Source organism: Corylus avellana, chromosome ca3 (genome assembly GCF_901000735.1).
Source record: "Corylus avellana chromosome ca3, CavTom2PMs-1.0".
Taxonomy (NCBI): Eukaryota; Viridiplantae; Streptophyta; class Magnoliopsida; order Fagales; family Betulaceae; genus Corylus; species Corylus avellana.
The window spans coordinates 5,079,573-5,218,728 of NC_081543.1; the positions used below are offsets into that span (position 1 = coordinate 5,079,573).

Genomic DNA, 139,156 nt, shown 5'->3' on the forward strand with positions numbered 1-139,156 from the left:
TCTTACAATTTTGTTCTTTTTCCAATCCAATTGTTTGCGGAATGAGTTTTTTTTTTTTTTTCTTTTTTTTTGTAGGAAAATTAATCGCTTATAGTTGTACATTCACTAAATTTGGTGTGTTACCCCAACTCTTGATTAACTGATAATAAGAGGATTGTGGAAAATTAATTATGGATCAAATCTTTGGGCCAAGGCCTATAATGTTGGGGATTTGTCAAAGAACTTAATAAAATGGATTTTTGACCCATTTAAGGTTGAATTTGTAAAATAGGGTCGACCGGGCTAAAAATGGAATTTATTTTATCAATGGAGAGAGTTGCTGAAATTTTGATTAGATATTCTGCATAATAAAAGGGGATGTACACTTGTGCAGGACCCAAAATATTCTAGGATTACACTTGCTGAATTTTCACAATTAACCATTCAATTATTATTATTATTATTATTATTTTTTGGAGGTATAAAACAGCCCATTAATTGGGCATGCTAGAGCTGAACTTAGGTGCCTCAATTAGGGCTGTGGTGGTGGGATTGGGATCGTCTCTGGTCCATTTGGACCGGAGGGGATTCAGTCTTTGTTAATGCAGGGGCATAATTTTGTTGTTAATGTAGGGGCATAATTGTTCAAAATATTTTTTGAGGACAATTATACTTCTACAATAACAAGGACTAGAGAAGATCCAAATGCGTGGCAGTGCTCATGAAATTAAGTATTCAAGTGTGATAACAAGGGATTTGACAACCAAATATTAAGTAGCAAATATATGGGAATAAAGAGCGCAATTGGCTTAGGTAGTGTAAAAAAAGAATAAGAAATGATAATTTTTTTCTTCTTCCAATTATCTTTTATCCATCTCTATAATAAGGAAATGAATTCACTATTGAATTTGTTTAGAGTTAACATGAATTTACAAATCTAGTGATTAATTTATTAAATTTATAAAAGAAGATAGTTGTGTACATAGCTTTAAAAAAATGTATAAAATTACAGCGAGTGTGTTGTAACGTTATTAACGGTATTTCTTATAAAAAATTTTGAAATTAAATGTTAACAGTTAAAAAAAAATACTTGTGCATAAGTACTAAATTCTGATTAGAAAGGGCACCAAATCAAATAGAACAACGCACGGCAACAGAAAAATCAGCATACCTTGCATGAGTATGACTGCAAAACTGTCCAGCTGAAACGTATGATAGTGCCGGCAGATTGACAGATTAAAAAAACAGTGTGCTCCTCTTTTCAAAAAAACCAGGGAAATCGAGAGAGAGAGAGAGAGAGAACAGACCAAAGAGGGCTTGGAAGGATATTTTTCATGGTTACAACACAAGGTATACGCTCAAATTCCCTCTCTGTTTTATCTTCTCATGGGTTTTCCTTACCCGAAAATCTCTTCATGTTTTCTTTCCTTTGCTCTGTCATATTGATTGATTGATTGTTGAGGAAAAAATTATGGGTTAGTATGCATTGATGGTTTTCGGTTATACCCACTTAATGATGATTTAGCCAAAATTCCTAAAAACTTTGAGAGCTTAGGTTGTAAACCGAAAATTTTCTCTACACTGTTTGGGTTGTTTCAAATTCGGCTTTCAATGTTACCCATGAGATTACGGCTCCCTTTTGGTTGAGGTAGTTATGTTTGTTTAATCTTCTGGATATTGGCCGATTGACGAATGGAAAATTTTGGGTGGCTTGATCGATTGTAGGAGAAGGAGGTGTTGGGTTGGTGTTCTCTGTATTGGCCGAAATTCGAGCAAATTTGGAGTGTTTGGCTTCTTTTGTTTTAGATTTCAATAATTTGTTCTTGATGGGCAGTACTTGCTAAAATTTCTGGAGGATTTCGGTTGGCTGTTTTTTTTTGGGTGCTGGCCGAAGAAGTATGGATTGGGGTTGTCTTATTTTGTCATCTCTATGATAAATTTTCAGGTACTTGTCCGAGTCAGGGGCTGTGATTGATGAATTGTGAGTTGGGTGATTTCCTTTTGGACGATGATCATGGAGCTAAATTTTCAGAGAGCTGTGGATTGTTGAATTGTAAACCGAAAGATTCATGTGAGTGGCTTTATTGTTTTTAAGTTATAGCATACCATTTATGATAAGATGGTTACAGTATAAGTCAAACTAATACCTATTTGGTAGTAGATGATTGCAAGCTCAAAATCACAAAGGAATTAGATTAACTTTTGTGCTCCTTTGTTTTTGGAGGGTTTGTCCAACTGGTATATGGTGATTAAGATTTCATAGAAATTGCCATTGGTTGCTTAAATTCCTTGAGAATGTTTTAAGTTATTGAAGTGTACAAATTTCATGAATAGAAATCTGGATGGTTTATGCTTGCTGCTTGGTTGATTTTAATAGAAGGATAAATGGAGGAATTTGCTGGTGCCTTTGGGTTTGTAACCTTATTCTTTAAAATGGAATAGAGCTACTATGGCTTCTAAATAATTAAAGTCGTTGAGGAATTTAATACAACCTAGACCTACCAACTATTGGGACCCTCATAATTTCAATGGGACACTGGATATGGACATGTTTACCTGGACACCAGAAAATGGACATATTTACTTGGACTTCGGACAATGGACATATTTTCTTGGACACTAGACAATGGGCATATTACCTGGACATGGACAAAGGACATTTTATTTGGACATGGACAAAAGACAATTGGACTTAAGAATGTAAATTCAGTCATAAATAAAAAGGGGATTTAGTGGCTCAATAAAAAGAAAGATGGTGTATTCATCACCCTTTAACATATAAACTAGATAGTTTTGTTATTTAATCTTGTATGAGCGTTTTGATGGATTTAAATGCTATTGGAAAATTTATATGATATAACGTTGCTGAAATTTTTAGTGAGGTGAGGCATGGTCTTCTCGTTTAAAGTTGGATGAGGTTTAGAGTTAATTTTTCTGTTAAAATATTGGTGATTACAGCAATTTACAAGTTTCTAAGTGGTGTAGTGGATGTCAAGATCATATTGGTTTTATTTTTAATATGCTAGTTAGTCTTTGACCTTTAAGGTATAAATATATCTTAGTTTGGTTAGTATGTGATTTGTTATGGAATTGGATATAAAGAAAAAAGGAAACCAAGAGCTGTCCAGAGATTTTAATCTTGGACAGCTTAGCATCTAGTAGAGTTTGGGGACTTTAAATGGGAGGGGAGGGGAGGAGAGCTGTCCAGCAAATAAAATTCTGGACAGTATAGCCTCGTTCTTAATTTGTGTAAAGTGTAGATCAAAAAAGTTCTATAAACAAGGTTATGTTATGAATTGTAGGGTTTAAGGTGAGGGGGCACTGTTGATAATGGCTTTTTACGGGTTCTCTTGGGCCATCACAGTGAACGTTTTTTTTTTCTTTCATATTTGTTACATTGTTATGTTTAATTAATGTCTAGCACTTTGATTATGAGTTTGTTCTCATAATTATGAGTGACTGATTTTCTAGTTAGGGTTAGAGGTGAAGCTTAGTATTTTTAATGTGTTCTTGGAATGTTTTGGATGTTCTTCCTAGATTAATGATTGAATTTTAGGAATGATTTTAGTTTGAGAAAAATTTCATATTGACAAGTTTTTGGTTCGTTATGATTTTTGGATATTTCAAATTCTTACCTTCTTTGATTTGTTTTGATTTGAGAATATAATAAATTCTTAGTCTCTCTTGTCACATGTCATTGAAATCAAATTTTCAACCAACCCATGTTCAATTATATGCTCTTTAGGTGATTAATGAATGCTCTTCATAGATTTTGATTGCTCTGGAATGGTTTTTGTTTTGAGAAAAATTATATGTTAATAAGGATTTATGATTCATTATAATTTTTTGGATATATCAAATGTATACTTTGGTTGATTTGTTATGATTCGAGAATATATTGAATGCCTAATTTATCTTGTGACCTGTTATTGGATTCAAAGTATTAAACAACCTAAGCTTAATTTATTTTACATTTGGTTAGTGCTTAATTGTTGTAGCTTCTGATTAGGAGAGTTGATTCTCTAACCTAGTCGAGTTAAAAAATATCTCAAGAACACGGTCGTAAAACAATGTCAGGTGGATCTTTGAAGTTTGAAGCCCTAGTGCTTTTCATATTAAATTTTCTTTTAACTCTATTTTAATTAATTTAGCTTAGTTAATTTAATATGACTTTATGTTTCACTCTATTGCTCAACTTCTTAGCGGAAAAACAACAATCAACCCATTTTATTTTTCTGCACGATAATAGAAATTTTACTTGTGATAGCCTGCACTTGTAAACTTCGGTTACAGACACTGTTGAGCATAGCTCTTTACATCATCCATTGTTTAGTTGGACCAAGGATCAGGATGGCAGTGATGTCCCCATATGCAGTATATTTTATGGAGGCTTTTGCACTACCTTCTCCCAGTATTGCGAGTTAACCGTACAAGTAGAAAGCACATCTACCCTGCCAAAAAAAAAAAAGAGAAGGCACATACACCCCTAATTAGTTGGGAAGGTAAAATTTGATAGTTTTTAGAGTGATTGTGGTATAGGAGGGTTTTATGCATTGTTACAATTTCAGTACTTCATGGCCACCTGGGCCCACTTGTTCGAGTAAGTGCTTGAGCATTTATCTGGACATGTAGGCCTTGTCAAGGGCCTCTAACAATTGCAGGATAACTCTGCAATATGCTAAGGGAGACTGCAAGGATACCGATCCTTCCAACTTTTGACTGTAAGAATATTCCTACTCCTATTCATTATCCAGGATTTCGATTGCTATGGTTTTTTTCAACGGTTCAAATTTAATATCAAAATTTTCATAAAAAAAAGCTAAAGTAGAATTAAATTTAGACCGTTGAAAAAGTTTGTTTTAGCATTGTAGTTATTCTTTAGAGTATTTAAGCCAAATCCCACTATATCCATTACAAAAGTGTACAAATAGTGGTTGACATTATTTTAAGATACCCACTTTGCACAGCTCCTAAATTACTAAAGGCCGTACCTCCCGGCCAACCTCCCCATGTGCAGCACATGGCTACCAAATTTCTTTCCAGTTCCAATCCCCAAGCATCAATTATCATCTATCATATAATAAAGACTCACAAAGCAGCTTCATCTTCTCCTTCTCTTCCATTTTCTTCTTCCCCACCTAATTCATTTCGTGAGATCACCTTCAACAAACATGAACCTGTCCAGAACCAAAACAGCAACAACAACAGCAACGTTGTTGCTCTCTCTCTTTGTAACCTTCTGTATCTTCTTATCTTGCACCGACCGGCCGGTTACCGGACGTTCAGCCCTCTACGTGTGGATGCTGGCTTTAGCGGGAGTAGCTTTGGTGGCAACATTGGTAATAGCGGCTGCCCGTGCCACCATGGTGGCATGGATCACAGTGCTGGTGCTGCTAGCCTTTGCTGGAAAGCGTCGGCGTGTGCTTGCTCAACATGGGAGGGAGATCACTGCCGATGTTGCAGTGCAGTTGGTCAAGGTTGTGCTCAGAGAAAGAGGCCTGCTTGCCGTGGTTTGTGCAACAATTGTGAGCCTCATGGCCATGTTTCGCATTAAAGAGGCTGAATAACCTTCTTTTTTTGTTGTTGAGAATTTTGTAAATTGACAGTCAATTGAGAAATACATGTAAGATTGCTTAATTTCCTCCCCCACCCCCCCCCCAGCTAAGGTCGTACTGTTTTAGATTTCTCTATGTTGCCCACTCTTTTGAATGAGATTCCCAGTTAATCATCATTCATTTACATATTGTATAAGCAATTGTTTTGTGTAATCTCACAAGTCTACCAACGGATAACAAATGATACCTAAAATAAGGATTGAGATTTACAATAATTCTTTGTATGAATTATTAGTGATTTGGATAAATAATGTGAGAGAGCTTGTATAGACCTATCTGCTCGGGTAGGTGGTCGAGCAATTTAAAATTTGTATAGACTTATATGCTTGGGTAGGTGGTCGAGCAATTCAAAATTTATTTAGATACTCTGATAAACCTTTTCAAGACAAATTTTGTGTTTTATTTGAAAAAGCGTATTGTTGTGATAAAAAAGTGAAAAGAAATATAGTGAGAAGAGTTGTTTATTTTTATTTTTATGTTTGCTAAATCGTAATAATGCATACAAACATTCCTCACCTTCCAATAGCTTTCAAGTTCCAATTATAATTAGACTTTCTTAATTTAACGGGTTAGGGTCAATTTTATCAACTTTAGTCTATTAATTTTGTATTGGGTCGGTATTAGGTTTGCGAATTGTATTAAAAATTGTTAATCATAAATGCCACATATCAAGTTCAAGTTGTATCGACGTATAAGTATAAAACCTTATAAATCAATCATAACTTAATATATTTTAATTAAAAAAGTCAAACTCTACAACTCTAATTCATTAATTTCACATTAAGTTTATATTAAACCAGCGTATTAAATACCTAAAAGTTGCATTAAAATTCACTACTCCCAACTTGGAATAGGATAATATTTAGTTAGTTATATGTAAGAAATATTTTTTTCTTTTTTCTTTTTTAATGAGACAAAAACATTGTTTAATATGACTAAAAGAATATTTTGACCTGACAAATCTTCCACCTCCAACAATCAATCTTCCTCTTATCAAGAAAACTATTATTCTCCCCAACCAATGAAATCCCGCCAGGTATACATGTTGCAAATTTGCAATGGTCCCGGACCCACTGGTAAAAAACCACGATTAAAATACCAAATAAATGTTCTCAATCTCACTATCTCTTAGTTCAAAGACCATCCTACGGTCAAGGTTTCTCAATGCACACATCGTGGCACAGTCAATCACGATTGTTAACCAATACTAACCAATGACAGCCCGCCACGTTTGATATACGTGTTGTAAATTTGCAATGGCCCCACTGGTAGAGAAAAATCACGATTAATAAATGTTCTCAGATCTCAGAAACTCTTAGTTCAAGGACCACCATCCTACGGTCATGGTTTCTCAATGCACACCAACAGTTCCTCGGCGATCATTCCCATGCTGCAGTAAAAATCCACCACACGACTCCTCCACCTCAACCCTGCCACGTTTCATATACGTCAAATCCTCCACCTCTCTCCCGCCACGTATGACAATACGTGTTGCAATGGTCCCGCTGATCAAAAATCATGATTAAATTCTCACATCTCACTTTCTCTTATTTCAAAGATCATCCTACGGTCACGGTTTCTCAATGCACACCAACAGTTCCTTGGGCGATAATCCCCATGTTGAAGTAAAATCCACTGCTCTCAACTCCACCTCATAAATCCTACACCTCCACATCGTGCCACACAATCTTTCTTTTTCATCAAAAAAATACTAATTCTCCTAAGCCAATGAAATCGTGCCACGTTCGATATAATGGTCCCACTAATAGAACATCACGATAAGATCAGCGTTCCAGTTCCGCAGTTTGGTTTGCCTTAGCGAGAAAGAAAACGAAAAAAGTCAAATAAATTTATTTTCGCATTAAATAAAAATAATAATTTCTTATCCCCCAAGCCACCGATATACGTACGCAGGCTATAAAAGAAAGGGACCGAGAAACGGGGGGGCTAATAGCGGCTTACGGGAACGCTGAAAGCACTCAGAGTAACCCAATACTCGTTTCTTTCTCCGATTCTCTCCTAAGTAACAGCGTAGACATTTAACGGTTCTTGATTTGTTCTTTGATTTGTCGAATTAGGGTTAGGAATACGTGGATTGCGAGTTAATAGTTCCACTTTTGCGGCTAACCGGGACGCTGTTTCGGAGCTACTATGGAGTTCGGGAAGGTGATCAAGGTGGGGTTTTTAGAAACTTTTGCTCCTTTTTTGTTTTTGTTTTGGGTTTAGGTGCTGAGACAAGGTTGGGAAATCGGGATGATTTGTTGTGTTTTATTATGGGTTTGTTGGGGGTGGGGATATCTTTTAATCCGTTTGGTTGCTGAGAAAAGGGTTGGATTGTGAATTTAGTTTTTGATCTGCATGTAATTGAGGCTGATTTTCGAATGTTCTTGCTTGTTTTACATTATTATTCTTTGTTTGGTCACTCATAAAACGTCGGAAAGAAATTGACTTTAACGTGGGAAACAAAACTGATTATTTATTTTGCTTTGCTTCCTGATGAAACTGTACGGATTTTCTTGTTGGATTTTTCGTTTTGTTTTGCATGGTTGCTGAAAATCGGAAATTGAGGGAAAAATAAGGAATTAGGTAACTGAATGTTGAATTTATACTTGGGGTTATGGGAAATTGTCCGTGGAAAAAGGGATAATTAGGGTTTCGTTATTATTACAATATATATTTTTTTTAATCTCAAATCTACGAATGATTCGGTTTTGGAGTCAAGACTGGTATTTGGTTGTTTGCGCAACATTCTGTGAGCTCTAAGCGTTTTCTGGTTTTTATGAATTTGGTATTCGATAGTGTCATTGGTTGGAAGATGCTATGTTTGCTTGTTTCAGTGCTTTAGTTTTAGATCGAGACAATTGTTACTGTAATTAGCTTGCTGACACTGCTTATTCATATACTGGGACCAGTTGACCTGTTTTGTAGACCGTACAATTTATGAAGCTTCCTGCTGATTTACTTTTGGCACCAAATAAAAATAATTTCAAATAGGGTTCGCGTTCTAATTATCAAACATGTGAATATATTGCTATGGCTATACCTAATTGGTGTGGTTTCATGTCAGTTAATATTTTGAAATGTCACACTTTGAATGGAGCCCGTGCTTCAAACTTAGTAGTTGATTTCAGGTTTGAGGTTTTACAGATTAAACATAGCCCGTGCTTGAAATGCAAGTAAAATTTGGTTAATAGGCCTAAAAATTTCACTGATCATTATTCTGGTGCCTTTTAAATGTAAATATTGTGGGGTAAAGGCTCGGAATCTTATTTTATTATCATTACAAGTGATAAAGAACTGTAAAAGAAAAAGGAAAAAATGTTGACCAGTATTGGGCTTGTGGCAGGTTAAATTTGAAGATACTTTGAGGCGCTTTACTGTTCCTCTTGATCCTCTAAATGGAGGACTGGATCTCGACATGGCTGGATTGAGGGCAAAGATCCTTAGTCTTTTCAATTTCCCTGCTGATACTGATTTTACCCTAACTTACTTGGATGAAGATGGTGATGTTGTAACACTTGTTGATGATGAGGATATGCGTGATATGATGAGTCAGGATCTGAAATTCTTGAGGATTGAGGTACAACTGAGCAATGACAATGCTGGTAAACCATATGGTGGTTCAAGTGGAAGTTCTACCCCATTGAGGTCTCCTTACGTCCAGCAACCATTTTCAAATATTAAAAATGGTGTTGTTAAAGTTATGAAGTCTGTGCCGCAGGCACTTCGTGAACAACTTTCTCCTGAAGCCCAGCATCCATTTCCAAATGTTAAAGCTGGTGAATCTGGTGGTGTTGAACCTCTTCCAGTGCCACAGCCACTACGTGAACCACTGTCGAAGCTTTGTCTTGACATGGCTTCTAAAGCTGCCTCCAGTCCTGTGCCTGCTGATCTGCTTGACTTCTTGTTGAAGATAGGACAGTCCTACATGAATGTGGATTCCCACACCCATGCTGGTGCAGAATCTTCATGCACACAGGATGTTGCTCGTGGTTCAAATGCTGCAAAGGATGGAGACATGGAAGATGTGATGCCAAAGTCTGAATTTGTTGACCCAGCAACCAAAAACAGTTGTGATGTGAACACGGGAAACGTGACAGTGAGTGTTGGGGCACCGGTGACCTCGCTTCCTGCTTCTGTTGATTTGAATTTCCCTCCCAGTGATTCTAATCTGTCAGGTGTCAAACTTGTGAAGTTTGCACCAGTTGTATCAAATGTTCCTGCTGGAGACCCCTGGAAAGTCAACAAGGACGGTTGCAGAGTCACTAAGCACGGCAACGGTTTCAAGTCTTTTGGTTGTGATGCATCGGCAAGTTCGTCTATTCCTACAAGGCCTAGCCCGATTGCTAATTTAAGTGGTAATCCTATGAGTCAGTGTCCATTTGCTGGCATACCCATGGTAAATGGATCTTCAATTCCTTTTGCTAACCATCCATTTAAAAGGAGCCATAGTCACACTGCGTCGATGGGCGGCATGTTCCACAAGGGTATACAATGTGATGGCTGTGGGGTTCATCCCATTGTTGGACCTCGGTACAAGTCCAAAGTGTAAGGAAATTATTTTTGCTCTGTTGTTCACTTGTTATTGAAGCTTTTTCAGGAACCTCATTGTTGAAGCTAAAGTTGAAAATTCCAATGCAGGAAAGAAGATTTTGACCTTTGCAGTATTTGCTTCTCAGAAATGGGTAATGAGACTGAATACACTAGAATGGACCGCCCTATGCCTTTTCGACATGCACGGTCTCTCAGGGGATTACATGAGCAAGTGTGTAGATTCTTTATCTGTTTGCTTCTCTTTCTATCTCTTTTGTTTACCAACTTATTTTCTTTCATTTTCATTTGAACCCTCAGGTGAACTCTCCTTGGGCTGGAGCCCCTGTATTGCCACATGATCTGTATAGAAGTCGTCCTAGGCTTGACAGTCGCTTCATTCTTGATGTTAATGTGATCGATGGTACTATTATGGCCCCATCTACCCCATTTACTAAGATATGGCGGATGCGCAATAGTGGAAGTTTAACATGGCCAAGAGGAACTCAACTTGTCTGGATTGGAGGAGATCGATATAGTGATGCACCTTCAGTTGACTTAGAGGTGAGCGTGTGACAATATATGCTAATTCATCTAATGTACATGCCTTAACATTATGTCTTTCCTGAGATTTTGTGAGTTTTTTCTTAATCAACCCTTTCAACCTGTTGCCAGATTCCTTCTAATGGTGTTCCCGTGGACAAGGAGCTTGACATTGCAGTTGACTTCACAGCACCTGCATCTCCTGGTCGATACATGTCATACTGGAGGATGGCTTCTCCATCCGGTCAGAAGTTTGGGCAACGTGTTTGGGTTCTTATCCAGGTAACCTAGTGTTAGATGCATTGCTTTTGTTTTCTGAATGTATATATGCTTTGATAATTTAATAATCTCTTTTTTCTTTACTTTTTTTCTCAATAATAAATTCAGGTTGATGCTTCCTTGAAGGACTCATTTTGTGTTAGCCTTGAAGATTTGAACTTAAATCTCCCCCCTGTCAACTGTGGGTCTAAAGGCCCTGAAATTACAGGTGTGAATGTTCAACCTGATGGTGAACTTCTCCAGCCTGGCAACTCGAACGCTGGCACAGAACCAATGAAACCAGTGGTTGACGAGCAGCCTAGAAAGGACCATGATCTGAATTTTCCGATAAATGATGCTTTACTCGTTGGCCAAGGCATCTCTTCATCTGCAGCACCAGAGGCTGTGTCGTACCCCATTGTTGATCTCTCCGAGGTTGCTCCGGCATTGCCCACCCAGGCACCATCAAATGCACACCCCCCCACTCCTACAGCACCTACCCTGGTGCCATCCGTTGTTGTGGTTGGGCCAACATCATCAGCTCAAGGAGCCGTTGCAAAGAATGCTGCTGTTGAGGAGACCCTCCTTAAGGAACTCGAGGAGATGGGTTTCAAACAGGTTGATCTGAACAAGGAAATCCTGAGGATAAACGAGTACAATTTGGAGCAGTCTGTGGATCATCTCTGTGGTGTTTCTGAGTGGGATCCCATCCTTGAAGAGTTGCAGGAGATGGTAAGTCTTTTTTGGAAAGCATGAAGAAGTTTTAATCGTTAGTTTTCTCGTTTCCATTTTCTTTTTTTTTAGCCTTTTCTCCCGTCTTTGCTTGTAATGATAGTAATTGTGGTTTGTGTGGGTGTAGGGTTTTTGTGATAATGATACAAACAAGAGGCTGCTGAAGAAGAACAACGGGAGTATCAAGCGTGTTGTCATGGATCTCATCAGTGGGGAGAAGGCTTAGTTGAAGGCTCTGTTTCTAGTAGTATATATAACTGAAAAGATGTTAATATTATAAATAAATGCACTGCTAGATGAAAGCCTTTTTGTTGCATTAGGATGGTTTCCTTTTCTAGGGGGAAACATTGATCCTGGCGTGTGTTTTGGAATCCTAAAAAAACTGACGTGATATCTGTTTCTAGTCTTCAATGTATATGAAACTTTGTGTTCTGAATATATTATGTTATATTATAGCAATGGTGTTTATCTTTTATGTCTACATTATGAGCTGTGAATTATAAAATCACAGACGTGGGGTTAATAAAGGGTTTTTAACTTTGAAGGTACCAAGACAGATGGACTGACAAAAGGATGCAGCATGCTAATTTCCTTTGTGCAATTGCCAATTATGTGGATGAAACTTCTCATTTGTTGGGCCCTTGATGTCTTTTGTTTTGTTTTTTTTTTTTTTTTTCTGTTTTAAAAACAAATCTTTTACATTGTATCGGAATATTTTTTTCAAATTAAAATTACAAAATACCCTCCAAAGCACGTTGACAACGATGAAGAAGCATGTAGAATGTAATTTCCAGCAGGGAAAAGTGGCATATAATCAATCATTCCGATTTCGTCCATTTCGAACTTGACAAACCAAGGAACAATTATCGAGTTAGAAGACAAAAAACATACGACCCAACACGTTTTGAAGGAAAAACATGATCAAGTTCCTCGCCAAGATACGCAGAGAATCTAGTGATCAAAGATACGTAGAGAGAAAATATGATTGAATTCTTCAACACGAATAGTCAAAAGAATTTTAGTGAAAGATAAAACCGAAGTAACTTCACTCTACCTAGCCCTGAGCCCTCTATGGACTGCTTTTAATATTCTAGAAAAACTAGTTTGGTTTGGTGGAAAGGAAAAATTTAGAAACCGTACTATGGTAATTGGAAATGGAAATGGAATGCTCTTCCTTCCTAAGAAGAATGAAGATTCTTAATGCCATCGAAGGTATCTTTTCTTTCCTTGATTTGGAGAGAAAATTATTATGATCATTTTGTAACAAATAAGATGGTTATGACTGGACATTTATAATCATCGTTGATGCTAAAAATAACAATAAAGTTGCAACCTTTATGATCTGATTGGGTTAGATGAAAAGGGTATGGCGACATAGATGAAACTTTGTCATTTTAGCCTTGAAAGACAAGAAAGAAAACTCGGTGTACAAGAGTTTTATCCGAAGGGCATTATTGATTAGAGAATACATGACTGACTGCAACCCTAGTCTACACTCTATACATTTTTATTGAAGTAATTAAGTGAAGTGAAATATAAAAAAAGTAGTAGAATTGTGTAGAAAGCTAAAGGGTAGGAGCTAGTCCAGGCATTTCTTATTGAGTGGGTTGTCGCATGGCCCATGTTGGCAAGATGTGTTTCCATGTGCTTTTGATTAATTTATGGCTCCCACACTCTTTACTACAATATTCACAAGTCCCTCTCTCTCTCTCTCTCTCTCTAAGTTCTTTTATTGAACAAAGCCTCAAATCTCTTCCATGATTTTGTCTGCGGATCAAGAGTGAAGCTCTGAACCCACGGAGATTAAATTAGCTGAAAAACCCATTATCTCATTTAATTAATCTCCATAATGGGTCATAGGATTTCAATGATTTTTCACTTCCTGAAGGCTTGTTGATTGGATATCTTCTCCTGCTTCCCTTTCTAAAGGATTCCCCTCTTTTCCCCATGAATTTTCAAGATATCTCTTTGGGCTTTGAGCTTTGTTCTAGTGTTTGGTGTCTCACACACGCATGACACGCTCTACCTCTGCTTTCTCTCTCAGTTGCACATGTGGGGTTCTATGCTTTTGCCTCCTCAAGGCATGTAGAGTACGGCATCAAACTGCTGAGTTTTGATCTCTGGACCTGAATTCTTGAGATGTGGTTATGAGCAGCAGAAAATACCATAGAGCATGTCTTGTAGACTTCTCTCTTTTTGTGTCAGCTTATCCATTCACTCTCTGCACTAATAAGTTTTTCAATGTTTTCCTTTTTGGGTTCTGATATGTGACTTTTACCATAAAGTACATAATAGTTGCTAGAGCCTAGAGTTCATTGGAAGATAGATGTTAAGTTCATTGCTTTCTTAAAAAGATGGAATCTGAGAGTAGGTTCTACTCAGCTGATGAGTTCAAGTTGGATGCAAAATGGCTGATTGATCCCAAGCATCTGTTTGTGGGGCCTAGAATTGGAGAGGGAGCTCATGCCAAAGTGTACGAGGGGAAGTAAGTTCAGAGCTTTTCTTGAATAGGATTCTTGTTCTTCAGTTATTTGGTCTGCAGAAGTGAGAATTTCGTTACTTTGACCTCTGGGCAATGCTTTTTCTCTCGTGTGGGAATTTTGTTCTTGCTTTAGAGAACTATTATTTAGATCTGCAAAGTACTTGCTTAGTTTTGTCAGATTCAAGAGTCCCATCTTTGTTTTTGTTGTGCGTTTTCTATATAACTATTCAATGGATTTATTAAGCAATTACTATACAGATTCCACATTGTCTAGGTTATTTTTTAAGGTTTTGTCAATAATTCAATCAATTTTCTTATTTTGGAGGCCTGATTTTGATTGGAATAGCATGCTTGCATGGAATTGCACTTTAGTAATCACTAATGAATCTGGTTTGAGCTCCTAAATCAGAGATGAGTTTCTTCAGTAATATATTGCAATGTGGTATCTGTTTATGCTGCAAGTATCTCACTCTCCAGTTTTTGGTGATGGGGGTTCTCTTCAGATACAAAAGTCAGACTGTTGCTATTAAAGTTGTTCATAAAGGAGAAACTCCGGAGGAGATTGCCAAGAGAGAAGCTCGGTTTGCAAGAGAAGTTGCAATGTTGTCTAGAGTTCAGCATAAAAACTTAGTGAAGGTTGAATTTGATTTCAAGGCGCTTATGATATTGTATTATCATTTATCAACATCTGATAATAAATATTGAAACCTTGTGTCAACAGTTTATTGGTGCTTGCAAGGAGCCTGTAATGGTGATAGTTACTGAACTTTTATTGGGCGGGACTTTGCGTAAATACTTGCTGAACATGCGGCCGAGGTCCTTGGATAGACGTGTTGCTGTTGGGTTTGCACTTGATATTGCTCGTGCTATGGAATGCTTGCATTCTCATGGGATCATACACCGCGATTTGAAACCTGGTAATCTTTTCATTCCTATGTTTTATTCTTTTGATGTAGGTTTCATTAGGTTAAGATCTGATCTGGATTGGTTGAGAATGTCTCATATGTGTGAATTTACTGATGAACTAATAAAATTGTGGAATCTTTAATACACATTTCAACTTTCTTTATAGGATTGCATATTCAGACTTCTATAAATAAGTTCCCCCATGTTGATCTTTTGTTGTCGATTATTCATTATTACTTGGATAAGTTGATCGAAATGCAATTTCCTAATTTAGCTCTCATTTATCAATATCATCCTATCCTTGTCTATCACTATTGCTCTATCATCCAACTTTCTTTTAGACCTAATATGCTATATTGACCTTTTAGTGCCAATTTGCCATCATTCGAGTTTTTTAACACACTCCAATAGCCTTGAGTTGGAATCTTGAAGTCGAAACTAAAATCATAAATAGGAAAGAGTAGGTTGTCATCGTTGCCAAGTTATACTTGATGTTAATATTTTCAGTTTATTTGACTGTGGAAGAGAATTCAAATATGCCTTGTGGTTTTTACCTCATTTATATGTATAGTTCCTCTAACATCAATTTCACAAGCTGGAGTCATGATTTCAAATTGTAAATTTTATTTATGGCTGTAGAAACGTTTGGTAAGTTTTGGTGGATGTGTTTCAGTGCAGTCATATGCTTGTTCATTCAAGTATTATCAAATTAGGCTAACCTTTTGGTGTAACCTATTAGGAGAAGATAATAGTAAAAGACTTTTTTCCCTCTTATGGCATATCTATGTTGTTGTTTGGAAATAAATCATAAGGGAAGATTCAGCAGGTAAATCGACAGATGTAAATTCGAGAAGAAACTTCTTGAAAGAAAAAAAGACATTACATTCTTCTAGATCCGGGTCAATGCCAATCAATATGTTCATTCAATTGATTATCCTATGTCATAAGCTTGAATACTGAAAAGGAAGTTTGAAGTTAATAAAGTTACTCGGCCAAGATGAGTAGATTTTTGGAACTATGAAAGCGAAGTTCTCCCTCAACCAAAGGCTGAAAGATGAGATCACGGATTTAATCCCGATTGGTGTAAGAATTGAGTGTGCCTATCAAACGAGGGGGGAAAAAAAAAAAGAAAAAGAGAGATAGCTTTCTTCAAGCGAATCTGAGGCTCTCTTGGCCTTCTTGTTCATATAGCAAAGTGTGTGAGCCTTGTTCATTCCGAATCCTGATTTGTTGATCTTGTTGATAAAGCTTCTTTTCTTTCCCTTTCTGGGTGCAATCAGGGTTAGTTTCATCTTCTTTTTAGTAATTCTCTTTGATTCACTACCTTCTTTGAATTTCTTCTCATACCAGCTTAAGTTTGACATATATTTTGCATTTTCTTTTCATTTTCTGTTTAACACTAATTTGTTGGTGCAGCCGATTTCTTCGCTTATATGCAGTTAAATTTTTGAAGAATTGTTTGGACAGTTAAATATTTTTAGAGTTGCAGTCATCCTCTCTACTATCTCATATGTACTGTGTAGAAAAGAAAGTTTCAGAATTAATCATCTTTACTATCTATCTTTTTAATTATCTCATGTATTGAAATACTTGAGAGCTTACCATCAACATGATTTACCCAACACAATGTATGTGGCGTAGCAGGCATTTCTTATGTTTTCAAAATTATGCGAATTCAAAGAAACAATATTTGCCTAGTGAAGATGGACTTCGTCTTTTGGTTGTGCAGAAAACTTACTCCTGACTGCAGACCACAAAACAGTTAAACTAGCAGATTTTGGTTTAGCAAGGGAAGAGTCATTAACAGAGATGATGACCGCCGAAACTGGGACGTACCGTTGGATGGCTCCAGAGGTAGTTCTTTAGGAAAAGAAGTAGTTTTGTTCTCCTTTACTGCTACCTTCACCTATTTCTCATTTTATGAATGAGCACATAAATATGGCTTGACTGCATTTTATTGGCGGCAGTTGTACAGTACTGTTACATTAAGGCAGGGAGAAAAGAAGCATTATAACCATAAAGTGGATGCCTATAGCTTTGCAATTGTGTTGTGGGAGCTCTTACACAACAAATTGCCTTTTGAGGGAATGTCAAATCTCCAGGCAGCATATGCAGCTGCTTTTAAAGTAAAAGATATTTTCCCTATCTACATATTATGTTACCATGTTGTTATATTGATTAATGCAGTACCTTTTTGTTACTGATAAATCTAACTGATAATTTTATGGGGGTAATTTCCCATATTTCAGAATGTAAGGCCTAGTGCAGAAGACCTCCCAGAGGAATTGGCTACCATTCTAACTTCATGCTGGCAGGAGGACCCGAATGCTCGGCCGAATTTTGGCCAAATAATCCAGATGCTACTTAACTATCTTTACACCATTTCTCCTCCAGAACCCTCAATTCCTCCTCGAATTTTCATGTCTGAGAACACGGTATTGCCGCCCGAGTCTCCGGGTACAAGCTCGTTGATGGCAGTGCGCGATGGCACGGGGGACACACCCAAAGCAGAGATGGAGGACAAGCCAAAGGGTTTCTTTTTCTGCTTCAACCAGTGCTATTAAGTATTAACCCCCTGAATGGTAAATGAGGATCGAAAACTTCGTCCTTCCCGTCAAAAGTGGCTCAAGGGAAGCTTAGTAGATAATAGGTTCTAGTCTCACAAATGCATTGGATGAAATGTTATATGTTTAAATGATCATTTAACATCTCATTGAAGTTCACTTCTGTTGTCAGATTTCTCTGCCTTATGTGTATCTGATGCTGCTGTTGATTTCACCAAACACAGTAGGATGTTAGCTCCATAACTGCTAACTAAAGTAAAATGTAAACTACGAATAATAATAATATAGTATTTGTTGACAAAAGGCCCGTTCAAAGGATTTTCAGATTCAGCAATCATAGTTGGCTTGTGAAAACATAATAGAGAACACCTGGGGGACTAGAGCTAAGCTCCAAACAAGAGTATACAGATTGAAAATTGGGTAACTTCCCTGAAAAATTCCTTTAAAAGATCAATTTTCATAGGGCGATCCGTGACACTTTCTCCGTTGGGACTCATCTGGGAAAACTTTATATGCCTAGACAGAAAATCTCCCTCCTGGAGATCCAACTGTGGGTGAAGCTAAAGCTGCATTACTTGCCATTAGATCTGCAGTGGCGAAAAGGCTCAATAATATCGAAGTAGAGGGTGACTCACGAGTGGTGATCTCTACATTTCTCTATCAAGCAACCGCTGGAGTGGCAATTGGACCTTTTTATCTCTGAAGCTGTCAGCTTTTGCATGAATTGGTTCTGCGGTAAAACTCATTGCAGTGATAATTGGCCTGTGCATACCCTTAAGTGACCTCAAGCCCCTTTGTTCCCCATCCCATCATTTTCTTTGATTTGTTCTTGTTGGGTTTTTCGTGTATTCTGATTTTTGTTTGTTCGCTATTTGCCCAGGAAAAAAAAAGGTTGAGAAAACATCATATCCATGGAAGAAAATAGCCATATCTTATTGTTGGCTTAGGATAAATAAAAAAATCACTCAATTCTCCCTCTCCCTGAGATTGAGACATCTGAAAACTGTTGGAATACCGAACAAGATCATATTGCTCTCTTGGTACAAAATCTCTTAAGGCCAGCCACCATAGGGTTAAAGAATGCATCTAAGTATCCTCTTGGTACTACAACAGGGGAAATCCTTTTATAGTCTGACAATGCATGCAGATCATATGGTTTACCAGTAGTCATTGCAGGAACATGATCCCTCTTTGAAATGATGGAAGCGATTCCGATCCCTAACAACAATTTCTCTATTATATACCTTTGAGATTACCTTTGTGGCATTGTGGCAGTCTGTACACACTCTAAGGTTCTTCGATATTCTGATTGTAGTTCCAGGAGTTGTTCTGATAAGACCAAAGACAATGGCCAACTTCTCGCTATGGTGAGAGACTGAAGCTTCCGTATCATCTTCCTCAGCATCCAGTCTTGCATCTGCTGGGTTGGGCACATAGCCGGCGGACTTGATCCGTTTTATCATGTCTTCTATTGCACTATATATCTCCTTTAAGTGAGCATGCCCGTCATCTTCCGAGAAGAATTCATGAACTACTCCATCCAACTCGATCAAGCTACCACCTGGTGGCTTTTTAATTCCCTTCTCCCGCATCTGACACCTCACCCTCAGCGCATCCTCGCGTCTACCAACCGATGCATAAATATTTGATAGAAGTATGTAATCCCCACTATGAGCAGGCTCCAAACTGGTTATGCATCTAAATGATTCTTCCCCAATTTCAACATTTTTGTGAACCTTGCATGAAGCCAACAGTGTTCTCCAAACAACGGCATTGGGTTGGATGGGCATGTTCTTTATAAACTGATATGCCTCTTCAATTGACCCCATTCGACCAAGAATATCAACCATACAACCATAGTGCTCAATTCTTGGTTCAATACCAAAATCTTTACTCATACTGACGAAAAGACTTCGACCCTCATCAACCATACCTGCATGACTACAAGCAACAAGAGCGACAAGGAAGGTTACATCATTTGGCTCAATATTCTTTTCCCGCATCAAATAGAAGAAATCCAGAGCCCTTTCCCCCTGTCCATTACTAGCTAGACTTTGAATCAGTGCTGTCCAAGTGTGGACGTTTTTTGAAGTCATTTTATTAAAAACTTCAATAGAACTGTCTAGAGACCCACACTTTGCGTAGAAATCTATCAGTGCAGTTCCAAGAGTAACAGTGAGCTTCATTTTTTTCTTCTTTATATAAAAATGGACCCATTTACCAGTTTCTAAAGCTCCAAGGACAGCACAAGCATAAAGCACACTGACCATGGTGACCTCATTGGCCTCCACATTGGCCTTTTGCATTTCATGAAACAGATCAAGAGCCTCTCTACATCGATTTGCTTGACTATAACCAGAAATCATGGCACTCCATGCCACGACATCTCTTTGATCCATCTGATCAAACAGTCTTCGTGCAGTATCCACCTCACCACATTTCGCATACATATCAACAAGAGAAGTCATCAAAAGAAGGTTTTTCTTTAATCCATTTGCCTCTATATGCTCATGAATCCACTCCCCCAATTCCAAATCAGCCAACCTCCCACATGCCGTCAAAACACTAATCATTGTAACCTCATCAAACCCAACTCCCAATTCTCTCATTCTACAAAATAACTTCACAACCTCCTCCCAACACTCGCTCTTTGTGTACCCAGCAATCATCGAATTCCACGCAACAACATCCCTCTCCGACATTCCATCGAACACCCGACGACCAACTTCAACTCTACCGCAATTGGCATACACGTGAATCAAAGTGTTCTCAACAAACCCACTTGACCCAAACCCACGTTTCACAATGTGGGCATGAACCTGTTCACTTTCACATAACGCTCTTAGTCTAGAGCAAGCCTTCAAGATGCTAGGAAAAGTAAATTCATTGGGTTCTACCGAGCTTTCGAGCATTTTCTTGAACAAAAGTACAGCATTATGAGGAGATTGCTTATATATGAGACCCCTAATCACGATGTTGTAAGCCGACGAATCAGGTTCGTCCATTTCTCGGAAAATCGAGCGCGCATAGTCCATGGCGTTGGGGAGAAGTATGGCAGCAGATTCGAGGAGGTTCTCGGCAATGGCTGGGTTGAGGACGAGGCGTGTTTTGATGAGGTGGGCATGGATTTGGTTGAGGTCTTTGGTCGTTTTGCATTGTTGTAGAATTAGGGTTTTGGGTTTTTCTGGGAACTGGGAAATGGTAGTTATGGCAGTTATGGGTCTGGCGGGAGAGACTGTAAGTGTGGAGACCATGTTGTGCTGGCCTTGAACGCCAAAAGCCGAAAGATTGCTTCTCTAGCGACAATCAAACTCAATCGCAAAATTTCTTATATGTGAAAAAAAGTACAACACATGTACTGTAAGCCAAATCTTAGGTAAACCTTTTGTGGACATCTTTGGGCCAGAACCCGATAAAGAGTAATTTCACTCTTGTGTATTTCTTGTGTTACTCGCACAAAAGATTTTTAAATAGGTGAGTTCCGTTCCTTGGAATGAATCGGTGAATGAGGTAATTTTTAAAACCATAATTTGATCAAAATTCAATAATAATCAATTATAAAGCAAATAAAAAATCGGATAATAAGTGATTCCCAAGCCCATATGCCTCTGTCATGTTACCTACGGAGTATAATAAAGGTGATTGTAGTTTGTAATGCCTCAATGATGACTTTGACAATACTTCTATTTATAACAAATTACAAGATATACACTTGGCTTTGAAATACAAATTTCAAACATAGCAAACTTAAATCAAAGATAAGTTTATTAACAGCATAACACTTGGAATATTAGATAAGATGTTATCTAATATCTCATTTAACTTGGTCTTCAGTTTTATCTCTACTTGCTTTATCATGTGTATTTAAAGCTGAGGTGGTTATTCCAATCCTTCGTGTAAACCTTTTGTGGACATCTTTGGGCCAAGACCCGAAAAAGGTAAGAGGGCATTTGTGGTGAAGCTGGTGTATGAGCTGATTTCACTTGGGCGTTAGCTAATTTTTAATGGTTCAGATTTAATTTTAATTTTTTTACAAAAAAGAGAGAAACTAAATCAAAGCGGTTGAAAAAACCTAAAGAAAAGTTTAGGATTTATAGTACCTAAACCAAATCCAAGCCAATGATATACACATAAAAGTTAAGGATTTAGGGTCTGTTTAGTTGTACGTTTAAGAGACGTAAAAATGCGTTTAACACTCAAAAAATCTATTTGAAGACAAAAAAATCCATTTGAAGACAAAAGTACCTGTTTGATAGAAAAAAATTTGAAAGTTATTTTAATGGTCTAAAAATCTTAAAAATGGTTAAAACGCATTTTTGACAAAAGTTTAAAAATAAAGATTTTGCTGAAAATCACTTTTTTACTTAAAAACTCTATTTTTCGAACAAAATCCCAAACATGTTGATGCTGTCCAGATGATAAGTGATTCCCTTGCCCATTATGCCTCTGTCATGTTACCTACAGAGAATCCACTTAGGTCCTATTCCCTGAAAGGCATTCTATTCCCAATCCAAGGAATGAGGTTGAATCTAATCGTTTGATATTGACAAATGACAAAAGATGGAGAATAAGATGCACCTTTATTATCATATGAGAATAGACAGACATTTTCCTGTCTACAAATTGCTGCATGTGCCCATTACCAATTAAAAATTATCCAAAGTTGTGAAGAAATTAATTAAGCCATAATGAGAAGGAGCTATGACTTGGGATTCCCTCCCAATTACCACTATGGCCGGGAAACCACTTCCCGTGATTACCATCTTCTTTTTCCGACCATGGAAAGTATGACCAGTGTGATCTCCAACGACCTCAAAAATGAGTACAAGCAGCATCAAAGACGGTTATTTGAAGACAAGGTTCAGCTGGTCGATGACGACGACGACGAAGTAGTTGAATTTCTTAAGAAGAAGAAGAAGAAGAAGAAGGAGAAGAACAAGAACAAGAACAAGAAGAGAGAGGGAGTTGCAGGTGGAGGAGAAAGCGAGCAAGAAGACGACGAGTACGAGGATGGGAACAGCGACGGTGACGAAGGACCCGTCAAAGTGGAAGTACAAAAGCGCGGCTATGGAATTTGGAGGAAGACCTTCAAAGTGCGTTAGGCTTTAAAGCAGCTGGGATGATGAAACTAGAATTTTAGGAGAAATGAAGGCAAAAAAATAAAAAATAAAAAATTGGGAGGTTCATTTCAAATAAATACTTAAAATTTAGGAGATACTTTTAAAATTTTGTAACTTTTTTTTAAATATTTGAATATTCCAAACCTCCCAAAGCTAAAGATGGTTTCGCCCTTGCTTGGAAGCAAGCGGACTATAGTTGATAGAAAGTTAGGGTGAGAGTTCGAGTCTTGAAATAGTTATCTCAATAGTGAATCCTATTAGGATTAGTTGCATTAGGTTTCATTGATATTCTAATAGAGCTGGGTCAGGCTATAGGTCAATCGAACTTAAGGAAGCGCATGTGGTTCTCACCGTCTAGGCTACTTATGTGCGGCTCCTAACGAGTAGGCGTTATTATAGTTACGTTCAAGTAAAATACTGATAATTAGTCTCGTTCGTCGGCTTTTATATATATAATATGCCTGTTTTTAATGTCACCAAACTTTTCTGTTGTTGGTTAAATGGCATGCTGACAAATGATATATAACACACACCCATGTGTTGCATTAAAACCTGAAAAAGAAATAAGATAACCCTAATATAGAAGTAGGGCCGGGTCCATTGATTTTGAGACCCAATGTGATAAATTTAAAGTAAATTTTTTTTTTTTTTTTTTCAAAAAAAAAATAATAATATTAATTATTGTCGTTGAATTATATGTGTAACCCAGAATATCAAATGCGGATGAATAAGTTTCGAGTAATGCTAAAAATTATCTTTCTTGTGTCACTCTAAAAATGAGGTAGCTTTTAAAATTACCATTGACTTTGCGATTAATCATTATTAAATTTTGATTAAATGATGATTTTAAAAGACACCTTATTCTTAGAGTGACAGAAAAGAGACACGAGAATGACTTTTAAAATTACTTGTAAGTTTCACACAACGTCCTAACCCATTCACTGATTCACATACCCATCCCGTGGACTCCTACGACATAATTAAGTCCTGCATCTTTTTTTTTTTTTTTTTTTTTTAACATGTTCACACAAGAGGGGAGAGGGGAGATTCGAACTAGTGACCTTTGCTTTATAAGGCGTGGTCCCTAACCAATCGAGCTACCTCTTGGGGACAGTCCTGCATCTTTTAGTACGCATGTAAAAGAATATGAGATAATTTCCTATAAATAATTTTAAAAGAATAATATAAAGGTATTCTAAATTTGCTTAATTTTCTTATTACTGGGAAGTTGTTAGAGCATATGATAAAGGACATAAATCTTGATCATAAAGGAGGATTGTATTATCCTAAATTTAGGGACTTGATGGGGATTTTGATGAGATTGAATTTCTGGAATTTGATTAGAATTAAATTGAATTTGAATAAATTCAAATTATTTGTAAGCTCGGTAATTAAATAAAGTCTCTTGTACACAATCATATCAAGTAATAAGAGTAAAAGTATAACCATACCGGGTTCTATCCTGATGGTGAACATGTGTATTTAATACTGAACCACCGTAAATCCTTAAGTCTCTCATTTCTCTCTTTATTTTACTTTTATATTTAATTTTCATTTTATTATTAATTTTTTCATGGTATTAAAATCATCTACTATCACCGGTGTTCATCATTCCCTTTTTTCTTCTTCTTGTTTTTGGCCTACTACACAAAATACAGCCACTTCACCTACTGATCTCCTTTGTTCTGATCTCTTTCAAACCATCTCTTACTTCCCGCAAATCTACTGCATTTAACATTCATTTTTCTTGATTCTTTCAAGCCTTCATGGCGGCTAATTTTTTTTTTTTTTTTCTGAATTCTTTGCAATTTCCTTTCGAGGCTATGACCTAGTACAAAAAGTCACTATGATCCCAAGAGATCAAGCATGTTGTAACACCTCGGTCTCATATTGGGAAGATGAGAAGAAGCTCACATAGAGTGGGTGGTTTATAAAGATAGTCATAGGTGCTAAGTCCCACATTGCTTAGTTATTAGGTGAAACTGAACTTTATAATGAATTATAGGGAAGCTCCAAATTGATTAGTCATTTTGGAGTAATAGCGCAGATGTGGTTAGTACTTTTCCCTGGCCCTTACACCTGTGGTCTGACTCTCTATGAGCAACAACATGCCTATATCTGCTGAATTGGACTCCTCACGTGGCTCTCCACACTTCTGCGGCATGCGCACACGTGTCGACAACTCAAATACACATGTTCCTCACGTGCTAACAAGGGCTTCGACACTTTTTCATCATGCGCTAGATAATTGATAAATAATGAACTCCACTTAAGTTTTGAAGACAAACCACAAAGATACAAGTTAGATTACAAATTCAATACCCCAACCAACCTCTAGACTCTTGGCTTATACTAGGCTTACCCACTAACGTAACATAACAACTGAATACTAACTACCTATGTAGCACTAACATAAACAAGGATAATAACTACCCACTAAGCTACTACACCCCACCATGCTCTTCTAGGAATTACTCCATGATTTTCACTATCACTCTACGCATGTCTCAAGGGTTAGACTTGATCCACTTCGTTCGACCTGATCCACGAGTTTCGAGCCAAGCCAATCCATTCAACCAGTCCACTAGTTTTGGGCTAGATCGGCCCATTTAACCGGCCACCACTCTAAACATGGTTCACTGGGCTTCAGCCTAAACGACCTATCAGCCGATTCGGCCTATTTTGGGCCAAATCGGCCCATTTTTAGCCTATTCGGCCCAGCCCTTCAACCTAATTTCCTATGTTAGAACTAGGTCACCCGGATTCAAGCCGAACCAACTATAAAATCAACCGGCTTAGTCGAACAGGCCAATCGGCCCAAATCAGTCAACTCGGTCTAGCGGGTTTCAACCCATTTTTGGCCTAGCTCCCTCATGCCTTTAAGGCCTAATTAGAGACCCATAATGGCCAAGTCCAACAGTAGCCCTCTTGCTTGCGATATCTAGCACCGTTGGTCGCCGCCATATGCCATCGTACAACTCTGGCAACCATTTGCCATCGTTGCGCCCAAACTTTGACAAGTTTCCTGGTAGCCTGTTTGGCTAACTCCGGCGGCTTTTCCAACAAAGTAAATAAAATAGTAAAATTTCCTTTTTTTTTTAGAAACTCAAAGTTTAGACCTTGAGTTTAATGGGGGGTGTTAAAAATATTTTATATTATTCTCTAAGTTTATTTTTTATTATGTATTTTAGGGTATTTCTTTATAAATAGATACCTATGTAATATTGGTTCACATACTTCAATATAGTAAAAATGTAGCCCATGTACCGTCCCTCAGCTCCCACTCTCTCTCTCTCTTCTCTTTTATATTCTCTTCCCATTATATATTTCTACATGGAAAACTCAACACCATAACAAGTTGAGGCAGCCGCCTGCCACAAGATACGTTAGTACTATTGTATATCCTATGTAATATTCATCCAACAAGTTGAATTGACACTCCGAATTAATTATTGGATTAATTTTTATTAAATAAAAAAAAAATCCAATGGTTTATTTTAAGTGCCATGTCAATATTGTTGGAAAAAAAAATATAGCATCTACCGGTATTCTATCCTATAATCTAGATGAGAAATGCTCATGCATGTTACTTTCAAAGAATCCATCCCTACTCCCTGCCCTTTTCAGGCATTCTATTCCATTCCAACATTGTGGATGAATCTGATCTTTGATGTTGACAAAAAAGATGGAGAATTAGATTCACTATTATCATTCAAGAATAAAGAAAAGATTATTTTTGTGTATAAATTGATTACTGTGTCCATCACCCATACTTGTGAACCAATTAAGCCAGCTGCAAGCCAAACACAATGAGGAGGAGCAGTGACTACACCACGAAGCAGCAGCCTGGGTGGGACACCAGTTCCTACGATTACCATGCTCACATTCATAGAATGGAAAGGACCCCCACCATGCTCCCTGAGCCTCCCCAGTACCCAAACTTGGTCTTCAACAACAAGATAGCTTACGAAGAAGATCACCACCATGCCGGCTCCGACCACAAACACCATCACAAGCATCAAGCCCCGGTGCGGTTCCAGGAGAAGGTTGAGGTGATCTCGTATGAGCAAGTCGAGGAAGATGATCGAGCTGGTAAGGTTTACGAAGAGAGCATCGACGTGGAAGCTGATGGCTTCATCAAGCAGAAGCGCAAGGGACTCGAGCTTTGCAAGTGGAAAACCTTCAAAGCTCATTAGGCTTGGAACTTGGAAGGATGTTGCATGCCCAAGGTTGATGATAATTGGCAGGCCAAGTATCTTAAGACATATTACATACATATATATATAGTGTTATCAACACTCTAAATAATACGCCTGTCTATAGTGTCACCAGACCTCTTCTGTTGTTCTTGAATATTGGGATGCTGAGATGCAATTTTATAATAAATGAATTAAGAAAATGATATGACTATTATCAGATTGGTTGTTGTTATGGTCCTTATGGATTTGTTTCTTTAGAGTATTGGCTTGCAAATTAAGTTATAGATCGAACTTACTCTGCAATATCCAACCATCAATATTCAAGAGTACTAGAGAATCTCTTCTTTAATCTCGGATGCTAATGATTCTATTTAGTGTTTTTCTTTCGAAAAGTCCGAAAATTTAATAGAAATGCTAACTTTTATGCCCACTATGCGGCAGAATGGGCTGCAGTTAGAGTTTACTTTTGACTGCATTTAAATACCCCTTCCTCCTCCCCCTCTATCCAAATTGTAACGAGGAAAGATATAGGGCTGAAAATGATTGATACGACTTACGAACTCAATATAAAATTAAATAGTTAGGATTGAGGAATATGACCTGTTTAATTAAATAAATCGAGTTATAGTTGATTTACATATAAACATTATCAGCTTAACCTTTTGAAATAAGTGATAATTAAACACTACTCTTTTCCAAATCCTACCTCGATCTTTAAAGGAAAATCTTAGAGCAAAGCAATCCACTTATTGGGTATTTCTTTAATTCCTCCCAAATTTAGTTGAGTCCATTGATACCGACAAAAGATCCTTGTTTTATGATTTTGCTACCAAAATTACTTAACAAAAGGCAGCTTTAATTTGGAAATGATCGATCAGCAGCATAAAAACCACTAAAGAGCATGCCATGAACAAATTACCATATCTTCAAAGCAAGAAGAAATGAAATAGGAATTAATAAGCATTAATTTAACATTTTTTTAAAAAAAATTTTTTTGCTCTGTGTTCTTATACTGGTGTGAAGTGAAGAAAATGGAATCCACAGAACAGAAAGAAATCGAGGCTACACTAATCAAAATATGGATCAAAACAAATCATCCTTAATTTAGCCTTTAGGAATATCATCCTCATTATATCTCCTTGAAGAAATCTGATTAAACAAATTCCTAAGGCTATGCCTGCTCTCCCTGCGCCTCCTATGGACCCGACTCGGACTATCCGACCCAGTAAACGGATCATCCGACAGCAGCCCTGCCTCCAACTGCCTGGACAAGGTGACAATCTCGTAAGAGTCGCATAACGATTGCCCGAAGTCCCATCTTGCAATCTTGCTGTCTTTACCAGATGCTCTGCTCATCATCATCATTGCCTGTAGCTTGAACCGAGAAGGGTTGCCTTTGAAATTTCTCCGGTGGGCGTCGAACTCATTCGTTGGTCTAGAGTTGCCGGAGTGGCCGTGCCACGCTTGAGCCACTGCCTTGAGGATTTCGAGGTCATGGTCGTCTCCAAGCTCTAGCTTTTTCTTCATGGTCGGCCTTTGTAACTCTCTAAGACAGTCTTGTTGGGGCCATGTTTCCTTGGGTGAATTTGAGCCTTACATTGAGCTGATGAGGCTGTAGAGAGAGAGAGAGAGATAGGCCGCTGCCATCCATGTCTTTTCAGTCACAAAAGGGATTTTATCCTTTTTCTCTCAGTCTGTGAGCTGAAAACTACAGAATGGCAATTTGGATATGCGCGGCAATTTTTGTCTCTACTTCGACTTTCTACTTATAGATGCAAAATTTTTCCTCCATACATACGGAATGCTTGGGGGCCTTTAAAAGAGGAGAGGGCAGAATTGGTTAGGAATAAATTTTATTTATTCTACTTCAATAAATGTTAAGTATTCTTTAATACGTGATAAATACATGTTTTTCTTAACATTCTTAATACTTATTTATTACCTTCTACTAACTTAAGGACCCAAACATGGCATGTCTAACATCAATATTGAGAAGAGTGGGGGGAGGGAGTTACGACTCCCTCCTCCCCGCCCTCTCTCTCTTTCCTTCTTCCCCCTCCCTTTTCCTGCCTCCACCATAGATTGATCAAGGTGCGTGTGTCAATGGTTTTTGGGGTGCTTTTTAGCGGCGCGTGGCTAGCCGGCAGTGGCGCGTGGAACGGGTGAGAATGTGTTGGGTTCTTATTATTGTATTTTTGTTGTTTTTAAATAAGAATGTATTATCTTTAGTTCTGCTTTTAGTAGCGATGTATGGGGGGTAAAGTTTTATTTGTTTTCTTAAGTTTTGTTTTCACAAATCCTTAAAAATAACGAAATTGGTTTTCGGTCATTCTTTTATTTTCTTATGGTTCTTTTTCTAGAAGTAAACCATAGACCAATGACGGAGGAGTTATCAAGAATAAAAAATAATTGTCACTATGGTAAAGGTAGCGAAGAGGATTGTGATTGATAAAACACTAGTAGCGAAGATAAAAATGCTATGGAATCAAGAACTTGGCAGCGGATAGAGACGTGATTCTCAAGAATTTGCTGTAAATCTGAAACTGATTGAGACAATGACTTTTCATAGATATTGTCTTATAATAGCCTGATAGGTTATTGTGTATGTTATAGATAATATTTGAGTTGTAAAAATTTCAAATTAAGAAAAGAAAAAAAAAAGAAAGATAGGCTATTATGTATGTTATAGATAATATTTGAGTTGTAAAAATTTCAAATTAAAAAAAAAAAAAAAAAAAAAAAAAAAAAAAAAAAAAAAAAAAAAAACTTAGGGACCCAAACTAATTCAGTGATGGAACTAGAACTTATAGTTTGGAGGGCAAAATAAAAAAATAAAAAATAATTATTGGGGGCCAAAAGTTAATTTCTAAATGTCTTTAAAAAATAAAAAATAAATGGGGACCACCCTATAGCTTAGGGGGGCTACCCCCTCCCAAGCCAAAGGGTGGTTCCACCCTTGAATTTACTGAACGGAAAAGATATTCTCCATTCTAAATGAAATGGAGAGTACCTAGTTAATGTATTTCATACGAGTAAAATTGTCTAAAAAATTAAAATGACAATTTTATCTCTAATTATCCTGTGGTACTTCTCAAACACGTTTTTTTTTAAAAGTACGATATTATGGTAAAGATTTTTTTAAAAAAACTGCACCACGTACTTATAGTATTTACGGTTAAATATATTTTTGCCCCATATGGTTTAACGATTTTATTTTTATCTACTTCAGTTTCATTTCGTATCGCAAATAGTACCTTGCTTATTGATTAAAACAGAGTTAGTACTAGCATCCAACTCCTGTCAAAAAATTGACGAAAGTCCACATCAACCCAATGAAAAGCTGACATGTTGCAGTTAAAAAATAAAATAAAATAAAATAAAACTCATTAGAAATTAAAAATATATATAAAAAATAATAATAATGATATTATTTTTTATTTTTTTATTTTTAGAAGAAAAAAAAGAGTAAAGGGGGTGCTTTCGGACCAGGGTCATTTTCTTTTTGCCTACTTTTCATTTTTCATTTTTTTTAATATATATATTACTGACTTTTTTTTTTTTTCAATTTATCATGCGTAAAATGTCTATTATACCTTCCTAATAGAAAATGGGACATTGCAACCTAATTATGAATAATGATAAATTAATAGGACGCATTACCCAAATGAAAATTTTGAAAAGACATTAATAGAAGAGAGACATTGCAACCGAATGATGGATTAGTAGAGTACAATGTACATAATCAAATTAAAAATTTGAGAATATATTGCAACATAAATAACAAATTGAAGGGTTAAGTATAATTTTCTCTTTATTTAGTGTCAAATACATTTTCGATACCTGTCATTACTTGTGGTTTAGGCCAAAATCAATTAGCCACCTCAATTTCAAAAGGTGTCACGGGTTGTACCCCTATCAAACCGAAAAATACCCACTTGGTACTTCCATTTAAGTTTCATCCAATTTTTTAACAGAGCTCCACTTTCTATAGTCGCAGCCCAATCAGGCACCTCTAATTTTTACTCACAGTGATGTGGAATTTTGTTAAAAAATTGGATGAAACTTGGACGGAAGTACCAGGTAGCTATTTCAATTTATTAGAGGCATTACCTATGACACCTTTTGAAACCGAGATGGCCAATCCTCAATTCTTGAGGAAAAAAAAAAAAATTAAGGTCAAATTTTAGATTTTAAATATTTGGGCCTTACCCATGTATGCTAGAAAAAATAAAAATCAGCCCCAACCCACAATTCTTTCGGCCCTACGAATAAATATTTTAGGCCTTATCCAATAAAAATTTTGGCTCCGCCTACTAAATATTTTGGCCCTATTGTTCCTACCCAAAATTTTTTTTGAGCCATATCCATTAAAACCTAAAAGCTGGTTACTCATTCTCAATTCTTTTAACCCTTACCATTAAAAACTGTAGTAATCTTATTTTTGTCCATAACCCATTAAGTTAGTTACCCATTTGAGATTTAGCTGTATTTACTAAATTTTATATATTCTTGATCATTTTGCTATACATCTCGTTACTATTCTAACCCTAAACAAGCATAAGTCCACAATCAAGATTTGATTTTCCTATACTAATTTAATTTTCCAAACGAAAAATAAATGAAAAAACGCAATTTGTTTTTATCTTAAACGCGGCTTAAACTCACTCTGTTTTCGTCTCATGGTTTTATAGAATTTTTATTTTTATTTTTTTATTTTTTATATAGAATCTAATGGTTGTTGCTTCTTCTTCATGTGATTTTCAATCTAGGTCTTTATTTTTTTATTTTTTTTCCTTCTAGTTCATACCCTAATGTGTACCTAACCACTTTGAGGATTTCCTTAGGCCATGTTTTTTTTTTTCTTAAGCTTCATGCCTTGACCCCTACCCACAATTCTTTCTGGCTTAGTCCCAGAATGTACTGGAAATGTATTTTACCAACACCACCTTCCCATGCCTTAAAAAAGGAGAGTTGTCAATGACTAATGATGGCATAATGATATCAAGTTGGGCCCAGCCCAGCCCAGCAAGAGTAGCGCTGGGCTTGGCAGTTGGCACAAGCTTAAAGTGCACCGGCACTTTTTCCTTCTGTTTCCCGCCCATTCCCAAGGAAAATTCGAAAACCTCCCATTCCCCAAATCTTCAGCGAGAACGCGTTCCAGTGTAGCATGAGCACTCCCATGGAGATCACGCTTCAAAACCCTCGAGACGCCGATATCTCCGACCAACAAGACGGCGTCGTCGAGGCCTCGGCTCCTCTTCCTCCTCCTACTCCTCCTCCACTCTCCGAATACAAAGTCCTCGTTTCGGGTACGTACCGGTTTGATCCTCAACCCCATTGTTTTACCAGCATTCAATTTTGCTCTAAGTCCAAGCTCAGAATTCGAGGTTTTAAAATTTTTGGTTTTGTTTGTTTTGGGGGCTGGGGATTTTAGTTGAAGCGCGCTTAAAACCCTCAAGCACAGCTCGGATCGACGATGTCCGTACGTCCATTGAGAGGTAAGAAATCAAACCCTAGATATACATACACGCATAGATAGGTATGCATATACACTTACGAATAGAGAAATTTTAGCAATTTTGATTTTTTAAATTGAATTTTTAATAATTATGTTGCAAATGTTGGGTTTCTGTGTTTGTAGAATTGCCTTATTGACTGTCAAGTGGAATATTTTTATTTAAATTTAAATTTTATTTAGATGGTTGAAGGGTGAAAAATTAAAACTGTTTTTTTTTTTCGTTTAATTTTCAGAATGCTTGAAAATAGGAATTTAACCTATGTTGACGGCCCCATTCCGGTGCCGCTTGATGATCCGTTTCTCACAGAAAATGTTGAAAGAATCTGTATTGGTGATACGGGTAAGTTCTCGTCGTCCGTAAGTTCAATGGGTTTATTGGTTACTGAGATTCTGGAGAGAAAGGACAATCTCTGTTCCACAGTTTTGATTGAATACTATACCTTTTGCTGATTCGAGTATTTTGATCTGATAAAATGAGAAGAATGAAATGCCAAACTTTTCAAATGTAATTATATCTTCAGTTTTCTGGGAATTAAGCGGAAGGAGAGATATTTCTGGTTTTCACTAGTTCTGATGCTTAAATTTGTTTATCTTTGTAGATGAATGGGTGCTGAACCATGAAGTTCTTTTGTTTTGGCAAGTGAAGCCTGTTGTGCATGTCTTTCAGGTGAATTGCACTACTAATGGTATATAATTGGCAGGTTTTTTTTTTTAACAAAAAAAATTATTTCTAGAATTTGACTAGATGTATGTGGCTTATTTAAGATGATGAAATGGTAAGAGTTATTTGAGTTGGTTAGGATAGAATGTTGGAATGGTATTTGCTTTCCTTGACTTGTAGCGTTCAAAAACTCTGATTTTTGGTTGGGTGGATCTTTGTCAGCTTAGTGAAGAAGGACCATGTGAGGACTTAAGTGGAGATGGCCAACTTTCTACCTTCAATGAATGGATTCTTCCTGCGAGGGAATTTGATGGCATGTGGGAAAGGTTTGTTTTCAGGTTTTAATTTTTCTTGATAGTTTAAAATTGATTGATGTACAATGTAGGTAATTGCTTTTGCAGCTTAATATTTGAATCTGGTCTCAAGCAAAGGTTGTTACGGTATGCTGCAAGTGCATTGCTCTTTACTGAAAAGGGTGTTGATCCTTTCCTTGTGTCATGGAATCGGTAAGGAACATATGATTCATTCATTACCAGCACTCGGCATATGCTCAGCTTCTAATGTTTGTATTGAGTGGAAATGGGGTTTTGCAAATGGATCAATTCCTTTAGATGTATGTGTTAGGTGCAATAGTTAGAGGTTGTTGTGACTTTCTGGAGTTTGATCTGTTTTATGATTTAAAGTGCTTGAGCATTTCCCTTAATGTATTTATTTGTGCTTTGTATGGTTATAGCATTAATTTTAGGATTTGTTTAGAATATGATGAAGTTTTCAGATCAAGCCCTGAAAAGTAGAGTATCTTACACAATAAGACAAATGAAATTTGTAGCTCTGGTAATTCTACTCAAAATCTTGAAGAATACTTTGCAAATTGGAAACATCAGCTTATTGATAGTGGCTCTGTTTATGCTTGGCCTGTGTAAATTTATGTCCTTGTTTTATTTGTTAGGCTTACAGAGAGGATGTAGATGCTTGGTAACACAATTTAGTGTGCTTCGAAGTGAAAGCATGTCCTATTTTAATATAAATAGTTAGTTCTAATCAAATAAGAACATTATATTCAGATATATAGATAGATATACGCTTATCTATTTGTAGTGCATTGGCCTAGCCTAAGAATATCTGTCAAGTGAGGAACCCTTACAGTAAGTGGGAAATAGTAAAATTTCTAGTTAGGTTTTCATAATTTCCCTTCTTTGTCAGATGAGACAAGGACACAATGCATGGGGAACTATTAGGGTATGTAAAATTGCTCAGTTGGAGAGCTGCATAGAAATGCCTTCCATTAATGAGTTATAATACGGGTTGTATTATATATATTGATAGTTTGTGGTTTAACATTATGATTTTAAACATGTATCCAGTCCAAGTTTGTTCCAGAGACTTTTCCTTATCATTTTGTATAATGGCTTTACTAATCAATATTTTTTTATGGGCAATATTAAATTTCATTAACTAAACAAAATTCAAAATATGGAGGATCCCAACAAACTCCCCAATATAGTTGATACCATACCAAATAAAAAATAAAAAACTAGAAATGGGCTAAGACCTGGCCCAAATAGCTTCTTGGTCCATCGGCCAAGAAAAGGCCACCAAAGAATGCGGGTGGTGTAGTAGACCAAAATATAGGCTACTGGTAGGCACACCTGCGGCGGTAGTAAGGGGTCTTGATTGCCACAGTGGGGAGGATTGCATTGAAATCAGCTAAGCTAGAGTCGTTAGAAGAACTCCTCTCCAATGTCTAGTAAAGGAGGTGCCTGGCAATGAGTAATACTAAAAGTCTCTCTTGTGTCACTTTAAGAATGACGTGGCTCTTAAAATCACCAATAAACTTATAATTGATTATTATTATGTTTTGATCAAATTGTAATTTTAAAAGCCACATCATTTTTTGAGTGACACAAGAGAGACTTCTAAAATTACTAGTTTGGCAGTTGGTAAGCATGAGACATCCATTCTTTGTAAACTCCATAGATAAAAAGAAGGTACTAGCTATGGAGAGGCTCAAAAAGAGGGAAAACCAGATATTTGCTGCTCGGATGAGGAGATGTGCAAAGAAGATGGTGCGTGGGCAAAGCGCGTGAGACACACGCATTGTAGGGGAGGAATGAAGGGGGCAAGGGTGAGCGTGAGGAAGAACGGGGTGGACGGAGAGCAATAGATCTACCGCTTAAAAGCCGTAGATCTGCCACCCTAGGAGGAGCGTGCTGCACACATACGAGGAAGTATGAGAGGGTTAGACAGAGAAGAGGTTGGCTGGTGTGGAGGAGGGGTGCATGGGCAGAGGTTATGGCCAGAGAGCGACAGAATTGGGTTACAAAACTCTAAAACATGAAAAGGAAAAAGAAAAAAAAGTAGGGAAAAATGAGCAGCTAGGAAGAGGTATGGGGAGGGGAAAAGAGGCAGAACTCTTCTCTTCTTTGAGCACTAACAGGGGAGGCGGGGAAAGGTCTCACTTGGGGAATAGAAGATACTACGAAGGAGGCAAGGAGGTCTCAAAGAGGAGACGGGTTCTCCAAAATAAAGTATCTTCTTAGATAGATGGAGGAACTTTTCTTTGTAGAAAATAGAGAGAAAAGCGGGGTTAGTCCATCTGGCTATATTAATCAATCTAATTGCATTAAAATTTTGATATCACATCATACAAAGGACAGGCTTCTTCAGAGATGGTCTCATTGTTTTCATTTGGTACACAGTTGTTGAAGTTCTAATGCATGCATAATTGTGTTTCCTCTTGCAATCTTTGTTGTTTGTCAATTTCTGTATCATTCATTATATAGGAATGACCTACGGATAGCATCAAGTTATTTTAACCTCAGCAATGCGCAAGAAGTACAATTAACACTTTTCTAAATTTTCTTATATGCTTGCAGCATTATTCTTTTACATGGACCTCCAGGAACAGGAAAGACATCTTTATGTAAAGCATTAGCCCAAAAGTTATCTATACGATTTAACTACAGGTTTGTTGATGTATCTGTCTATGAATATTATTTCTTTCCATTAGGAAAAAGAATAGTTTTTATTGAAAATAGAAAGAATGTGGAATGAAATAATATTAAAATAGCTATTCTCACAGCCTATGAGGGAATGACTATTCCAAGTGTTAGATCCTTGTCATATACTATAATACCAAGGCTATTCTTTCTACCTTCTTTTGTTCCTAATAAGAGCTATTCATTTTTTCTAATGGAATAGCTATTCTGCGTACCAAACGCAGCTTAAGTGCACTAGACGTATATTCTTGACTCATCTTATTTTCTACTTTACCTTTTTTTCTTCTTATATCAGATACCCGCAGTGCCAATTGGTTGAAGTTAATGCACATTCTTTGTTTAGCAAATGGTTCTCCGAAAGTGGCAAGCTGGTATGTAGTCACATGGTGCAATTCTGGTTACTTGATTGTTCCACCTTCCTTTTATGGTCCTTTAATTTTTTATGTATTTGTGTATCAACTATTGTGGCACAACTTAATACCTAACTTTTAGACAGCAGTTTGTCACAACTTAGTTTAACCCAAGTTTTAGTCTACCTAGAGCTCAATTAATGTAATGTCTTTTCCTGGATTGAATTATGCTCTTAAGGATCGGCATTATAGCTGTTTAGTATTTTTGTTCTATTTTTTCCATAAAAAAATCCTTCGACATTTTTTAATGTTTATTTGGAAAAGAAAAAAGAGCAACACCCTATTGAAGTTGTTCCTGATGCTGTTTGTCGAACATGATGACAAATCTGTCTTTTCTAGAGTCACTTCAAAGTCGAAAGCATGCTGCTGCAATCATTTTGCTAGTCAAAGGAAATATCTGCTGCTACTTCTTAACAAACCAAAAAACCTCTTATGCATTCAGTCATATGTTATAAGAGAACATATAGAATTAGTGTGATTCCAATCCTTTGTTGTTTCCTTTGTGCTGTGTTGTGTGCAGTTGTGAACTTGTGTCCTGTTATGTATCTATGTAGTTTTAACTTCTCATTTCCTTTAGACATGTCTATATCTTTATATTTTTGCACATAAATTTTGGTCCAAGTTTCTAGTAGAAGAAAGTTGAATGTGAGAGTTGGATTTTAATACATGTGACCCAAATTTCATTAAAATGTTTTCTCATTTTTAGGTTGCAAAACTATTCCAAAAAATTCAAGAAATGGTTGAGGAAGAAAACAATCTGGTATTTGTTTTGATTGGTGAGATTTATTGTTTCAGTGATTTCGTATTTAATTTTCAACTTCCTCTCTTTTAGCACGTAATTATTATTGTGGTGATGCTTCAGATGAAGTTGAAAGTCTCGCTGCTGCTAGAAAAGCAGCTTTGTCTGGTTCTGAACCTTCAGATTCTATTAGGGTATTGCACTTTGCCCTACCTCCTTTTCTTTTTCCTAGACTAATTTACGACTTTTCTCAACTGCATGTGGCCATAAAAAGAAAAAAGTACGATTTTCAAATAAGCATAGTGGCTATCTTTTAATATTTTAATGCATTTTGGAATGGCATATCAGGTTGTGAATGCCTTACTAACTCAGATGGATAAATTGAAATCATCGCCAAATGTGATAATTCTGACAACTTCCAATATAACTGCTGCAATAGGTAAGTTCCCATTTTAAAGGCTTGCATAGTAGCTTGAAGCTCTTTTGGGGGTTCCGAACTTCTTGAACTTGGGTGGTATTTGTCATTTATTTGGGAAACTTCACTTATCTTGAACTTCCACGCAATTTCCAATCTTCTCCCTAAATTTTTTTAAAAATTCAATATGGAATTCTAATCTTTCAGCTCCTTTTATTTTTTTATTTTTCACATGTGCCACACTTGAGAGATTTTGCATCTACTTTAACGTCAAATACTAATAGAGGGTGTTATTTGTAACGGGTGATTGTTAGAAGAGGTCTAGTGTCATATTTTGAAGTTTGGTGGTCTAAATGCCAGATGGGTGGTAGTTTGGGAGGGCAAAATGTATTTCACTCTTTTTTTTTCCTCATCATTTTGTTTACTATGAATAAATCCTCCTTTAGTTCTCTCTTCTCTTCTGAAAAATGTCATTTGATAACGGGTGAAGATTTCTCGTTCCCCTTTTAGTTCTCTTTCGATTTGGATAAATTTCATTTGACTTAATCTCAACACTTTTAAAGCCTATGTATTTACCCATTGTTGGATTGCAGATATCGCTTTTGTTGATCGAGCTGATATCAAAGCATATGTCGGTCCTCCACCACTGCAAGCTCGTTATGAAATTTTAAGGTCCTGCTTGCAGGAACTTATCCGAAAGGCAATACTATCAAGTTTTCAGGTGCAGATAGTTCTCTCTCATCTCGTCCAAGGAACAATTTTTTTCATCCTTAAATATTGTCATATAAGTATCATGTCTAACAAACACTGGGAATTCTGTAGGATTGTGATGACCTCGTACTTCTCAATTATACCAGTATGAAAGAGAAGTTGAACATGCCTGCTGGGACGGAGGATGTTCAGACACCATTTAACCTGAGCAAGCAATTGCTTGAAGCTGCAGAAGCTTGTGAGGTAAGAGAAATATTGTTCAATGCCTACTGAATTTATCATTCTTTTTCAATGGCCAAAGAAGTTGACTTAATTTGACTTGCAATATTTGATTCTCTCTCTCTCGTTTTCCCTCTTTAGGGATTGAGCGGACGAGCTTTAAGGAAGCTTCCATTTTTGGCGCATGCAGCTGTCTCCGATCCTTATAATTGTGACCCTAGGAGGTTCTTGTGTACAATGATAGATACGGCAAAAAGGGAGCTCTCCGAGCTACACGACTGAATCAATGAGTTTTAACTCCATGTAAAAGATGTATTTAATGCCAAGCATGAAAAAATGGTTGTATCCACTGCATTGAGTTGCCATTTTTGGTCTCCATTTGTGCTGCTGCCGATGATCTTCACAATGTGAGACATGATTACTACTCATATCAGGATAAATGATTTAGATTCACAATCGTTCTATGGATGTTTAGACCACCGGACGAGCCCTTGCAGGCCAAGTCGTTACACTGGCAGGATACTTTTCTTCCTACCCATCTATCCTGCAACCAGTCCTCATAAAAGATGCAGAAACTCAACAATGTTTTAGTTGACCCATTTTCTACTTAACATAACTTGAGGGAGTCTTATCTGGGCAGGGATTGTATTTGCTAGATGTCAAGTCAGATTTTTTGCATTTAGTTCCATTTGCTCAATGAAAACGAATATGCAATGGGCTTCATGTGGCTTTTTAGACGTTTTTTACTTCATTCCTCTGGCCATTCATTGTACTCATAAATTCAATGGTTGATTTGCAAAAACAATCTTACCACCCTAGCTTTAAAGAGGCTTATGTGACTGGTTTCGCTGGCTTTCATTCTCATATAAATCTCAAACAAATACAATTTTCATCCTATTGTACTGTGGATGGACGTGTAACATATCTCAATTTTAAATTCAAAACAAGTGCCAGTTACTAGCTTTAATCCTATCCAGTATATCTTGAGAACCACCATATATATATACACTATAATAGTGTAATGTACACAAAATGATGGCTACCACAAGCATCACCATGCACCATTCAAAATCTGATTGTTCAATAAACGGATAGCTAGGTATCCCCAGAATTAAAAAAAAAGAAAAAAAAAAAGAAAAAAAAAAAAGAAGAGTAAAACATACATACACATGTAAAACAGAAGAAAGAATTCAAAAAAGAAAAAAAAGAAACAGAAACAGAAGAAAAAGAGAAGCATTTCAGCTGACTGCTTATATCTATGGAGCACACACATACTAATATCCAGAATAAGAGCGCTAATGCTTGTTATTCATGAGGTTAAACTTTGTAAAAGAAGTGCTCTAAACAATAACACTTTACTGGTGATAACAACAATTTTTGTGAACACCTACCAAAATTACAGAAAAATAATCATGTCAGCCTGACACAAAAAGGATAGATGTTAGCGGTTTTATGTCAGCAAGTAGGAATTAATAACTTCATCTTGGCAGTGTAGAACAAGTTTGATTGTACAATAGAAGATTGTCCTGGCTCATGAAGTTACATTGGTGTTCCCTGCAGAACCAAAAAGTTTGCCAATGTCTCCATGCTTACGAATATGATGAGGACACTTGAAAAGCAGATCTTTGGCCTCAGAATGTCTACCCTCTTGAAAGAATGCTTTGAAAATGTGAAGGTATGCAGTAGAGGACGGATATTCCTTCACACTCAATGCCTTCAAAAATTCTGCAGCATCCTCCACAGTCCCAAACTTTGAAATATATTGAACAAAGGGTTCTGGGAAAGGTGGGTGGTTTTGCTTCTTCATTAAATGAAGAAGGTTCAGTGCTTCTTCAAGTTTCCTGATGCTCAAAAGTTTTTCAATCAGATTTTTATGTGTAGCTTGCCAAGGTCTTACATGAGCCTTATTCACCATCTCCACAAGAAACTTGTACGCCCCATCTATTCTTTTCTGACTAAGGAAACCATTTACTAAGACATCCAACAGATCAGCATCAACATCACAGTCCTTCTCCATCATCTTTGCCAAACACATGAGTGCCTTGTTAACCTCATTAGCTGCACAATGCCCTTGAATCAAAATTGTCCAAGTCTTAATATCAGGAAGGCAACCCTGTGCTTCCATCTCATCCAGCACCTTACAAGCATCTTCAAGCCTCCTCGCCTTACAAAGTCCAAAAACCACTTGGCTGTATGTAATATTATCAGGCTGATACCCTGCATTTCTCATAACCTTCACAATATCCTCCGCCTCATCAAACCTTCCGGCACTCGTCAAAGACCTATGCATCCCATCATATACAGCCTTAGAGAGAGTATTCCCTGTTGACTCATATTTCTTTGCAACTCTAAACACCAAATCCAAATCAGGGTTTTCACAGGATGATATGCTCCTTAAAAGCATCCCACAATCCTGGACCGACGGCTTAAATGGACTATCCATCATAAACTCATAAAGCTTCACTGCATCCACCATCATCTTGTTCTTCTGAAACTGCCTCGATATCTTTATATAAGTGTCAATATCCATCTTGTGACCAGCACTTTTCAGCTCCTCAACAACTCTCCAAAATAGCTCAATCGAATCATCCCTACCAACAACCCTAGCAATCCCATTATAAGTCACCGTATTGTGTTCATAACCATTACACCGGCCGGCCCAATGAAAAAACTTCAAAGCTTTTGAAGGGTAATTCCGAAGTTCCTTCAATACCCGTAGCACGAAATTATCGGATAGCACAATCTTGAGCTCCCCCAATCCGTTCTCTACCTCAACATTCCACTCTGTCTGCAATACAATATTAACCACCTTCTTCACAACATTATCCATTGCATTCTCTTCGAGCATTCTATTATAAAAGTGGCTCACGGCGGCAACATCGCTAGCCATCTTCCAATTCTTTAACTGCCCCAAAATTGTCGAATAGGTATCCTCATCAACATAAAACCCTTGCTCCTTCATTTTCCTTAGCATAATCCAAAACTGCTTCATTGACTCCTTGTTGACCAAAATCCTAAGCATTATGCTATACAGCGAAGAACTGGGTCTAAACCCTGGTTTTTCACTGACCCAGTTGAAAAAACCCGAAGCCTTTTCTGGGTCTCTATCGAGTTTCTTCAAAATGTAAACTACTGTTTCATGGGTAAGTGCTGTGTACGATTTTTCCAACTCGCGCTCTAACTCGTCGGACCAATCGTCGGCCAGAACGAGCTCGACGACCGAGTCTGGTTTCGACGAAAAGAATAGCTTTTGATAGGTACTGAGAAAATGGGAATTATAGAAACATTGATTTGAAAGAGAGTGAGAGAACCGAGTCACCTGGGTGGCGAGAGGCCGAGTTGCTGGAATCCGAGTCGAGAGGAGCGAGTTGATGATTCTGAGTGATGTAAGGGTTGCCTTTGCTCGGTTCATGGCAGCTTAGGAAGGAGAGATGTTTCAGACTTGACGCAGAGGCGAATGCTTTGAGCATTCAGGAGATTTCTCGAGGGTTTAAGCTCTGGTTTTCGAAAGGCCGTCTGGTTGGCCCAATGGGCTCAGAGGTAAGACAGAGTCATTACGGGCCACGATGCTTCATAGTCATAAAGCTAGGCCCAACTTATATTGCCAGGCCCAAAAACAAAACTTTGTTGTAATGATGGAACTAAAGAATTTTAGGAGAAACTTCATTGAAGACCCCCGAACTTTTACCTATTTTGAAATACCCCCTTAAATTTTAAAATCTCTCAATTGAGTCCCCTAAACTTTTAATTGCTCTCCATTTGGACCCCTCTGTCAATTTTAGCCATTAAAAATACAAAAAAAAAAAAAATCAAAATATTATTGATTTTTGTTTTTTTTTTTTAAAATAAAAAAACGTTTTGAAAGTTAGAATTTTATACTAAAGTTAGGAGTATAAACGTCATGTAACGTTTAAAATCTGACAGAGGGTCCAAATTGAAAGCAATTAAAAGTTCAGGGAACTAAACTGAGAGATTTTGAAGTTTAGAGGGGGTTTATAAAATCGGGTGGAATTTCAAGGATCTTCAGTGAAGTTTTTTTTTTTTTTTTACTTATCAAAAAAAATGTTTTTTTTTTTTTTTTTCTCTATATATACTTATGTTTTTTAGATTACGAGAAGAATTTTTTCTCAAAGTGCTCATTTGAGTTTGAGATTTTAAAAAGTGCTAATTTTAAAATAGGAAACTTAACTTAAGACTCCTAAATTATTAGGTATTTTGAGAATACCACTCTTCCCCTAAATTTTAAAACTCTAAATTTCACCTCTTAAACTTTCAATTTGATACAATATACTCCCATCCGTTAAATTTTAAACGTTAAAAGTGATAAAATGACCTCTTATGCTCCTGACTTTTTAATAAAATTTTAAATTTACCCTTAATTTCAAATTAAAAAAAAATGAAAATCAAAGTGGTAATTTGGTCTTTTACTAATTTTTCGTTAAGGTTTAGTAGCTGAATTTGACGAAATGTTCAATTAAATCAAATTAAAAGTTTAGAGGGTTAAATTGAGAGTCTTTTCAAAACGCGTAGTAGTTTTAAGGATCAAAAGTAAAGTTTTTCAATATTTAAAATGTGCAATTTAAAAACGTTATTTCTTAAAAATACAATTAATCAATTAACAAAATTACAATTTAATCTTTAAAATTGTATCACCTATACATTAAAGCGTCGTCACATTCCAAAGTGACTTCCGACTCCACCCATTGATGTCCCAACTTGCTACAAAAAGTTGCTGCTCTCAAAGCTGATGTAGATTCCTCAATAACTAACTTTGTTAAATCAAGTAAACTTAATCACAATAACATAATCTCAAACAAAAAATTATAGTAAGATTAATATGAAAAATATCTATCATTAAATTAAAGAAAGGGGCTAATATATAAATATTATTGCAACTTTTTTCTTCAAAAAAGTTCAATCGAGTAGGGCCCGCCTTGTTGACTTGGGTGCATGTGTTCTCCTTTACCCTTTTGTCGCTATGAAGTAGGAACACCAACAAACAAAAAGCAAAAAAGGTTCAGTTTCATGGCAATGGCCAATGAGCGCGTCTTTAGTTGCCAAGTCAGCTCTGGTACTGTATAAAAAAACACAGCAGAGTCGACCCCACTTAAAGAAAGGCGATCATCTGCGTCCCCTCACCTTGATTGTCTTTCACGCGAAGTTTCGTCCGTTAATAAAGTGATCTGATCCCACCATCAGCCTTCTTAATCAACGGGGAGTGTAGGTAGGGACAGGTCTCCCCATCTACGTACACGTGTCTGCGTCATTTTAGGAGAGAAAGGCAGGTCGGTCCAATGTGTTGTTAGTGTGGAAATGTTTCACTATAAATTACGCGACTTGACTAAGGTGGTCCTTCAGTGGTGGCCGATTGATTGATTGAGACTGCATGGTGGTCCATACTGATGGAGTGGCCAATGCCATTCGATTCAAGGAGATAGCGAGCAACGGAAGGATCCTATCCTATCCTATCCTATATCTTTAGGTGTTTCTTACACTTTCTAGACACAGATGAACGAATTAAATCCTTTAGATCCTGTCTACGACCTCTGCCTTTTGGCTGCAATCTTGCTAATAAAAAATGTTTTTTATTTGACACTATCAACTTGTGTTAAGTGGTTAATTGGTTCGAGTTGGTAAAGATTTGTTAGACTTAAAATAGAATGTCGAGTTCAATCCGTGTTGAAGTATGTGTATAAGAGTGAAATGACAATTTTTGACATGATCCACAAACCCGACATGAGCCAAACATAAAATTAAAGGGTTATGGCTGAGGAGTTTGACTCATTTAATTAAGTGGTTCGGGGTTAAGGTTGACCTATACAATCTTATATTCATGCTTTGATACGACCTGAACACAACACGCGATATAATGACAGTCAATTTTTGACATAATCCGCGAACTTGACACGAACTCAATACTAAATTAGGAGATTGTGATTGATGAATTTGACCCATTTAATTAAATGGGTCGAGTTTGGGTTGACTTATATAATTTTATACAATATCTCGACACGACCTAAACCCAACACACAAACACGAATTATCACACTTATTAATAAAACTATATAGATCAATCATAACTAGATCAATTTAGTTAAATAGGCCAGCCAAGCACCATGACGCCCACAGAGCCACTGTCCAAAACGCACTGTTCAACCACGCCGTTCGTGACCCACGCCCATAGTCGGCGCGTCAACAACGTGTGTTAAGTGGTGTTTGGTTACAGATTTGTGTTAGAAGATTCAAGTTGTGTCATGACATATGTATAAAACTATATATGTTAATTATAACTAGATCTAATTAATTAAATGGCTCAAATTTTTTAATCCTAACTCTTTAATTTTGTACTGATTTATGTGGTCGTGTAAAAAATTACCAAGGTTGATTACCCCCAAGAAATTTATTGTGAAAAAGTAAATGTTTTACAGAAGGAACCGACCAAAAGAGAAAAGCATGCAGATCGAGCCAAAAAAAAATGAACAACTATAAAGAGGCTTTTGAAGGAGACCCATCTTTAGGGCACCATGCTTTGCCTTCAAAACATTTACACCGTACCCGCAAACGGTCCATTTCTTCGTCCCTTTCTTTTTCCTTGTGGAAACGTGCCGGCCCTGTACATTAAAGAGAAGCGTATGCATGCGGGAATATAAGATTAGGGCCTCCACACTATGCGTGCACCACACTGTTTCAGCTGCATGCTATAAAGCTTTCCTGTTTCCACTGCAACATTTTCTCATATCTCTATACACACAAGTAAGCCTATGAGCTTCATTGTTTTTCATATTTTTCACCATGCTTGCTTTTCTAAGCTACATGCTAGTCCAGCAGAAGCAGGGTAGCCTTCTCTGCCCTTTCATGAGATACCGATACATGGGTTGTGGAGGAGGAGCTGCCATCTCATGAAATTAACACAGGTCCGTCCAATCCAAGAACCATGGAAAGCCGAAGGGGAATCAAGCGCTCCTGGTCCGAAAATCACCACTTTATTATCTACTTTACCTTCTATATGTTTTGGTTTTTGACTCTACCAAAGATATCATTTTCTTTTTCTTTTTCTTTTTTTTTTAACCGGGGTATCCGGAGCTCCGCTCCAACATCATGATCGACATCGTGTATTAATTGTAACGTTGAGCGTAGTATATATATATTAGCAGGAGTGTTCTTTTGCATGTTGCCAATAATGGCTCAGAGCTAGAAGAAACGTGTTCAAGTGATTCATGTAATATTAATATTTTGGTGTTATACTAAATTTATGATCTAATCTCATCAGTATTGAAGATTTGCTGCCTATCTATGATCAAATCAAATGCATGAACAGATAATATTGAAAAGATCTGCTACATTTTCTTCAGTATTGAAGAGTATTAATTGAATTCCTAGAGCCATAATGAAGCAAATGAAAAGCATTTCAAGATTCTTTCACCAGCAGCCAGCTAGCTATGGGGTTGATTCCTCTCTTTAGCCTTAAACCCCTGTCAGCTACTTTCTCTATGTTGTACACCAGAAACACTCAAATTAGATGGATTTACTAAATCTAGTCCAAGTAAGGCACTTTTTGATTCTTTTTCTTTCTTGCTTTTCCTTTAATCATGACTATGGATATCTGTCTTTGCCTACTGATCCCGGGGCAGGTTCTAGCCATGAGATCTTATATGTCCAAAGCAGAGTATAACTTTGTTGACAGTAATCATTCATGTCTTTTTCCTATTAACTAATGATAACCATTGATTAAATGTCTCAATTGGTGCACAGGATCAAGGAATGTAAGCTACTCTGTCTATATGGCAAAAGGTCAACCACTAATTTCGTAATTTCGTTTTAGCGGTGGATGTAGATATTTAACATTAAAAGCTCGCTTTATTTTCCAAATCATTACAATTCTCATAGAAGGGGAGAAGCAGCATGCATGATTTTATCTGTCAGTCTAAATCTCTTTATATTAAAGTATGACTTTTGATCGATCATGCAGAAGAGGGAAGAATTAGCTTTATTGGTCAATGCAAAAGGCTTAGTGCTAAAAACTGAAATGATTACCCACTGTTATGGTTTGCTTTCAGATACACATATTGAGAATAATGTATCAACCAATGGGATTTGAAAGTCATCCCCCACAATTATATATTTTTATGAGATAAACAATTTAGAAATATTTTTTTTACTCTCAAATTTTTTTTTTTTTGTGTGTTTAGTTTTACTTAGAATTGACAATTTTTTACGAACTCGACACAAACCCAACATGAAATTAAAGGGTTGGGGTTAAGAAGTCTGATTCGTTTAATTAAATGTGTCGGATTAGGGTTAACCTATATAGTTTTATACTTATACCTAGACATGATCCGAATCCGACACGCAACATAATAGCCGACAATTTTTGACATGACCCACAAACTCGACACAAACCCCACATAAAATTAAAGGGTTGGGGTTAAGAAGTCTGATTCGTTTAATTAAATAGGTCGGATTAGGGTTGACCTATATAGTTTTATACCCATACCTAGACATGATCCGAACTTGCACGCAACATAATAGCTGACAATTTTTTACATAACTTTCAAACTCGACATAAACCCAATATAAAATGGACACAAATACACAAATTTTCTCCGAGTTGGTTTAGAGGAAATTTCCCTCAACCTACTCTAATAAGTGACAAGTGTCATTCAACATTTTTGAGTTTCTAAAAAATTAATATTTTGGTTCCCAGATTAGTGGAATAACAATAAATTATTATTAAAATATTAAAGAAAACATGTGAGAAATGACACTTAGCACTTGTTAGACTAAGTTAAAGGAAATTTTCTCCCAACTGATTTGGAGAAAATCTCTGTCAATATAAAATTAGAAGGATATAGCTGAATGGTTTGATCTATTTAATTAAGTAAATCAGGTTATGAGTGACCTATACAGTATTATACACATGACTTAACACAACTCGAACCCGAAAGGCCAACATGAATTGTGGCTCCTAGTTTTACCCCTTACTAAAATTATAATTCCTCCCTTGGGTAAATCCAAAATCTAATCACTAATCACTTTTTAGACTACTTTAGTGAGATTTACAAGATGTTGGAGAACATGGGAAGGCTGTCTGTTGTCTAAGCCTGGCTGGCCTTTTTAGGACCATTTTTGTCACTTGTGCAGAGTGTGTTGCATGCCTAGTCATTCAATAAATTCCTTTTAAGTATTGAAGGCCCATTGGGCCACCCTGAGTTTGGGTGAAGCTTTTTACTCAATGCTACGGAGAGGAATTTTTATACCAATGGCAATGAGGATCCTATACAATCTCCTGCCCAAACTATAAAGGGCAGGGAAAATTGCAAAGGCCTTAAGAGAGGACCAAGCAAGAAATCCCTTGCTAGTGACACTGAGATAGTGGGCCCCTTGCTTAAACAAGGAGCCCATTGTTAGATTTATTTTAAAATAAATAAAATTAATTATTTTTGGTCTTTCAAATAATTATGAAATCTATTTTATATTTAAAGACCATTTAATGAAATTGAGTGATTGAGAAGAGAGCTAACCACCTATGTCGTGCGCATACGTTACGGTTACATGGGCACATGCAATGGGCTTCGAATGCTATGGAATGCACTTTGCATTTTACTCCGTTGATCGAACTTGATGCATCATGGCTCCATTAAATTGGATTTTTTTGTGGTTACGATTTGTGACCGTTAGATCAAATGATTTTGGACCGTTAGATGTGTTCAAACTCATTATAAATATGACCCTTTGATCATATGCAAAGGCTCGCAATCTCATAGCTTTTTTATATTCTTCTACATACCTCATTTGTGCTATTCTCTACCTTAGGGTGTTTTCTTGTTACTCTAAAAAGTACTATTTTATAGTAATATTTGGACTTCATTGTATTTTGAGAGTTATTTTGTAATCTCTTAGCGCTTAAAAAATAAATAAAATACGTTCTAAAAATATCGTCGTGATCCGTCTTTAAAGTCTCAATTTATTTTTCCTTCATATTTTTCCCTTTAATTCATAATATTTTCTAACACCCATGCCGGGGCAGAGGAGACCTCCACAAGCCCCCCTCGCATCCCTTGCCCAAAAGCTCCCGAAATCCCCCAAGGGATCCATCCTAGTCCTTCTTATACAAGCCAATTAAACAATAGGCATAAAATTTGACCCAATCACTCCTAGAATCAGGCCTTATAGGCCTCCAGTTTTCTTTAGGATCCGCTAGATAATGTCCATCGTAAACTATCTCGTAACTCTCGGTATCAAAGTGATAGGCCCCAAGTAATTATATAAGTCGTTATTGTGTCACTCTAAGAATGAGGTGACTTTTAAAATCACTATTTGATCAAAATTTAATAATAATAAATTATAAGGCCAATGGTAATTTTAAAAGGTACATCATTCTTGGAGTGACACAGGAGTAACTTCTAACATTACTCGATAAGCCACATTATTGAAATCGAAACCTAAGACCTCAAGAAATAGGGGATCTTTCCCATTATTCATTTTTATGACCCAAATTTTATTTTGTTATATTTAACAGTATTACGTCATTTAAAGTTCTAAATAAGGTAACAATACATACACCATTAGATATATAAAATTTAATCTAGACTATGAAATATATCTTTTTAATTTCACTGGAAATAGAGAGAATTCTGATCCAAAGGTCAAAGTCTGTCATACTATGTTTTGGAGGATGTTTTTGTTATTGGTTTGAAAATTTTTTAATATAACGTAAATGTGAAAACAATTATAAGTGTTTTAAGTTTTGAATTGTTTGTTAATTTTTTATTTTTAAATAATAAAACAAAAGACAAACACAAAACAATTTTAATAAACGAAGCTATATATATTTTAAAGCTATTCTCTTGTTGTTTTGCCTTAAATGGGTTTCCTCCTGTCATTTTGCCCTAAATGGGTTTCTGAGGAAACCCATTGGTTGTTTTGCCTTTCTCTTTGTTTCTTTTCTCCGATAGTATTTTAGCTGCCGTAATTTTTTTAACGGTCCAAATTTAATTTTATTTGCTTTCTTTTTCACGAAAAATTTAAAATGAAATCTAAACTGTTAAAAGATTCATTGTAGTTCCATCAAGATGATTCAACCTTTTAAATCCCCCTACAAATTTCCACATTTCTTTTAAGATGAATGTCCCACCACAATGTTGAATATTTTGTTCTTTGGCCCCTTTGTCTATGTGTAATGCACCGCCCATCCTTCACATTCCATTGACAACTCACTTGGTCACCACCGCCATTGACAAGAGACCAACTTTTGTCTCCAAAGCTTGATCTTTTATGTCTACAAGACTATGACATGGATTGGTTGTCTTTATTACTTCTTTCTGTTTATTCCCTGCTTTTCCTTTCTTTAAACACTTCATTACTCCCCTATGACTTGTACACCACGCACAAGTCTTCAATTTTTTTTTTAATTTTTTTTTTTTGCCAGCTTTTGAATTAGCAAAAATGGGCAAGTTTTGATGAATCTATTAACGGAAAAATCGTACCGAGCCCTTCAGTTTTTATCTGATTTTGATTTAATCTTTGGGGTCCAAGTTTTAAATTGATCCCTCTATTATTTTATTGTCAAAATTAACGGTTTTGTTTGTCACTCGTCTTATTTAACGCTTCATAGTCCATCTCAGCATTAAAGTTAACAATTTTTCCTCAAACACTACAAATCTATAAGATTAAGATGACAGATAGGATGATCTTTGTTTTTAAAATTGAGTATTTTTTTTTTCTGTGATTGATTTGACGCTTAATGATATAGCTTTGATATTAGGTGCCTATATGAATGCTAGCATGTCAATTGAGACACGTGACATATCCGATTTGAATTCTAAAGGTTAAATTCAAATCGGATAAAAATCTTTTAAGTGCTAGGTATGATTTTTCCCATCTATTATTAAGTATTGGGCAAGTTAGGTATTGAGTAAGGGATTAAAAGATTTGTGGACTTGGAATGGCATCCTTCAAGTGGAGATTTTTATAATTACACCATCATCACCTGCTTTGCTACATAAAGGAGACCTAATTAAAGCAAATAGGGCACGTGAAGGATTTTCTTGGGGGTGAGGGAAAGTCGTATAGATTTTTTTATTGATTTTCTTTTCTTCTTCTTTCTGGGTAGTGGGTACTAAAATGCACCCGAGTTAAACTTTATTATAAGAAAAAAGTTATGTAAAATGAATAATTATTATTTTTGTTCTTGAAATTATTGACATGGTAGCTAATGCCATTAGGCCACATGGTTCAGTATTATAATTTTTTTTTTTTTTTGGCCCTTGTAAAAAATTGTAATAAGATATAAATATAAGAAAATATAGGGGAACAATTAGAAGAAAATACACAAAGATTTTTTGGTGGTTCGGCCTTAGAGGCAACGTTCATCGGTAGAGAATAACTTTCATTTTCTGTTGTTGCTACTGAATGAGCTTGGTTAACATTATTATCCGAATGTTGTTGGCTGGTGGCCAAATGTGACAACGCCACAAATTTTCAGTAACATATTTTACGTGTTGTTCTTTACTTGTTGATGGAAAGTTTGACCTCACATATGAAGTTGTTAAAATATTAATTAAAGAATTAAATTTATATATTCCTATCAACTTAAACTTTGTGGAATAAAAATGGTTTAATTGTATCAAAATTCAAAACCGATGTCCTCAGTTGAAACCTTTTACAGTTTATCTCATGTTTCAATTAAGATAGTCAACATTTTGTCCAATGCCACACACATGAGAGGATTGTTAAAATATTAATCTAAATAATTAAATTCATTATTTTCTAATGATTAAACTAATGTTTAAGTGATTAAATTTACCTCTTCTTAAAATGTTAAACTTCTAAGATAACTGGTAATTTAACATGATATCAGAGCAAAAGGTCCTGAGATCGAACCTTGACTCTATTAATTCACACTTCATTTAAATTAAATATTCTACGTATTGGACCTTACCTATTAAAAGGTAGTTTGAGCTCACACATGAAGGGAAGTGTTAAACTAGTGATTAAGTGATTAATTTACATATTCCTATCTTTGAACTATGACTTCACAATTTACCCTATTTTCAATTTATATTTCATTTGTTGAGGGATGTTCAAGTGCTACTTAAATAATTAAATTCACATATTCCTATCAAGTCAAACCCTTAATTTTTTGTCTGTAGACTAATTATTTTAGAAAAGCAACAAAAAAACGATTAGGAAACCTTTAGATAATTCTTTCAACATGCTATACCAAAGTCCAAAAGCATGCTCGCTTCATTCTTGCCTCTCCAAAATTATTCTTATATCTAAACACCAATGTTTTTTGGGTTTAATTTTTGGGAGTTTATGTGAGGCATGCAGCATGCTTTGTTGATTGACTTGGATTGAAATTCGTGCAATAAATAGGGTATTGTAGTGGGTGCAATACATTTTATTTTGGTCATTCTTCTCGATCGTGACATCAAATTAAGAAAAAAAAAAAGAAAAAAGTAATTTGGGTGGCCGAACCACCATTTGGCTACGAGAATGGTTCGGTCACCCCCAATAGCTACTTTGGGGGTGGTCAGACCACTCCCTTCACCCTAACTGGACTACCACAACAACAACTCAAGTTACCATTTTTTTTTTCTTGTCATGATCGGGAGACCATTTATTTAAAATGGATAACTTCACTTTACACCCTTAAATTACCATGTGATTTGATAAGTTTCCAAATTTTAAAACCTCAAAATTTAAACCCTTAAACTTTCAATTGCAATCACTCAGCTGTGGGTCTGTTGACCCATGGTGGGTCACGGCCAAACCCGCGTGGGTCTAGCCAATACAAGGCTTGAACCTTTTTTTTTTTAAAAAAAAAAAAAAAATTAGGAATATTTTGGTCTTTCTAAGTATTGTCGTTAGAAGTTGACGGCTAAATCTAATGAAATGGGTTCAAATTGATTGCAATTGAAAGTTCAGGAAACAAAATTGAAAAGTTTTAAAGTTTGAGGACTTGTCAAATCGTATAGTAATTCAGGAGTGTAAAATAAAGTTACCCCTATTTAAAAGGAACAATCTAAATAAAATATATTGCATCGGGGCAATACTTATCTCAATCCTATCGACTTGGAAACCATAAGCTTACGTAATGTTCATAAAATGATATAGTATATACATTTTGCATCTTGTTGGCATCTTATTGGCACTAGACAAAACCAAAACTTTGTGATGAGGTAAATAAGACAACTTGGTTCGTAAGTTGTAACAAACTACAAATATCATGATGTTAGAAAATCATATTTTTCTCAGAAAACGAGCTTATTATTTAAAGGAAATTATATATATATATATATATATATATATGTTTGACAAATTTAATAGTTTATTAAATGGTGGGAAGTATTAAATACAATTTTCGTACTAGGCCACGTGTCAGGCATCAGCCAAGTAGCTTTTGTGTGTCAGAAAAAGCATTTCACTATGTAAGAGAGAGAGAGAGAGAGAGGGAGAGAGAGAGAGAGAGGCACTATATGAAGGATTAATGTAGTAAGCAGAACACCACCACATCCATCAAACTGAAGAGACTGAAAGTTGTTCTCTGCTTGCTCTTTCTCATCAGGAAAGAGATCACCGACCCATTTGTCACCATTTCTCTCTGCGCCACACCACCGGAGTCCAACCGGTAAACGCTGACCCCCATGGACGTTGACTTCAGGGCTTACAAGGTCCACTCTGCCAGGCATTTCTCAACTGTCCAAGCTGCGCGCATTCACACTGGTTTGTTCCTTTCTTTTATCACTTCTTCTTGCTTATTGGTTTCCTATGTGTTGTTTTTGGTCATGTTTTCATTGCTTTCTTGGATGTGAAAGTTCTTCCAAAGTTTTGGGGTCCAGTATTGTGTGATGGGTTGGAGAATCTTGTGGGTTTTTGCAAAGGGTTGTCAAGTTCTCACCTTTTACCAAGGCACCGCCTGCCTGATGAGAGTCGTCAGGGATTGGGCTTAAAATATTATTAATAATTTTTTTTATGAAAATGGTTGGGTTTTTTGGGCTTTGGATTTTGGTTGGCCATGGGATAAAACGAATTTGATAATACTTCTATATATATATATATTTTATTAAATTATGAATCTAAGGACTTATTTTGCTTGAATTATCAATTGTTTAGTCATTCCCCACTGTGAATTATGCCCTTACCTCTTCTGTAATGGACGGATATTTTTATTGAACTATGAATCCAATGGACCTATTTTATATTGTGCTTGAACTATGATGCTGTACGTTATGTTCTAACCTGTTTTTACTTGTGGGACAATAAGCCTAAATACATGAGATTTTAGTCTCAATTATTTATTAATAATAAAAGAATCTCAATACTTCTGTTTGTATTTAGTTTCCATATTAAGCTCTAGCATCTTGTGTAATCAAGAAAATTAGGCTTGGCGAGGGAATATTTAAGGCCTTGAGTCAGAGGCTTCGATTAATTTTTATTAGGTTGGAGGCTAGATATTCCCCCCAAAGTGATTTAGTATGCTAGATTTCCTCAAGGATGAATGCAGTGAGAAGGATGAAAAGCTCAAAAAACAGCTGGAGAAGATGAATAATGATTTGTTGGCACTTCTGAGGTCTATGGATCATCTTGGGGTGAAATTGGTTATGTTGAAAACCCAGGAAAACCCTTCATCCGAGTGTTCCGGTTCCAGCACATTTGAAAATCAGCAGGAAGATCAGTACGATGATAAGGTCGATGAAGGCGTGAGAGCAAAACACTTTATGTTTTGGAGAAATAAACGGATGTTAGCAGAACGTGGTGATGAGTTCTGGAAGGAAAGATGGTTGCTTGTTATTTGTCAACCCTTTACAAAAGAGTATTGATGACAAAAAAAAACTAAGCGGATTTGCAGTTTTCCATGCAATATAAATTGGGTTCTCGGGAAGAGATATGTAGTGCGCATTCAAAGAAATTGTTTCCAGTTTAAATCATGAAGAATAAGCCAAAAGAGTCCATTCTCTCTTTCTCTATTTCTGTATCCATTTTCATTCTCTGTTTATTTGCATAGGTTTTTCTCTCGCATCCATTGTTCAATCGGTAGTTATCTATTTGTGGAATTTATGAATTATGGCTTTTGTTATCTTTTGGATGTGTCCCTGTAGAGGTCACTTGTTGGTGCCAGACTGCTAAATGCTGTGTCTAACAATTCCTTTTCCTTATCCCACTCCCTAAACAGATAGCCACTTAATATTCGATGATTCAGACGGGGAGGATGATGCAAGAACTTGTTTTCCATGTCCCTTCTGTTATGTGGACATTGATTTGTCTATGCTCTGTAGCCATTTGCAAGAAGATCACTGCTTTGACTTAAAAAATGCAGTATGTGCTTTTCTTTATCTATTTCATTTTATTGTGAGGGCTGTCTGAATACCTGGATACTGCTTCCAACTAATCTGAAGTTGAAAATTGATATATTTACTTGATATAATGCATCTTATTATTCATCCGGATTTCACTTGAAAAGAGTTAAAGCCATTCAGCATCTATAACATTGAAAAACTAGGGAAAAATGTATGTGGGTGTTACAAAATGTTGCGTGTGTTTCATTTAGTTTTGTATTTAATGTTCAAATGCTTTGGTGTTGCTATCTCAGGTTTGTCCTTTGTGTGCGGCAAATCTTGGGAAAGATGTGATTGGGCATTTTATAGTGCAGCATGCAAGCTCACTAAAGGTATTGTTCACCAGTCATGGATTTTCATGTTATAGATATGGTGTACAATCTCTTTAAGGCATATATTAAGCTTTGTATTTGCCAGAAAATAACAAATATCTCTTCTTTGCAGCGGAGGAAGAAATCTGAGAAATCTGGCTTCTTGACCGGTAATTCAGCAATGCTTGGCAAAAAGTTGCCAACAAATCCTGTGGGAAACAAGCATGAATCTGCACCTGATCCACTTCTCTCACTATTTATCAATAACATGCATTTTTTGGACCCTAAATGTATCCAGCAGGATGAATGCTTCAGTGATGATGCCTCTGACGCATCTGATGTCAAAAGGTATATACTCCTTTCTAGTCAAAGTTATGGCATGTAGGGCTGATCAGTGCTATTAGGAATTGCAATTTAAAAACTACTAAAATTTTAAGGCATAATAGTGAACTTCTGCAATGATGATTGAACAAATCAGGGATGCAAGTGATTTAACTTCCCTGGCCACTGAAATTCAGACTGGTATGCAATTCATTAGATGAGATAATCCTTCTTATGATACACTTCATGGAAGTCTTTAAAATTGCAATTGCTTTAAAAATAGTGTTTTGTGTTTCTAAACTGTCTGTTGAATAGAAAAGAAAAAGGGCTTATCAAGTGTTGGATGTGTAATGACCTAGGGAAAGCATACTCTATCAGCTCAAAAGGACTAGTCAATTTGGAATTTTCTTAGAATCACTTATAAAGCTCAATTTTACCTAGTAAATAAGTAATGTGAGACTTAGTACTTATGAATATCTTTATAAACCATTTATCTATGTAAGCTACTCATCTTCCCAACGTGATACTGGTGTATTACAACATGTTATTCACGGCAGTTTTGAGAACTCCAAACAAGACAAGGGCAAATTCACAAGGGAAATTTAGTGCATGTAGCTGTTTGAGGATATGGTAGACAAGATTTTGTTTTCTTATTTTTTTCTAATGAATGACAAGATAGGAAACTTATGTCATGATGGAGATATGTAATCTATTTACATTATTTTATGGAACTTTTGCTTGCCCTCTAACAAGTATAAAGATATTACTGCAGCTCTAGCTTTGTTGCAAAGACCATAATGTGGATTCATTTTCATTAATATTTAATGCTTCCACATGATAACTTCTTGACTAACTAGCTTTCCTTTCCTTTTTTTTTTTAATTTTTTTTTTTATCTTTCCCTTTCGTATAATTTTGTTTATTGATATTTCCAACATGCTTCTGAAAGATTAATAGCAGTGACCTAAATATAAAACTTTTCCTTTTCATATTATTATAGGTTCAGGCAGAATAAATATCTCCAAGTTGGTTGCAAGGCTATAGATTTTTATTTCTGGCAGAGGGCTATCATGAAGCATATTAGAAACTAGAGTGGGGTGGGAAAACTTAAAGTTAAAAAAGGAAGAACCTCATCATAGAGAATAACATAAAAAGTCCTTCCTCTCTAGTTCTCTGTGTGTGTGTGTTTTGGTGCAGCACTATAAAACACTATCAAGACTTTTGTGTATATATCTTCTTCTCTACTTGTAAGCCTTATTTTATTTTTTGAGCCTTTGTTTAGGAAGTGGCCCCTTAACTTTTCATTTCTGCCACCATTGTGACTTGAATAAACACAGTGCAATGTCTATTGTTTGATTGAAGAATGCAATTGCCCGCTTGTTTGAATGAAGTTCTTTTTTTAGCCAGTCACCAATTGCAAAAACTGGAGCATTAGGGAGCGTGTTTCATGCCTAATTTTGTCCTTTTCTGTTCTTTCTTGATGTTAGTTGATGTTAATGTGCTAGAGTGGATACTGTTTCATGCCTTACTTCTATGACCCATGTTAGAAACTATTCTGCAATTTCTAGTTGATTCAAGAACAATTATCTAGAGGTGTTATGATTAGGACATAATTGTGATCTACAATTGACTCGGATAATGAAAAAGCACATACTTGCACGTATGAGAATACAATCTGATGCTAGGATGTTGCTGATACTTCTTGTTTGTGCAGCATGGAGGCATCTTCACTGGATGAAGGCCATGAACAAGACAACGAAGAGAGAAGGCAGAAAGCAGCTTTCGTCCAACAGTTGATCATGTCGACCATTTTCTAAGACCTATTCTCGTGTCTCATGAAGCTCAAACTTTTCAAGAAGGTGCAAAAGGGTTGCTTCACTCGTTCGGTCATCAACGACTCGTTTTTTCAACTAGCACTGGGTTTTTATGGTGCATGATAGTAGGAGGATGCAAAATAGTTTCAATATTAGGTATCCTAGAAACTTGGTCTGGAAATGGCCAACTAATACAGCATTTCTTCTTGGTCGAAGGCAGTGGTGATAGTAAACCTTCGACTGGACTCTGGAGTATCAACCTATCTTCTATGTCTCTTAATCAGTAGAACTAAACATTTCAGTTATAAAGCTAATTATTAAATCTTTGATTATCTAAATGCCAGCCACAAATTTCACAAAATAATGGGGTTTTTGTTTGTTATATGGAATGTTTAGCTTCAAACATTGTTCATCCATAATTGATGAAATGATAAAATTTTTATACTTATATTAACAGTTAAAATGCTTAATCATTTCATCAATTAGGTGTAAGAACCTTCAACCTATGAGGAAGTTTGCCATGAAAAATTAGTTTTGACGCAATTGGGCTCGAGTTTGGCAATTATGTGATCCACCGTCTTCTTTTTCATAATAATAATTTAAATTAGATATTTGTTCCTTGAAGAGAATAATTTCTATGAAGACCTAGCACAATTCAGATTCTTTGTGCTTCCAATAAGAAATAGACACGTCAGTCTATCACAGTTCTGAGCTATTTGCCCCTCGAGATCAACTGGGAAAGATACAGATCTAGATTAATCGGCGTTAAAAAGGGGCTTTAATTAAGAATAGTTTATTAGTGATTACTATACGCACACAATGTACCTGCATCAATTACTGACCCAAAAAACACCCACAACAATTTTCAGATCTATGCAAACCAAGTGATAAACCAAACATATATTCGAGAAAAATATTTGCCTTTGAAAGCCGACATTACGGAGACAGAAATCGTGTGTTTTCATTTCATGTTCCTCTCATTTGGTATGATAAACTAACGTCCCCATTCTCTTCCTTAAACCTGCAACAAATTCTCATAGCAAAATTACAAACAAGTCAGTAGTTTCAAATACTGGACTAGCCTGCACGCATAATCATGAGCATTATGATCGATTGGCAGCATTGTTTTCTTTTTTGGGCAAGCATTATTACTTCATTACGGCCAAAGGGTAAAACATACTTGTTTCAAGACCAACCCTACTCACTGGAGGAAAGATAGATGACACTTTCATATAGTTGGCATGACAAAGGGGCATTATGCTCGCTAGAAGTAGCACTTCAAGAGCAAATGCAACACATGTTCCAAGCAGATGATCTTATAGACTGAAGACAAACAACAAACCAGAGCTTACATGCAACAATGGCACTTTGCATGTATATATAGAGAATGACTATACAGAACCATCTCAGGTGTGGCTTATCAGCTTGCCTGCCTCAAAGGGGTATCTCTTCTAAGAAATGTGTTTGTCAATTCACTTCTACTTGTAGTCAAAGAAGAAGAAGCGCTGCGGAAGGAAATCCTAAGACACTGCTATAATACCAAAATGCACTTCCAAAACCATGTTTAAGGAAAATAATAATGATGAAAAATTGCTACACCCCAATGAGAAGCAACTTTTGCTAAAGGGCTCAATCAAAAAATTCAAGATATATCATCCTCATCAATATCAACCAAAACCAACAAGCCATTTTGCCTCCCCTTGATAAAGGTTGAAGATCAACCTAAACTAAGAGAAGGGTGGCACTAAGCATCTGGCAATTAAAAGCCGATTCTGATAATTATCTTATGTATTGTATCTGCTTGCCTCAGGTATATTGATACAAATGCAGATGAAAGAAACAATACTGGAGGATTCCAATATATGGGGAGTATTTAGACTGTTACTTTTTGTTTCATGAGCATAGAAAATACCAACTTTAAAACAGTATCAGCTTGCTTAAGGGAAGAAATACATGTCAGTTTTCTGAATAAACATCCCATATTTCTATGCAAGCAATAGTTCTAGACTGTACCTCGAGTAGCTCACAAAAATCCAGAACAAGAGAAAATGAAAGTAACATTGATTCATCAAAAAAGTATTATCCAACTAGGCTAGACATCAGCGCAAAGTAAAACAAGTACAAACCTACAAGATATATAACATTGGATAATCAAAGTTGCGCAAAATGGCAAAAGTAATTGCATAAATATGTGAACAGATGTCATTTTGCCACCACTCAAAAAAGTGAAAAGCATTTCCTACCAAGGATGCCAAAGCTCATTAGTATCACTCAATGATGGACTGAATAACACCAGCTCCAACAGTCTTCCCTCCTTCTCTGATGGCAAACCTCATTCCTTGCTCACACGCCACAGGCATAATGAGTTCCACAATCATCTTCACACGGTCACCGGGCATGACCATCTTAGACTCCTCATCCTTATCATTCATAATCGAAGCCACCCTGCCCGTCACATCTGTAGTCCTCATGTAGAACTGTGGCCTGTACCCTGCGAAAAAAGGAGAATGTCTTCCACCCTCCTCCTTCTTCAACACATAAACAATCGCAGAGAACTTCGTATGAGGGGTAATCGAGCCTGGCTTTGCCAAAACCATCCCTCTCTGTATATCAGCCTTCTGAATACCTCTAAGCAACAACCCCACATTGTCCCCAGCCAAAGCATCATCAAGAATCTTCTGAAACATCTCCACCCCAGTCACAGTGGTACTCCTAGTATCCTTCAAACCCACAATGTCCACTGTTTCTCCAACCTTAACGGTACCCCTTTCAACACGGCCAGTGGCCACGGTCCCACGACCGGTGATCGAAAACACATCCTCAATAGCAAGCAAAAATGGGAGATCAGTTTGTCTTTGTGGGATTGGTATGTAACTATCCACAGAATCCATAAGCTCATAAATCTTATCTACCCATTCGTTGTCACCACGTTTAAGGGTAGGATTAGCCATCAAAGCCTCTAAAGCTAACAAAGCGGAACCAGAAATAATAGGCACATCGTCACCTGGGAACTCATACGAGGAAAGCAACTCACGCACCTCCAATTCCACGAGCTGCAAGAGCTCCTCGTCGTCGACCTGGTCCTGTTTGTTCAGGAACACGACCATGTTGGGCACACCCACTTGCTTGGCCAACAGTATGTGCTCCTTGGTCTGCGGCATCGGCCCGTCGGCGCCGGAGACGACGAGGATCGCGCCGTCCATCTGGGCGGCTCCGGTGATCATGTTCTTCACGTAGTCGGCGTGTCCGGGGCAGTCCACATGTGCGTAGTGGCGGTTCTCGGTCTCGTACTCGACCGTCGCAGTGTTGATGGTAATCCCACGGGCGCGTTCCTCCGGCGCGGCGTCGATCTCGTCGTACTTCTTGGGCGCGCTGTTACCCATTGCGGCCAAGGCCATGGTGAGCGCGGCGGTGAGGGTGGTCTTGCCGTGGTCGACGTGGCCGATGGTGCCGATGTTGACATGAGGCTTCTTGCGCTCGAACTTGCCGCGCGCGGCTCTCACGGTGAACACGCCGCCTCGGCGCTGGGTTTGGTGGCGCGTTGTGGGTTGGAGGATGGTGGAGGGGCTGAGGAGGAAAGCGGAGGAAAGGTGGGATTTTGTGGTGGTTTTGGAAATGGGTTTTGGGTAGAAAGTGAAGGAGGGGGCGGGGGAGGGCGGAGAGGCATATGGGTAGGTGAGCTTTGAGGAGGCTGAGCCTGTTGCCGCCGAGGAGATTGCCATTGGTTGGTGCCTTGGGAGAATGGTGGGTTTGGGATTTTGGGGGAGAAGAGTGAAGAAGGGAGCGGAAGAGTGTTATCTATTGGAAGACAAAAGAGGGCCTCATATCATCTCTTTGGGAAGAAGGGGGTGGGGTTTATCCATTTCTTGCTCTGTTTTGAAGGGACTAGGGGTGGGGATATGGAATTTCTGTGCAATACATGTTACCTGGCGCCACGTGTATACATGGTTTTCTTTACTTCAAGAAGGAAGTTGAGCTCAAGTATTAAGTGTGAGATTAGTGGAAATTATCATAATGAAATGATCAAAGCTATCTTTTATGAAATTAACTTGTATCTTGTGTGGTGATGTAAATCTTTTCTAGGTAGGGGTGTCAAAAATTACCGGGAAACCGGAACAGGAACAGAGAAACAGGGGACCCGGTTCCGGTTCCGGTTTAAAAAATCCAAAAACCGGGTACCCCGGTTCCAGTACCCGGTTTTTACCGGGAATACCGGAACCGGGTTTATATTTTATATATATATTAATTTTTTTACGCTTAGGTTTAGGTCTCCCGTCTCACTTCTCCCCTAAGTCCCGTTCATCTTCTTTTCTCACATCACGCCGCAAGCCCCTCCTCTTCTCCATTTTCTCCTCTAGTCCTCTTCTTCATTTTACTTCTCCATTTTTACTTTTTATTGTTTTAATGTTTTCTTTATGTACCTAATTTAAAATGATTTTTAGAGTATTTTAAAAAATTGATTTTTTATTTCTAAGGCCCATATAGGCAAAAATATTGATTTTTTAAAAGATTTTTGGGCTTTTTTAGGTTTATTTTTTAATTATTTGGAACAATCACAACAAAGCCTCTTTAATTTAGACAAAAAGATTAATAGATTTTTTTTTTTTTTTTTAAATGAGCTAACTAATGAAAAAAAATGGGCTTATTTTAGGACAAATACTTAAAATAAGCCCAAAAATTAATTTTCTTCAAAAACCAGTTTTCGGACCGGGTAAAACCGGAACCAGCCTGTAACCAGGACCCCGGTTAACCTGGGTCCTGATTCCAGTTCCGGTTTCCCAAAACCGAGAATCGGGGTACCCCGGTTCCAGTTCCAGTTTTGGCCAAAAACTGGGAAACCAGATTGAGTTGACACCCCTATCTCTAGGGATTAGCTTTTGAAAGGATAAATGGGAAATGGCGTTTATGAGGTCAACTGATTTAACATATTTTCATGAAATTTGTTGTGTCCGTTTTCATATGCGATTTTAACATGCGATTTCAAAATAACAATTTAAAAACATGTCATTTTTAAAAACGCAGTTAAGCTTTCTGTAAAACAGCAGTTTATCCTTTAAAATAGTATATTTAAAATTTTTAAAAAAGCACCAATTTGTTTGCAATTTGAAAACACAAATTTTTCTACATTTTTAAATTACAGTTTTTTTTTTTTTTTGTTGAAATTAAAAAAAAAAAACGCATTCACAAACGATATATTTCTTACAATTTTATTTAAAATCGCATTTTTTTTTATGTATGAAGTCGCAGTATCTAACGCACTCTATATACATATGTTCAAAGAAAAATGCTAAGAGTACCAAATCTTTTACCAAAAAATGGGTATCAAGATGATGTGAAACTTATTCATTAATCATTGGAAATAATCAAAATAATTAATAAAGAAAAATGTTACAAGTACCAATAAATAAGCTCAACATTATCTTAGCATCCATCTCTTCCTAAGTAACAATTTAAAAACGTGTGATTTTTAAAAATGCAGTTAAGCTTTCTGTAAAACCGCAGTTTATCCTTTAAAATAGTATACTTTTTTTAAAAAAAATGCACCAATTTGTTTGCAATTTGACAACGCAATTTTTTGTACATTTTTTAAATTACAATTTTTTAAGAAAATAGTATTTTTTTTATAAAAAAAATGCACCAATTTGTTTGCAATTTGACAACGCAATTTTTTTCTACATTTTTAAATTACAATTTTTTATGAGAATGCATTCACAAACGATACCTTTTTTACAATTTTATTTAAAATCGCATTTTTTATTTATGAAGTTGTAGTATCAAACGCTCTCTATATACATATGTTAAAAGAAAAATGTAGGAGTACCAAATCTTTTACCAAGAAATGGGTATCAAGATGATGTGAAGTTTATTCATTGAAAATAATCAAAATAATTAAAAAAGAAAAATGTTATGAGTACTAATAAATAAGCTCAACATCGTCTTAGTATCCATCTCTTCCCGTGCCCATAAGATTTCTCATGTTCAAAATGATGATCCTGCTCCTTGGCAAATGGCAACTCTCTTTCACAACACTTTCTAAAAGTGTGGAGGAAAAGAGTGATAATCTTGCTCTACCGACCAAAGTAATCACAATTTTCTTTTTTTCTCGACAGTGTCACAGTCAAGACTCGATAGCCATTTGGGGCTCATATGCCTTGGTGGCTGAAGCATCAAGCATCCCATTGGTTTGTGGCTCGTAGGAGGTGAATAGACGTGGTGATTTGCGTCCCACAATCGCCCACGAAGTCGGGCTCTGTTCCACGTCTTTGATTCATGTACTCAAAGAGCTTTGTGATCCTGGTGGGGTGTCCAAATCCACTGGCTAAGGCCCTTAGAAAACATCATTTATTTTTTGAAGAAACCGAAAATTATCTTTCTTCTGGTCATCCAGGTTAAAGAAAAGAGAAACAAAAATATTTTGCTACAATGCTTTATGCTATTTTCACACCCAGAAGATGGAAAAATTCATCTCAATCTTGAAAACCACATTACATCCATTCCACAATATTAGTGGGATATTGCAAGCAGGCACAATCTTTATCATAAGCCAGATACAGTGACAAATAACAAACAAAACAGGGGGCAAGCATTCCCACAACATTACTTTGACACCCCAGTGAATCATGAACAAGAAACTCAAAACTTTTAAATGATCTAACTACCTAAACAGGCGCAATTTCTGAAGCAGCCAGAGTATTGTGAGTAAAACAAGGTAAACGAATCGTATGTACAAGTGTACAATCCATAAAATATTGATCTCCCCTATCAACCTATTTGTGGGATGATGTGTAGTTATCTTTAAGCATATGCAGACTTATAATATACAGATACATGACTTATCTAACCTGTCTCACCTCAGCAGCATCACTTGATGTATGTGAAATGAAGATTGTGCTCATGGTTCACTCTAGAAAGTAAACTTCTTTAACAAGCGTGACTCTCAAGCTTGTAACTTAGCTGCATTCTCTCCCCATACAACATCAACGCTCATATTTTATTTGGCATTCCCATTAAAATCGGGTGAAATCTAAATTAAGATGCATCCAGCAGCATGATTTGCGTCCACGCACTCGTGCTTCCCAACTCTAACAACACGTGAAAGATCTTTGAGCTTTACAAGAATATGTCATCAACACATGAAAGATCATGGACCTTCCCAGACTAACTTCAGCCATTCCTAGATGAGTAAATCTGTTTTTCTTTCAGGGAAAATTAGTAATAATATATATTACTGACCAAATGGCAAGTTGGAGAAGTGAGACAACACCAGTTCCAATTTGTATTGGGCCACAGCTGTAAAATGCTAGGTTTAGCCGTGTGTCTAACAGTGCATTTAATGGTCCGAAATTTTCTGCTTGCATGCATTTAAAACCTTTTCATGGATCTCTGGATGAACTCCCTTTAAAAGATCTGATATGGCCAATTCATGCTTCCTTTTTAACTCATTTAGCTCCTGTTGCTGCTTCATTAACAGATTCTCAAGTTTCTCGGCAATTATCTTGACAGCTTCCGATCCAAAATAGTTTTCTTCCAAAGGAGAACCTCCAATGCTAGAATGTTGATATGTAGCTGCACTATTTTTATCACCAAATTGCAGATCAACAGGCAAACTAGCTTCCTTCTTCTCTTCACTATTATCATCACCAGAAACCCACTCATTCTCAGGTTGTTCAAGTATATCATCAACATCAGGATTATCTGTGTCTTCATGGAGATCAGGAGAGTTTTCATTGTCTGCAGTCAGGCTAGCTCCAGCGGCAACCGAAAGGCCAGATTTTACAGGAGAGGTTGCACCAAGTGCCTTGGGTGAGTCAGACCAAAACATACGACCCGAAGGCAATCTTTCCAATGAAAAACTACCAGAAGGGGAAGGCTCATTCGTAAGGGGAGAAGCATCACCCTTGGCTTCAGAGGCACAGCTATCAGGACTTGCAACCTCTCCACCAGAACTAACTCCAGGGAGTTCTCTTGGTGTCCAATCTGGAATGTGTGAATGAATTTCTAGGTCAATCATTTCAGCAATTGCTGAAACATCTTGATCTGTAAGGTCCAACTCCTCTACCATTTCACTAGCAACAGCAATAGCAGTGTCTGCCTCAATATCAAATGGAAAGTGGATATTGCGATAATGACCTGGGCAAAGGTGAAATTTTACAATTTAACGCCTATGAATGCTAATGAAAATCTCTTTTTCTTTCTTTAAACATTACAAAAACTAAGAAATGCAAAGAGAAGAATAGTCAACCTGAGGAGTCTGCTATTCGGAGTTGCAGAAATATCGTGTTAACATCTTTCCTTTGACCTTGAACTGTGAAATCTCTGCTTGTCTCAGACGGTTCCTTAGCACTTTTAACAACATCAATCTGATCAGAATTGCCTTCTGTGTTTGACAAGTCAAAATGTGAGAACAAAAACATAAAAGCCTTTGGTCTCTGTTGAATATACAGAAACTTACCTGAATGATGGGTTTTGGGAAGTAGACAACGACCTCTACTTCCATGATCCTGATCTGATTGGAGAAAAGGATCCATTAAAAGTTCCTTGGCAGGCAAGCGTTCAGAGACGTCTGCAGTACATTTTTCTATAAATGCTCTAACTGCAGGGTTTGTAACTTTTGCCAATGATGCAGGTTTTATTCCCTACAAAGAAAAAGAAGATATGACGATCTAGATACAAAATCTAAAGTGAATGATGTTTCTAGCACTGGAATATGACGGATCTAGGATTTGGATTTTAAGGAATTCCCAAAACTTCTAGGTTTTTTTAATCGTAAGATCTTTTACAGTTCTTTGTATTACAAATTTTGACAAACATTCCAGGCCCCCCCAAAAAAAATGTCAAAATGAAGTGCTGAGAAGATTTAATCAGATGACCCTTACTATATCTTTTTCTCTTTCAACCAGACAATTCTCTCATGGAATGAACCATTCAATGTCAAATGTGTCATACACTGACTAAAAGGAAGGAGAATTTTAACAGTCAATCCCTCTTAACTAATTAGCATGAGAACACTGTAAACATGGGAAAGTCGTTATCTTGCTTCAAAATGAGAACTTGTACTGACATATATATCTTGCAAAATTTGGACTTTCTAGAGCACTACAGAGTCCAAGGGATCCCATGATCATAACATATTAAGCATTTTCAAAATGCCTAATGTTTTCAAGGGCTACAAAAGCATGAACAAGTCAAACAATGTAAGAGATCATGTTGTGCCACATCACTTTGTAAGAGTTTTTTTTTTGTAAAATATTTTATAAGCCTAGCATTTCTCATGCAAGAAACTAAATAACTTTTTGAAAAAAATTACAACTGTAATAAGAATTGAAATGAACCAGAGACGCTAAGGCCTTACTGATGTCACTTTCTTGTATATTTGAGCAGCATTGGCACATTCGGCATATGGATACTCAAATGTCACCAACTCTAGCAAACACATGCCAAAGGCGTAAATGTCTACAAGCTCATTGTACTCCTCTTCATAAAGCTCTGGTGCCATGAACTCTGGAGTACCTAAAGCCACAAAAAGAAATATGTTTTTTGCCCCCATAACAAAGTTTCCACACAAAGTCTAATCTCAAAAGGAAAATAATAATGATAATATTACAATCCTCACCAATGACACTATGAGCTGAATGAGCCTGGCGAAGAATGGCAGCCAGGCCTAAGTCACCAATTTTCACCTCGCCTTGATTCCCATTGACAAATATGTTATCACACTTCAAATCTCGATGAATAACTGGCGGGTCATGACTGTGAAGGTACAGAAGGCCCTCTAGAATCTGCCTAGACCATTTCTTCAATGCTCTCAAATCAACATGTTTATGTTTCTTCCGGTATCTACACAACATTCGGAGGCAAAATGCTTAACAAAAACAAATCATAAAAAAAATGAAAAAGGGATATTAACAACCCAGCAGAGTAGAGAAACTCACTGCCGTAATGTTCCAGAAGTGAAAATCTCGGTAATGAAGTTAATACTCTCAGTTTTGGTGTCGACCCACGAATTGTAAAACTTGATTATGTTCTTGTGCTTCAAAGTCTTGAGTAAATGAACTTCCGAATATAGACGCTCCAAACCTTCGGAGTTTCGTAATAGATCTGACACCTTAACCTGATTCCAAGCAACTTCAATTCCTTCCAATTCATCAAATCCTCGATATCTGAAATTCCCACATTTCGATCAAGGACACCCAAATATAGCAACTCCGGTCCCAAAATCATATTAACCATAGTGCAACTAGCTGCACTTTCCTTTTTTCTTTCACAGTATAGATTCAGAGTTAACATAGCAAATAGAATAAAAGGATACACTTTCTTGAAAGCACCTTTTCCAAGAACCTCTTTATACTGCAAAACCAGCGTCAAATTAAATCAAAAACAAAACCCATTAATAAGCATAGCAATATATATCAACCCAAGCTTAAGCTTTTAATCAAACACAAAAGAAGCATTGGCTAATTTTCCAAACAAACATTGAACAGCTAACAGATTTGGACAACTGAATAATATATTAAACTATAAACAGAAATTCGTAATTCAACGTCAAAAAAGTTTAAATTTTTTCATTGAACTGACCCGACCGTATCGACCGGTGGGATCAACCTCAACAAACTCGGAGTCGGAATCGTCCGGGTCTTGTTCGGACGACAAGTCCTGTGGCATTTCTCGTTTCCAATCCAAGCACACACGCAAGCAAGAAAATGGAAAACCCAGAGCTTTTAGTTCTCTTCAAAATCCCAGATCGAATCCAATCCGAGCCCGCGAAAGAGAACCGGATGCAGATATTCAAAGAATACCCAAAACCCACAAAGAGTTATAGGGTCTGACAATAAATCCGTGGAAGAAGAAGAAGAAGAAGCGTGTGAAAGAGAGGTATTTCGTCAAAGCGAAGATGTTTAATGGGTGGGAGAATCAGCCAATCTAAGTGTGTCTGACCGACTCACTTGTCATTCGTGTTTCTGTTTTTCCGTGTTGTTTTCGTTTTCTTACATTTTGGGTATAAAAGGTCAACTTCGGGCATATGTGGGAGAGGACCCAGAAAGAAGGGAGGAGGGGGTTGCTGTTAACAAGTGCTTGTAGTTGATATGATATGAATATCATTGGGGATAAAGTTTTTCTTGGATGTTTATTAATACCCTTTTCTTTTTTTTTTCTTTTTTTAATCTGAAATGGATGTTTATTAACTACTTGATCTTCACACGAAAGAATCACATCTTATATTATATTAATCATATTAGAAAGTAAATATGTAAGGATTATGATGATAGATATAGTTTAAGAATAATGCTATATTCTCATCTCGTGTTTCATTCTTCTTATATTACTGGACTCATGTGACAGTGTCATAAACTCTTGGGATCAACTTTTATTTTTATTTTTTAAAAAAATGTTGATGGGTAATAATACATTTTCATCTCGTATGTCACTTTTATACTACTGGGTTGATGTGATAGTTGTTGTAATTGTGTGTTTCAAACACTTGTTTTCAACTCATTATTTTCTTTGACTTTAAGATTTAATTTCTTGTTGACCGTTTGCAATCTCTTAAACTTTTTACTGTTTGATCATGAGTTTTAATGAAAAAAAAATCAGCTTTATGGTTTTGATGGTTGGGATTAATTGTCAAGTATTTTGACATTTTATTAATAAGTTTTACGTTTCTACCTTTGGGTCATTAACGAGTTTTATTCTTCTTAAAGTGTTTTGACCGTTTGGTCATAAATCCCAGCAGATGACCGTTTAGAACATAAATTACACTCACTGCTTTCAATGCTTTGGATATTATAATGGATTCTTCCTACTAAATCAACTATCATGTCTATATAAGACACACCACGAGTACTTGGGGATATACATATATAGAATTTTATATGTTTCTTTTTTTTTTGTTTTTTATGATATTGCTCTAAAAAATAATGAGATTATTTTCACAAAGGAAGATTAAGGGTTGTTCTATTAATCTTTGTTCTTGAAAGTGCGTCCTTAACAAAGGTAGATGCTATAGTCTAATCCTGGGAGGTTGCGTGTCAAGAGATCTGATCGCACCGAGTTATACACTTTGGAAGGCACGAATCAACCTTTAAGGACAGCGCCCTTGCGTGATTCTATAGCATTGTGAGATCTTTCCATACTCTATTTTCATCTCTTGTATTTTATTTATTTTATTGTTAATATTCATATTGTAATTATTTTATATCAATGAGAATTTGTGCGCCATCCAAAATTATTTTCAACAATAGTACCCATAAACCTTTGGGGATCAGCCTTTATTAAAAAATAATAATAATAAAATAAAAAAAATAAAAATAAAAATTCAAGGTTTGATGGGCAATGATACATCAGTCTTTTTAGTGGGATGAGTGATGAATATTTAGAATTACTCATAGTTAAAATATGGGGGGACAAATGACTGCCAACACCAACGATTTTCTTTGATCAGTCATCTATCTGGGGGGAATATTGGTGGAAGATGCCAAAGTTTAGAATATAATTGACCAAGATGCCAAGTGGTGGAACATTTGAGTTGCTTAGAGAGATTTTTTTTTTAGAGGAAGAGGTGATGGTTATTAACAAGCTTCTTGTTAGTTGCTACCAACAGAAATATGTCTTGATTTGGAGAGGCACTACAACAAGAGAGTTTTCTATTTGTAGTGCTTTATCACGTGAAAAAAAGAAAGACAATACATGATGTGGGGAGAAGGCTCACAACGGTGGGAGGTAGTGGGATTTAGTGTATAATTTGGAACATGAAGAGAGTTAATGTTCAAGGACATGATCATGTGAAGGGCCTGCCACAACCTCTTGCCAACTAAGGAGAATCTAATGAAAAGAGGTATAATAATTGATTGTTTTTGCCCTATTCGTGGTATCGATAGTGAAAGTATTAAACATAACCTTTGGAGTTACCCTCCTGGGGTGGATGTATAGGGAGTTTTGTGGGAAGAAAATTTTCAAAAAATCATCTATTGTGGATCTGATTTCCTGCAGGTTGTGGAGGAGATGAACAATAAGTGCAATTTAGAAGAATTTAAATTACTTGTGGGGATCTCAAAGAAAATATGGTTAAGAAGAAACACAGTGGTTCGTGGAGGGGAGTTCATTCATCTTAAGCTTGTTGCAGGAAGCAATTGAGTCATTTGAAGAATATAAGAAAGCAAATGTGAAGGAGATTGACCAGTTGATTGAGACCTTGGGGGAGGATCATAGAAGATGGAAAGCTCCTACAGCAGGTATTCATAAAGTGAATTGGGATGCGGCAATGGACACACTTAATGGGCAGATTGTAGGTGATGATCATAGAAGACGGAAAGCTCCTATAACAAGTATTCATAAAGTGAATTGGGATGCGGCAGTGGACACACTTAATGAACAGACTATGAGTGATGATCATAGAAGATGGAAAGCTCCTACTGCAGGTATTCATAAAGTGAATTGGGATGCAGCAGTGGACACACTTAATGAGCAGACTGTGGGTGAGAATCATAGAAGATGAAAAGCTTCTACAGCAAGTATTCATAAAGTTAATTGGGATGTGGCAATGGGCACATGGGCATGAGCAGTTGTTGTGGGGGGATTTTGACGGATGTGTGATTGCATTTGGAAGTTTGACTAAACTATAACCTATTGTGGCGAATGCCTTGGTTGTTTTGCATGTTGTCGAATTTAGTAGGGATTTGGGCCTACAAATACTATTATGGAAGGTGATGTGTTTTAAGTAGTGAATGCGGTGGAATCCACATGGTGAAATTGGAGTAAATATGGACAGTGAGTGGAGGAGATGTGTAGGGTGCTTGATTTGATACACAATTGGCAGGTTGGCCATATTAGGAGAGATGTTAAACAAGTCATATGTGTGATTTGGATGAAAGAAATTTCTATTTGTATTTGTGATATTGTTTTGCTGGAGCAACATGTTCTACCTTTATAATTATGAATGAAAGTGATTTTCTCGTAAAAAAAGACTGAATTGAAAGAATTTTTTCTAACCCAATTTAAAGAAAAAATTTCTCCAATAGCCAATTATGGTGAGCATTCACATTGAAGTCTAAAGCTACTTTGGCTAAACCCTTAGCAAAATGGGGTAAAAACTACCATCACCGGCTAGCCATGCTCAACAAATTGTTCTACAAATAACATTTTTTTTTCAATTTCCCCTTTTTTTTTTCCTTTTTTTTTTTTTTTTTTTTTTCAAAATAAAAACATTAACAAACAACCTAGTATGATTTAGGTATTTTGGACAAGTGAGTTGATTAAAAAAAAAAAGAATTTTTAATTAAAATTTAATTGAAAAATATTGAGCCGAATGTAAGTAATTAGGTATAAGAATAATGAAATATATATACCTTGTTCAGCAAGAGAAGCAACATGCATGTCTAGGCATGTTAATGTTGCCCCCTTTTGTTCCCAACCTTGCTTCTGTTCTCACGTCTCTGCAGACATCAAAAGGTTTGTGAGATTACTCAGATCCAAGACAACAATTAAACAAATAAAACACAATCACAGAAGTAATGATTTGACAATAATCTAATTCCCAGAGACCAATCAAGTAGTAATCTTCCTTTTTTTGGTTTCCTTTTAAGTAGATAATTAGAGTTACCTAATGCATTTTGAAAGCTATTACCCTTCAGACAAGATATTCATGAGTCACAGTCAAAGTTTCTTCAACACAAAGAATTGTTGGGAGATAAGTCTGAATAATTTTGCCATAAAGTTATGCAGAATAAAGGATTAATGTGAGCAGATGCTGGACATAAAAATTTGGGTAGCTTCCAGGCTTCCAGCTCTTTCACCAGCCACAAAAATGCAATTTATTTTAAAAGAATATAGTCAACTGAAAAAAATAGAAAGAAACTTTTATTGGTTTGACGATTTTTGACATAACTAGCAAATTTAACATGAACATGAAATGAAATTAGAAGGTTAAGATTTAATGTAATTAAGTTTTGGGTCAAAACGGAGTGACCCAGTTAGACATGATTAATAAATGGGTCAGATTCGTATCAACCTATTTAACTCCCAATTAGCCCGCATAATCCATATAACTAAATTATATTTTTATCATTTAAAACCCAAGTATATAATTATGGGAATAGATATTGACTATTAAATTATTATTATTATTATTATTTTTTTTAATCATAAATCTAGTTGTGAAAACGTGTGTAATTTATGCTAATAAGATGTGAAAGTGTGTTAATAAGGTAAGATCAAGTATTTGATTCAACTCAACCTATATATAATATTTAAACATGTTGAAATGGGCCGTGTTCGTTTCCACTCCCCACCCAATACAATTTGTTTATTAAACCAGTTATACGTGTCATGCTGTAACACTGTTTAATTAAACAACACTTATTAAGATCAAGGAGTTTGACACGATTACTTAAATAAGTTATATTCTTGTCTATTCATATAGTTATGTACCAATGATTTGACACCACATAAACCCTACCCATAAACCCAAATTGTTACCCTTTACTTTTGCTTTTTAAACATGATTGGGTGGCATATAAAACAAAAACAAAAAATAAAAAAGAGGAGAAGAGAGAGAAAAATTTTCCCCATCAAACTATCTATTATTTAACTAGTCATGTGATAGCTCTATTTTATACACATAGAGACGAGGGATGCTCATTCACTTGAAGTTTCCATTATGATCAGAATTTGGGAAGTCATATATATTATAAAGAAGAATAAGCCGTCCTTGCAATAAGGCCAGGCCTTATATAATTATAATTTTTGACCTCTGTATTTTGGATAAACTTCACTTTGAGTAGGAATATTTTACTCACAAATGTCTGATTCCACAAAATATATGTGGTCATAGATGAACTTTGGTTTCATCGTTGGTTTAAAGTTCAAGGGCAGGTAGACTCAAATCTTGTCTTCTTTCACTTTCTACCCGCTTTCAATTCTCAAGAACTTTCATGGGTTTTGGTATTATTCTTCTTTAACATGTAAAAATTTCTAATTAAGGGTATTGAATTTTTTTTTAATTTCTTTTAATTACTTTATTTCGTTAGAATTTATTTCGTTAATTTTTGTTAAAATACCAAAAATACCCGTGTTTTTTATTATAAAAAAATTGCAAATATGTTTTTTTTTTACAAAAATAAAATAAACGCATGAAGCTTTACAATTTTTTATAATAAAAAATATGGGTATTTTGAAAAATAAATAAATAAAGGAAAATCTTAATGGAATTAGGTAATTGAAAAAATAAAAATTGAAAGTTCGGTTCCCTTAATTGAAAGTTTTTGAACTTCAAAAATAGTTTCGAAATGGAAGTCCAAGAAAATTTTGTGAAATTTCTTACAAAGTGGATAGCAACTTGTCACAAGCACGAAAAGACTAACAATAACATATTTATGGTTAAGATAACATGGTCAATAAGAGACGCATGACAGCCTCGACAAAGTCAAGCATTTTCTTCTTCGGTAGATATAAAGTTGAAACACGAACCTTCACCCTTTTAGATTTTTGCAGAAATTGAGATATTTTGTTATTATAAGTTGTCCAAATTCTGATAATTTAAAAAAGAGGGTTGTAAATTTACCTGCTTTCGGGCAAATGAGTTTTACATCTTAAGTTGTCCGAGACAGATAAATTTTGCAATCCTCTATCATTTATGACATGTTCCTCAACTTGGAGCACTAAACCTATTGAAATAAATCAAGAAAAACAACCCAATAAAAGTGACAAGACACACAACCACAAGCTATTGGTGCACAAGGCAACTTCAACATCATTTTCAAACAACTAGTCATGTATTGTATCCCCACCTTAAGACATCAATCTAGATCAAATTTTGTGCTGTTCCCCCAATCACCTCCTCTGCTAAGAACCAGTGGTACTAGTACTGCAACAGACCCCACAGCAAGAAGTATATGTCACAATGCACACCCCATATTAAAGAACACCTACTTGTGTATCATTAAATTCACAAACAATCACACTATGCTTTTTTTTTTTTAAAAAAAAAAAAAAAAAAAATTTAGTTTAATTTTAATTTTGATTTTTGAGGGAAAAAAAGGGTATTTAAGGAAGAAAGATAACAAGTGACCATTTTTTTCATCTATTTTAACGTCTGGCGATGCTAATAGAGGGGCTTTTTTTTTTAATATTACAAAAATTGATAGTTTAATGTATCTAAGTATTACACTTTATAGGAGGTTTAGCTATCAACCTCTTATTCCCTCGTAAGTGCATTCATTTTGTCCCTCATCATCATCATCGATGCTAAAGATTGGATAATGCATCATGACATGTGAACAGATGTCATTATCCAATCATGTGTCTATTGAACACATGTCATGATGCACTATCCAATCATGTATGTGTCTCGTTATCGACTGACGAACATTATCAACCCAAAACAGGAGTTGATCAGGATAGCTAAGAACTACATACATGTGACAATTCCAGCCACTAGCCTTCTTATTCTGAATCTAGAATTTAGACCATAATTATGTCTTTGCTATACAACCTAACTCATAAATATTTCAAAAAGCGAAAATGGTAAACGTTTTCCTTTACGTGTTTGCAGGCCGAAGCCAAAAACTATTATGAGTGGGGTCATGAGTCAAAAAAAATTTGCTGCTAAAGGCTGGTTGGCTGAATTTATTTTTTATTTTTTTAGGGGAAATTATCTTTTGTCCCTATGAACTACAACGCCTTGATACTTTCTTCCTATGAACTGCCACATGTACTACTTTGCTCCCATGAACTACCATTTTGTGCCCAAAACTCCTTTTCGTCAGTCAAAGCCGTTAACTCAGACGGTCAACCCGTCACTTTGCCCCCATAAACTACAATGCATTGTCACTTTGCTCCTATGAACTACAGCGCATTGTCACTTTGACTGTCTGAGTTAATAGCTTTGACTGATGGAAGGGGGTTTTGAGCATAAAATGGTAGTTCATGGGGGCAAAGTAGTACAATTGGTAGTTCATGGGGAGAAAGTGTCAAGGCGTTGTAGTTCATAGGGGCAAAAGATAGTTTCCCCCATTTTTTACCTTAAAATTTTGTTGTTGTTAGGAATTGGAGGGGGGCCATGACCAATACCAATCACCCCTTCCCTCGGTCCTTACGTGTAAGTGTTCAAACTCTCCATCAACAAGTAAGGCTCAACACTATGATGATATATTAAATAATTAATTATACCAAAAAGTTAAATTTAAGAGTAAAATTGGGTACATAGTATAAGGCTAGCATGAGAATTAGCACAAGGTCTTGGGCTTAGATATGTAGACCATTGATATTGGACATAGTGAGCTTAGTAAAAATTGAATCAAAGACCCCTAAAGAAGATCATAAGATCTAATTAATTTCATAATTTAATGGTTTAATTTATGACACATGACATATAAGACAATATGATATAATGTCAAAAAAAATAGGACAATAGGATATAAGCAAATTCACAAATATAGCTTAACCTTCCACAAAACTAATTAGCAAACTCCAAGGCACACACTTCAAATCTAAAAATAATAATTAAAAACAAAAACAAAAACATAGTGTGCCACCACTTAATGGGTAACCCCTTATTGACTTAAAACCCTACTAGAGTAGATGAAACATACGAGGATTGCATGGCAGGTGAGCTCCGCAACTCTCATCTTTTAAATTATTCGAATTTTTATGAAATTCGAACAACTTAATAACAAGAGATCTCAAATCCGGTGAAATTAGTCCTCAAGAGATAATTCAATCGACTGTGAACTATGTCTCATGAAACGGAAGTTATTAATTTGAATTTCTGTTTTCATTTTCTCTCCCCTTGTGCGGACATAATAAAAAATAAAAAATCAGGTGAAAGTAGTTAAGAAGATATGGGCTATAGATGGAAATGTACTCTCACTTTGCAGTAGAATGGTGGGCCGGTGTTAAGAGTGGCCCATATCCCTTCGACCACGGTTTTACAAGGTTGATCCAAACTATGGTTTAATTTAATGCAGGTTGGAGATAAAACCAAATCCAACTGTTTCGATCTATTACTTAATTTTCTTGTTTAGTACATTATTTATTTCTTTATTAATTTTTGTCAGTGCTCACAAGTTAGTTTAAGCATGCTTTAAGTTCAAGTATGTTTATTTTATTTTGTGTGTTTTGCCATACAATAACTGCAATTACCCTATAAAAGGGATGAAACGCTTTAGGTAAAGGAGGCTAATTCTTCTCAAAAACTTTAAATTTACTGTGTATATTCGCACTCTAAATAAAAATGCTAACTTAAGCACTGGAGTTTTCTCAATCTCCGGACTAGGCGATCCTTTGACGTTTTTATTATTTTACAAATAGCCTATTGTTGATCCACTTTTACTATTTTGTAGGCAGCTCATTGTCGGTTGCGCCGTATCAAAAATTAATTTAACACACTTAATTCAGTATAATTTGATTATTATTATTATATACAATGAAAATAAAAGCCTCAATTTTGGAGAACATGTGTCGATGTCATATATATATATATATATATATATATATATATACTATTTAAATATTATTTTAATTATATTTTATAATATTATAACATTGGCGTGCATACTATTCATGCACGCTGGTGTTATATAAATCATTATATATATATATATATATATATATATATATATATATATTCTCTGACTATATATGTGGGGTTGTGGCTAGGTAGAGACTGGCCGTGATCAGCGCCCACGCTTCACTAGTTTGTACTTCCTCCGGAACACGTTGCACAAATTAGAGGCAACCTTGTTGGTCCAAGTCAAAATTTTAAACAACTCTTACATAAATGATTGAATTTGAAAGGCTCAATTTTTACTGCTTTTTTTTTTTACAGCATTTCCTTTTATGTAAAGTGCTATATTACTCAACAAATGTAATAATAATAATAATAATAATAATAATAATAATAATAATCATCATTTTCTTTTTAATTTCCCATTTAAATAAAATAGTGAAAGAATAAAGAGTTGGTGTAAGACATTTTAAAAGTGGGTAACTAAAATTTTTTTGAAAAAAAATTTAAAGAAACTTTAGCATCCAATTAGTAGTGGTTGTCACTTACCCTTCCGGCTTATTTGACCATAACACTTTTTTTTTTTTTTTTTTAATGGTTCAGATTTAATTTTAATTTTTTAATTTTTTTTTACAAAAATAAAGAAAGTAAAATTAAATCCAAACCTGACATAGCAGATCAAAAACAAAATAAAGACAAAGGATTAACGTCTCACCAACCGGATAAATATGACGTCTTACCATATAAAAATAACAATCATAACTCTCAAAGAACATACTAAAACACTAAATCCTAACCCTAATGTGACTAACTCTTTTTGGCCAAGTCTATTATTAAATACTGACTCTATAAACATAAATTAAAGATTAAAACAATTACAAAATAATTCCGACTCTAAACTATTATTCTTTTTTCATTTGACATCAAAACCGTTACAAATATTATAAAAAAATTGTGTAGTTTTTACCGTACCTAAGCCAAATCCGCAATATTTTCGGTCCGAAAAGGCATTTTATGGTCTTTTGCAACCAAAATAACGTTTACATTTTGGTATTTGGGAATGGAAAGGCATATTTTATGGTGGGTTGATGCACTTCTCAGGGCTAATCTTTTTGGGGTTTCACAGTTTTCCTGCAAAACTGATGAGAGTTGCTGCCTCCAACCACTATAAAACCCTCTTTGTCAACCAAACTGACTCTGAGAGTTTGAAGAAAAAGTAAAAAAGTAAACCTCCTCTCCAACAAAACTAAACCATTTGTATTTTCAAATGATATAAAAAAAAAAAGAAAAAGTTTTGACTGGTCATCCTTTACCCCACCACACCAACTCATGTGCTGTCATGCTTCCAAGGATTCAACTCTGTTTGTAGAAATCTATACCCCAAATCTGGTGAAAAATGGCTTCTCTGCTTTTAACTATACCTGGAAGTGAGTATTTTTATGTATAGCAGAAGCAAAACCACCTCGGGTTCAGAAAAGTTGTTCTTTTAAAAGGGAAAAATCTAATGGAGATAAAGTGGAGAAAATAAATTGAAAATAAAATAAAAACAAAAATCCAGGCAGGAGAGGTTGAGCAGAGGAGGAGGTGCAGATAATTCAATATAAAAAGGTTGTTCTTCACTCACTCTCACTCACTGCCAGTCTATATCACCATATGCCAGTTTGGAAATATTTCTTTTCTTTTCTTTTATTTTATTTTATCTAATTTATTCCATTAATGCTGCCAAGAACAACACCTCTGGCAGCATCTGTGAGTCGCCTATGTTAAAGCTCTCACTAATAATTCAGCTTTTTTCTCCAACTCTGCATCTTCTTCCTCCAATTTGGGCTTTGCCCATTTGCTAATTCGTGAAAATCGATCAGTTTTCAACGATCATGCAAGACCCTATTGGAATTCCAGCTTGCTTCTCCGCCGGCGACAAACTATCCGACGACCAGACGGGTGTGACAAGGTCAGGGCAGAGTCTTTTCATGTCGGTATACAGAACAAAGATCGCCGATCAATGCCGCTCAATCACCATTACTTGGTGCAAAAATCTGTTGCTCCATGGGCTGGCGGTTTCGGTGGAGAGCCCGAACAGAGAAAGCCCGCACACCTGCAAAGTCGAGCTGAAGCCATGGTACTTCTGGAGAAAACAGGGCTCCAAGCGCTTTGTTTTGGAAGGTAAAGCTGTTGATATCTTCTGGGATCTCAAGGCTGCAAAGTTCAATGGCGAAACAGAGCCGAGCTCAGAGTATTATGTTGCAGTTGTCTGCGATGAAGAAGTTGTGCTTCTGCTTGGGGATCTGAAGAAAGATGCATATAAAAAGACTGGCTGCAGGCCGGCGCTTATCGATCCCATATTGGTTTCAAAAAAGGAGCACATATTTGGTAAGAAGAAGTTTTGTACAAGAGTCAAATTCCACGAGAAGGGTAGTTTCCATGAAGTCTCAATTGAGTGCAGGAACAAAAGCAGAGGTAATAGTTTGAACGGGGTTGAGCCAGAGATGGAGATTAGAGTCGATGGGCTTTTGGTGATTCATGTGAAGCATCTTCAGTGGAAATTCAGAGGTAATGAGTCAATACATGTGAATAGAATGAGAGTAGAGGTGTATTGGGATGTCCATGACTGGCTCTTTAGCCCTGGTCTAAGGCATGCCTTGTTTATTTTCAAGCCAATTCTGTCATCAATATCTCTGTCATCGCTATCATCATCATCATCACCATTGTCATCTCAGACAGAGAGTTGTGTGTCATTTGAAGGGTTTAATGCAAGTGGGTCATCAGAATTTTCCTTGTTTCTTTATGCCTGGAAGGTTGAATGATCATCATTCATCAGTCATCAATCATCACCGAATATGATCATATCTCAGTAGCCCCATTGGTTGTATCATGAAAGGCAGAAGAATAAGGTTGGAAAAGTAAAAGGGTACTCTTCATGGATAATTGGATTGAGATGAGAAAGGGGAGTGGGGCCGAAGAAGTAAGCTAGCTACAGCTGGGGATGAACAAGTGGACAAGAGACAGATTGTATTGCATACATGCATGCCCAATAATTCCCCATCTAGAGGCATCTCTCTCTCTCTCTCTCTCTCTCTCTCTCTCTCTCTCTATTTTTATACAACTTCTCTTTCATCTTTTCTGATCTAATCTTGATAAACGAGCAATGTTTCTATCAAATTCCATCTACCAATGTGTACGTTTCGTGAATTTTATATGCTTCCTATGGATACTGAATGTCTGTATCTGCCAAAGTTAGCTGATGCATGTTACAGAGAAAGGTGTGCTGATGATGAAAGATCCACTCCAAGCAACACCTTGTGTTTGTCCACAGCACATCAATATGACACAATTTTCTTTCAACTCAATCTATTAATAACATTCGCAACTGGCTCTCTAAATATCATTTTCAGTCAAATTTCGGCTAATTTATAAGAAAAAACATGCTTCATCAAACAACCTACTTCCTTTTTTGTTGTCATAAACCACTTCCTACTATTTTTTTTTTTTTTAATGTTATTTCTTCTCCTTCCCTCTCTTTGAGTCACTCCATTTTGGTACGACATACTTCTTTCTTCTAACTCTATATTTTAGTGCAACGTATTGAAAAACTAATAAAAAATAAGGGTAATTTTATTGAAGACTCTTGAACTTTCATCTGATTTGACAAACTCTCAAACTTCAAAATCTCTCAATTTAGTCCACTGAACTTTCAATTGCAATCAATTTAGACTCATCTGTCAGATTTTAAATGTCACATGGCGTTTATATCCCTGACTTTTTTTTTTTTATAAAATTTCAACTTTCCAAAACGTTTTTTTTTTTTTTTTTAAAAAAAAAAATCAGAGATATTTTGGTCTTTTTTGGTATTTCTAAACCCTAAATTTGACGGATGAGTTTAAATTGAGAGCAATTGAAAGTTTAGGGGACTAAATTAAGAGATTTTGAAGTTTGTGAGGATTTGTCAAATCCGATGAAAGTTTAGGGGTGTGTTCAGTGAAGTTACCCCTAAAAAATAATATTTAACTAAAGTAAAAAAATATGTAAAGAGTTTACTATTTAGTTCATTTTAAAAGTGGTTCTTCAAATTTGAAAAGTAAACTTTTTTCTTCAAATTTAGTTTTTGTTAGAAAAGTTCACTTGGAATGCTCAGTCTGTTAAAATGATATTTGTCTTTAAAACATGTAATTCTCACGTTTATTTTTAATAAAAACATATGACATTTATTCTTTTAAAACCAATTTAATAAAACTTGGACCCCATTTGAGGAAAACTTTGTTCACTTGAATATATATTACTCTTTCTTTCCGTTACTCGACGGTTACTCATTTTGGGATTAACGATGTTGTTGAAAATCATGCTAGTTTACGGTTTCATTAATTAATCTCATATTTTCAAGAGAAATGCTATGCTTACATTTTTTATTTTATAAATATTTTATGATACATACTAACTTAGCAGTTACAACTAATCCTTGTAATTTTTTATTTTTTAACAAGAGTACTGCTACATATATACCACGGTAAATATCTCACAAAGCTGATGTGAAAATGTATAATAGCTCTTAGATCAACCATTATTCAAGAAAAAAAAAATCATATATATAAAACCTGCTAAATCTTGTCACATCAATTTTATAGTATGTTTGTGTGATATGTAGCATTATTTAAGATTCGGATGTGACTCTTACATTAATATCGTTAGATAGTTGTAAGATAAAAATATAGGTTATAACATTACTCTATATTCAAGTAATTTTGCTGTCACGGAGATTCTATGTTGGTTTGCAATTAGTCATATATAAAATTACCAAAATGACATTGAGCCTCTGAATTTCGTCAGAAAAAAAAAAAAAAAAAGGTCATAAATTTTGGCTAAGCCACTTGTCACAAAATGATTACTTGGATTGATCATACTATATTTTCGTATGTCTCATCTTATCTTACAAGATAATAACTATGAACCCTAAACTATGGGCAAGGGCGGAAGCAGGCATATGGTTGGGGGACGAATGTTCTCCCAAACATTTTGAAAATGTTATTAAAATATTTTTTTTTATAAATTTATCCCCACAAAATTATATTTTTGCCCCATTTTAATTTTTTTTTTTTTTTTTTAGTTTTGTCCCTCCAAAATTATATTTTTGCCCCCTTTTAAAATTTTCTTTTAGTTTTGTCTCCTCTTTCAGCTTTAAAAAATTGAAAATGCCCTCATTTAATTAGTGACTTTCAGTTCGTAACATTATTTTGGCTTGACTCTAGTGTTTATGGGAGCTCCGAGTGATCTCGTTAGGAGAAAAAGTTCACACTAAATGTAATTTTTTTTGTTTTTTAAACATAACTTTTGTATGCAATAATAACTTACAATTTATTATGAAATTAAATTTATTAATTTAAGACTTATCTATATTTATTTTAGATAATCATACACAAATACACATATAGAGAGATACTATATGTATCTATGTGGTTATATATTCGGGTAAGTTCGTCCCCTCATAATATAAATCCTGAGTCTGCCCTCAGTTATGGGGTTATTTATAATGTCTCATGAATTATAAATTATTGTGATTACTACCCTAATCAGAGATTAATTTGCAATGTCCATCCCAATTTGTTAATTTTAGTACTGATTCGGATAATGGGTAGACCTTGACTTTGCAAATTAATCTTGAAATAGGTGTTGATTGCAAAAATTTATAATTTAGGAAAATATTGAAAATGAGATCATTTATGGTGGATAATTACAACTAATCCTTATATTCAATTACATAGAGATTGAAGAAAACAAAGTATTGTAAATTTTATAGACACCAAGAAGAAAAAAATGGAAAGATTCCCATTGTCCATTACATTCAAGGATTTGGCTTTTAAGTGCCATAAAAAATAAAAATCATTTATCATGTAGTTTTATCAATGGTTCAGATTTAATTATACTATCTCTTTCTTATGGAAAACTTTGAATTAAATTTGAACTGCTGTAAGAATTACAAAAACAGAGAAGAATTACTATAATTTGTTTTAGAGCACTTAAGCCAAATCCACCTTTCAAAGCATATAAAGGGCCACATTCTTTAGAATATAACCATAAACCAAATATGGCATCCACAGAAAAAGGTTTAGGTCACCATCAAAGCTGATTTAAAACATATTATTGACTTCAAAGAAAGACATCTCAACTGTCAATTGGACCCAATATTAACATTTAGAGGCCATCTCAATTCATACATCATGTAAGCAAAGAAGATTCATTTACAAGTTACTTCAAGGTGTGAGGCAAAAGCATTGTTAAGTTTCATAAAAAATGGTTCGGTACCACAAATTTTTATTACGAGTCCCTTACAAACTTGTATGACATGTCAAATGTAATTGTGTAAGGAATTTGTAGTAAAAGTTGAAGTACTCGTAGCAGTACTGCTGTACTGCTGCAAACAATATAATCAGGATAAATTTATTACTGAACTATTTATAAGGGTTAGAAACAAAACTAACTTCTTGTGGATGAGCTGACAAGAACAATATCATCAAAACCCACATGACAACAACAAAGAATGGTGTAGAAAACAGAGTTATATAATAGCATGAGCTGATGTTACCAATGGAAAATCGTTGGCAGCTTCTGAGCATTATTGTCTGATACAAAAACAATAATAGAATAGGCATAGCAACTAAGACTTTATACAATATTCTTCTTGAGACATCTTTTGTGGCACTCCTCCTCAGGATATAATGCAGCCCAAAGGACATCCAAGCGCCCAGATTATTAAGGAATAATTTGAGGGACCAATTTATCAGTTTGTTGAACATACCAGCAAACCAAGAAATGGTTTTGGTCTCTGATTTGGTCGTAATTCTGGTTTTCCTGTACCATAATCAATATTATTAAAGTGGTGCAGACTACTTGTTTTCATTTTTTGATCCAAAACCAAACCACTTTGCCAGGAAGAACTTAGGCTTTGCACGAGCGGCTTCAGATGCTGTTTGTGCTGGTGCTGCTTGAGCAGATTGCACAGATGATGAATTAGGCTTGGCTGGAACAGAGAAATTGTGTCAATGGCTTCAGGGTTTGAAGGGTGGATTTGATTTTTGAGAACAAGTAAGAATATGGTCTAAAGAGTCACTAATACTCTGTGTAACAGATGATTATATAAAAATATATATGGTTATTATTGTAAATTATCTAGTGTTTAGAAGACAACAAATGCATAAAAGGTATAAAGAATGAGATTTAACCTGATTTTGGTGAAACCCTGTTAGTTTTTGAACTTCTCACATTGCTAGGGTTCTTGTACGGATTATGCATGATGTCTTTGTCCTGAGATATTGAGGTTGACTTCCTCTCTATAAGCTTATGCTCCACATGTGTCATGCTATCAAAATCACCTGTAATGACCAGGAAATCAAAAAAGAGAAAATCTAAGAAACCCAAAGTCTGTATGTAGTGCAGAAGACTGAAAATTGTCAAAAGCACAGAAATATTCAAGAATGGAGACAAAGATAGATATTACAACTGGAATGCAGTTAGCTAAAACATGTTGAGTTTGAAAAGAAGATCATTATAGTGAATGTGAAATCAATTCTAGGACACATACACAATAAACTTAAATTTCATTCACACAATAAAATTACAGTAAAATTATGCAGTGGTTTAATGACCAAGCAGGAAAAAAGTTATTATTCTGACCATTGGAAGTTCATGTGTGACCTATAAAATTCAAAGTCCTCAGACCAGACAAAAGGGGGTTCAATGGCCATAATTGTTGGGAGGATAAATGGTAAGGGAGTTTTACCAAGAGTACATTCATATATATTTGAATACCACTCTAGCCCAAAAGCTTAAGCTAATGAGCTTGCATCCACTTTTATATATATATTGGTGAGACTCAACACTTACAAGTGCACTCACATCAACCTCTCCTTTACTTGTGAGTCTTTTTCACATTGATCCAACTACCCCTCGGTTATAAGTCTTTGCACATTTCTAAGAGTGTTCCGAGTTAAGAGTTGCCCCAGAGTGCCACTAAACGTAATTCCAAACCAAACACATCTAGACACCCGTCCCAGGATGTTAATCATGGCTCCGATACCACTTGTTGAAAGATAAATGGTTAAAGAGTTTTACTAAAAGTACATAAATATACATATTTGAACATCACTCTAACCCACAAACTTAAACTAATGGGCTTGGGTCCACTTAGGTATCTTAACTATATTTTTTACTTTTTTATTATATATATATATATATATATATATATATATATATTCTTTCTCAATGTGGGACTCAACACTCACAACTATACTTACAACAATAGTTAACATATTATCTAATTAGATACATAGAAAATGTGAGTATAGGTAGCTTACTCTCTGTGGGACGTTTCCCATAGTTGTGCCGCAGAGCTTCAAGAAAAGATTCATCTCTTTGATCTTGCATTATTGATAGGGTACAAAAGAATCAGATACTTATAATTAAGACAAAACAAATGACTTCACATTTTCTTATTAACAATTTAGAAGAGGCATAAAAACATACGTTGATCAAAAAGAGCATATCTGTAATTGGTGGCTGAGCCAACCAATAGCAACTGAACTGCCTCTGAGTCTCTTGTCATAGATGATTTATCAGATGCATTCAAATTCTGTGTGTCTAATAGGATACCTGCAAGCTGAAGCACATTAAAAGCCAGTGATCAGAATTGTAACCAAAACAAGCCAATCTGTTCTAACCATTTCAGAGCAGAAAATTAAGAAAAAAAAAGAAGCTTATTGTTCTGCAGCATGGTTACTGTAATTTACCAAAAGCTTCTTCAGCGCAGGTGTTTGAAGCAGATCATAGGCATCTTCACAGTAATTATCTGTAAGAATGGTGCACTGAGATCCAACCTATAAAGACAACAAAATACAGAAAGTTCGATAGAGAAATTCAATCTATGCCTTATACAGTGCATTTCAGATCATACTTGTTTAAATTCTTCAATTTCAGCCCATAATTAGAGTGCACTAACCTCGCCATTAGTTCTGAGGACATCTTGCCCAATCACAAGGATACTTAATTTCTCAGCCATCATTAGAGTCTCCAAGTCCACCTGACACCAATTTGCAGCAACGAGACAGCAAACTGTTCAAATTACATCCTGTCAACTAATATACACAATGTACTTTACAAAATCATTTGCCTTTTGTAAGCATGAGACATTTTCATTGCCTTGAACTAATGCTGCAAAAAGAATGCGTGTTAAAGGAAAGAATTCTTCAAAAAAGGATATTAACAATCCACTGTTTCAGAAACAGAACTTAATCCCATTGCACAATAAACTTCACCATTTACTGCTCTCAATAAAGCTATTATGACTTGATAAACGTCCATTTTTAGTGAAAATTGGATGCATCCAAGTATAAACAACCTTTTAAGACAAATTAATCTTTGCAATTACCCTTCACTGCTCTAACCAATATAGAGGTCCACAAATTTCAAATTCTGTGTTGCCAATTTTGTTTCTTGGATTGGAGGTTAACAATTTTGCATATGTTTTAAACAACCATTTTAGCATCTAAATGGGAAAATCTAACAATGATCTTTGAATAAGATTTCAAATTAACAAACACTAAAAGAATTACCTCATCAGAAAAAAAACAATGAGGTTGCATCCACGCCAACATGATGAAACAGCCAAGCAGCCTGCTTATGCTTCCACATCCTCCCTCTAGACAAATTCATCACAGGCACCACAACAAACCCCTCTCCGTCACCTTCTCCCTTATTTTTACTCAACCTATTCTCCAAAAGCCACGTGTAACATATCGCCGCCACCATCGAAATGGTACCTGCATTCCCACAAAACCCCACATTCAAACGCAACCCAACTAAAACCGGTTAACTTACTTCACAAGTAATCACTGTTATTTCAATTTAAAAACCTATAAAACCCATTAATTTCCCTGTTAATCTAAAACAAACAAAGTCACTTTCTCTATACTTAACTGTTTGAAGACCCAGAGAGCACAATTTTGGCCTTGGCCTCAACCTCCCCATTTAAGACTTTCTCAAGCTTGATCCTCTGCTCCTTCAAAAACCCATTAATGATATTGTGATCAGAAGCTCCTTTCTCTTCCTTCAACCCTCCATGACTAGCGTAGTGCTTCGGTGCAATCTTGTCCATTGAACATGTCGACGCGGATATCGACCTCCGGTGCGCCGACTCCACGAGTTTCCTGGGCGGCGACAGAACTGGGTTTTCCGCCAAAGAACATGCTGATTCGGTGAGGCTTTTCGGCGGGGAGAGGAGATGGGTCTCCGGCGATTGTGTTGAGTTCTTGAAGGTTCGGGCGGGAGGATGGGATTAAGATTCCCGGCGGCGGGTGATGAGAAGAGGGGTCGGTTTGGAAGCGGGACTTGCAATTGATGGGCTGGCGAAAAGGTGGCAGAGTAAGGGCCGTTGGATCGGGATTGGGGTCTGGGGTACTGTGTGGGGGATTGGCGGGCTTGAGGATGTTGGAGAACCATTTATGGACCGCCGAAGCTGGGGATATGTCCGGTGGGGTTGTTGTGGCGGTGGCGGTGGTTTCTGAGTTTTTGCGGTTGTGTTTTGCTGATTTGGAGAGGATTTCTCCGCTAAAGCTCTCCACTGCTCTGTTCCTGTTACAACAATAATATAGCCGTTGGGGGTTAGTTAATTCATTTCTTCTAAAAAAGAGAAAAATAAAATAAAATGAAAGAAAGAAAGGAAATATTGTTTGAAAAAAAGAAAAAAAAAAGAAGAAGGATTTTCTAGAATTGTTTTTAATCGAAGATAATAGTGGGGTCTTAAAATTCTAATTATTATTTTTAATAAGTATGATTTAAGAATTGTAGAATTATTGTAAAATAATTTAGTAAACTTTAAAAAACAATATATGAAAGACTAGTTTTTACTATTGAGAGCTGCTTCTATGTGGTCATGTGTTTTCTGCCATCCATTCAAATTTCAATTGGTGACACCTCACCTAGTATATCTTAAGAAAATCAAATTAAAACACTGGATAACAACCAAATTATTATCAAACCACTTGATAAAAAATCAACCCAACGGATTCATGGCAGATAAAAGGCCGGAGAGAGATTACCAATGGAGCAAAGGCGGAACGGCAGTGGCATGCACAATGGCGGTGGCATGTAGACCCAGCCATGGGTAGTCGCGACCCATGTTGGGTCATGGCCAGACCCAGCCTTGGGTCAAGCTGTGACCCACGCCTGGGTCACCTCGCACAGGCTCCCCTGCAGCTGCATCTCCGTTGCTGTGGCCGAATCGACATCGTGGGTCTAGCCGTCTCCATTGCTGTGGGTCACAACCGCATCTCTAGAGGGGATTTTCGGCGGGGACGGTTAGGGTTCCTAACATTTCCGGCATGGAGGACGATTTGGATGTGGGTGCGAGAGGTGGGAGAGAGTGGTGGTGACCCAGCACCAGCAGGCTGGTCTCTCTCCTTTCTCTCTCTCTCTCACCATTGAAGCTCAAATCCAGTGTTTTCCTTGTAAGCAATTTTTGTGCTTAAGCTAACGTGTCTTTCTTTAATTGGTGGGCAAAAAATCCCTTGTTTATGCATCGATTGCATAGAAATTATGCTCTTTTACTACTAGGTCATCTCAGTTATATAACATTTATATAGTAGTCTACTAAATATGACTATTTTTTTCGCATTTATTATGGTTTAGATAAAAGTAATTTTATATACTTCACTTTTATTTTGGTCTCGTATCAATAAGTTGATATGACAGTGTTTATCCATTCTTTATTTATTTATTTTTTTTAATAAAAATTATTTTAAGAGCCAATAGACACTAACACACCAAACCATAAAATAAGAATAAGATGAAAGTTAAGTATGTATAGCATTACTCTTTAGATAAACTATACAAGTTCTGCAAATACGAATGGTGTTCATGTTTGTTTTAAGTACATATGCAATCCTTATTTTCTTTTCTTGGGTCTTGTAACATGTTTGGTGCGTCAGTTACATAATTGTGTAAATGAAAGGAAAATAATTTAAAGGTGCAGAGCCAGAGAGCCTGATCATCATGATTCATGGGTACGTAGTTATAATTACCTTCTGGCAGATCTCGAGAGAGGGAATGCCGGCGATCCTTGAGCAGCAGCGAATCTTGGTGAGCCGACAAACTTAGAGGAGGGGGAGTCACAGCGTGTCGGAGATGAAGTAACCATGCGCCTCGCCGCTTCAAGCCATTCTTGAGTCATCCTGCTGATATTGCTCCTTGTGCTGCTTTCGAAATCCTCCTCCCCCTCCCCCGTCAAGTTATAGGCGGCCTTTTTATCTGCAGTTGCAGCTCCGTAGAACATGTCGTTCATGAAATCTGTCAGGTCCGGAGCAGGCTCCGCTTTACGCCGACTACTCTCCGCCAGTTTCTTTTGCAGGGTTATCGTCGCCCCTTTGCTTTCTCTTGAAGTGTCTCTCCTGTATCTGATCCTGTCGGCCATGGCACCGCCCTCAACATACACGCACAGATGCACAGAGATCAGAGATCAGAGAGATCGAGAGAGAGAGATTTTGGCTGAGAACACAAGAGAGAGTTGAATTATATATACATGCTGAGAGATTCGGACATCGATAATATCAGGTGGAGAGAGATAGCTCAAGTAATTAAGAGTTTTGCCGGCATATCCGTTGGTGTCTCAACTTGACGAGGATGGCAATTGGCCGACGCAAATTCACATTAAGTCTTCCATAACCAATCAAATTAGCCTATAACCGGTACAATGCGCGGTTTTTTTTTTTTTTTCTTGTTGCCAAAAGCATCTTAAAAACAATTGAACCGCACGTAATAGTGGCGGCACCGGAGAGGATGCTTTAAAAAAAAAAAAAAAAAGATTTAAATCTTAAGCTCTGATACTATATAAAAAAGAGAAATGAAAGAGAACCAAAGAGAAGTGCCCAAAATTATTGTACATGATCGAAGATATGATGATCCCACTAGGTCAAACGAATTTGCCAATTAGTTGTTCAGGAAACAAAATGGCAACAGATTGCACATGATAACTGTTTTGCCACTCCGCCGCAACTGTCTCGATATATTTGGCAAATAATTATACAACGCTTTTAACCTACCAACAAGCACGTAGCATTGTATGATGACTGACAAAAATTGCAAAAGGCAAATGATTTAATGCCATTACTTTGTCAGAGTCGTATCTTACTTGCAAGCAAAGTCGACTCCACCATTAGGCAGATCAGGAGGCTGCCTAAGGCTCCCAATTCAATAAGGCTTCAAATTCATGAATATTAATAAGAATTTATTCCTAACGTTCAAAATATAGAAATTATGCTAAAATTCTTTTATTAAATAGTCAAATCTTTTAAAAAATAAAAAATAACAATAACCCATTGCCGGCCACCAAGCGGTGGGGTTGGGCGCAGGGATGGAACCATAAATTATTATGGGTAGGGGCCAATGGTCAAAAAAATTTGTTGCTCGGGCCAATATCTTATAATTTTTTTTTACCTTAGCTTTTTTTTTTTTTACCTTAACTTTTTTGTTTTTTTTTTTCACCTTAAAAAGTTTTTGTTTTTTGTTTTTTTTTTACCAATGCCAGTCCCCCTTCCTCCATAGTCCATCCCTGGTTGGGAGTGGGTGGCCCTAAGCCACCCCCAATCCCCCATGGCCCATGTCGTAGAGGGCCCTAAATCCCGATCTTCTAAGATAGATATTAAGATAGCTAAAAACAGATTAATTTGATCATCTAAGGGTTGCGTTATCCTTAAAACTTGTACATAAAAACATACATTCTACCTGTCGTATTTTCACACAGACAAATTAACAAACATCCTATGGCCACCGCTCGCTTGGTTCTTTTCTGCATTGTTTTGGTCACTCTCTTAGCACTTCATGAATGTAAGTATCTCTAATTACTGCTTCAATTTACATCGTTTTTCTCAGATGTTCGTCTCTGACTGTAACACTGTTGTTTTAATTTGCTCAAAATGACATTAACAGGCAACAATGGTAATCATGATGTCGATTTAGCTGAGACAGCTGATATATCTACGAGCAAGAAAATAAATATTGCACTTTGCCAACAAGGAAATTGTGACGGTGGAGAGGTTTGTTGGTGTTGCCATTTGCAACAAGTTGTTTTCCCGGTCAAAAAAAATAACATGCTATATCACCGAAGAAGTTTGTATGGACAAATGCCATGAAGTTCACGGACATTAGTGCATGGTGCTTTTTTTCCTTCAAGTTTTTCTTTCCAATAAAGGTCGGGTTTTTCCCTTTCCATCGGCTGGACTACGTCTCATGAAACGGAGCTCTCTTGGTTGAATTCTCCTCCTCCTCCTTACGTGTACATATTAAAAAAAAAAAAAAAAAAAAAGAAGGAGAAGAAAAGAAAAGAAAGGGCTTATCTTAATAATACACGCTCAATGGAATAATCAGACTTGAATGTTATTACAATTATTTTATTTGATTGTTCATTTTGTTATTCAATGCAATCATTTCAATGACAGCCAGTAAATTAAATTCAGAAAATTGTATCCAAATCATCACTTATTTCAATTTGTTTTCAAGTTTTTTTTTTTTTTTTGTTCAAGGGGTATTAAATCACAATTTATCTCAATAGCTTAAGCTGATAAATAGTAATAAAAATTTAATCATTTTATTAATACTTTTATACTCTTCTTCATGTGTGGAGCTGAAGCTTAAGCTAAATCGAAAACGAAGAACAACTTAAGGCCTCAATCAGTAGTGAATCTAGTGATGTCCAACACATAATATTTAGTGGTGCCATATTAAATCACAATTCTTTCAAAAAAAAACTTAATTAGGTAATAAAAAAATCATTTAATTAATACTTTATCAATAGTCCAATAATTAGAACCTGTGAAATTTGTGACTTTTAAAATGCTCAAGATGCCCAGCACCTTGGTGGTGCCCTTTTTTCTGAAAAAAAAATAAAAAATGACGAACTAGTAACGCAAAACTGATCTTGCTTCAATGCCGTAGCAGTGTAATCTTAAAAGGGCAAGAAAGTAAAGCAAAGTTGAGAAGCGTCAAAATATCCAAAAATATTGATTAGGATCCCTTATATTTTTTAGAGAAGTGCTACATATTCTAAATTTTATTCTTAAAACTTAATTTCCAAATGATGTGTCACCATCTCATGATATTTATTATTTTATGAAGTATGTCATCAACTCATGGGATGATGATACATCATTTGGAAACTAACTTTTGGGAAGAAAATTTGGAATGTGTAGCATTTCTCAATTTTTTAAGGTAACTGCACATGGAGACATTTTTAAAATCCTAATTATTATTTTAAATTAAATTGTTTGAATAGCTCTAATACTATATAATAACACATGAATTTTTGGTAAATTTGCCCAATTAAATCTTTGGGTCTAGTTTCTATCTATAATCAACGTATACAATATTTATAACTTAATTACATTCAAATTAGGACCATTTTCTTGAAAATATTGTTCAGCTTTTGGTTAGGGGTATATATAAATTCAGCCGATTACAATCGGCCACCAACCGGTTATAATTAGCCACTAACCGATTACCGATTACCAACTAGTAACTGGCTAATTGCTTGAAAATAATGCCGTTAATCGGACACTCGGTTAAAAAATAACCGTTAACCGGATTTTTTTTTATTTTTTTATTTTTTTTTATATGAATAAAAAATTTCATTAAGCACAAACTAACCAAACAACAGCTCAAACCCCATTACAAGCCTTTACAAAAGGCCAAAACAGAAACACCAAAAACAAGAACACCTACAACCCAGCAACTAAACAAGTAATTGTGCAGGTAAGTTCCACAAAACCCCCATTACAAGCCTTTACAAAAGACCAAAAACATAAACTAGCAAAACCAGAAAAACAAGAACACTTGCAACCGAGCAACTATATAAGAAGTTCTGCAGGTAAGTTCCACAAAGAACACAGGATAATGTTCTCCCTTGTTCTAGGAAATTTTCCTTTCCCAGCAATTCAAGTTCTTACTTTTCATACAATCTTCTTCAAAAGCTGCTCCTCTGTACAAGGCTCACCAGCATGAATGAGCTCATTCCTAGTGCACCAAAGATTCTAGACAACTGATCCCATAACCAGGCAGCAGAGCAAACACTTGAGAGATTTGTGAACCCAAGTACTGCATCCTTGTTGCACAATTATGTCATCCCATTTCACATAAATATTTTCAACTGTACACCTCATCATACAAAATCTCCAAATTTTGTAACTAAAGCTGCACGCAAAAAACAAGTGAGCACGATTTTCCAATTGGTGATGACAAAATTTGCACTGGACATTACCTTGATAACCCTATTTCAACAATATTTCCCCTGTGATGAGCCTATTCTTCATAGCAAGCTATAGGATAAAAGCCTGCTTAGAAATAGCAAGAGGGAACCAAACCAATTTACACCACATAACCTCCTCATTCTTCTCCCTAAGGACCTCCCGAGTGTCTGAGCAAACATAAACTATTTTCCTTGAAGCATCACAAACTGGTTTATCACAAGGACCCAAACCAACTTTAGATAATCTAGCTTGAATCTCAACCAAGGCCTCTAATCGTTTAAAAAAAAAAAAAAATCATTTTTTAATTAAAATTTTTTTGTCCTTTTAAAAAAAAAAATTATTAGTATTTTTTATTTTTTAAACTTATAGGGGTATTTTTGTCTTATTGAGAAATAAGACAAAAATACTTTTAAGATTTACCGAATGGGTGTTAATTTTGGGGCATTTTCAGTTGGTTGAGTTAATGTCTTGATGGGTTCTCTTGTGATTACAAAACCTATAATGGGCTGTGGCAAGATCGAATTTTATGTTCCTGAGATGTTCTGGTTTGTCTGAGCTCTTGCTTGGTTGTAAATTTGGTTAGAGTTTGTATGTGAAGTTGTTGTGCAGGTGTTCTTGTTTTCAATGTGTTTTGGATTTTGTTGGATGTCGGAGGTTTTTAGTTTATGTTATGAGTTGTCTTCTTTTGAAATTTCTTGTGAAGATTTTGGTTTCCCTTTGTTTGGCATATTGGAAAATTGACTTTGAGAAAGTTTTTCTGATCTGGTCAATTTTTCTGCAATGCTAGCAGCCCCAATGTTCTTACCTTACTTCCCGGTCAGAAACAGTGTAGGAAAGGTAAAGTAGTAATTTCATAAACATAAAAATATTTTATCAATTTGCATTGGACAAATCATATTTCAAAGAAGTGAAAAAAGGGTACATGATCGAGGATATGATCATCCCACTAGGTCAAATGAATTAGCCAATTAGTTGTTCAGGAAACAAAAGAGGGATGCGTTGCACGGGATAATTGCTCTGCCATCCCACCGCAATTGTCTCAATATATTTGGCAAAGAATTAGACAACACTTTTAACCTACTAGCAGGCACGTAGCATTACATGATGACTGACAACGATTGCAAGAGGCAAATGATTTAATGTCATTACTCCGCCAAAGTCGTATTTTACTTGTAAGCAAGGCCGACTCCACCATTAGGCAAATCAGGCGGCCACCTAAGACCCCCAATTTAATAAAGCCTCCAATTCATGAATATTAATATGAGTTTATTCCTAACGTTCAAAATATAAAAATTATGCTACACAAGTCCAACATTCAAAATTGAAAAAAAAAAAAAAAAAAAAAATTTAAATGCAACGAAAATGAAAAGTTCCAAAATACTGTATTCAATTATAAATTCCTCTCTTTGTAAGTTTCTATTTCTTTTCTTTCTATTTCTCTATTCAAGATAGTTACTAAAAACTCAATCAATCACTTGCTCTAAATTTTTTATTTGATTTCAAGAATTATTTTTACTATTAAGAACAATAAATTTAGAACTAATTTGTCTTTCCTTGTGCAGTTTGAGAGTGTTAGATAATCCTACCATCCTACCATAAATTCAAGAATTATTGTTTTAGTTTTTAAAATTCTCTCTCTCTCTCTCTCTCTCTATATATATATATATTAGGTATAAATTCTCAAACGTTATGCTACGGTGGCTTTTCAGCCTTTTCCTTAACTGGATTGTTGAGAAAGATCATCCCAGTTTCTGTGTCTCGTTGTGTGCCCTTTCCATGACACAAGGAGACAAACCAAAACTCAAAAAGTATGTGGAGAAACGAGGAATGAAACTATGGATATCATGCATACCTTTTACTGATCCATCAAAATTTCCAAGCATTTGAAATATATATAAAATAAAATAAAACAAAGTCAATGCAGAAAATAACAAACAAACGCATCCCGATCTCAAATCCTTCTCTTGTTACTATGTCAAACACACCTTCACAAACCACAACCCTGGCCCTTGGACATGCTCAAGGGTCATTTCTTCTCCCAGTAGGCAGTAGCCAGCAAATTCTTTGGGCCTTTGAATTTTTCTGCTTATTTTAAAAAGAAAGAAAACAAAAAATTGTTGTTCTTCTTTTAGTATAAAAGGAAATCCAAAGTATCATCAGGTACATCAGATTCTTTGCTTTCGCTTTCGCAGATTGATTGTTGGAGAGAATTCAGAGGCAAGTGTTGTTAATGGCAGAACGTGGGTTTCTCTTGGCTTCACTTCTTCTCTTCTGTTGCTTGGCAGGAACTTGTTATGGAATTGTTCTCTTCTCTTCTCTGCCAAGAACCCTTGTAGTCACCGCTTCACCCAGTCAAGGACAAGGTACCACATCCCTCTGTTTCTCAAAAGATTTTTGCTTCTTTAATAAAAGTAGCTAATTTTTGGCTGAAAACTCGGATACCCACATGAAGATTTTCCCAGAATATTATTCAACAAACAGAGCCTGCAAATTTTCCATCTGGGTTTTCTAAATTATGCAACTTTCATTCATGATAAGAAAAGATTTTCTCAGAAAATTTCCAAACTCATTAGAATCCAGAATTTCTTCAGATAAAGTTTTGAAAAACAAAAACTCTTTCTCTGTAGATGTAGAATTAAATTTTATTGATCAAATTTGCAGTTCTGGTTGGTGGTGAAGATAAAATTACTGTAACATGGGGTGTGAACCAGAGCCTACCAGCTGGGACTGACTCTGCCTACAAGACCATAAAAGTGAAGTTTTGCTACGCGCCCATCAGCCAGGTCGACCGCACGTGGAGGAAGACGGTGGACAACATAGGCAAGGACAAGACCTGCCAGTTCCAGATCGTTGCTAAACCCTACGATGCGTCGAACAAAACGGTCCAGAGCTTCGAGTTGACCGTGGAGCGTGACGTGCCCTCTGCCACGTACTTCGTACGCGCCTATGCTTACAACTCTGAGAATGTTGAGGTGGGTTATGGTCAAACGACTGACGCCCACAAGACCACCAACTTGTTCGAGGTCCAGTCAATCACTGGACGCCACGTGTCGCTCGATATTGCCGCGGTTTGCTTCAGCGCTTTCTCGGTTGTGTCCTTGCTTGGGTTCTTTGTTGCTGAGAAGAGAAGGGCAAAACGGTCTCAGTAGAATTGAAAGAGAAATGTGCTTTGGCCCTGGCCCGTAGTCAAATTATAGCAGTAGTTTGTACGGTGTCGTATTTGTTTTCCTAAATGGAACTATGGGGTGTGGGTTTGGGGAAGGCTTTATCTAGGGTTTGTAATAATTGGTAGTTGAAACATTATCATATGGACATGTTTGGCCAACATGATCAAAGTAGTGGCTAGAATATGTTATGTCTTGCTTATTTGGATGAAATATTGATAAACTTATAACTTTTTTACAGCTTGCTGATATATGTAACATATAATTGAAGGGTACTAAAATCTTTTTCAATGTCTAACATAGTCTTAATCAATATATTGATATTGACATGCATTAGCAAATTGTAAAAGAGTTGTAGGCATAACGTTAATCTGTTTCAATTAGTACTAATTGAGTAACATTAAGAGTTTGTTATGGTTGAATCAAATAAGTTCGCTGGATTAAAGAATTAAGAGGATCAAATTTCTTGTTAGATTCTAAGAAGAAGTTGTTTAGCATGAGCTGGAAGGCTATGAATAAAGCTAAGTAGTTGTCTTCTTTCATTACAAATTGAAGGTTCAGGTTTCCTCGAACCTTATTCTTCTTATGTTTTTTCTATCTAGAAAGAAGAAAATTAAGAAGAAAACATCTCAAGAAGATAACCCACCACCAGCAAATCGACCCATTAATTACTCGATCTGTTGCATTAGTAAATAACAAAATGTGCATGGCATGATCATCTGCAACTTGATAGTGGATGCTATGCCATAATTAGTAGGCGAATATTGGATTTTTAATCATCTTTCTCAATCAACAAGGAACTAGGAAACTAATCATACTGAAATTGGAGCAAAGTTTGGATGGAAAACCAAGTCGAAATCTTGTCTCAATCCTTTCATTTTGGGAACTAGCTGCTGAAACGGCGGAGTCTGGGCTTCTCTGCTCAAGCCCCCTCGTGTGATGCTCAAGTCTGCACACTGTCTTGCTCCGCTCGAGCGGAGCTCATTGTGTCGACACTGTTGCTCTACACAACACCACTGCTCGAACGGTGCCTTCTGCGTGTACCAAAGGCAGGGCTGTGTCGTCCAACATCACTTTCACTTATTATATGCGAAAGAGGAAGTCAATTAGGTAATAGAATACATCTCTACCACTTCAAGCATAGGGGAACTTCAGCAAAAAAGTCCTCAAGGGGCAAACTATGGCAAGTTTATTTCTGGTACTCCAGGAATAACTAACTAATTGAACGTAAAGAAAGCTCTGAAGTTACTTGTTACCTTTGCTTAAGCTACAATGTGCTCACCAACTTGCCACAGCCTACCGATATTCAATGTTATAATAGCACGTCGAGCATGAAATTTATTTAGAATTGCTGAAAAGCAATATTCATGTCTGGTGTTCCAGATGTACGATTGATCAAGATAACAGCACAAGTATTACATATGAGTACAAATGAACTTACAATTGAAGTAGATCTAGCAGAAAGCTGATGCTACAGCAGAAGAAAGAACTGGAGCAACAAGTACTTGCTGACTGTCCCAAATATTGTAAGGAATGCAGTGAAATCTTGAACCCTTTCAATGTCTCTACATATATGGTTCTTTGGAGGTAATGTACACTCTACACATCATTATTAACAAATGATTAATAGGGTTCTTTAACGCTGTTATTTTCTCATCAGTCTGCTTGAGGGTTGAAACAAATGTCAGTGCTTTGCATTCTATCAGTACCAATAAGTGATAACCTGTCATCATAAACATTCACATACCCAAATGAATCTGTTCCTGGAGGGCATTCTAGGGCAGCTTCAAGGACTCTGTGGTGCACTCCATGGGAGTCAATTGAGTGCCCACCTCTGTGATCATGCCCAGCTAGGCAAACCTTTACACAATCATATCTGTGTATAACATCCATTACTTCATTGTAATTCCAAAGAAGTGCTTCTTTTGACGATGCACCAGGATCTAGAGGAATATGGCAACAGACCACTACTTTCTGATTTAGCTTCGATGCTTCCTGAAGTACACCATCTAACCATTCCAATTGTTGTTTCCCAACTCCTCCATTGAACATAAGGAACCTTCTCTCAAGGCCCACTAGTCCCGAAGGACTGTTCTTTTCAGAATTTGGGTTCTTTTCACGGAGAAAATTTAAGGCTTCTAACATGTTTGGATGATCTTGAGGCCAGCCAATGGCACTGATATCATAGCCATCCAGAACAACGAATCTGTACTCTGGAGTTGGTGAAAACTCAAAATAGGCATGATCATCAACACTTGGAATCTTCAGTAAGGGAAGTAATTTGCTGCGGGGAAGATTGTAGAGGCAGTGATTACCAATCATGTGATAGACAGGGCCATTGAATTTGTCGAATTCATTAATAACTTTCTTCACAGAATCTAGAGATTGGTCCTTGGGGCAAAACCCATCAACAATGTCCCCAAAATTTATCGTGAATTTAAGCTTCTGGTGGTGGTTCCAGTTCTGCACTGCCCTCTGCAACACAAGAATACTATGCCGATAATATCGAGGAACCCCAATAAATGAGCGACCGTCAGGAATATCAGCATACTGAACGTCAGAGATAACCCCAAAAGAAAAGAGAGGTGGCTTCTCTTGTGCATTTGATAATCCATTTGAAGAGCCCATGGTGCAGCTAGCACTTGAAACCTATCAAACAAAGCGAACAGATTGCTATTAGCAAATGAGATGGTAATGGCTTGCACATTGGTTTGAAAAATTGATAATTAGCATGCTAATAAACCCAGCTTGGAAACTATGACAAACCTAATAAAAACATATAAAAATTTCAAAAAAGAAAGAATATCCAATTAATCCGAAAAGCTTATAAAATGGAAGGAATCCACCACTATCGCATATCAAGCTAAGAAATGCTAACAAAAAATTTACTACATTGTTATGAACTGCTTTCATAAATCTCCTATTAATTTATCACAAACTTTCTATTGGAAAGAGACAAAAATTAACTTGCTCACTAACCCAGATTATATAAAGGTAAATCCACTATTCCATCCCATTCCAGTCTGATTTACCAATGAGATCTTTCAACTATTCTAAGCACAATATCACTCCTAATTTCCACCTTTCACCACCAAACAAACCTGTCGGCGTTCAACCCTGCTCACCCATAAACCAAACGCTGCCAAAGACTACCCACAACCACCGGTTCACTACCACCAAAAGCCACCGACCACCGATTACATTCTTTCGTTTTTTCTTTGTGTTTATGTAAGCAAACAATTAAGCCTATCCAACATAGCGACAGATACTTTCCCAACCTTAAAATCCAAGCAAAGAACACGATAAATGTTAAGCTATCATTATAAGCATAAAATGCACATGGGTCATCAACAATTTGAGTTCTAAGAAAAGCTCACACTCTTTTTAGATAACCAAACCAAACAATGCAACAACGACCCAGATGAGAGAAAGTAGCAAAGAAAAGTTGGACCAGAAGAGAGACAGCAGTAAGCACGTACGGTTCGTCTACGATCTGAAACGCCGATCTGTCTTCGGCGTTTGTTGGAGGGAGGAGAGAGAGATAGATTTGGGTTTTTCTTCGTATCAAAAGTCAGAGTCCTCGAGCACCACGGAGTGCACACGGCGGCGCTTTGGGGCAGATGAAACGAACTTGATTCTGTCAGCATCTTTTTAGTTGGGGTAGCTGTGTGAGGTAGTTGGTTACGGTCCGGGTCGGCATAATGACCCAAATACTCTTTGTTTCCAAACACAATTACCTAATTGCCAACATTCAATTTTATTTTAGGAATAAATGCAAAATTAGTCTATGTTGACCTAAATTATAAATCACTTAATAGTCTTAATGTAGTATAAAAAATAATTTATAAGTCTATGTAGTTCGCCTAAATTACAAATTGCCCCATGTGATATAAAAAATAATTTATAGGGTCTCAAGGTAAGCTAAAATAATAGTTTACTCATTGAAATCAATTTCCGTCAACTACCTTAACAAAATCCGTAACTTTGTCACGTCATACCTAATAAAAACGAGACACATGTTATTATTAATTTCTTGCTTTAAAAAATGACAATTAAGATTTTTCACATCATTTTAGGGCACCAGCAAAGATTACACATCAGCCATCTCTCTAGTTATTTAAGTCATATTGCTACAGTAAAGTAACATAATCTCTTTTATCCCCGAAATTTTACTTTGTGTGTAACCCTCTCTCATTTTCATATTTCTTGTCACGATTTGTGAGCATTTTGCAAGAATTTGACGGTCACATTTTTTAACCATTGAAAAATAAATAAAAACAACATTCAAGTTAATAAATTATGACAAAGTTTTCATTCAAATCAAGTTGAATAAACTTGGGTTACTACTTTTACTAAACTGATATTTATCTTTAGAACATGTAAATTGTTTTTAGTGAGTAAACTGTTATTTTGTTTTACCCTGGTGACCTATAAATTATTTTTTATAACATAAATAGTGATTTGTGATTTAAGCCATCTACAATGACCAATTTTATTTTATTTTATTGCCAATTTACAATTCTAAACTCAGCGAGGCAATATGCTGGGATGAGACGTGGCACAATATAAGCGCTATGATTGATAGCCCACACTAAAGGTCGGCAAGCGAAACATAGCCTTCTTAAAATAAAATAAAAGATTTATTTATTCACTAAACATATATAGTCAACTTTATTGATTATTTGATGCTTCCTCAAGATAATTATTTGATGCTTCCACAACATAATTGTCTGGATTGCGTGAGAAGACAGGAGGACTCACCTAATAATTGGAATGGTGGGTTTGAAAGAATGAGGGGTTGAGATTGATTGGCAAAACCCAGAAAGAGGTGAGCAGATAAATTATGTTTACTGTACTGTGGCAGCTGTACAGTGGGGATTAAAACGAATAAAATTGCAATTTTCATTCTTCCTATATTCTTAAAACTAATCTATGATGTGAACAATTAAATTTGAGCAATTTAAGATCTTTGTAATAACAAAACTCTGCCAAGCGAAAACTTCTCTGGAGGGGAAAGTCAACCAGCTTGCATTCACGGCTCATCTCAGCACTTGTTCTTGTGTAAACCAGCTTTCCTCAATTTGATGACATTGACTTCCCGTTGTCATATGGATGGATGATGGATCTGATGGACAAGCTTCTCCGGCAATTGCTTCGTAGCCTACAAAAAATATGCAAAGGTAAATCTAAAACCAACCCAGAACCTTGTGCATAATGATAAACAGATTGAAGATTTCATGATAATGTACCTGGAAGTGTCTCATGTGCAAAATCGGTTCACACCCAACATCTGCAACCGACTTTCCATTAGGGGTTTGCAATTTAAATCTCTCAGTTTCGTATGCTGTCAGAATACTTTTCTCGTCGGGTAGTTGGTGGCAAACTTTTAGAAGGGAGCTAAGAGAATTCATCTGCCAGATTACAGTAAAAACAAGATGAGAAGCCCAACTTTTAAGCATCACTTTGGAAATAATTAGAGCTCAGGATTAGAAGAAAGACATCTCTCATTCATTATTGTTACTGCACAAGCCTTCAAGTAAAATATAAGGTCAATCTGGCAAACGTTAAAAGTTTGGCACAATTCCCTTCAATTTTCCTAGGTGACTTTGTTGGATAATATTTACTCAAGCATGAAACTGCCCAAAGCTAGACAAAATCCTCCAATCCAGGTCTTTTAGCAAATAAACAAATGATAATTCGTATATTATTAAGTTTCTTCGATCTTCCATCGCAAAAGCTTAAGTTATTAAAGGGAGTGAGCCAATTAGTACATAAACCAACAGTGAGCCTCAAGCACAATCAAAGAAACAAATTCTGATACCATATGAGAGCATCCAACCCAAAAAAAGTTAAAACTGCTAAGTAGAGAAACCCAAATAATACATAAACCCATACAGAGTAACAACACAAACCATTTGGGATATCCTGTCAGATTTACATGGAGGAGGAAAAGAAAAGAAAAGAATTTTTAACATTTAAATCAGAACAAAATTCAATCATAAGGGTTTGATAACTGAAACCAAACCCAGTTAGACATGGGCAGGTTGATTGGGTCCTTGGCACGCCCACTAATTTGACATATCATTGTCTGGTTAAGATTTTTACTAGCATGACAGAATACTCGTATTCATATGGAAGAATGAGAATAGAAAGACCATTATTTATTTCTGGACATTAATGCCTAACTTTACCTACAACCTCATATTTTAACTGCAAACCAATACATTTAGTTATTGAAATAACTTATTTTGGAGATTAATTAGATGCACAATCCAATTGCAAACAAGTATTTTGTAACTTAGTTTAGTCACCATTATGTATCAAACTTGCCTAGGATATCAGCTCTAACCCAGACATATTAGATTTCAAGATTGAACCTATATTCTTGTATTTTTGGCAATAGAAAGAGCTGAAGGGTAGATTTCTGAATCTCATTTATTCTAGAAACTCTGAAGCCCTTCCCCAAGCGTTTCTTTGTTTTAGGCACAGAACATTTTGCCTGTATTCTTAGTCTTTCTGAGAGAATGTAAATCAGTGTAAACCACATAGCCTAGTATGTGGAAACTATGGTGTGCATGCTTGAGCAGACGTAGTTTGTGTACAGCCGGCCCAAAATGCAATGGCAAACAATATACATGCTTGCATGCACATTGAGACATGCAGCAGATACTCTAATCTGATAATAGAAAGAAACAATGAAATCTATGCAGTTAAAGCATTACATGCTCACCTTCATGTATGGACAGGATGCACAGCCTCCATGGATGGAACATCCCTCTCCACTAGCAACTCCAGGTATAACAGGTAGGATAATGTCACCCATTTTAACTGACGATTTTGATGTTCTTGTTATTGAGTCTGATGAAACAGGAAACACTATTTCAACCTTGATTTTTGCTTCTCCTGAAGGTGATCCAGAACCTAACAAATTGCGAACGGCTGCAACAATTGAAGTCACCATTCCGGTTTCTGTTCCTAATACAAATTGGAGGTGGTCATTGACCTTTCTATCTAAAGCCTCTTGAACCCTCTGTTTTATAAAATCTAGTATGTTTTGGGTGGAACCAACAACGCCCATTCCTCTTCTCTTTGCTTCCATTGCCAAAGAAAACATTTCTCCAGGGACCTCAAAATGAGCAGTAAGGAATGCATCACAGTACATTTCATTTATCTTCTCTACAACTTCATGTCCAAAAAGGTGATGTACAATGCACGTTCCTTCCTGATATGAGAACATATAATCAGCATATAAAAGAAAAAAGCAGTCCTAGATTCCATATCTGCAAAGGCAAGATAGAATAAAGAAAAATGATGTAATGTTGTTTTGCTAGCTATGGTTACAAATGTTAGCCAATGAACCAGTAGCAGGCGTGATAAACTGTACGGCAAATTAAGAAAGACGGCAAATTAGAAGCAACATTTTGCCAATAAGTGAGTAACATAACTGGCAATAATCATATGCTCTGAAACTATGAGCCCAGCAATAGTGCTTATTAGCAATTATACATTTATTTTTTATGTACAGTATGCTTTCCTTCATGTGGGTGAAGTTGTTGGAGAAAACGTTCCCTGTCCTCCTCTAAAATAACTAAGCCCTCTATTTGCAAAAATTTCAGTAAGGATGACATCTCGGTGGAAAGAGAAACTGAGCCACCAATCACCTACACAGTCAAAAGAGACTACCATGTACCAAGCTCAATCACCAGAAAGCATATCATCAGCTGGGAACAAATTTCTATGTTAACAATATTCATGGTGGTGGCCGATCAAATAATATATGCATCTATTATATTTCGTTCCCTATATTGCACTATCTCTATACAGTGAAATGGCAAATAAACAAACAGTATATAGTTACCATGCCATTAATTGGATAAATTTGCACTACTAGGAAGTTAAAAATACTTTATTATAAAAATAGATAATTAAAAAAAAAAAAAAAAAAAACCTTAGGTACCATGCCATTAATTGGATAAATTTGCACTACTAGGATGTTAAAAATACTTTATTATAAAAATAGATAATAAAAAATAAAAAAAAATAAAAAAAAAACCTTAGGTACCATGCCATTAATTGGATAAATATAAAAATAGCTAATAATAAAAAAAAAGTACACAAGTTAGCACCAAGTTAATATACAAAGTATACTTTCTCTAACTTTTACTGCCATAAATGCAAATAAACTCGATTCCACCTTCACTCCCCCCAAAAACAATTTACCTGATAATAGTGCAGGCGGGGTAACAAAGATTTAATAGAGTCTCTACTGTGTCCTGGATGTATTTCAGCTATTTCTTCATCAGTCATCTTGCTCATCTGCTGGAGCAGCTCTTTAATATTTGCACCCATATAGGAATCAGGCCCATACCATACATTTAAATCTGGCACTTGAGCAAAAGCCTGCAGAAATATAAGTGGCTTGCATTAAAGGAAGAAGATTCCTGCAAGGGTTGGAACCTTGATACTTGATGCGTTAGTATAAGCATTAGAAATGCAGGAGGTGGATGAATAGACACTCATAATACTACCGACCTGCAGAATGGTTGGCACGACATTTGACGAAGTACAGGTAATTGTTGGCACAAGTTCATGAGCATATGCTTTTGTCTCTAGTGAAGTATTAATGTAGATGACATGCAAACCAGGAGGAGACCTAGAGGCTGCCTCAAGATAATTCATATATGAAGGGGAGGCTGCTGCATCTGCCAAGGAACAACCAATGCGTTCATTTGACATCCTGTACACACCAACCTGCACATAAATAACACAGAGAAAAATTATAATGAATTGCTTCTTCAAGAATACAACTGAATCTATGATGTATAAAACATGCTTCATTTAATCCTAGCACAAAAGTTGAAAGGTAGAAACATAAAAGGAAAAAGCATTATGGCATTAGAACTGCTCATCATCAAATATAGAGATGTTAGAGCCCTTAATTTGCAGTGGATTAGGTCTAGAAGAAGAATATTCCATAAAAAAAGATTAGCAAAATTCTTATCAAAAAAAAAGATTAGCAAATTTGCTTACGATTTAGGCACTATTAAGCCATCAATTCATATAGCAGGAATAAAACCCTCATTTTGGTAGTCAAAATCCTGGGCTTGTCCATGCACAAGCACACCCCAAAACCTCTCAAACTCAAGCATGGCCTAGAGTCTGATCCCAGATGCTAGTCAATAAGTATGATGCTGATCGATCATTGGAACCAGATGCATAACAATTATATATGTTCCTTACATCTACTTTCAATCTAAAAATGACAAACTGTAAAATAAAAAGAAATGATGAAAAAGACTTACATCTCCAAAGCCAGCCTGGTCAAGGATTGCACGCACATTTTCTGACATAAAATCTACACCCAAAACTGTAATGAATTGGCATCCAGCTTTTGCCATCTTGACAGCCGCATCTGCCATTACCAATGAATCAGAAATATAAATGTGCGGCCAATGTTTCTGAGCAGCAGTCAAGATGCCTTGGACCTCAGGATCCATGTAAAAATGTGCAACAACACCAATCTTCTTCTCCTTTAGCACATTGACCAGTTCTTGAACCCTACACTCATCGGGGAACAAATATCTTGCCTGCAATTAAACTACAATGGAATTTAGAACTTTAATACTGCCAGGAATCATGAGATATAACAAAAAGTAAACAAATATTTATCAGCAATTAAGATTCTAATCTTGCCTCTTAGGGCAAGCACAGCATTATAAAGCTCAAATGAAGAACTTTACTCATCACAATAAAGGTACTAGAATGCCATGCAAGTGCACGCACATATAAGCATTCTCAACCAAAATAAAGGGCGGGGGAGAGAGAGATTTTGTGCATCAATGCATATAAAGGGGTAACCTTATCAGGTATGACATTCATTATATAAATTAAGATTTTTTTTATTTCCTAATCCCAGATGTCACATGACATGAATTTTCTATTTTTTTTTTTTTTTTCTCCCATTTACTTAAAATCCCAAGGAAGAGTCTAGCATCACCAAATAATGAACTCAGCTAGGCATGACATTGGAACTTTTAAATGGTGGCACTACAAGCTTCTTTAAGAAGTCTTGGTTGTGTACCCTATTGAATTTGGAGTACATCAGATCCTCACACAATAGCAGGCGATAACTAGAATGTCCTCTTTTTCCCCCATCATTTCAGACAGATTTGCATCCTTGCACTCTAATTTGATTTGAGCCAAATACTTCAGCTTGATAGCCAATAAGATAAAACAAAATAACTTCAACAACACTGTGCATGGGGGACACAAAACCAAATAATTGCTATTGAAGAAATGAGATTATGTAATTAAGAAGCTGACCATAGATGGAACAGATACCCAAATGCTCAGGCAACTTGATCACTTTCTAATGAACTTACTGAAATAAAGAGGACAAAAGAAAAAAGGTTTCATTATGAAAATGAACTATGATCCAGCATCACAAAATGTTACCGGGTTTTAAGAATTGTTGATCCACCAAATATAGATTTTATACATATAAAAGAGTTGCCTAGAAAACCTTGAAGAGACCATATATGAGTATCAACTAACTGAAATTATGTAGATCAACGACGCTAATAGCAAGCTTTAGTCGCAAAAACCAAGTTTTTTTTTTTTTTTTTTTCCACTTGATTTCCATCACAACCCAATCCTATTCAAAAACTTTCAACACTGTTCCTTTTGAAACTAACATTGGTAATCAGTCAATTTCCTATCAATAACCCACAAATAATTTCGAACACAACCGAAATTCAACTTTCTACGTCACAATCACACAAAGAAACCCGAAATCAAATAAAGCCAGACACGAATTACCACAAACCTGAGCCTCAGCATAGCTCCCCTTGGCTTCTACCCCGTCCGCCGTCACCACCAGCGACGGGAACGGCTCGAGAGGCGGCACCTTCCCATCGAGCTCCGCCACCAACGCTCTGGTCCTCTTCTGCATGGTGACCAGCACATTGTGCCACGTGTTCATTCTGGACCTCTCTCTCCCAGGCACTCCCACATTCAAATCCGCCAAATCCTCGGTCTTCACTTTCATCACCTCCTCCGGGGCCGCACCGTCGAGAACCCAAACCAGGCACGAGCAGAAACCCTTCGTGATCTCGGAGTCGCTATCGGCGACGAACCGTAACTTCCCGTTCTGGTCCAATCGGGCCTGGAGCCAGACACGGGCCGTGCACCCCATAACCCGGTTGGAGTCGACCCGGGCCACGTCGTCCATCGGGGGGAGAAGCGTCGCGTAGTGGAGCAAGCGCTTGACGCGGTCGATGGGCTCGGAGAGGGACTGGAACTCGGAGACGAGGGAACGGAGCTTCGAGGAGACGAGGTGGGTGGTCTGCGAGGGAGAGAATGTAGCGGCGGAGCATGCGAACGGGGAGCTAGGGTTTCGGGGTTGATTGGGTTTCACAGGGTTCGCGTCCGGTGGTGGAGACTGAATGCATTTGAGGGACTTGTTGAACAACAAGGAAGATTGGGGTCTGAGGAAATGGAGGCGTAAATTGAAAGAGAGAGAATTGTAGTTAGGATTAGGGTTTTGGCTTGCAGAGAAGAAGGAAGAAGAAGAAGATCTCATGGCCATGGCTGCGGAGGAGTCCATTGCTCTGTTTTCGTCGGTGCCTTTTACGTGTTTGTGTTTGGGTTTATGTCAGAGAGAGAGAGAGGGTGTATGGCTAATGGCCTGATAGGTGTGTGGAGTGAATGGAGGAAGAGAGCAGAGAAATCAGAGCCTTTAAAAGAAATAGGAGGAGGAGGAAAAAACTGAGGAGAAGACCGAAGAGGCGGGCAGGACTCGGAAAGGTTACCAACCAGCCAACTAGAAGGAAAGGAAACTACGCGCGAAGAAGAGAGACGGCTTGAAAATGAAACGGAACGGATTCAGGGCCAAGAGGGATGTAGATTACATTCATGGTCATGACTCATGGGTCCAAATCCAATGTCGCTTTTCCATTAAAGAGCACCACTTGTGAATTCAACGGGGTCCCCATCTATGCACTTTTCCTTTTATTTTTGTTGTTTGTGCATAGTGAAAATGCAGGTAGATAATAATCGCCGGTGTTTACTATTCACACTTATTTGCTATTCGTATTGATGTGGCACTTAATAGAATTCGTCAAATATTTTAAATGAATTTGACTCAAATAACTAAATTGATTTGTTGGCCTATCAAAGAGACTTTTGAATTCACTTTAATTCAATACGAAAGTGAGCGATTTATAATTTAGGTCAGTAATAAGGACTGAATTTTTATTTATCTCTTAATTTATTGTAAGATTCCTTCAACTATCTAATTGTTATTATCTTCAACTATGAATGGCTCTTTAGTTTGTAATTGAAATGCATGACAATATTGATGTAAGTTGTATCTTTAACACGTTTCCCTCAAACTCAACCGTAATGGATGAACATTGAGTTTGGAGTAAAGAGTGATAAGCCAAGTAGAAACAAGTGGCTGATATTTAACACGCCTCCAAATACTAGGAAACCAATCACCATGAATTTTGATGTAAGCCTCAAAGCTGGATAGCAGTCCATTGGTGATGGTAGGACAATGCCAAAATCCAACAGATGTTCGGAGCCTGATGAACTGCACTTGAATTGGGTCAGCCTCTAGATGACAAAAAAGACCAAGGATTTTTCACAACTGTTCATAATAAGAATACTTGTGGGGGGTTGTCAGCAACATCCGATAGTAGATAGCGAATAAAATGGATGAATTGATCCATCATGAGAGGGACTTGCTTACAAAGTCTTATATTATGTTTAGATAGACCTAAAGAAAAGAACCAAAGGTCTAGGAATTTCAATAGTCTCAAGGAGAAAATTGCTTACAAAATTTGATAGAAATAAGCTTTGTAATGGAGAAAGATACAACCTACATCAATAATGACAGTCATTTCAGTTTTCTAAACAAATTGTAGAGAAAGAATTTGATTGTATGGACCCGATAATGGTAATTGAGGAAGAGGAGAGAGTTTTAGAAGATGGTAGGGTAGCCATTGAGAAGAAAACATAATAGGTAATTGAAAAAGATAGCAGGTGTGGGCCTTTAGAAGGCTTTGATATCATGTAAGATTAAAGAATTACATATTGTCTTCTTGAATATTGTGAAATCATTGTATTTAATTTATAACTACTATACAATCATACAACTTCTACCACAATTATGAGTTATTATAACTATTCACTTTTTATTGAACTATACATATTCTAAGGTTTTGTATTCAAATTGTGATATCTCTTTAACTATTTAATTATCATTATCTTCAACTATGATTGGTTATTCACAGTCTTCGTTGGAATTCTTGTCATTGATGATGTGAGTTCTGAAGTGTCAATTCCAATCAACCTTTATATATAAATATTTTTTGAAAGAAAATTTTAAATATAATAAAGTAATTCAAATAAATCATGAAAAATTGTCTTCTTGTTTAATAGGGTCGTGATTCACAGCACGCTGGCGTGCTAAGCATGCCAGGCATTTATTTATTTTTTTTAATTTTTTAATATTAAAAAAAAAAAAAAAAATTGGCCGGCATGCATGGCACGCCGGCGTTGTGTTTAGCTTTACCCTATTTAATGCATGCGCCATGTAGTATTTTAAGATTTAAACTGTCACACATTGAATAAACTTTTTATTAAAGTAAATGCATGGCACGCCGGGGTTGTGTTTAGCTTCACCCTGTTTAATGCATGCACCATGTAGTATTGTAAGATTTAAAATGTCACACATTGAATAAACTTTTTATTAAAGTAACATTATCAAGTAGAGTTATATAATTATAATGATGTGATAGTAATAGTAAAAATTAGTTTTTTATCATCAAAATCTTTGTAAGAGAAAGAATTAATGGCTTTACGAAATAGTATTTCTCTTTTGTTATTTAGTAGACGGTTAGACGACTGTCATATAACTGAGATGAAGTGGCAATGAAATCAACTTTTTGATCAGTAAAGGCTTTATAAGAAAAAATCAAAGGCTAATTTTTACACTTTTGTTTTATTTTGATAATGTCAATTAATTTTTAATCTTGTTTTAACAACAACTAATTTTTTTTTTTTTTTTTACATGTCCGCATAAGAAAGGGGAGGAAGATTCGAACAAATAACCTTCGCTTTACTGGACGTGGGCCTAGCCGATTAATCTCTCTTTGGGACTTAACAACAACAACTAATTGAGAATGAATTGACCAAGGATAAGGTAAAATAAGAGTGAAATAAAAGTATAGTTTTTACTGCTAAGTAAACCAACTGGGATGTAAAAAAGCCTCCGGAAGTCGGTAAACTTGGTTGGTAGTTAATTTGTAGCAGCCTCTGGAGTCTTGGCCTCTGGTGGCAGTTTGCCCACGTGGAGCCAAACAAGATGCACTTGCCACTTGCAAGAAAAGGAAAGGCGTTCCTTTCCTTGTAAATTTGTGTTTGATCCCTTATTTCTCTCTCTTATTTTTACCGTCCTTTTTTTAAAAAAATTATTTTTTACCTAGAATTGGAACTAGAAGTTCTATTTATTTCCAATTATATAAAAGAAAAGTTCTAAATGACACGTGATCACTATTCCGTTAGCCAAAATGACTTTAATTAACGGAATGAATAAATTGTAAAAATTAAAATTTTGAGAGAATAAATTGTAAAAATTACTACTAACTTTAAAAGAATTAAGTATAATTTTTTTTTAAAAAAAATAATTTTGTCGGGTATTCATAATTTTGAATACAGTAAAAAATAATACAAAAAAAAAAAAAAGAAAAAAGAAAAAGTGTACTTCCAAACAAGAAGCATGTGTAAGGGCGGGTGTGACAGCCACATGTTCCTTCTCCGTCTGGAACCATCCATCAATGTTTATTTAGTTGATTATAATATGTGACATAGATCTTATCTCATCATATATCCTTTTGCAGCCATTTTATGATTTTTTTTGTTTTTGGGTTTTGGCGAAAACTATCCATACATAACATTTTTTTTTTTTTTTTTAATGAGGATATATATAACATATTGGAAAAGCCATGGCTTTCCCAATAAACAAATTTCGTTATTTTATTTATTTATTTATTATTTTTTTTTAGGAAAGAAAGAATATTGGTTTACCCCTGATCATGACACTTTGAAGTTGTTTTTTTTAAATAATCATCAAAATTATCATTGATCAAGAAAATTCAGACGAAAACAAATTGTTTCATTAAAATAATATCACAGATAGCCCTTGAAATAGAATCATCCCAAGTCTTCTCAATAAACTGTTTACAAATGTCTTGGGCCAAGCCATGAGCAGCCTTGTTAATTAAGCTTTCGACTAACATGACGACATTCCCATTTGAAAAAAGACACTTTGAAGTTGAGGTAACCAAATCAACCTTCCTATCTTCAATAACGTCTTTCATATGTATAAGCATAAGATATTTTATTTTTTCCCAAAAAAAATAAAATAAAATAATGTTGCTGGTCAAAATAAACAAATGGGAAGATCTTCAATGATAGCGGGATCTTTGATAAAACTTTTTAGTGGGTTTTTTTTAGTTTTTAAGTTGAAAAAGTGCTAATACTTTTGCTTTTGTTTTTTTTGTTAAAAAATAAAATACTTTCTCAAAAAGGGGTTGGAGTGAGCACGATTTCAACTTGGACACGAAATTGCCACCGTGATGAATCATCGAATGCCGCCCCAATCCCAAAGGGCTCATGATGATGCCAATTGAAAACGAAAAGAAAAGCAACTCCTCACGTTGGTGGTGTTTATTTTGTTTGGGAATATGTATGGCTTGTATTTATCCATGGTGTTAATGCCATCATAGCCCGCCGGAGTAAATGTTGGTAGATATTAACCGTCTACATCTGTTGTTTTTATTCATCTGCTATCTATATTTTACATTCGTAATTCTCATTTATTTGCTATTCGCACAAGCAAATATGGATGTAGATGCGGTTAACAAATACTATTATTCCGTGATTTATGCTAAGTTTTTTTAGATAAGTGGTTATTTATCATTCACCCAACGCGAATGTAGTAGCGATTCAAAAGGCTCTCGGCGACTCGATGGCTTGATGATTGTGCAACATCTTTGATATTTTGGCAAATATCACACAATTGCTTGATTCTATTTTGGTCGGATTGTGCTCAAAAGTAACAACACATGGCATTCCTTGTGAAATAATTCTTTTGGATGATCCATTTCATCTTTGCAAGAGTATTGAGCATGGAAAATGACATCAGAGATTAACAACAAAGGGAAACAGTTTTATTGCAATTGATACATGAAGATATAGAAAACATTTTGAACATGGATTGCTTATCAAGGAGAATGCAGTAGTGGTATAAGGAGAAGAGGTACTTTCTTACAAATGACTACCCTATAAACCTCACTCATGTCCAAGTCCTCCCTATTTGCACCATCAGGCAACTCCCAGTCAAACCAGTACAAGAGGTTGGCCAACACATATTCTGCTTCTGTGATTGCAAAAGATGTCCCAGGGCAACCCCTACGCCCCATACCAAATGGAATGAATTGGTCATGGTGGCCTTTGAAATCAATTGGGTTGTTTACAAATCTCTCCGGAAGAAACTCATCTGCCCTGTCCCATAATTTGGGATCCCTTTGAATTGCCCATGCATTAATCAAGATTATGGTTTTGGGAGGAATGTCATAGCCTACCAGCTTAGCAATTGCAGATGATCCTCGAGTAACCATAACAGGAGCATGTAATCTCAGAGTCTCTTTGACTATGCACTTTAAGTAGTCCATTTGATCTATATCAGCTTCATCTACCTTTGATTTTTCTCCTACTACTCTTCTTACTTCTTCTTGAGCTTTCTTCATGATACTAGGATTTTTCACAAGCTCTGCCATTGCCCATTCCATGGTTGTTGAAGTGGTATCAGTTCCTCCCACAAACATGTCCTGTAAGAAGGAAAGACAAAGATTTAGTTTTAGTCATGTGTTTGTAAGAGAGAGAGAGAGAGAGAGAGAGACCAGTAGGAGAGCTTTGATGTTTTCTTTAGTGAGGTTGATGTCAAGCATGCCACTCCTCTGAAGAGACAGAAGAATATCCACAAAGTCTTTCTTATCAGATTGGTCACTATCACCCCTCTTTATATGTTCATCAATTATTTGATCAAGCACTGCATTTACTGCTTTAGAAGTTGTTCTCAACTTTGCAGAAAATCCAGTCAGAACATCCATCCATCCCAAATGTGGAAAGAGATCTTCAAAGCAAAATGCTCCCAAAAGTTGCATTACTTTCTTTGATAATTGTCCAAAACTCATGCTGCTGCCTTCCTCTCCTTCATACTTGAGACCCAGAGAGGATCTGCAAATTATGTTGTTTGAGATAGTAGCAAACATCTCACTTACATCAATTGCTGTTCCATTCAAAGATGAACGTCGAATCTTCTCAACCATTTCTGCAGCTTCTTCTTCCCTCACAAATTGAAATTCTTTCACCCTTTTTTGGCTTAAAATTTCCATAACACAAATTTTCTTCACTTGTCTCCAATACTCACCATAGGGACAAAATGCTATGTCACTGCATCCATGGAAGAGGATATTTGCTGCCCTTATTTGGGGCCTACATAAGAAAATTGTGTCATGGCTGTTCGTGATCTCTCTAGCAATCTCAGAGGATGAAACTACTAGTAATGGGGTATTGCCCAAGTGTAAGAGCACGATAGGGCCATACTTCTCAGAGACAGCATGGAGAGATCGGTGGAGGAGTCTACCTAGCTGGTGAAGGTTGCCAAATATTGGTAGTTTTGGAGGAGAAGGAGGTAAGTTGAGCTTGCCAGTACCTCTAGTGAGCTTAAGGAGATACAGTAAGGACAAGAGGAGAAGCAGAGAGAACAGGAGGAGATTTAACACACTGCTTATATGCAGCTCTTGCCACCATTTGTGCAACAAGATCATTGGATCCATTCCTTCTTTAGCACTTCTTTTCTCACCAAAATCTTGTGCATTAAGAATCTAGACCATACCAAAAACTTGCCCAGGTTTCAGCCTAAAGAAGAACAAATTTTTTTTAGCAAATTTCAAGTCCATGATGGGCTGCATATGGCATGTGAATTAATCTGAATAGTTTATGTAAATATTATTATATTATTATATTAGCTGGCTGCTCGATTTTAGGATCTGCTGGTATCCTAAATATGAAATTTAAAGAAGAGATGTGTAGTTTCCAAGAAGATAATGAAATAATCAAATGGTAGACTTGCTGGTGATCACAACTAATTAAGGCTGAAGAAATGGCGTGCCCCTGTGTTGTTACTTTGCACAATAATTGATGAACAATATAGAATCGAAAAGAGAGAGATTAAGAGAGAGAGAGTCGACACACAGATTTACGTGGTTTGACAATTTGCCTACGTCCACAGAGAGGTAGCTGTAATTTTACTTTTAATGGTTCAGGGTTACATCATACATATATATAGAAAAACCCTAAACCCTACTCCCGCTCCGTGAATGTCGCTAACGCAACGTTCACTCCGCTCCAGTCTACTTGGCCTTCTACTAGTATTAATATGAGCCACAATTCCAACAATCTCCACCTTGGCGAGTATTTACTTCTTCGAAGATAATCATTTGGATTCGCCTAGAACTTATAGGTTTGGGGATGCCACTGCCTCTCTCTTCTCCTCTCTAGCACCTGGAGACATTTGTCAAGTCCAAGCAATGCTTGAACTTATCTGCAGTAACAGGCTTCGTCAACATGTCTACTGCATTCTTAGAAGTGTGGATCTTCTCAAGTAACAATTTACCTGTAGAAACAAATTTCATGATCTTGTGAAACCTCACATCAATGTGCTTAGTTCTCGCATGATACACCTGGTTCTTTGCCAAATAAATGGCACTCTGGCTGTCACAATGCAATGAAACTCCACCTTGCTGAATACCTAGCTCCTTGACTAACCCTGTGAGCCACAAAGCTTCCTTTGCAGCTTCAGCCGCCGCCATGTACTCTGCCTCAGTCATGGACATCACAACCGTGGACTGGATCATAGACTTCCAACATATGGGTCCTCCTACAAGAGTGAACACATAGCCCGTGATTGATCTCCTGGCATCCAAGTCCCCTGCATAATCTGCATCCATATATCCCACAGCTGACAAATCACTCCTCTGTCTGACAAAAGTGATGTCGTAGTCTGTAGTACCTTTCAAGTATTTGAAAATCCATTTAACTGCATCCTAATGCTGTCTCCACGAATTTGCCATGTACTTGTTCACCACACTCATTGCATGAGCCAAATCTGGCCTGGTACATACAATAGCATACATTAGACACCCCACTGCACTGGCATATGGGACTTTAGACATATCTTCAGTTTCTTCAACTGTCTTTGGACACTATGAGGTAGACAAACGGAAATGATCCACCAAAGGTGTACTCATCGGTTTCGCATTCTCGATGCTAAACCTCTCCAACACCTTCTTCACATAGTCGGCCTGAGATAGCCACAATCTCTTGGCATCCCTGTCCCTGCGAATCTCCATCCCAAGAATTTTCTTGGCTGCGCTCAAATCTTTAATGTCAAATTCTCTACTCAACAAAACCTTTAGTTTGTTGACCTCCACTATACTCTTAGCCGCAATAAGCATATCATCCACGTACAGTAACAGAAAAACAAATGAGTCATCATCAAGGCTCCTCACATAGAGACAATAGTCATACTCACATCTCATGTAACCAATTCTGGTCATGTAGGAGTCAAACCGCTTATACCATTGCCTTGGAGACTACTCCAGCCCATAAAGTGACTTCAATTTACAGACCAAGTGCTCTTGTTCAGGTTGACTGAACCCATCTGGCTGTTCCATGTAAATCTGCTCCTCCAAATCACCATGGAGAAAAGCTGTCTTCATATCCATCTGCTCCAATTCCATGTCATAATGAGCTACCAACGCCAATACCGCTTTGATGGAAGTATGTCTGACCACTGGAAAAAATATTTCCTCGTAATCAACCCCTTTCTGCTATGCATAACCCTTTGCTACTATGTGAGCCTTGAATTTTTCTCCCATTTTTTTTTTTGAACACCCATTTACACCCTATCGTCCTCTTCATCTCTGGAAGCTCCACCAAATCCCATGTCTGGTTCTTATGCAGGGACTCAATTTCCTATGCCATAGCACCCACCTATCTGCTCTTCTCTTGGCTATTGACAGCCTCTTGAAAAGTAGTAGGATCTCCGCTGCTGATAACAAGAGCATAGGAAGCCATGTCTTCATAACCATACCTGACTGGTGGTTTGATAGTGCGTCTAGGTTTGTCTGTGGCTATACTGTGATGCTGCTCAACTCCTGAAGTAGAGGTCTCTGTCCTCTAAGAAGTGTTCTCTTGCACATGAGTCTCTAACTCTACCTGCACTACCTGCTTATCACTGCTACTGCTTTTTGGCCCCTATTGCTTTTCATCCTGAGTACTCTTCAACATGAAATTTTCATTAAATACCACGTCTACTGATCACCGCCTTGTTTACCTTTGGATCCCAAAACTTGTAACCCTTGACCCTTTTTCCCGTACCCGAGAAAGAAACACTGTCTAGACTTTGGATCAAGCTTCGATCTTTCTTCACTAGGTATGTGCACATAGGCTGGACAACCAAATATTCGCCATCCAGAGTAATCTACCTCATTACCTGTCCATACCTCCTCTGCAACTTTCCCATCTAGTGTTGTCCTCAGTGACCTGTTGATCAAGTTGCATGCCATACTCACTTCATCTGTCCAGAAAATCTTTGTAAGTCCAGCATTCAGCTTGAAATATTATGCTTTCTTTGCAATAGACCTATTCATCCTTTCCGTCACACCATTTTGTTGTGGTGTCTTGCGTACTGTGAAATGTCTTTTTATACCATGCTGCTCACAGAAATCTCTGAACATGTCATTTGTGTACTCAGTGCCATTATATGTTGTAAGGCACTTAACCTTCTTTCCAGTTTGGTTCTTTACTTCAGCTTTCCACAACTTAAACTTGACAAACATTTCTGATTTATGCCGCATGAAGTATACTAAAACTTTTCTAGAAAGATCATTAATAAAGATTACGAAGTACATATGTCCTCCTCGTGACGCTGTCCTTACAGGTCCCTAAACATCATAATGAAAATAGTCCAAAATTCCCTCTGTCTTGTGTGTGGCTGTCTTGAATGATACCCGATTCTGTTTCCCCATAACACAACTTACAGAAATCAAGTTTGCACGTTTTGACACCCTTCAACAGATTTCTCTTATGAAGCTCCAACATGCCCCACTCACCTATATGACCCAACCGCATATGCCACAAAACAGCACAATTAGATTCAGACTCTACAGAGGTGATTATACCTACAACTGTACTTTCCAACAGTTTATAGATATTCTTTGAATATTTTTGCCCCTTCATCACTCCCATTGCACCCTTAGTCACCTTCATTACTCCACCTTCAGACTTATAACCAGGGGCGGACCTACAGCTTGTGTTGGGGGGACGAATGTCCCCCCAAAATCTTTCCAAATTTTTTTAAATTGCCTTAAAAATTTACCTATTTTATAAATTTGTCCCTCCAAAATGATATTTTGTCCCCCCAAAATAATATTTGTATCCCCTTTTAATTTTTTTTCTTAGTTTTGCTCCCCAAAATAATATATGTGTCCATTTTAATTATTTTTTATAGTTTTGCTCCCCCCAAAAAAATAATATTTGTTTTCCCTTTATTTCTTATTTTATTTTATTTTAAAAAAAACTGTGCTCCCTCCTTCAATATAAAAACCCTAAAATACACAATCCATTTAGTTTCCATCTATATTCTAGTTCGCTTCTAATTAAAAACTCAATTGGATTTAGGACTTTGATTGAATATGTGAAAGAAAAAAGTTAAATGGTTTGGAATCTTTGAGTAGCTTCTAACCAACAATCAAAAAAAAAAAAAAAAAACCAACAATCAGTTTTTTGAATAGTTATTTTGACATCATTTAGGTTTGTAATATTTGTTTTGACATCACAAATTAAATGGTTTAATCATTTATAATTGCACCATTGTTTGACTCGACTTTTAGCATTTCTCTTCTTGTTATTTGGGGCTTGTGGGGATTGTTACGAAAAATAGTTAACGCTCAAAGGTACTTTTTTTCTTAGACCCTATAAATCGTGTTTAATTTATTTTGCTAGTTTTTTTATTTATTTTATTTATTTTTTATTCTACGCTATTTTGCTAGTTTTTTATATTATTATGTATTTGTGATGCCATGAGATTAGATGTAACACTTCTATGCTTTTATTTTATACCAACATACATATAAATCGATTATGTGTATCTATATGCTTTTGTATTTATACGAGTCCGTCCATTTCCCCAACCCAAAAAAAAAAAAAAAAAAAATTCGTCCCCCCATATCTCAAATCCTAGTTCCGCCCCTGCTTATAACCATAACCGTTTGGAAAGATGATGCATTCTAAAGCATTGTCACCATTTTTGCAACAAGATCATTGAATCCATTTGTTCTTTAGCTCTTTTTTTCTCACCAAAATCTTGTGCATTAAGAGTCTAGACCATACCAAAAACTTACCCAGGTTTCAGCCTAAAGAAGAACAATTTTTTTTTTAGCAAATTCAAGTCCATGTTGGGCTGCATATGGCATGTGAATTAATCTGAATAGTTTATGCAGTATTCACTATAAAAAAAGATGCACGAATAGCTCAATGCAATCCTAGAAATACTATATAACAAGCTAGAAATATAAATATTAGCTGGCTGCTCGATTTTAGGATCTGCTGGTATCCTAAATATGAAATTTAAAGAAGAGATGTGTGTAGTTTCCAAGAAGGTAATGAAATAATCAAATGGCAAACTTACTGGTGACAACTAAGGCTGCATGGATGGCGTGCCCCTGCATCAAAGCTTTATGCCTCTATGTCTTAAAGAATGTGCAGATTCATATGCAGAGGATTTGAGATTCATATGCAGAGGATTTGACTAGGTATTTTGCAGTACCGGGTGCAATACAAAAATCAATAATTGAGAATTTAAAAAAAAAAAAAAAATGTTTTTGAAAATACAGAAAACAAAATTGGAAAAACATTTTTGAGAAGGTGAATCTAATACAAAAACCCATCTTTCACAATACATTCCCAAAGTCTCATGGAGGAGAGGAGACCTCCTTCTCTACCATTCTCATCCAACACACAATATAAATGATATAATAGTAGATCCATGTATCATAAGTCATTAAATGTAACATCTGGTCCATATTGAAAATATGACATAAAAAGTTAATAGTTTATAAAGATAGTCATGAATGTTAAGTCTTACATTGCTTAGTTATTAGGTAAAACTAAGTTTTATACATAATTTTAAGAAAAATTTAATTGACTAATACTTTTAGGGTGATAGCGCAAATGTAACTAGTATATTTCCTTTTGTAAAGATTCAAAGGGCCTTTACATGAACCAACCCTAAGAGCCTTGGAGTGGTTCGTCCACCCAAGGCCAACCCCTTGTTATTATCATTTTTTTTTCTCTTTATTTTATTTCCTTTTTATTTTTGTAATTTTTTCAAAGTAAATTTGTAATTTCATAATGATCTTGTCGAAAAAATAGCCAAAATTTTTACACAAGAAGTTATTTGTCACGTAGGGGTATCATAAGGATTGATTTGTCTCTTTTTAATCCATAGGGAGCTATTTGTCAAATGGGCAAATCACATGGACTAATTTAATGGTTCTCAAGGAGAATATTCAAAGTGTTTTTACAAAATACTGATTAAATCGTCACCATACATGCACATATTTGGAGATATAATTGCCAAAGAGATATAAGTGTTAAATAAACATAAGTTTGGGGGCTACGTGTATTTTCTCCAAACTTCAAGCAAACTTCAGCAAAAAGCATTTTGGACAGTTTTTATCCAAAAAAGTCACGTGACTCAATTTCAGTCTAATTTGACAAAAAAATGTTGACCAAGGTGTTAACGATAACAAACTAACAAAGTGGTAGTTGGAGGGCATCAAGCGTAATTTTTTAAAGTTTGAAAGTAAAAATGCTAAATAAGTATAAGTTTTGAGAGGCTAAACGTATTAATAAACTTGAGGGTCACTTCGATTTCTGTTTAAGTGTTAAAAAAAGAAACACTTATAAAATCAATTTATTGTCACGTTTCTCAATTCTTACCACTAATAAATCAATCCAAGTGATAACTTTTTCTAAACATATGTCGGGTGCGTTTGGCATTATGATTTTGTAAATAAAAGGTATAATTTAAAATTAATTCGCAAAAAATGAATTGTTTAGAATTGCGTTTTTAAAAATTTGTGATTTAAAAATATAAAAAATCTACATTTTCAAATCGCGAGTAATGATATACTTTTTTGAAAATGCACAATTATAAAGGCTAAATTGCAATTTTAAAGGTCAAACTACAATTTTGCCAAACACTTAGTTGTGTTTTTAAAAATCATATTTTTAAATATTACATTTTTAAATCGCAAAACCAAATAGACCTTTATTGAAAGGAAGAACATGTATTCGAGTCTGCAAGAAAAATACGATGCTAAAAGAGACAAGACTTTATGCTTATTAATTCCTACTCATTGGTTGTTTGTTACTGTGTTATTTGATGGGTTAAGATTATGCTATAATTTGATTGGTCTCGAGAAAACACCTGTGCTTCTGGTACCAATAATTGTTCATGGACCATTTCCAAAGAGGCTAGGAAATTAGATATATTTGTTAATAAATTATATGACAATGACTAGGATAACGCTCATGAAAAGCACATCTAGTGCAATGCAAGTCAAACTTTGCTGACCTATGATGATAATAATTGTAATATTTAATACCATATAGTATCTTCTTTAATTAATCTTTGAAGATGTATCAAATCTACATGCAATTGTCGTATCTATTATTAAATTCTACAAATTCCACGAGCTGAATATATAGAATATAATTAATGAATCTATAAGATTATTATATTTTGGTAAGATCAATGAGTTGCAATGTATATAATATAATGAATCTCTAAGACTATTATATTTTGGTAATTAAAGACATAATTTTTCTTCAAATTGGGTTGTTTAAGTTTCTTTTAACTAAATTTATATATCTTTTGAGCTTGTGAAAATTAAATGCTTTTTTAATAATATTCAAATATTTTTTTAAAAAATTATATCAACAAAATATGACCTAACAATTTTATAGACTAAAAAAAACAGTTTGACTTTGGCAATGGCTCAGTTTATAATTAATAATCTTTGAAGATATGTACATTTCATCTCCTGTCTCATTTGCAAATGTCGTATCTAATCTTAATTAATTATGCAAATTCCTCCGGCATAAAGAATCTTTAAGATTATTATATTTTGGTACAGTCCACCAGCTTTATGATTTTTTTTTTTTTTTCTAGTAAAATTGTCATGTTTTTTTAGCATGCGAAAAATAAATTCTTTATTTCTTCAAAACTCTTATCATTTTGGCAATTGCTCATGTGGGATAAACTTGTTCCCCCCATTGCTTCGTGATAGCTGTCATGTTGTGCCAAAACAGGACTAAAATTGATTAATTTTAAAAGTCCAATTTAAGGTACGAGATCATGCCCATTCATTCTGCACCCAGCGTGAGTGAACAATATTTATTTCGGTGAACAATACGTATAGATTTACTATTTTTATTTTTATTTTTTAATTTTTTTTATTATCTTTTCTTTTTAAATCCATACGGTGAGAGAGATGGACAGAGATCTGAGCCTGGGCGGCGACGACATCTAGCATGACTGGCGGTGGGCAGTGATTGTGTTGCGAATTTTTTTTTTTTTTAAAGAGTAAAATAGAGGTTAGATCCTGTATTTTGCTAACATATATTCTTTTGTTCCATGATGATGTGTCAACCTCTCAATGGTAGGCAAAAAGACCCTGATTTGTACCAAGATCATATCAAAATTATTCTGTATAATGAGTATAACTTTTAATTCCCATACTTTAGCTTTCATGCCATGGAGAAAAAGAATGAAAGCTGAAAATTCCACAAGCAATTCTTTTTGCAGAATGACTGACGTGTGAATATAATTTGTACAATCATCAACGGTCTCTTCTTTGTTGTGAAAATTCAGGGTGGATGTAATCAGTGTATGTAAATTGCTGTGTACAAAATTTGAGTGCAAATAGCATGAAAGTTTCTGATATCATTGAAGCTTCTTTTATTGTAATCGAAAGTGAAATCCCCTTGCACTAATTTCATTAAGGAAAAACAGAAAATTCTTAAGCAGAATGAAGAAAAACTACATTATGAGCACAACCATGAATCTCTTGATGCATAGATCAAGGAGAGTGAAGTATTGGAACAAGATGAAGAGGAATTTTCTTAGACGCAGTGAGAGCGCTAATTTCAGTCATGTCCAAGTCCTCCCCCTCCACATTACCACTCGGCAAGTACTTCCAATCAAACCAACACAAGAGGTTGGTGACCACATATTCAACTGAAGCCACACCAAATGTCATTCCCGGGCATCCTCTTCTCCCACCTCCAAATGGGATGAATTCAAAGTCTTGGCCTTTAAAATCAACTGGGTTGCCTTCAAATCTCTCCGGTAGGAACTCTTCTGGCCTCTCCCATACCTTAGGGTCCCTTTGGATTGCCCATGTATTGGTATATACTCTTGTTTTGGGGGGAATATCATAGCCTCCAATTTTCACACTTGTTATTGTCTCTCGAGGTACCAAAAGAGGAAGTGGTGGATGTAGTCGTACAGTTTCTTTAAGGACACATTTCAAGTAATCCATTTTGTTGATATCATTCACATCTATCTTTGACTTCTTGCCCACCACTCTTCTCACTTCTTCTTGTGCTTTCTTCATGATACCTGGATTATTTATAAGCTCCGCCATTAACCATTCCAAAACTGCTGCGGTTGTATCAGTTCCTCCTACAAACATATCCTGAAATTATGGAAACACAAAACTTTAGACATGAGTTTGTGTGTAAGTGTGTTAGAGAGAGAGAGAGAGAGAGAGAGAGAGAGACCACTAGAATTGCTTTGAGGTTGTCTTTGGCGAGCTCAAAGTCGAGCATGTCATTCTTTTGAAGTCGGAGGAGAATATCCACGAAATCAAGACTATTAGGATGGTCACCATCACTTTTCTTTGTCTGATGTTCTTCAATCACTTGATCAAAAAAAACATCTAATTCTCTAAAAGTGGCTTTTAGACTCGGAATTAATCCCGTAAGAACATCAATCCATCCCAAAGAAGGGAAAAAATCTCCACAACAAAATGCTACAAATAGAACCATTACTCTTCTTGATAGTTCTCCGAACCTGCTCTTACCATTTTCTCCTTCAAACTTCTGTCCAACGATGCATCTAGAGACTATGTTGTTGGAGGTTGCAATCAACATCTCACTTAGATTAACAGAAGCTCCTTTGAGACACGAGTCACGTATCTTGTTGATCAATACTCCAGCTTCTTCTTCCCTTACATACTGGAACGATTGCACACTTTTGAGGCTCAAAAGTTCAAGCACACTAATTTTCCTTGCTTGTCTCCAATAATCACCATAGGGTGAGAACGCAACGTCTTTGCATCCATAGAATAAGATATTGGCAGCTGTGGTTTTGGGCCGGTTTGAGAAAGTGATATCATTTGTCTTCATCATTTCTTTGGCCATATCAGCCGATGACACCACAAGGGTAGGAGCATTGCCCAAGTACAAGAACATTAGAGGGCCATACTTGTTAGAAAGGGCTTGAAGAGAGCGGTGTGGGAGTGTGCCAAGCTGGTGTAGGTTACCGATGATTGGCAGCTTTGGTGGGGATGGAGGTAAATTGGGTTTGCCATTTCTAATACGCTTGAAAACATAGAGAAAAGGGATGAGAAAAACAAGTAAGAGGAGTGGATTGAATGGTATTTTGAGCAGATCTTGTAGCTCCATTTCCTCTCTCAAAAAGTTTAGAATAACCCAGTTCTTCAGTAATGAAAATGCTTTTCAAGTTTCAATACCTAACACCTATCAACTATATAAAAGACAGGCTAGGGAGGAAGAGAGAGGAATCAAAGGTGGAACGTGCAAACAGCCCATGTTTTGGCATCTTTTGGCTTGTACATTTATAAAAGGTCAAACGACTCAAACCTGCAGGACTGTCTTTTTTTCTTTGTTTGTTTGTTGGGTTAATTAATTATATTTTGCTCTCCAAACTAACTCTTATTTGCACTTAGACCCATGATGTCACACCCCAAATCCAATTTTACCCCTTTGAAGTTAAGGAATTTTAATTCAAGAATAAGGAGGATTTATGAAACTTTAAGAATAAAGCGCTAATCTTAGTGAATTTTAAAGATTTATTCTCTAAATTATGAAAATTTTGGGTAAAATGGGACTAATTATTGGTGTAAATGATCTGGTATGGTAGTTGGGCTAGGTTGTAGCACATTTTTCATTATTAAAGTTGGGCGTATTCATTTCAAAAGATAGTTTAATCGGCTTCGACAACGCCCCGCGAACATGTAATTGGCCCAAGTAGTTAGCTATAAAATTTCCTTTCAAGGTAGTGACGGGCCTTATCATGATGAAGAGAACAAGTTTGATGAAATGCTAAAACAAAAATTGGGGCCAGTGAGAAATGATTGACGTGGAATCCGTCAAGTACCTGGTGCGTAGCTCGGTCAGTCCAGGTTCTGTACTCTGCAACCTCATGGTTTGCGAACCTACCGGCCGAGAGCGTTGGCGCCGGACCCACATCTACCTGGTCGGACCGCCATTTGATTGTCTTGGACCGTTCCGTGTCCACCCAGAACACCACGATGAGCCCGCGGTGAACTAGTACTTGGCCGACTTGTCGATAGCTCGGAGTTCAGCTACCACAAGCCCATTGTAAGAGATCCCCTCTTGCTGATTACCCACAAGTGTGTGATCTTCCGCCTTCACCACGCCGCGCGTTGGGGGATGGGGTCTCGCTGATCGATGATCTTGGCGTGCTGCAGGTGGAAAGATGATTCAGATGCGCTGCCCAGTATAGGGCCTCTTGGGAGCTGGAGGAATAGCGAGGGAGGAAACCGGAGACAATTTGAAGAAATGGTGAAACCACAATGGGTAAAACAAAAAAAAAAAAAAATTTGCACGGCGTGCCCCCACACCCCGCATGCCAAGGACAATTATAAGAGAAGGAAAGAGGAGGGCAAAAGCAAAGAGACATGGATGGTGCCTTGGGAAGACAAAAGGACAGGTTGCGCCGCTGCGCAATTAATGGCTGTTTACTTGTGATGATCCCTCCATTAATCTTGCTATCCATTTTACCCAAACCATGTGTCTCACTTATTAAATAATAAAATATTAATTAATTTTTTTTTAAAAAATAAATAATTAAAAATTAAAATCAAATAAAAAAATTTAAGGTGGCCGGTTGGGACTAGGGGTGGCTTCGGCCACCCCCAACCACTTCAGCCACCCCCATCCCCAAGGGCGAAATAAAAAACAAATTGCAATTTTTCTCGTTGAATAAAAATGGATGGCCAAAATTAAAAATTGGAGAATCTCCATCATGGGAGGGGATCATGATCCGAAATCACCAAAGAGCTAGAGCTAAAGATCATTTAAAATAGACTCTTGAATAAAAGTTATATTTAAAGTGAAAATTTTACTTTACTAAATTTAAAGAGTCATTAGTAATGATAGAGACACAACTTTTGCACAACTTTTTTTTTTTTTATGTGATCATTTTTTGTTTACAAAATTTTAAAAAAAAATTCTGAAGCAATAACATTCTATGTGGTCTTTTTTTATTTTTTTATTTAGTATTATTTTTTAAAACAATTTGTATTTTTCTTGATAAAAATGGTCATTATTATGAAAAAAAAGACCATTTTTTTTTTTTTAAAAAAAAGTACCAAATAAAAAAAGGACCACATAGGATGTTATTGCTTTAGATTTTTTATTTTGTTTTTTTTTTTAAAAGATTACCACACATAAGAGAAAAGTTCGGTCAAAGTTGTATCAAAAAGTTGTGTCTCTATCATTTCTCATTTTTAAATGAGTGAAATATCAAACTCTCTATACATTTATTTAATTTAGTTAAATATTATTAATTTATTCATTTTAAACCAATTAAGAGAGAAGAGGGTAAAAATTAAGCTTAAAAAATTATATAATTTTAACTTTTTAGCTTTTGGAATGTAAGGAGGATCAATGACTAGAGTTAAATATAAAGTAGATAAGTGAGCTTGTTAATGAATGTTTTCATGAGTTTTGTTAAATTTTTAAAAACAACTAAATACGAAGAGCCCATTGTGAGTACTATGATAGCTTCAACTTTCAGGAAGCCCAAAGGCCCTAATAAACGGATGTGGCAGCTAGTGTTTATTTTTCTAGGCATTTTAAGTGATTATTTCTTTTTGCAAATTTCATAGATTAATCATTAAATTTGTGTACTCATGTGAGTCCCAAACTCCCACATAAATTTGGTGGTGAATTCATCAATTCACCATATAAATATGATTGAAATAATGAATTTTATCATTTTTTTTTTCTTTTCTTTGAGAAATGCTAAGCTTAAATATGAAGAAAGTTCACATACCCCTTAAACTACCACCCAATTTACAATGTTTTTCCAAATTTTTTTATTTAGGACAATATTCCCCTAAACTACTAAAAAATTGACAATGTCCCGTAAGGCCAACAAAAAGACAAAAATAACCCTAATTTTTTTTTTCAATAAGACAAATCTATATATATATATATATATATATATATATATATATATATACTCCAATAAATTAAAAAAAAAATGAAAAAATTATTTGAGAAAAAATGAAAATTTGTAAATTTCCAAACTTTAGTTTTTTTCTTAAAAAAAATATTATTTTGTTTTATTTTTTAAAATTTTATCATGGGTACTTTTGTCATTAGGGGACATTGACAATTTTTTATAGTTTGAGGGGGACATTGCCTCAATTAAAAGTTTGAGAGATATATTGTCAATTGAGTGGTAGTTAATTGAGGGATATATGTGGACTTTTCCCTTTTGAAAAAGAGAAATGATTGTGTCAATAATTTGTCAATATTTTTCGTATATTCTCCTACAAATTTAATAGATCAACCATTAGATTTGTAGAAGTCACTATTAACTCATATAGGGTCCACATAAGTTTACAAATTTAATGGTTGATTTGTAAGATGATATGAGAAAATATGGACAATATTGACACCAATCATCATGCTAGCTAGGTTTACAAAATATTAAAAAAAAAAAAAAAAAAAGAAACTCTTACAAAGTAATGTAGCACAATATGACTGAATTTTTTAAATTTGGATTCATTTCCTTCTCAATTATGTTGTGCCACATCACTTTATATGAATTTTTTTTTTTTTTTTTGTAAAACTAACAATTTTATTTTTTGGTTGATGCAATTATAATAGGTTTTATTTTATTTTATTTTAGGCTTTAAAGAAATAGGCTATGTAACAAATTTGGTATGGTAGTTGGGTTGGGTAGTAGTCCATTTTTCATTATTAGAGTTTAGCCCCATTCAAATTATCGTTAGGCCCAAATAGTTAGGGGCTGGGTCTGTAAAAGACTCGTGAGATATGAGTGTGGCTCAATCATTCAATACATTTCTATACGGAATTTTCCATATCTTCCATTGTCGATCTTACATTCTTTTTTTTTTTCTTTTTTTTTTTGAAAGAGTCGATCTTACATTCTAACTACCCATAGTCATATATTATTTACATTACAAAATATAATCTAAGAAAGCAGTAAATCCTTAATTTGCAATAAGAAGTTGGATTTATGATCTTTTGAGAAGAGGCATATTTTACACATATTTTAGGCTTCAATTTCAATCATTAAGGATTTTCTCCTAATTATGAGCGTTAATTGTAATAATTGGAACAATTGATTGATGATTTTACTTTTTAGGCTTCTAATTTTACCAAGGAGGACTTTAAAGTTGTAAAAAGGTTTAATCTGGGATAAAGATGATTTCTAGTAGTTAATGTGAATTTTGAATTAATTGAGTAATTTGATGGTTTGGTTTTGAAGTCAAAGTAAAGCTAAACTAATGTCGTGATAAACATATCAAACCAAAAATGTACTCAGAGGATCAAAAACATAATAATAATAATAATAAATAAATAAAGGGAAAAATACACTTTACTCCCCTAAAGTTTGGGGCGATTTTCAATTCAACCACCAATGTTTCAATTTTTTCAATGCACCCCCCCAAACTTGCAAATTTTTTTCAATTTGACCAATTTCATCCAAAAATTTCCATATTGCCCCTAATTTTTTTACCTTTTTACTTTTTATAAAAAAAAAAAAGAGAAAATTTGGGATTGCAAAAATGGCCAGATGGCCACCGAATATTTTTTTTCTAATTTTTTTATAAAAAAAAATAAAAATAAATTAGGGCAATATGGGGAATTTTAGGATGAAAGTGGTCAAATTGAAAAAAATTTGCAAGTTTGGAAGGGGGTGCATTGCAAAAATTGAAACATTGGTGGTCGAATTGAAAATCGCTTCAAACTTGGGGGGTAAAGTGTAATTTTCTCATAAATAAATAAATAAAAAGAATTTTGTTGACGTTGGGGGAAAACTTTGCTAACTTGAAGATATCAGCCAAAACACTTACTTCAACTCAAAGGAAAAACCTTTGATTTTAGTCCAAGACACTTTACTTCAAGCAAGCAATTGTGTATCAACACAATTAAGGTAGACTTGTGATGTAGGACGGCAAACACCACTATTTTCTATGTTTGCCAAATTAAAAAATAAAAAAATAACAAAAATCAATTTGAAGCAGCAGAATTTTATCAGGTCTCAACAATCGATAATGAAAGTTTCTGATAGCATTGAAGCTTCTGTTATTGTAATCAAAGTTGAACTCCCCTTGCACTGATTTCAACAAGGAAAAACAGATAATTCTACAACAGAACAAGAGAATGCAGAAAAACTACATACATTATGAGCACAACAATAAATCTCCTAAGTCTTAATGCTTAGATCAAGGAAATCTGGTGAAGAACATTTTTAGATGCAGTGAGAGCGCTAATTTCAGTCATGTCCAAGTCCTCCTCCTGCACATTACCACTCGGCAACTTCCAATCAAACCAACACAAGAGGTTGGCGACCACATATTCAACTGAAGCAACACCAAATTGGCAAATTTTATTCCCGGGCATCCCCTTCGATCTCCCAACTCCAAATGGGATGAGTTCAAAGTCTTGGCCTCTAAAATCAACCGGGTTGTCTTCGAATCTCTCCGGGAGGAACTCTTCTGCCCTCTCCCATATTTTAGGGTCCCTTTGGATTGCCCATGTATTGATGAATACTCTTGTTTTTGGCATAATATACATTTGGTAATGAAATATTGGGAATCATAGAAATTTATGTTTGTTCTATATATTTCTAAGCTATGCGTAGCTTGTTGATTTTATTGAATTGAAGTCGCAACACTTCTTTTCTTTTTATCAATGATTCTCGCGCTACGTCAACATTGTACCTAAAAACGCTCTTTGAGTACTCCTATGAATGGATGAGCCGAACAAGCTTTTCAATGAGGAAATCGTGTGTGTTCTGCATGACGGTGTCCAAACATGTAACATGATCAGGATTTCATGCTTAATCACTCCATGTTCAAACAACAGCGCACATGTTAGAAACCATGTATTTTCGGGCCTCCATCATGTTCGGACATGTGACCTTTCATGTTCAAGCATCACTTCCAACGATGCTAACCTGACCTAGCTAGGCATGTATGTTGGCATGTCTGGATAGATTTGGGAACATGTACGAACTGACCAATGTTCGAACATCACCAAGCGTGTCTGGACACCAGTCTTTAGAAACAAGGCTTGCCTGGACACGCACATGGCATAGGACATGTAGTCCTTGACCTCCTCATGTCCAGACATGTATCTTCCATGTTTGGACAACAACTTCAGTACTTGTATAACGAAATCATTGATTTATCAGAGAAAGCTGGTGGTATTGGGCGGCCTATGGGATTAATGGAGGATTTTAGAACAACACTGGAATTCTATGGATTACATGATCTGGGCTTCTGGGGACCAAAGTACACATGGACCAATTGTAGAGAGGGAGAGGTGTTTATCCAAGAAAGACTGGACAGGGTCACGGCGACGTCCACTTGGTGTGAAATATATCCTGCAGTAGAAATTAACGAGGAAGCGGCAGTCGGTTCGGATCATACGTCATTAATTATGGCGGTTCATGGCAGGGAAGGTCGGAGTAAACGCAAACAGGGATTTATGTACGAAGCCCATTGGGGAATGGACCCTGAATGCACGAAGGAGGTCCAACGAGTATGGCGAGAAAAATCCAATACAATGGGCAGATGGAGTAAAATTCATGAAAAGTTGGGGAAATGTAAGAAAAGTTTGCTTCGTTGGTAGAGGGTTAATGGGTCCAGTTCTACAAGTATGATGGAACAAAAAGCAAAACAATTAGTTGCATTACAAGGGGAGGACCAGGGACCTCAGCGGCAGAAGATCCAGCAAATACAACAAGAGCTGTATGCAATTATGGAGAAAGAAGATTTACATTGGCAGCAACGATCCAAGGAGAATTGGCTCAAAAACGGAGACCGTAACACCAAGTTTTTCCATGCTAGCGTTAATCAAAGGCGTAAGAGGAATGTGGTTCAATGTATTAAGGATGAGTTGGGAAGGGAATGTGAGACTCAAGAAACAATAGGAGCTGCTTTCGAACAGTACTATGGGAAATTATTCACAAATGAAGCTAGGGGGATATGTCTAAATGCCTTTCGGCTGTATCTAGCAGGGTAACATCAGAGATGAATGTGGCTTTATTTAAAGTTTTTACCATGGAGGAGATTGGGGCTGCACTTAATCAAATGGTTCCTCTCAAGGCACCAGGGCCAGATGGATTTTCGTTAGCTTTTATCAAAAGCACTGGGCCACAATGGGAAGGGAGGTTAGTGATGCTATAATTGAAACTCTAAATTCTGGTTGTTTGAATACAGAAATTAATTCCACCTATATAGCACTTATTCCAAAGGTGAAAGATCCCTCATCTGTTAGTATTTTCATCCTATAAGCTTATGCAATGTGATATATAAGCTTATATCTAAGGTGCTTGCAAACCGATTGAAGGTAGTGTTGCCTACCATTATCTCCCAAAACCAAAGTGCGTTTCTTCCAGGAAGACTAATCACCGATAACATATTGGCTGCTTATGAGACTTTGTACACTATGCACTCAAGGATGTGGGGTAAGGAAGGTTTTATGGCGGTAAAGCTTGATATGAGCAAGGCTTATGATCGGGTAGAGTGGAGGTTCTTGGAGGCGGTTATGAAGAAAATGGGGTTTGATGATAGATGGGTTCGACTTATTATGATGTGTGTCACCTCAGTTAATTATAAAGTTTTGGTGAACAGAACCCCTATGGGAAACATCATTCCCTCTAGAGGAATCCGGCAAGAGGATCCAATTTCACCATACTTGTTCTTAATTTGTGCCGAGGCTCTTAGTGCTCTTTTGGTAAAGCGGAAAGTAAGGGTACTTTAACGGGTGTCCCAACTTCTAAGAAAGGTCCTAGAATTAATCATTTGTTTTTCGCTGATGATAGTTTACTCTTTTACAAAGCTAATTCTCAGCATTGGAAAAGAATGTCTAGGATTTTACAGATTTATGAAGATGCTTCAGGCCAAAAACTGAACAAGGAGAAAACTTCAATATTTTTTAGTAGGAACACGGAGCAAATGACAAAGAGACGGATATTGGAGTTGACAGGTGTCCCCGAAAACCACCGTTTTGATACTTATCTTGGGTTACCGGCATTAGTTGGAAAGTCGAGGTCTCAAGCTTTCAAAGGTATTAAGGATAGGATATGGAAGCGACTTCAGGACTGGAAATTGAAATTCCTTTCCCAAGCAGGGAAAGAAATCTTGTTGAAAGCCGTGATTCAGGCCATACTTACATATAGTATGAGTATCTTTATGCTTCCAAAATGTTTGAATTCAGAAATTAACTCTTTGATGCAGAAGTTTTGGTGGAGACAACATAATAAGGACTCAGGCATTCACTGGATGAGCTAGAATAAGTTGGGGCTTCCTAAAGCTAAAGGAGGGATGGGATTTAGAGAGTTATCTTGCTTCAATAAGGCCTTACTGGCAAAGGAAGTATGGAGGGTAATCCAATCACCGAATAGTCTTACTGCCAGGATCCTACAATCGAAATATTTTTGGAAGGGTTCCATTCTAGATGCAAAATTGGGTTCAAAACCTTCATTCGCTTGGCGAAGTATTTATGGGGCTATTGATCTTTGTAAGGAAGGGCTGCTTTGGCGTATTGGTGATGGAAAGACGGTGAGGATTTGGGGAGATAAGTGGCTCCCATTACCATCTACGTTTGCTGTCCATTCCCCACCAAGACACCTGGAGGCGACATCAAAAGTTCACGAGCTTATAGACCCGGATATACAGTGGCGGAATTTCCGAGTGCTGAATGAAAATTTTTCTGTTGAGGAGGTTAAGGCAATTTCATCCATTCCTCTTAGCTCCAATAAACAGCCGGATGTGATGATCTGGAGGGGAACAGAGACAGGTATATTTTCTGTACGCAGTGCATATCATCTGGCCAAAGAGATGGAGATGAAGGATATTCCGGAGGGCTCTAGAAGGGTGGACGAAACTGATATATGGCAGGTTGTTTGGAGCTTGAGTATACCAAATGCCGAGAAAAATTTTATATGGCGGGCCTGTCAAAATATTTTGCCTACTAAGGAGAACTTATTAGTGCGAAAGGTGGTAAATGATTCTCTTTGCCCCATATGTAACATTGAGGATGAATCTGTTTCCCATATTTTATGGGAATGTCCTTCAGCAGCAGATGTTTGGGGTGTGTGTGATCGCAGATTCCAGAAATGCACAGTTACGGGGAAAGAATTCCGGAAGTTGGCTGAGTTCATATTGGAGAAATTTGGAACAGAAAAATTTGCTTTGTTTGTTGGAATTTCTCGACGAATCTGGTTTCACAGGAATGCAGTGGTTCAGGTTGAGTTTAAACATCCAAACGAAATTGTAAGGGAAACGTACCAAGCTATGGAAGATTTCAAAAATGCTCATTTAATGTTGGAACCTTTAATTTGGTCAATACTGTGGTCGAAGTTCATACAAGGGTCAAATGGTGTGCACCTCCAGCTGGTTGTCTTAAAGCGAATTGGGATGTTGCTATAGATCGTGAAGCAGGTCGAGTTGGTATGGGAGTCGTGGTTCGGGACTGTGAAGGAAGAGTGAAGGCAGCAAAAAGTCTTACAAAGTTGGGTAATATAGATCCTACTATGAGGGAGGCCATGGCTGCTTTCCAGGCTGTAAGTTTGTGTCAAGCTCTAGGAGTGCCAACTCTCACTCTGGAAGGTGATGCTTTAAGAGTAGTGAAGGCTCTCAATTCTAAGGACACTGACCATAGCAAAATGGGCCATATTGTGGAAGATACAAGACAGATGCTACAATCAATTCCACAATGGTCTTGCTGTTATGTGAAGAGAGATGCCAATTATGTGGCACATACTTTGGCAAAGCATGCAACCTGCCAAATCATAGATAGGACCTGGGGGGAGGATATTCCAGTTTTTATCTGTGATATTATCTTGAAGGAGCATTTTGCTCTATCTTCTTGACTGTATTGATTATTAATGATATGGTAATACCTATTCAAAAAAAAAAAAAAACTTCAGTACTTGTCTTCTTGGAGAATTCATCACTTTCTTCAATGTCGAGGTAAGCACAACAACTACCCATACTCCAATAAACATAAAATCATGTTTTGGACACCAAATGGGCAAACTTAAAAACTTAACAATTATTGTGTACAATTGGTATGCAAGTAGCATGAAAGTTTCTACTAGCATTGAAGCTTATGTTATTATCAACGGTGAAATCACCTTACACTAATTTCATGAAGGAAAAAAAAAATGAAGCAAATTCTAAAACAAAACAAGAGAATGAAGAAAAACTATATTATGAGCACAACCATGAATCACTTACATAGATCAAGGAGAGCACAGTATTGGTACAAGATGAAGAGGAATTTTCTTAGAGGCAACAAGAGCGTTAATTTCAGTCATGTCCAAGTCCTCCCCCTGCACATTACCACTCGGCAACTTCCAATCAAACCAACATAGGAGGTTGGCGACCACATATTCAACTGAAGCAACACCAAATGCCATTCCCGGGCATCCTCTTCTCCCACCTCCAAATGGGATTAATTCAAAGTCTTGGCCTCTGAAATCAATCGGGTTGTCTTCAAATCTCTCCGGGAGGAACTCTTCTGGCCTCTCCCATACTTTAGGGTCCCTTTGGATTGCCCATGTATTGATAAATACTCTTGTTTTTGGTGGAATATCATAACCTCCAATTTTCACACTTGTTATTGTTTCCCGAGGTACCAAAAGAGGAAGTGGTGGATGTAGTCGAACAGTTTCTTTGAGGATACATTTCAAGTAATCCAGTTTGTTGATATCATTCACGTCTATCTTTGACTTCTTGCCCACCACTCTTCTCACTTCTTCTTGTGCTCTCTTCATGATACCTGGATTTTTCATGAGCTCCGCCATTAACCATTCCAAAGCTGTTGAAGTTGTATCAGTTCCTCCCACAAACATATCCTGAAATTGTGGAAGCACAAAACTTTAAGCATGGGTTTGTGTGTGTGTGTGTGTGTGTTAGAGAGAGAGAGAGAGAGAGACCAATAGAATTGCTTTGAGGCTGTCTTTGGCGAGCTCAAAATCGAGCTTGTCATTCTTTTGAAGTCGGAGGAGAATATCCACAAAATCAAGACTATTAAGATGGTCATTATCACTATTCTCTGACGTCTTATGTTCTTCAATCACTTGTTCAAAAAAAGCATCCAATTCCCTAAAAGTTGCTTTCATACTCGGAATATTTCCCGTAAGAACATCAATCCAGCCAAAAGTAGGGAAAAAATCTCCAAAACAGAACACTACAAATAGAACCATTACTCTTCTTGATAGTTCTCCGAACCTGCTCTTACCATTTTCGTCTTCAAACTTCTGTCCAACGATACATCTAGAGACTATGTTGTTGGAAGTTGCAAACAACATCTCACTTAGATTAACAGAAGCTCCTTTGAGACACGAGTCACGTATCTTGTTGTTCAATGCTTCAACTTCTTCTTCCCTTACATATTGGAGCGATTGCACACTTTTGAGGCTCAAAAGTTCGAGGACACAAATTTTCCTTGCTTGTCTCCAATACTCACTATAGGGCGAAAACGCTATGTCTTTGCATCCATAGAGTAAGATATTTGCAGCTGTGATTTTGGGCCGGTTTGAGAAAATGATATCATTTGTCTTTATCATTTCTTTCGCCATGTTTGCAGATGATACCACAAGGGTTGGAGCATTGCCCAAGCACAAGAACATTAGAGGGCCATACTTGTTAGAAAGGGATTGAAGTGAACGGTGTGGGAGCGTGCCAAGCTGGTGTAGGTTGCCGATGATTGGCAGCTTGGGTGGGGATGGAGGTAAATTGGATTTGACACTTCTTATACGCTTGAAAACGTAAAGAGAACAGATGATTAAAATAGCTGAGAGGAGTGGATTGAAGGGTATATTTTGTAGCTCTTGCCATGATTGTTGCAACCATGGTAGTAGAGACATTTTCCTCTCTCAAGTGTTTAGAACAAGGTGATGACTTTATCAGCTGGTATATATAATGAAGAGAAGACGAGGGGAGTGGGACGGTGATGATTTTTAAATATTGAGTTAAATGATTCAAATTTCCAAATTTAATATTAAACACATTTAATAAAATTGCTAATTTATCTTCAATTGTTGTATCTACACCAAGTTTCATACTAAGACAATAAAATTTGAATGACTTAAATTTAAAATAACAGTCAAGAATTTTAAACTTTATTACAGAATTCTCCAAAAAAATCTAAAAGTTTCATCGGATAATTGGAAGAACCTAAGCCTTCCAAAATGGTTGGTTTACAGTACTTGTGGATCGTTGCCTTTAATTCTATCTCATATTTGGTCAACTGATCTCTTTTTGCCGTAGAAGCCAAAGATATATACTTGCACGGACTTTTCCTCCAATAGCATCAAGTGCATTTTGGTGGCACCTTGCCCGGCTCCAAAAACAATTAAGCTGCAAGTCAAAAAGTATTTGGATTTTTCATGTGATGTTATTCCTAGGTATAATAACATAAATCTCACATTTGAATAATCAAACTCTATTATTTTTTAAGCATTCCCATAGGATCATCCATTCTCTCGTCCATTCGGATCAAGAGTGGTAAAGATCCCCCTTGTAACATTTTCCCCATTTCAATTAGGAAAAAAAAAAAAAAAAATTCTATTATTTTTTTACGAGGCACAGTTTGGCAAGAAACTCTATTTTTTTTTACTTCTCCAAACATCTTTACAAAGTTATTACTTCTCTCATAAAAATTCAAATCTTATTTTACTTTTATATCACATCAATAAGTTTTAATGTATATTCAAACAAAAATTTATAACAAAATAACTTTAGGTGGTTAGAACCCGAAGCCTGTAAAAATTACGAGAAGTCTCGTGCATGTAGCAGTAGTATCGTGGTCGTACATGATTGGCATTCTAATAGTCTATTTTTGTACTACAATGATCGTCTGGTTGTTGAAATGTGTATATATGTATATTTATATATGTATACTTGTACCATTTTTGACAACAACGTGTTTTAAAATTGTGATTGTCACAATTTTATCATAACTTCGCAATTAAGCGTGTTTTTTTTTTTGAAAGAATTAAGCGTGCTTATGCGAGAGTAATGTGAGGATGAATGTCCTCCTGAAAAGTCTAGTTCGAAAGAACAAAAAAGGACAATATTATGTGTCATTTACAATCGCAGTATCAAATAATAATGAGATTGTGGCAAATGGAGAGATCAAAGGATAAGAATATAAGATAAGGAAATCACGTACCCATGGTAGCAATAGCATGAAGTCGATAGACCTTCTCAATAATAATAATAAACGCAAAAATATCACCCTTGATCTGTTTGGGCGCTTGACTCCAGAATTTATCTAAGGAAAAAATGCAAAATTATTCCTTGTGGTTTACCTGATTTACAATTAGCTCCATGTGGTATTAAAATGAACTCAAAGGTCCTTGAGGTATGCTAAAAAAATAATTTAGTACATACAGTCAAATTCCGCCCACTAATTTAACATATTCCGTTAGTGTGACACTGATTTAAATAGGACAGCTATCACAATTTTATTGGCTTTGAATTTTCACGCTATCAAAATCTGTAAAGTCAGTGAACAAAATTTGACTGTAGGGACTAAATTGTTTTTTTGTTATATTTCAGGGACCTTTGAATTCATTTTGATACCACAAGGAGTTAATTACAAATCAGGTAAACTACAGAGACTGATTTTGCATTTTTCCTTTTATCTAAAAATGCCCAAAAATAAAGGGAAAAAAAAAAAGCCCAAAAGTGAAAGAAAAAAGCTATGTTCTCTCTCATTGAAAGAACAAACCTGTTGACGGTGCTAGAGGAGGAGGGGAATCCCTCCCCTCCTCCCCTCCTTTTCTACAGTTTTATGGTTTTCTTTTTACTGTGTTTCTCTCTTCAGGAGAGAACATCTATCTCTAGAGCTTGCTCTAGATCTATCCTCGACCCTCACAAAACAACAGTTGCTCATCTTCCACCCCTTTTCGGCTGCTTCTCCCCCGTCGTGGATCGTCTACATGTAACGCTTCGCTGGCCAGATCTATGGAGTCTTGAAGATCGACTTTTTCAAAGCCCGATCTCGCTCCCCCCCTCCAACATCACCGACACTCCAGCTACCCGGCGCTGTCTTCCGCACCTCAATCAGACTTCCACGCGCCGGCGAGTGGACCGCACGCTCTTGTGAGTGGATCTTACTCACCGGCGCCTGGGTCCCACGCGCCGTGCAGCTCACCACTGATGACCTCCTCCAGTGCAGCCGCTGTTTTTTGAGTTTATTCTGTTATTTTATGTAACTTTTTGCTACTTTCTGTTGTTGTGTTGCTTATTGGTTAACCCGATTCGGTTGGTCTTCAAACTCTTTGTTTGTAGAGTTGATCTTTTTTCTTTTTTATTTTATTTTATTTTATTTATTTATTTATTTATTTTTTATGGTTTCTTTTTGGAAACCTTTTTTCCACGGTTACTTGTCATCTAAATCCCCATGGCTTTTTAGAAAGCTTATTTAGATGTTCGTTTGAGGTATTTGTACCTTTGATGGATGTATCCATCACTAGTATGCACCGCGGCAAGAGTCTTCTCGGGCTGCATTCGCATCTCTCATTTCCCTTTATGATCTCATTCCTGTTTTTGAGATTTGTCCGGTTGGGTCTTCTAGTAAGCTTGTCTTTGTATTTTTTTTTTTTTTTGTGTTGTTTTCTCTGTAACCTCTTTGTTTATATGAAGGTTGGTTTGTTACCAAAAAAAAAAATGGCTCCCTTAAATTAAAATATCTTGCCAAAAAAAAAAAAAAAAAAAGATACATATTTGCACCAGAGAATGTCCTCTAGGGTGGCCCCCTAAGCCACTCTAGAGGTGGCCGGAGGTGGTGCCTACCACCTTTGGGGCCACCCCTTCTCCCACGTGTCGTTATTCACTCGTGAAAGGCGTCGTGTGAATAGTGAGTTACTATTCACACGTGTGAATAGCGACGTGCAGTAGGGGGTGTCAATGCGGGCGGTTTTTAGTAACTACTTAACCGTATCAACCGCTATAACCGCCTAGTGAAATTGAGGTATTCTAACTGTTAACCGTTATAACCGCTACCCGCTAACCGCTTAAAATTTCTCCTCTCAAAACTCCCTATTTCTACCAAGAATACCTCAAGTAGTTACTAAAAAC

The 139,156-nt window shown here is 36.3% G+C and overlaps 20 protein-coding genes across 24 annotated transcripts in view; 8 read left to right on the forward strand and 12 right to left on the reverse strand.

Moving 5' to 3' along the window:
* Positions 1 to 173, forward strand: part of LOC132175501 (plant intracellular Ras-group-related LRR protein 1-like) — a 4,608-nt gene extending 4,435 nt beyond the window's left edge. Inside the window, exon 3 of the mRNA XM_059587473.1 lies at positions 1 to 173. This exon is cut by the window's left edge and continues 778 nt beyond it. The gene's annotated coding sequence lies outside the window, so the exon portion shown is untranslated.
* Positions 174 to 7,472: 7,299 nt separating this feature from the next.
* On the forward strand, positions 7,473 to 12,130 carry LOC132173805 (protein JOKA2). Of its 2 annotated transcripts, XM_059585414.1 has the most exons (8): positions 7,473 to 7,578; positions 7,673 to 7,769; positions 8,941 to 10,142; positions 10,236 to 10,359; positions 10,446 to 10,688; positions 10,800 to 10,949; positions 11,055 to 11,657; positions 11,785 to 12,130. In XM_059585414.1, the coding sequence occupies exons 2-8, from the start codon at positions 7,746 to 7,748 to the stop codon at positions 11,881 to 11,883; spliced, it is 2,445 nt and encodes an 814-aa protein (XP_059441397.1). In that variant the 5' UTR covers positions 7,473 to 7,578; positions 7,673 to 7,745; the 3' UTR covers positions 11,884 to 12,130. The 2 variants fall into 2 exon arrangements, with proteins under 2 accessions (XP_059441397.1, XP_059441396.1); XM_059585413.1 differs by having other exon boundaries at positions 7,489 to 7,769.
* A 1,186-nt stretch (positions 12,131 to 13,316) lies between these two features.
* On the forward strand, positions 13,317 to 17,790 carry LOC132173674 (serine/threonine-protein kinase STY13). The gene is made up of 6 exons (XM_059585237.1): positions 13,317 to 14,142; positions 14,643 to 14,775; positions 14,861 to 15,056; positions 16,775 to 16,899; positions 17,013 to 17,171; positions 17,295 to 17,790. Exons 1-6 carry the CDS (start codon positions 14,012 to 14,014, stop codon positions 17,607 to 17,609), a joined length of 1,059 nt encoding a protein of 352 aa, XP_059441220.1. The 5' UTR covers positions 13,317 to 14,011; the 3' UTR covers positions 17,610 to 17,790.
* Positions 17,791 to 18,630: 840 nt separating this feature from the next.
* LOC132173672 (pentatricopeptide repeat-containing protein At1g08070, chloroplastic-like) lies at positions 18,631 to 20,945 on the reverse strand. Its single transcript, XM_059585236.1, has one exon. It carries the CDS (start codon positions 20,861 to 20,863, stop codon positions 18,767 to 18,769), a length of 2,097 nt encoding a protein of 698 aa, XP_059441219.1. The 5' UTR covers positions 20,864 to 20,945; the 3' UTR covers positions 18,631 to 18,766.
* A 7,038-nt stretch (positions 20,946 to 27,983) lies between these two features.
* LOC132175201 (uncharacterized) lies at positions 27,984 to 28,651 on the reverse strand. Its single transcript, XM_059587073.1, has one exon. The coding sequence runs from the start codon at positions 28,453 to 28,455 to the stop codon at positions 28,033 to 28,035; it is 423 nt and encodes a 140-aa protein (XP_059443056.1). The 5' UTR covers positions 28,456 to 28,651; the 3' UTR covers positions 27,984 to 28,032.
* Positions 28,652 to 32,034: 3,383 nt separating this feature from the next.
* LOC132175200 (pachytene checkpoint protein 2 homolog) lies at positions 32,035 to 39,410 on the forward strand. Its single transcript, XM_059587072.1, has 14 exons — positions 32,035 to 32,237; positions 32,363 to 32,426; positions 32,680 to 32,786; positions 33,046 to 33,113; positions 33,330 to 33,433; positions 33,509 to 33,613; positions 35,984 to 36,073; positions 36,402 to 36,477; positions 37,223 to 37,292; positions 37,379 to 37,449; positions 37,604 to 37,694; positions 38,264 to 38,391; positions 38,493 to 38,624; positions 38,742 to 39,410. Exons 1-14 carry the CDS (start codon positions 32,096 to 32,098, stop codon positions 38,880 to 38,882), a joined length of 1,389 nt encoding a protein of 462 aa, XP_059443055.1. The 5' UTR covers positions 32,035 to 32,095; the 3' UTR covers positions 38,883 to 39,410.
* A 460-nt stretch (positions 39,411 to 39,870) lies between these two features.
* On the reverse strand, positions 39,871 to 42,047 carry LOC132175401 (pentatricopeptide repeat-containing protein At3g48250, chloroplastic). The gene has a single exon (XM_059587348.1). It carries the CDS (start codon positions 42,010 to 42,012, stop codon positions 40,132 to 40,134), a length of 1,881 nt encoding a protein of 626 aa, XP_059443331.1. The 5' UTR covers positions 42,013 to 42,047; the 3' UTR covers positions 39,871 to 40,131.
* Positions 42,048 to 53,076: 11,029 nt separating this feature from the next.
* LOC132175468 (protein DEHYDRATION-INDUCED 19 homolog 6-like) lies at positions 53,077 to 57,722 on the forward strand. Its single transcript, XM_059587423.1, has 5 exons — positions 53,077 to 53,327; positions 54,778 to 54,920; positions 55,195 to 55,272; positions 55,385 to 55,599; positions 57,285 to 57,722. The coding sequence occupies exons 1-5, from the start codon at positions 53,249 to 53,251 to the stop codon at positions 57,385 to 57,387; spliced, it is 618 nt and encodes a 205-aa protein (XP_059443406.1). The 5' UTR covers positions 53,077 to 53,248; the 3' UTR covers positions 57,388 to 57,722.
* A 1,694-nt stretch (positions 57,723 to 59,416) lies between these two features.
* On the reverse strand, positions 59,417 to 61,229 carry LOC132175689 (elongation factor Tu, chloroplastic). The gene has a single exon (XM_059587710.1). It carries the CDS (start codon positions 61,104 to 61,106, stop codon positions 59,652 to 59,654), a length of 1,455 nt encoding a protein of 484 aa, XP_059443693.1. The 5' UTR covers positions 61,107 to 61,229; the 3' UTR covers positions 59,417 to 59,651.
* Positions 61,230 to 63,851: 2,622 nt separating this feature from the next.
* On the reverse strand, positions 63,852 to 68,432 carry LOC132173774 (probable serine/threonine-protein kinase WNK3). 3 transcript variants are annotated; one of them, XM_059585377.1, is made up of 8 exons: positions 67,960 to 68,432; positions 67,694 to 67,731; positions 67,317 to 67,544; positions 66,998 to 67,221; positions 66,737 to 66,894; positions 65,837 to 66,020; positions 65,627 to 65,758; positions 63,852 to 65,514 (listed from the first exon to the last, which is right to left on the reverse strand). In XM_059585377.1, the coding sequence occupies exons 1-8, from the start codon at positions 68,044 to 68,046 to the stop codon at positions 64,715 to 64,717; spliced, it is 1,851 nt and encodes a 616-aa protein (XP_059441360.1). In that variant the 5' UTR covers positions 68,047 to 68,432; the 3' UTR covers positions 63,852 to 64,714. The 3 variants fall into 3 exon arrangements, with proteins under 3 accessions (XP_059441360.1, XP_059441359.1, XP_059441358.1); XM_059585376.1 differs by having other exon boundaries at positions 65,627 to 65,761; XM_059585375.1 differs by having other exon boundaries at positions 65,627 to 66,020.
* A 9,882-nt stretch (positions 68,433 to 78,314) lies between these two features.
* On the forward strand, positions 78,315 to 80,040 carry LOC132175787 (uncharacterized). The gene has a single exon (XM_059587839.1). It carries the CDS (start codon positions 78,757 to 78,759, stop codon positions 79,684 to 79,686), a length of 930 nt encoding a protein of 309 aa, XP_059443822.1. The 5' UTR covers positions 78,315 to 78,756; the 3' UTR covers positions 79,687 to 80,040.
* Positions 80,041 to 83,384: 3,344 nt separating this feature from the next.
* LOC132176376 (uncharacterized) lies at positions 83,385 to 87,477 on the reverse strand. The gene is made up of 8 exons (XM_059588567.1): positions 86,843 to 87,477; positions 86,479 to 86,685; positions 85,866 to 85,946; positions 85,657 to 85,743; positions 85,394 to 85,526; positions 85,225 to 85,287; positions 84,094 to 84,243; positions 83,385 to 83,891 (listed from the first exon to the last, which is right to left on the reverse strand). The coding sequence occupies exons 2-8, from the start codon at positions 86,518 to 86,520 to the stop codon at positions 83,758 to 83,760; spliced, it is 690 nt and encodes a 229-aa protein (XP_059444550.1). The 5' UTR covers positions 86,521 to 86,685; positions 86,843 to 87,477; the 3' UTR covers positions 83,385 to 83,757.
* Positions 87,478 to 95,085: 7,608 nt separating this feature from the next.
* Positions 95,086 to 96,563, forward strand: LOC132175467 (high-affinity nitrate transporter 3.1-like). The gene is made up of 2 exons (XM_059587422.1): positions 95,086 to 95,522; positions 95,821 to 96,563. Exons 1-2 carry the CDS (start codon positions 95,390 to 95,392, stop codon positions 96,306 to 96,308), a joined length of 621 nt encoding a protein of 206 aa, XP_059443405.1. The 5' UTR covers positions 95,086 to 95,389; the 3' UTR covers positions 96,309 to 96,563.
* A 409-nt stretch (positions 96,564 to 96,972) lies between these two features.
* Positions 96,973 to 99,969, reverse strand: LOC132175209 (manganese-dependent ADP-ribose/CDP-alcohol diphosphatase). 2 transcript variants are annotated; one of them, XR_009439398.1, is made up of 3 exons: positions 99,803 to 99,969; positions 97,765 to 98,972; positions 96,973 to 97,402 (listed from the first exon to the last, which is right to left on the reverse strand). XR_009439398.1 is itself a non-coding variant. In XM_059587080.1 (2 exons), the coding sequence occupies exon 2, from the start codon at positions 98,949 to 98,951 to the stop codon at positions 97,980 to 97,982; it is 972 nt and encodes a 323-aa protein (XP_059443063.1). In that variant the 5' UTR covers positions 98,952 to 98,972; positions 99,803 to 99,969; the 3' UTR covers positions 97,634 to 97,979. The 2 variants fall into 2 exon arrangements, 1 of the variants encoding a protein (XP_059443063.1); XM_059587080.1 differs by lacking the exon at positions 96,973 to 97,402 and having other exon boundaries at positions 97,634 to 98,972.
* Positions 99,970 to 101,104: 1,135 nt separating this feature from the next.
* LOC132175515 (quinolinate synthase, chloroplastic) lies at positions 101,105 to 108,206 on the reverse strand. The gene is made up of 7 exons (XM_059587487.1): positions 107,149 to 108,206; positions 105,626 to 105,910; positions 104,856 to 105,074; positions 104,544 to 104,723; positions 103,054 to 103,545; positions 101,573 to 101,734; positions 101,105 to 101,484 (listed from the first exon to the last, which is right to left on the reverse strand). Exons 1-7 carry the CDS (start codon positions 107,926 to 107,928, stop codon positions 101,428 to 101,430), a joined length of 2,175 nt encoding a protein of 724 aa, XP_059443470.1. The 5' UTR covers positions 107,929 to 108,206; the 3' UTR covers positions 101,105 to 101,427.
* Positions 108,207 to 112,612: 4,406 nt separating this feature from the next.
* On the reverse strand, positions 112,613 to 114,229 carry LOC132175516 (cytochrome P450 71A1-like). The gene is made up of 2 exons (XM_059587488.1): positions 113,291 to 114,229; positions 112,613 to 113,218 (listed from the first exon to the last, which is right to left on the reverse strand). The coding sequence occupies exons 1-2, from the start codon at positions 114,227 to 114,229 to the stop codon at positions 112,613 to 112,615; spliced, it is 1,545 nt and encodes a 514-aa protein (XP_059443471.1).
* An 8,217-nt stretch (positions 114,230 to 122,446) lies between these two features.
* Positions 122,447 to 124,919, reverse strand: LOC132175279 (cytochrome P450 71A1-like). Its single transcript, XM_059587165.1, has 2 exons — positions 123,306 to 124,919; positions 122,447 to 123,220 (listed from the first exon to the last, which is right to left on the reverse strand). The coding sequence occupies exons 1-2, from the start codon at positions 124,209 to 124,211 to the stop codon at positions 122,603 to 122,605; spliced, it is 1,524 nt and encodes a 507-aa protein (XP_059443148.1). The 5' UTR covers positions 124,212 to 124,919; the 3' UTR covers positions 122,447 to 122,602.
* A 4,227-nt stretch (positions 124,920 to 129,146) lies between these two features.
* On the reverse strand, positions 129,147 to 129,629 carry LOC132173592 (cytochrome P450 71A1-like). Its single transcript, XM_059585121.1, has 2 exons — positions 129,300 to 129,629; positions 129,147 to 129,197 (listed from the first exon to the last, which is right to left on the reverse strand). The coding sequence occupies exons 1-2, from the start codon at positions 129,627 to 129,629 to the stop codon at positions 129,147 to 129,149; spliced, it is 381 nt and encodes a 126-aa protein (XP_059441104.1).
* Positions 129,630 to 131,119: 1,490 nt separating this feature from the next.
* LOC132173594 (uncharacterized) lies at positions 131,120 to 132,352 on the forward strand. The gene is made up of 3 exons (XM_059585123.1): positions 131,120 to 131,229; positions 131,519 to 131,813; positions 131,912 to 132,352. The coding sequence occupies exons 1-3, from the start codon at positions 131,120 to 131,122 to the stop codon at positions 132,350 to 132,352; spliced, it is 846 nt and encodes a 281-aa protein (XP_059441106.1).
* A 1,955-nt stretch (positions 132,353 to 134,307) lies between these two features.
* LOC132176196 (cytochrome P450 71A1-like) lies at positions 134,308 to 135,936 on the reverse strand. Its single transcript, XM_059588333.1, has 2 exons — positions 135,004 to 135,936; positions 134,308 to 134,922 (listed from the first exon to the last, which is right to left on the reverse strand). Exons 1-2 carry the CDS (start codon positions 135,934 to 135,936, stop codon positions 134,308 to 134,310), a joined length of 1,548 nt encoding a protein of 515 aa, XP_059444316.1.
* Positions 135,937 to 139,156: the final 3,220 nt, after the last annotated feature.

What these genes read in the sequence shown, in the direction of transcription:
- LOC132173805 (XM_059585414.1), top strand. Translation starts at nt 7,746, where the DNA reads ATGGAGTTCGGGAAGGTGATCAAG. An exon ending in TCAGGGGATTACATGAGCAA is followed by an intron (nt 10,360 to 10,445) that starts GTGTGTAGATTC and finishes TTGAACCCTCAG; the next exon opens with GTGAACTCTCCTTGGGCTGG. An exon ending in CACCTTCAGTTGACTTAGAG is followed by an intron (nt 10,689 to 10,799) that starts GTGAGCGTGTGA and finishes ACCTGTTGCCAG; the next exon opens with ATTCCTTCTAATGGTGTTCC.
- LOC132173674 (XM_059585237.1), top strand. Translation starts at nt 14,012, where the DNA reads ATGGAATCTGAGAGTAGGTTCTACTCAGCTGATGAGTTCAAGTTGGAT. An exon ending in GCCAAAGTGTACGAGGGGAA is followed by an intron (nt 14,143 to 14,642) that starts GTAAGTTCAGAG and finishes GGTTCTCTTCAG; the next exon opens with ATACAAAAGTCAGACTGTTG. An exon ending in AGCATAAAAACTTAGTGAAG is followed by an intron (nt 14,776 to 14,860) that starts GTTGAATTTGAT and finishes TTGTGTCAACAG; the next exon opens with TTTATTGGTGCTTGCAAGGA.
- LOC132173672 (XM_059585236.1), bottom strand. Translation starts at nt 20,863, where the DNA reads ATGGTCTCCACACTTACAGTCTCTCCCGCCAGACCCATAACTGCCATA.
- LOC132175201 (XM_059587073.1), bottom strand. Translation starts at nt 28,455, where the DNA reads ATGAAGAAAAAGCTAGAGCTTGGAGACGACCATGACCTCGAAATCCTC.
- LOC132175200 (XM_059587072.1), top strand. Translation starts at nt 32,096, where the DNA reads ATGAGCACTCCCATGGAGATCACGCTTCAAAACCCTCGAGACGCCGAT. An exon ending in AATCTGTATTGGTGATACGG is followed by an intron (nt 32,787 to 33,045) that starts GTAAGTTCTCGT and finishes TTATCTTTGTAG; the next exon opens with ATGAATGGGTGCTGAACCAT. An exon ending in AACCTTCAGATTCTATTAGG is followed by an intron (nt 37,450 to 37,603) that starts GTATTGCACTTT and finishes ATGGCATATCAG; the next exon opens with GTTGTGAATGCCTTACTAAC.
- LOC132175401 (XM_059587348.1), bottom strand. Translation starts at nt 42,012, where the DNA reads ATGAACCGAGCAAAGGCAACCCTTACATCACTCAGAATCATCAACTCG.
- LOC132175468 (XM_059587423.1), top strand. Translation starts at nt 53,249, where the DNA reads ATGGACGTTGACTTCAGGGCTTACAAGGTCCACTCTGCCAGGCATTTC. An exon ending in GCTTTGACTTAAAAAATGCA is followed by an intron (nt 54,921 to 55,194) that starts GTATGTGCTTTT and finishes TTGCTATCTCAG; the next exon opens with GTTTGTCCTTTGTGTGCGGC. An exon ending in AGCATGCAAGCTCACTAAAG is followed by an intron (nt 55,273 to 55,384) that starts GTATTGTTCACC and finishes TCTTCTTTGCAG; the next exon opens with CGGAGGAAGAAATCTGAGAA.
- LOC132175689 (XM_059587710.1), bottom strand. Translation starts at nt 61,106, where the DNA reads ATGGCAATCTCCTCGGCGGCAACAGGCTCAGCCTCCTCAAAGCTCACC.
- LOC132173774 (XM_059585375.1), bottom strand. Translation starts at nt 68,046, where the DNA reads ATGCCACAGGACTTGTCGTCCGAACAAGACCCGGACGATTCCGACTCC. An exon ending in AAAGGTGCTTTCAAGAAAGT is followed by an intron (nt 67,545 to 67,693) that starts GTATCCTTTTAT and finishes TGGGAATTTCAG; the next exon opens with ATATCGAGGATTTGATGAAT. An exon ending in CCGAATAGCAGACTCCTCAG is followed by an intron (nt 65,515 to 65,626) that starts GTTGACTATTCT and finishes ACCTTTGCCCAG; the next exon opens with GTCATTATCGCAATATCCAC.
- LOC132175787 (XM_059587839.1), top strand. Translation starts at nt 78,757, where the DNA reads ATGCAAGACCCTATTGGAATTCCAGCTTGCTTCTCCGCCGGCGACAAA.
- LOC132176376 (XM_059588567.1), bottom strand. Translation starts at nt 86,520, where the DNA reads ATGTTGGCGTGGATGCAACCTCATTGTTTTTTTTCTGATGAG. An exon ending in ATTGTTTTTTTTCTGATGAG is followed by an intron (nt 85,947 to 86,478) that starts GTAATTCTTTTA and finishes AATTGGTGTCAG; the next exon opens with GTGGACTTGGAGACTCTAAT. An exon ending in ATATGCTCTTTTTGATCAAC is followed by an intron (nt 85,288 to 85,393) that starts GTATGTTTTTAT and finishes CAATAATGCAAG; the next exon opens with ATCAAAGAGATGAATCTTTT.
- LOC132175467 (XM_059587422.1), top strand. Translation starts at nt 95,390, where the DNA reads ATGGCAGAACGTGGGTTTCTCTTGGCTTCACTTCTTCTCTTCTGTTGC. An exon ending in TTCACCCAGTCAAGGACAAG is followed by an intron (nt 95,523 to 95,820) that starts GTACCACATCCC and finishes TCAAATTTGCAG; the next exon opens with TTCTGGTTGGTGGTGAAGAT.
- LOC132175209 (XM_059587080.1), bottom strand. Translation starts at nt 98,951, where the DNA reads ATGGGCTCTTCAAATGGATTATCAAATGCACAAGAGAAGCCACCTCTC.
- LOC132175515 (XM_059587487.1), bottom strand. Translation starts at nt 107,928, where the DNA reads ATGGACTCCTCCGCAGCCATGGCCATGAGATCTTCTTCTTCTTCCTTC. An exon ending in GGAGCTATGCTGAGGCTCAG is followed by an intron (nt 105,911 to 107,148) that starts GTTTGTGGTAAT and finishes GTTTAATTGCAG; the next exon opens with GCAAGATATTTGTTCCCCGA. An exon ending in CCCGCCTGCACTATTATCAG is followed by an intron (nt 103,546 to 104,543) that starts GTAAATTGTTTT and finishes TTCTCATATCAG; the next exon opens with GAAGGAACGTGCATTGTACA.
- LOC132175516 (XM_059587488.1), bottom strand. Translation starts at nt 114,229, where the DNA reads ATGGATCCAATGATCTTGTTGCACAAATGGTGGCAAGAGCTGCATATA. An exon ending in ACATCAAAGCTCTCCTACTG is followed by an intron (nt 113,219 to 113,290) that starts GTCTCTCTCTCT and finishes TCCTTCTTACAG; the next exon opens with GACATGTTTGTGGGAGGAAC.
- LOC132175279 (XM_059587165.1), bottom strand. Translation starts at nt 124,211, where the DNA reads ATGGAGCTACAAGATCTGCTCAAAATACCATTCAATCCACTCCTCTTA. An exon ending in ACCTCAAAGCAATTCTAGTG is followed by an intron (nt 123,221 to 123,305) that starts GTCTCTCTCTCT and finishes CCATAATTTCAG; the next exon opens with GATATGTTTGTAGGAGGAAC.
- LOC132173592 (XM_059585121.1), bottom strand. Translation starts at nt 129,629, where the DNA reads ATGTATATTATGCCAAAAACAAGAGTATTCATCAATACATGGGCAATC. An exon ending in CTCTCACTGCATCTAAAAAT is followed by an intron (nt 129,198 to 129,299) that starts GTTCTTCACCAG and finishes GTTCTGTTGTAG; the next exon opens with AATTATCTGTTTTTCCTTGT.
- LOC132173594 (XM_059585123.1), top strand. Translation starts at nt 131,120, where the DNA reads ATGGAGGAGATTGGGGCTGCACTTAATCAAATGGTTCCTCTCAAGGCA. An exon ending in GGGCCACAATGGGAAGGGAG is followed by an intron (nt 131,230 to 131,518) that starts GTTAGTGATGCT and finishes TATGCACTCAAG; the next exon opens with GATGTGGGGTAAGGAAGGTT. An exon ending in TGGTAAAGCGGAAAGTAAGG is followed by an intron (nt 131,814 to 131,911) that starts GTACTTTAACGG and finishes GCTAATTCTCAG; the next exon opens with CATTGGAAAAGAATGTCTAG.
- LOC132176196 (XM_059588333.1), bottom strand. Translation starts at nt 135,936, where the DNA reads ATGTCTCTACTACCATGGTTGCAACAATCATGGCAAGAGCTACAAAAT. An exon ending in GCCTCAAAGCAATTCTATTG is followed by an intron (nt 134,923 to 135,003) that starts GTCTCTCTCTCT and finishes CCACAATTTCAG; the next exon opens with GATATGTTTGTGGGAGGAAC.